This window comes from Rana temporaria, chromosome 4 (genome assembly GCF_905171775.1).
Source record: "Rana temporaria chromosome 4, aRanTem1.1, whole genome shotgun sequence".
Classification (NCBI taxonomy): Eukaryota; Metazoa; Chordata; class Amphibia; order Anura; family Ranidae; genus Rana; species Rana temporaria.
In genome coordinates, this window is record NC_053492.1 from 34,581,559 (window position 1) to 34,701,037 (window position 119,479).

Below are 119,479 nucleotides of genomic sequence, written 5' to 3' on the forward strand. Positions count from 1 at the left end.
GGAGATGTGAACCATCTCCATAGAGGGCAATGTTACATCATCCCTCTGGCGTGTCGGGGCGGCAGCGGGCGTCACACTACAGGCGACAAGACGCCTAGGTGTGAATGGACTCTAAAGGATGCAAGATCGTACGGATGGCACGCAATAAATTATATATCTAAATAAAATTATTTCAGTAACCACCAATATTTAAATTGGAAGGCATTTGGAAAAGAGAAAAGAAATTAGTTTGCTACTCCTTTCTATCAATCCCTCCACTGGCTTCCGCTCACCCAAGAAATTAAATTCAAAATACTAACGACTTGCAAAGCTATCCACAACTCGGCCCCCAGTTTCATCAGTAACCCAGGCTCAAAATGCCAACCAAATTGTTCTTTGTTCCTCCCAAGACCTCCTGCTCTTTAGTTCCCTTGTCACCTTCTCCCCTGCTCACCTCCATAACTTCTCCCGAGCCTCTCACATCCTATGGAACTCCCTACCCAAATCTATCTGACTATCTCCTGCTCTATTTGCTTTTAGACGATCCCTGAAAAACAATCTTTTAAGAGAAGCCTAATTTTCCCCTACCCAACAACTTTACTTTTATTTTCTCCATCACATCACCCCCCCCCACAGTTAACCCTTGTAGGTTGTAAGCTCTAAGGAGCAGGGCCCTCTGATCCCTCCTGTATTGAATTGTATTGTAACTGTACCGTCTGCCCCCCCCGTGTTGTAAGGAGCCGTACAAACTGTTGGCACTATATAAATTCTGTATCATAACATAAGAAGGTGATATAACCAAAAAGGACCAGCAGGGGGAACTAGAGTAAAGTCTAACTTCAAGACTCATCAGGAAGTTACAATATATCCAAGAATAAACATTGTTACAATAATCGCATCCTAAGCCAGGGGTGCCCAACCTTTTGAAGATCGAGTTCCACTTAAGCAACTCGGTAACCAGTCAGGGGCCACAATGAGCGTAGCGGGTGGATGACAGGTCACGGCTACTCTATAGGCCCTCTGATCCACCCAGATGAAAGGAGACAAACTCCCTTCTGTTTTTCGGAGTGGAGGTAGGTGGGCATAAACAGACATCTGTCGCTCTATAGAGGTGAATTAGGGGCCCCATTTGGTCGGGCTGATCATGTGAAAAGGGCCCAAGACTGCTTTCACACTGATTATCTGTGGTTTACCCACATTGCGGGTGCAGCGTAGTGCACCTGTGTCTATCCTGCGGGTTAGCTGAAATTTGCCATAGACTCCGCCTGTGTAAAAGCCAGTGCTGTAGAGGAAGCATTGGCTTATGGGGCTCTGCTCCACAGCCGCTTTCTTCCTCTACCACCAGATTCATTCACAACACCGATGCTGTGGTATGGTGGGTCAGCAACCTGCGATCTGGGCTTGCCAACCCACTATTCCAGAGCAGGAGGTCGCGGGCATCAGAGGGCTCCACGGGCCACATGTGGCACCCGGGCCACTGGTTGGCCACCCCTGTCCTAAGCTAAAGAAAAAATCTCTTGCGTCAAATAAACATATGCAATATTAATGGGCCTGTACACACGCTTTTATTAAAATACCTGAATGGATTATATTATGGTGTTGACCATAATACATTAAGACCGATCAGAAATCAAGTATTTAGGGTAAAAATCCAAATGGTCTCTTTTTCACATCAATCTTTTTTAAATGTTCTACAGGAGAAAAACTTTTATAGTATAGCTTCAGTAACCCATACCACCTATCCATCTGTGAACCCATTCTGTTTTTCCGCAAAATGCCTTGGCACCCTACCTTGTTATCCTGTCAGTTTCAGATTCAGTTAATTTATGGAAAGAGTCACTTTCAGGTATGTATTACCTCTCACAAAGATAACTGTTCCCCCCTTCATCTGCTTTTCTCTCTTCAGGTATCACCCAGTAGGGGGAGCAGCATAACAACTCCAGTCCATGTGGAGCCTGTGGTGGCCCAAGGATGACATTTTAATGATAAAAGGGGCAGATTTTGTGAAATGTTGTCACAGGTCAGAAATGTATTTAAATTGTTTCTTGCACATTCCTTTACTGTCACGCTTTATGCTGTAAAGGCTAGTAAAATAACACCGTGCCATCGGTGACTTCAGATGTCCCTACCTGCATGTTTTTCAAGGTCTTTGAGTCTCTGAGTCATCAGACAATAGGATGAATAAAGTCCAGGGAATGATCAACTGGAAAAAATGACAAAAACAACTCCCCGACTTCTAAAGATACCGACAGACCTTTGTGCATGCCGCCAATCCTGCAACAATTCATTGTTTAATTTAATAAATGTGTAGCCAGATAAGCTGGTGCACAATGGGAGGGGGGGCATTTATTATATAGCAATATATTCTGCCCTGTCAGCCAGGGGAAATATTTCTTTATTATGCTAATATAGTTTTTTAACCACTTAAGGACCGCCTAACGCCGATATACGTCGGCAGAATGGCACGGCTGGGCACAGGCACATTGCCCTTTAAGTGTCCTGCCGTGGGTCGCCGGCTCGCTCGCGACCCGGTTCGAAGCTCCGTGACCGCGCCCCTGGACCCCGCGGTGTCTTGCGATCAGGCCACAGGAGCTGAAGAACGGGGAGAGGTGAGAGTAAACACACCTTCCCCGTTCTTCTCTGTGGCAGTGTCACTGATCGTCTGTTCCCTGATATAGGGAATGACAATCAGTGATGTCATACCTACAGCCACGCCCACCTACTGTAAGAATCACTCCCTTGGGGTACACTTAACCCCTTAGCGCCCCCTAGTAGTTAACCCCTTCACTACCATTGTCATTTTCACAGTGATCAGTGCATTTTTATAGCACTTTTCGCTGTGAAAATGACTGGTCCCAAAAATATGTCAAAAGTGTCTGATGTGTCCGCCATAATGTCGCAGTCACGAAAAAAATCAACGATCGCCGCCATTACTAGTAAAAAAAAATATATATTAATAAAAATGCCATAAAAAACTATCCCCTATTTTGTAAACGCCAGAGCTTTTTTTCTCAGAAAATAGGTGCAGGAACTCAACCACAACCTGTTCAGATTTCACAAACAGTAGAAGGCTCTTAAAGGGGCATTAAATACCAGAATTGCATTACATACAGAGTGCAGAGTTCAGGGGGTTACAAAGCTGTCACTTGTAAACACAGAAACCAGACTTCTGTGTTTACAAGTGATTGTGGTGAACAGGCACCAAAGGTGGTGGAACTGAGTTCCCCCTGAAAAAAAAGCCCTGGTAAACGCTATAACTTTTGCGCAAACCAATCAATAAACGCTTATTGCAATTTTTTTTTTTTTTACCAAAAATATGTAGAAGAATACGTATCGGCCTAAACTGAGGAAAAAATATATCTTTTTTTATATATTTGAGGATATTTATTATAGCAAAAAGTAAAAAATATATATATTTTTTTTCAAAATTGTCGCTCTATTTTTGTTTATAGCGCAAAAAATAAAAACCGCAGAGGTGATCAAATACCACCAAAAGAAAGCTCTATGTGTGGGGAAAAAAGGACGCCAATTATGTTTGGGAGCCACGTTGCCAGACCGCGCAATTGTCAGTTAAAGCGACGCAGTGCCGAATCGCAAAAAGGGGCAAGGACCTTAACCAGCATAATTGCCCGGGTCTTAAACGGTTAACGTTAATACTTCCTGCCCTTCCTCCCAAAGCATTATTGCAGATTTTTTTTTCTTACCTTTCTATTTTTTTAACTTCTAAATTGTTCGCACCACTGCCATTCAGTCCTAGGCCAGAAGGACGTGTACCTCATCCTGCAGCCTCCTGGGATACCTACATCACCCATCATCTCCCAGGAGGCTGCAGGAAGAGGTACATTGGCTATACATTTATGAATGAAATTGATGAATTGTAGTATTTGCTACACATCTAAGGCCGCGTACACACGGTCGTTCCAAACCGATGAGAATGGACCGAAGTTCAGTTTCATTGGTCCAAACCGACCGTCTGTATAGCCCATCGGTCTGTTGTCCTTCGGTCCAAAATTTTAAAACATGCTTCAACCGATGGACCGCTGACCGATCTGTCCAAACCGATGGTTAGTACAGAAAAGCACCGGTTCAAAACCCGCGCATGCTCAAAATCAGGTCGACGCATGCTTGGAAGCATTGAACGTCGTTTTTTTCAGCACGTTGTGTGTTTTACGTCACCACGTTCTGACCCGATCGGTTTTTGGAATGATGGTGTGTACGCACATCAGACCGTCAGGCCACTTCAGCGGTGAACCGATGGAAACGGCCCGTTGGACCATTCTCATCGGTTTGGATCGAGCGTGTGTACGCGGCCTGAGTAAGAGCTGTCAGTACATTTAAAAGTCAGGGAATTGTTTGTAATTTTCTCCAGCTGATCACTTTCAGTTTGACGTCTGACAACAAACTGGAAGTGATGAGTCAGGCCTCGTACACACGACAGAGATTCTCGGCAGAATTCGCCGAGAAACTCGGTCAAAACCCGGATTCTGCCGAGAATCTCTGTCGTCTGTACAGTTTTGGCTCGATGGAGCCGCCGAGGAGCTCGACGAGAAAATAGAGAACATGTTCTCTATTTTCTCGTTGGCCGCGTTGTTCTATAGGAGAAGGCGGCCCGCCGAGCTCTTCGGCGGCTTCATCCCAAAACGAGACGAGGAACTCGACGTGCCAAGCACGTCGAGTTTCTCTGTCGTGTGTACGAGGCCTCAGTTGTGGGTGAGTTACAAGACACACACCACGGGTCTGCTGTGACCACAATATACCATCACTTCCTATTGGCAGTAGGATTTTATAAGCTTTATTTTCTTGCAACTATGTGAGTGCAATATTTGTAGATTTTATTTTATTCATTAACCACTTAAGGACCGGACCAATATGCTGCTAAATGACCCAAGGGGTTTTTACAATTCGGCACTGCGTCGCTTTAACAGACAATTGCGCGGTCGTGCGACGTGGCTCCCAAACAAAATTGGCGTCCTTTTTTCCCCACAAATAGAGCTTTCTTTTGGTGGTATTTGATCACCTCTGCAGTTTTTATTTTTTGCGCTATAAACAAAAATAGAGCGACAATTTTGAAAAAAATGCAATATTTTTTACTTTTTGCTATAATAAATATCCCCAAAAAACATATCTAAAATTATTTTTTTTCCTCAGTTTAGGCCGATACATATTTGTCTACCTATTTTTGGTAAAAATCGATTGGTTTGCGCAAAATTTATAGCGTTTACAAAATAGGGGATAGTTTTATTGCATTTTTATAATATTTTTTTTTTTTTTTACTACTAATGGCGGCGATCAGCGATTTTTTTTCGTGACTGCGACATTATGGCGGACAATTTTGACACATTTTTGGGACCATTGTCATTTTTACAGCAAAAAATGCATTTAAATTGCATTGTTTATTGTGAAAATGACAGTTGCCGTTTGGGAGTTAACCACAGGGGGCGCTGTAGGAGTTAGTTTTCACTTTGTGTGTGTTTACAACTTTAGGGGGGTGTGGCTGTAGGACTGACGTCATCGATCGAGTCTCCCTTATATAAGGGATCACTCGATCGATACGCCGCCACAGTGAAGCACGGGCAAGCCGTGTTTACATACGGCTCTCCCCGTTCTTCAGCTCCGGGGAGCGATCGCGACGGAGCGGCTATAAACGAATAGCCGCGCCGTCGTCCCGGATCGCTCCCCGAGGGAAACCGACCGCCGCAAGTACCAGGGGGGGTGTCCCAATCGGACCCCCGACCCACGTCTAGGCAGGCACGTACAGGTACGTTGATGTGCCTGTCCGTGCCATTCTGCCGACGTAAATGTACATGCGGCGGTCAGGAAGTGGTTAAACTGCTTTAAAATGATATCACACTATTGGAGCACTGGGGTTGTATGGGTTCGTTTTTTTTTTTTTTTAAATAACAAACATGTTATACTTACCTCCACTGTGCAGTTTGTTTTGAACAGAGTGGCCCCGATCCTCATCTTCTGGGGTCCCTCTGCGGCTGTCTCGGCTCCTTCCCGCAATAGCTACCCCCCCCCCCCCTCTGGGAAGCTCTATCCCGAGGGGGTTCGCTTGCAGGCGCGCTCCCTGTCATACGCGCCGCGTCCATAGACACCGTGTATGATTCAGTCCCGCCTCCCCGGTGGCCGCACCATCGGATATGATTGACAGCAGCGCGAGCCAATGGCTGCGCTGCTATCAATCTATCCATTAAACAGCCAGACTCCGTGGAGAAGAGGATGTCGGGGGACGTGCACAGCAGGTGAAGGGGCTCAGATAAGTAAGCTGGGGGGCTGTCATTGCCAGGTGTTTTTTCATAGGATGCATTAAGGGGGAAAAACACGAACCTTTACAACCCCTTTCATTTATTTTCATGTGGAGAGCAGTTGATACCCCATGCACGGTTGGATATCGCTTGGGTGTTTTAACCCTATGAGGGTAAATGTTTATGTGCCAAGCATGAGAGTGCAAGCAGGGGCGGACTGACAACTCATGGGGCCCCCGGGCAATAGAAGATTATGGGGCCCCTGGGCTTACAGATGGCCACCACGCCAGGAGGCAGTGCAGAGGCGGGGCAGCTAAAATCTCGGGATTTTCACATCAAAAGCATGTCGGTTTCGGACAGATCTAAAAAAAACATAGATTTTTACATACTGTCCCTGGTTTTACTGAGCCTGGCAACCCTGATGGGGCCCCCTAGTGGCATGGGGCCCTCGGGCAGTGCCCGACTGACTCAATGGTCAGTCCGCCCCTGAGTGCAAGGCATCTGCAGTCGGTGAGTGCGTTTCTTAAGGGGAGCGGAAGCACCTTTACATGTGGTGTGGTGGAAGATTTGGATCAACACAATCGGTATAGGAGTAGAGTATATATTTGAAGTCACAGAAAAACTAGAGAGTAAATACAGTGTTCACTTTCATTTATTTTAACCGGCTCACACAGATATACTGCGGCAGAATCTCTCTCCTGGGTGAAATCCTCTCCATTTACGGCTTTGCCAAGGAGAGCTGCGGGAGGCAGGCTTGCGCAATCGCGTGTAAACACACAAGAGAAGACAGAGCGTGTGTTTCTACAAAGTAGAAACCAGTATCTGTTTTCTCATTTAGCCCGTCCCCTTCCCTCCACAGTTAGAACACACAATAGAGAACACAGTTAGGCTGGGTTCACACTACTACACTACTTTCATCCTACTTTGCTCTGCTACATTGGTCCTACATTTATCCTACATTGGTCCTACATCCATCCTACTTTCATGAACAGGATACTACTTTGGTCCGACTTCAATGATATTCAATGGGCCTGAAGTAGGATCAATGTAGGACCAAAAGTAGTACAGGGAGCATTTTCAAAGTCGGACCGACTTGTGTAGGACGCTACAAGACGCTCTCATAGGGAAACATTGAACACAGAGCAAAGTAGGATGAAAGTAGTGTAGTAGTGTGAACCCAGCCTCAAGGAAGAAAGAGCTAAACTAGCAGTGAGACAAGTTAGATTAATTAATTAACCATAGTGAGACCACCTGTCCCCGCCCTATAAACTGCTCCCAAGAACACAGACACACGTATTTTTTTCTTTCTTCGTACCTGGAAGGAGATGAAGAAGACGTGAGGCAAGTGCTCACCCCCGGTGCTTCCGGGTTCTTGAGCTAAGGGGTGGCCGTATACCGGGTGCTATCTCCGGTCCCTCAGCCTGCACCCCGTCATCCTCTGGTTCGGCAGCAGTGGAAGTGTTCCCCGAGAGGCCGCCATACATTCCCCGTTCTAAGACGGCTACATGGATACCGGAGGTTTGTTTGCGCTCCACAGGTCGGAAACGTCGTAGTGGACCGCGCGCATTGATGATGCGCTTCCGGGAGTTCCGGAATTCGCGTCCAGAGACTGAAGGGACGGAAAAGTAAGCGCCAGTGGCGGCCCGGTTTTTTATATATTACATTATTCTGATGTTGGGCATGAATTTTCGTTTATTTTAAACAGCGGGTCTGAAGTCTGGGGGTTTCCCATAGCGTGGCCGCGTCACTTCCGGTCTGGGGTCCCACACTATTTCTGACCGGCGGGGTCTGCTATGGCTGCACTCAGCCTAGGCAGCAGATCCCTTGGCCGGTCAGAGGTAGGAGCGTTTTTTTGGGTTGCTCTTTTGCGGGTTTTTTTCTCTATGGCAGTTAAATTCTATAAAAGAGGGACTTTCTCTCTGTCTTGTTTTCCCAGATGGCGTCCTCTGGTAAAGCCAAGAGAAAGTCCAAACACACCTTCTGCAACAAATGTGAGCAGCCCATGCCGGAATCATATACAAGTGACACCTGTGTATCGTGTTTAAATCCATCTGACAATGCCAATTCGTTTCTATCATGGTTTAAAGGGGAAATGTCCAATACATTTAAAGAAATTAAAGACTCTCTGGTGCCCAAGAAGAGGAAGAGAAGTTCCAGGGGTATTTCCCCCACTGCAACTATCTCCTCCGGGGAATGTAGTGCTTCCTCTTCCGATCCGGAAATACTATTACCCAAGGACAAGGTTCCTAAGCTACTGTCGGCAGTGAAGGACACTATAGAGTCATCCAAAGATGTATCGGCTAGGCCGAAGAAAGATCAATTATATTACTTTCCTCAAGTCCCAGATATGAGATTTCCGTTTCACCCCATTCTTACTGATTGGTTCAAAAAGGACTGGCCCAACCCTGACAGGAAAACCGATGCGGGAGCCCGCTTTAAAACTTCTTATAGGTTGGATTCTAAGATTTCATCCGAGTGGGAAAATCCACCCAAGCTGGATCTGGCGGCTGCCCGGATGGTTAAAAAGTCGCTGTTTCCCTCTGACGAATCCTCCAAATTGTCCGACCCTTTAGAACGCAAGGCGGATAGCTTAGCTAAAAAAAGTTATCTAGCTGCAGCCTCCACCTCAAAAATTGCAGCTTCCTCAATCCCGGTAGCTAGAGCCCTAAGGGTCTGGCTGAGTCAATTATCTTTAGATATAGAAGAAGGGGTGTCTAGAGAATCTTTGCTAAAAGATGTTCACATGATGAAGTCTGCCGCCGAATTTTTATGTGACGCCCCGGTGGATGTTCTAAAGTTTTCATCCAGATCCCTCGCTTTATCCAATGCAACCAGAAGGGCGCTTTGGATAAAACAATGGACGGATGACTTATCATCAAAGTTCAGCTTTGTTAACATGCCTTTCCACCCTTCATCCATGTTTGGCCCTCATTTGAAAGACATTCTCAAATCTTACAACGAGGAGAAGGACGCTTCTTTTCCCGTGGAGAGGAAGAGGCTTAATAAGCCGTTTTATGGAAGATCCAGATACTCCCCAAAGAAGAATTATTCTTTTCGGGGCAGAAGACCCTTCTATAAGAAAAAGCAGGATTCAACGGCGGCCAAAAAGCAGCCCTTCAACAAGCCCAAAGAAGCCTGACGCCATCAACGCCTCTCCTCCTGTGGGAGGCAGGCTGAGGTTTTTTTCTCAGATCTGGCAAAAGACATCATCGGACTCCTGGGTGACGGACATCGTCTCCAGAGGGTACTCCCTAGAACTGAATTATTTTCCTCCACAGAGGTTCATGCTCAACAAGCCCTCCAACCCAGTAGTTCTAGAGTTAGTGGAGGATTTTATAAAAAAGCACGCTCTAGAAGAAGTTCCAGATCGAGAGAAATTCCAAGGTCTCTACTCCCCAATATTTCCAGTTCCCAAGGCCTCTGGAGGGTGGAGGCTAGTAATAGACCTCTCTTTCCTAAACCAGTTTTTTGTAAAGCGCAAGTTCAGAATGGAGTCAATTCGGTCTGCCATTGCGAACATAGAAGAGGGAGACTTCCTAGCGTCAGTCGACCTTCAGGACGCATACTTGCACATCCCTATCCTAAGATCACACAGGAAGTATCTACGGTTAGCTCTGCTCTGCAACCACCAGATTCTCCATTATCAGTTTACTTGCCTACCATTTGGCATCACCTCAGCACCTCGAGTCTTTACAAAAGTCGTGGTGGTCCTGACGGCAGCCCTTCGCCTACAAGGGATATGTGTAACACCCTATCTAGACGATTGGCTAGTCAGGGCTCCCTCAGAAATTGTGTTAAGGCATCATCTTCTCGAGACCCTTCAAATGCTGGGCTCTCACGGTTTCATTGTGAACGTAAAGAAGTCCTCTCTGATCCCTACTCCAATCATTTCCTACCTCGGGTTCACAATAGACACCCTTCAGATGAAGCTGTTCCTTTCTCGTCAGAGGGCTTCCAATATCCAACAGGCAGTGCAGGATCTCCTGCAATCCAATCACTGCTCAGTAAGGAAGGCAATGAAGGTTCTAGGTATGATGACTTCGTCCCTGGAGGCTGTTCCATGGGCCAAGGCCCACTTCAGGATGCTTCAGAACTGCATTCTGTCCCAATGGGGCAGGAGCCGAGACTCTTTGGACAGGACTATCAACATTTCTCCTGTAGTGAGGAAGGATCTCATTTGGTGGATACATCCTCAACGCTTCCGGGGGGGCAGATCCCTCAGGACTCCGATTCAGACAGTTCTCACCTCGGATGCTTCAGGCTCAGCCTGGGGTGCTCATGTAGGGGACCATTGGGTACAAGAGGCCTGGTCTCGGAGAGAGCTTCAGATGTCTTCGAACTTGAAAGAGCTTACTGCGATCAGGAAGGCACTCATTCATTTCAAGTCCGAAGTTCTCCACAAGTCAGTTCAAGTACAGTCAGACAACTTGGCGTCAGTCTTTTACCTGAACAAACAGGGAGGAACACGGAGCCCCTCCATGCAGAGGGAGTGTGCCCGCATCATGCTCTGGGCGGAGGAGAACCTGTTTTCCCTAACGGCCACTCACATCAGGGGTGTGGACAATGTGAGAGCGGATTGGCTCAGCAGAAACTCGATCTTGCCAAGGGAGTGGGAACTGAACCCTCAGGTTTTCAGGAAGATCACCTCCAAGTGGGGCTTGCCTGAAATGGATGCTATGGCGAACTCCCAGAACAAAAAGCTCCCTCAGTTCTGCTCCCTTTCCAGTATGGGGGACCCGCTAGCAGTAGATGCTCTCTCGATAAGCTGGAGGAAACTTTTTGTCTATATCTTTCCCCCGACTCCGCTGATCCCGAAGGTGCTGCAGAAAATTCGGGACGAGAAGGTGAGGGCAGTAGTAATCCTACCATTCTGGCCCAGGAGGGCATGGTTTCCGCTAGCCTTAAATATGGCAAGGAACCAGGTCTGGAAACTGCCCATCCAGAAGGACCTTCTTCTCCAATCGGGGATGCTACATCCGGGCCTCGAGAAACTCCAGCTTGCGGCATGGAATTTGAACTCAGATCCAAGGCCTGTCGCAGGAGGTTATAGCTACCCTCCTGGCTTCTAGGAAGCCTGCTACCTTGAAAGTCTACAGCAGAGTGTGGTCCCTCTACTCAGCCTGGTGCGCCAGGACTTCATCCTCCCCTGAGCAGGTAGCATCTCTCTTACAATTTTTACAAGAGGGCTTCCAAAAGGGCCTAAAGCCGAACACCCTAAGGGTCCAGCTGACTGCTATTAACTCCTGCCTGAATGGAATATTTTCAAAAACTCCTCTCGTCAGCAGGTTTTTCAAGGCAATTAATAAAATAAGACCAGCCTTCCATAATCCGTTGCCAGCTTGGAGCTTGCCCTTAGTACTAAAAAGGTTAACGTCACCTCCCTTCGAGCCTCTGGAGAGTTCGTCCTTAAGGTTCCTCACTTTCAAGTGCACCTTTCTGGTAGCAATTACGTCCGCCAGAAGAATAAGTGAACTTCAGGCCCTGTCGTCCAAGGAACCCTACCTCAGATTACTTTCGGACGCAGTAGTCCTAAGAACTATGCCGGGTTTCCTTCCCAAGGTTTCCACCTCCTCAAAGATCAATCAGGAAATTGTGTTGCCTGTGTTTAAAGATGGATCTGAAGATGACCTACACATTTTGGATGTAAAGAGAATCATCTCTGTTTACTTGCAGAGAACCTCGGAGTTCAGACAGTCTGAGGCCCTGTTTCTACAGTTCCAAGGGCCAAACAAGGGGAAAAAAGCAAGTAAATCTTCACTGGCGAGGTGGATAAGAGACACTATCAAGCACTGTTACCTTTTGGAAGGCAAAGATTCCCCTCTTCTCCTAAAAGCTCACTCTACAAGATCTACAGCTGCGTCCTGGGCCGAGAGGTATCATATTCCAATGGACCAGATCTGTAAGGCGGCGACGTGGGCTTCACCGAACACCTTCATAAAGCACTACAGAATAGATGTAGTATCGTCCGAGGGATCGGCCTTTGGCTCGAGAGTGCTTCAGGTGGCCTTAAACCATTGATCCCCCTCTTTTCTTTTTTGCACTGCTTTGCAAATCCCATTGTGTGCCGCCGTAGGACGACCAGGAATAGGAAAATTTGTTCTTACCTGAAATTTTCTTTTCCTGTAGTCCGTAGGCGGCACAGCTTTCCCTCCCATTAAAATTACTCTATTGCTGCATAAAATACGTGTGTCTGTGTTCTTGGGAGCAGTTTATAGGGCGGGGACAGGTGGTCTCACTATGGTTAATTAATTAATCTAACTTGTCTCACTGCTAGTTTAGCTCTTTCTTCCTTTAGGGGTTAGAAGAAAGCTTAACCCATTGTGTGCCGCCTACGGACTACAGGAAAAGAAAATTTCAGGTAAGAACAAATTTTCCAATTTACTGCTGCTGTAATCACAAGTCGGATGTCAAAAGTCGGATGGTTAGGACAAGGCTCCTACTTTGGTCCGACTTCAATGATATTCAATGGGTTGAAGTAGGATCAATGTAGGACCAAAGTAGTACAGGGAGCATTTTCAAAGTCGGACCGACTTGTGTAGGACCAGTTAAGACAGCTCTCATAGGGAAACATTGATTTTCACACATCATGCTACATGAGCTCCCAATGTAGGACCGTTGTCGGACAAGTGTGAACCCAGCCTTAACAGGTAGGAAGGCTGCCGCTCCAGGTGAGCACACTAGAACAATCAATGTCCACTCAGAAACCAATGGGTGCAGGCAATGCACGGGATATGCAAAAGAGGAAAGATATGGACAGCCTCACTCCAATTTCTTAAAAAGACGTGCCCTTTATTGGGTAAAGGAAAAATGCACTACAGGTATCAGCACACAGTGGGAAAAACAGCTGATGCGTTTCGCATTGGATATCAATGCTTAGTCATAGCTACAAATGAAAATAAAAAGTAACCAATATATACACACACACAATGGTTTATACTCAATTTGACCCACCCAGCATCTGATTGGCTCCGGCAAATTGCCGTTATGCAAAACACATGCGGGGGGGGGGGAGGATGAAGTGAAAAAGAATACACACACAACAACCTTGCATGTAAAATAACAAAAATATATATATATATATATATGCATTTTACAGGGCAACAATAAATGTTCCCAAAAGAATGACATTTTATGCATAAAAATAAAAATAAGTATAAAATGAAATGACAATAGAAACATAATATATACGTGTGGCCCAAGAAAAGGGAGTAATAAGTATACATGTGGGTTTGAAAGAAATATGTGAATAATAATGTGTCATGGTGAAAAGATATAAGTAAATATATATATGTGTGTGTGTGTATATATATGTGTGTGTATATATATATATATATATATATATATGTGTTATACAAAAAAGTGATAAGAAACTCGACATGTGTACCTCAATAATGTGAGATGCGCGAGAAGTGAAAAAACTCGTATGTTTAGCATAGGAAAGTAAATAAATAAAGTGTTTTATTATATTATGCTACATAAAACATGTGGATCCTTATCGTGGAGCATGTGATGTCATTTTGTCTTGAAGCAAGGACAAAATCGCGTGGGCAAAACAACAAGTCGCATTATACGTTATAATGTAGCAGAGTATAAGTGAATAAATGTAAAAAATGTGAAAATACATGTAAACGTATGTATAAAGTATAAAAATAACAAGTGGCTCATTATATAAATGCAAGATGATGGTGGTAATAATGTGTAATAAAGGAAAAAAGTAAAAGCCCAGGAGAGCTGCGGGAGGCAGGCTTGCGCAATCGCGTGTAAACACACAAGAGAAGACAGAGCGTGTGTTTCTACAAAGTAGAAACCAGTATCTGTTTTCTCATTTAGCCCGTCCCCTTTCCTCCACAGTTAGAACACACAATAGAGAACACAGTTAACCCCTTGATCGCCCCCTAGTGTTAACCCCTTCCCTGCCAGTGACATTTACATATTAAATAGTAATTTACATTTACATAGTAATCAGTGCATATTTATAGCAATGTCCGTTGCAATACCGCAAAAAATCGCAGATCACCGCTATTACTAGTAAAAAAAAAAAAAACACCATTTAAATGCCATAAATCTTTCCTATAGTTTGTAGACGGCGACGCTATAACTTTTGCGCAAACCAATCAATATACACTTATTGTTTTTTTTTTTTTACCAAAAATATGTAGAATACATATCGGCCTAAACTGAGGAAAACATTTTTTTTTTAATTGGGATATTTATTATACCAAAAATTAAGAGATATTGTGTTTTTTTCAAAATTGTTGCTCTTCTTTTGTTTATAGCGCAAACAAATTTAAACCGCAGAGGAGATCAAATACCACCAAAAGAAAGCTCTATTTGTTGGAAAAAAGGGACGTAAATTTTGCGCAATTGTCAGTTAAAGCGCTGCAGTGCCGTATCGTGAAAAATGGCTGGCCATTGAGCAGCCAAATCTTTCGGGGTTGATGTGGCGGCTTTAGGAAAATTTCTAATTTTTCCATTTGGCGCAGTGGTGGGGCATTCAAGTGTGCACGTGTTAAACTTGCAGACCATCAGTTGTGTATAAAACTAATACAGTATTTCATAACAAGAACATCATAAAAACAGCCAGACATGGTGGTGGTAGCATGATGGTCTGGGGCTACCTTGTAGCTTCAGGACCTGGACGACTTACCATAATTGATGGAACCATGAATTCTGTGCTCTACCAGAAAATCCTAAAGGAGAATCTCCGGCCATCAGTTTGTGACCTTAAGATCAAGTGCACTTGGGTTATACAGCAGGACAATGATCCGAAACACAACAGCAAGTCCACCTCCAAATGGTTCAAACAAAGCAAAATTTCGGGTTTGGAGTGGCCTAGTCAAAGCCTAGACTTAAATCCAATTGAGATGCTGTATCATGACCTTACACAGGCCGTTCATGCTGGAAAACCCTCCAATGTGGCTGAATTAAAGGGGTTGTAAAGACAAAATTATTTTCCTATTAAATTAAAGTCTGACAGTAGCTGATAAAGTAAAAAGTAATGTTTTGTATTATAACTAGTTTGATACCTGTTGAAATTGAGCCAAGTCTCCCCGCCGGGGAGATGCGTTTTCGTTTTCGACACAATTGACCGGCGGCGCTCGAATCAAGGAAGGTGGCGATAGCGCTGGTCACCAAGTGTTCCTCATTAGTATAGTGGAGAGTATCCCCGCCTGTCACGCGGGAGACCGTGGTTCGATTTCCCGACGGGGAGTTGCGTTTTCCTTTTCTACCCACGTACCGACTCATTTCACCCGCCGCGCTCAGCACAAGAAAGGCGAAGGAAGCGGCGGCGGCCCAGGCCGCCACGTGCTCCTCGTTAGTATAGTGGTGAGTATCCCCGCCTGTCACGCGGGAGGCCGGGGTTCAATTCCCCGACGGGGAGAAGCGCTCGTCTTTTCTACCCACGTTTCTACCCACGTACCGATGCACTTCACCGGCTACGCTCGACTCAAGTCCTCGATTCACCTCCGTCACTCCTGAATCGTTATTCTCACTGACTTCCTGGTTTAAGGTGCGCGTTCATTCTTGCTATGTCACGTGCCTAAAGGGAACTACAAATCCCATTAGGCTTAGCGGCGTCGCGCCTGCGTAGAGCCATTTTTTTTTATTAAAACGGCGGGCGAGAACGAGCAAAGTTCTCGAACAAACATAGCCACACTCTAGTATACACCCCTTCACGCCCCCCCAGCCTATACCCATTCATTCCTCCCCAGTGCCCACGTTTTTAAAGACCAGTTTCACTTTCAACAGAGCTATGGGGGCGGAGTGAAGGCGGGGTTGTAAACAGTTCTGGCAAAGAAAATGAATGCAAGGGAGGCAGAGCTACAGCGTCCTAGAGACGCCCACTTATGTCCTACCTCCGTGCCTGTGAGGGATAGAGAGCGTCTTCTGAAAGCAAGGGGGCGCTACATGTATTCTGAGTGAGCATGTGGAATCTGGGGCTCCCTCCAGAGAGAAGACGTTTAGTTTAGTCCTCTACCCAGCACAGGCTGCCATGTGGCCTCAGGTGGGTGACCTGAGGGCCTGAAAAGTGAATGCTGAAACCTAGGGTGCTACTGAGAGCTGACTGGGGGAGGATGTCCATGGATCCTGCCTGGTATCATGGAGGAAGTTGACCTGCATCCAGGGTACAGACCCCCTAAAGGGATCCTAGAGACTGGTGTTGCTGAATCCCCTTTGGGTGCTAAAAGTCTGCTGCTGGGTGTAAGCTATGGGGGACACTGGCTGGTGTCCAGAAGAGCAAGGTTCTCCTAATTCCTTCTAATAGCAAGAGACGTTGCTTCATTCTGTACAGTCTGCTACACAGTTCTTTTTAGAAAGCGGTCCACAATTGTGCATCGTTTAACCACCTCAATACCGGGCCTATTCTGGTACTCCTCTCCTACATGCAAAAATCATAATATTTTTGCTAGAAAATTACTCAGAATCCCCAAACACTATATATGTTTTTTTTTATCAGACACCCTAGGGAATAAAATGGCTTAGAATGGGGGTGAGAGCAGGTTTAAAGTGGTTGTAAAACTTACACACCACTTTCTACCACAGGTAAGCCTATAATAAGGCTTACCTGTAGGTAACGTGGATATCCCCTAAACCTGCACAGTTTAGGGATTATCCACTGTATCACCATGTGCCGACGTCATCGGCACATGTGCACTGAAGATACGTTCATGCCGTTTTTAGCTGATGTGCCGTGACGTCATTGCGGCTCCAGCCAATTACATCGCTGGAGCCCGCGAACCTGAAAGTAACATTCCGGAGACATGTCACCCGTCACAGCAGTGTATAGTGACTGCTACACCAGCTTCGATCTAAGGTAAGTATTTCCATTATGCCTTGGTCTTGCAGGTTTTTTTTTCTTTTCTGACGTTAAAGCATATCTTGTTTGTTTAATTTCAAATCCATTGTGGTGGTGTATAGACCAAAAAAGATTAGAATCGTGTCGATGTCCCAATATTTATGGACCTGACTGTATGTCTGTACTTACCTTTGCTGAGGGCACTCCAGTCTGGTCACATGATCTCCCTAGAGGCCATCTTCAGTGAGAGATCACCTACAACATCTATCCGGTTCTGTCACTTGTAGACTTGCTATGGGACATCCATTGTCAACTGTACCTCCTCTACATTGAATCTGGCACTGGAAGCCGATCATGTGACTGGACTGGAACACCCCTAAAAAAGATAAGTACAGACATCTTTCCCTTACAGGGTAGATAGTATAGGGGTTAGAATGGGGGTGGGTGTAGGTTTCAGTTTAGATAGTCTTTGACTGGTCTTCTACTTTAAGAGGAGGGATAAGGTTTGGGTTTGCTGCTACCATGGGTTCAAGATGAATCCTGCGGGTTTGACGTTTGTGGTGACGTATAGTGTGACTGTGATAGTGTGGTGGACAATCTGGTGCTAACTGACACTGGCTGTGAGGCCCACTAACTTCCACTGATGTTGCTGGTGACACTAATACAGTAATCAGATATAATACTGTACACTGTCACTGTACTGACACTGGCTGGCTTACTTACAGATTTGGCAGATTTTTTTCTCCCTGCTTTTCAGGGAGAAGAAACAGCCAGATTGCGGTCTGTGTACAGAGTCCTGTTTGTTTGTGGTTGGCCACAGCTGATCAGCTGGAATAGAGACAAAATTATTGTCTGTAACCTGCTAACTGACTTGTGCTGTAGTCAATCACAGCACAGATTGGCAGGCGGCATGAGAGTGCCCTAAACTAGGAAGCAGGCCGACAACATACATGTACTTGGCGCTGCCTGAACTCGCAGTAGATTTACCATATTTGGTCAAAGATGTCACTATTATCCCCACCCTTTCCCTTATTTAGCTGATGACAGCTGTCATTTGCATATGAGTACCGTTGAAACTGGTCATGTGCAGTGGGTGAGCCGGGTTTTCAATTTCAGTCGGCAGTTGGCGAACATCACGATTATTTTACAACAAGGGACTTTTTTGGTAAATTGGTGATTGGTGTCAAACATCTGGGTGTCTACTTCTAGGTGACACTTTTTTCTGTGACTATGAATAGGTGCTCATTCACATGGAAGGGGGTGGTAGCTGGAGGGACCCCCCTTCCACAGACCCCCACAATCACTGGGCCAGGGTTGTGGGAGAGCGGTCCTTATCCCCTTTAAATCTAACATCACAAATTCTCCTTTGGCTTCATAAGCAAACACAGAAACTCAATTTGAGCCTGTTTGTCATTCAATTTTATATTTGTGTATAAGCCTTTGCATCTCCATACCAATCAATCACTAGAGGAAAAGTCCAACCAAAGCTTTAATGAATCATATGGACCCGTTTTTAGCAGAGAGCGGGCTGAAGTCTGCTTTCTGCTGACCTCACCAATGTCAGTACAGGCACATTATCATCCCAATCACGGAGTCTGGATCTGTCAGGTGCCAGGACTGACACCCGTCTCATGCCTCTCAGCGAGCCGCTAAGAGCCTGAGACGCCCCTTCCGCAGCCCAGTGCTCCAGTGAGCAAGGAGCTCTGAAAACCGAGTGATCGGTGTTGTTTGATCGCTCGGTTCTCAGTGTAGAGGTGCCGGGGGCAGGTAAGTATAAGTACCTAGGTAAGTATGATTAGGAAAAAAAAAAGAATCTTTTACTTCTCTTTTGATACAATCAAAAAGGAGAAAATAGAAGAAGAGGGGAAAAAAAGGGAAAAAGAAAGAAGCAGAGAAAAAAATAAAAATAAAAACAAGGGCCCAGATTCAGTAAGAATTGCGCATAAATTACGGAGGCACAGGGCAACGATTTTGCCCTGCGCCCCCGCAAATTTGCGCCGCTGCCCTCGATTCACGGAGCAGTAGCTCCGTAAATTGCGAGGGCGCGCAAGCAAAATTGCCCGGCGTAACCGCGCGCAATTTAACCAGTTCCCGACCTCCTCATGTACATTTACGTCGGCAGAATGGCACGGACAGGCACGTCCACGTACCTGTACGTCCTCTGCTAGACGTGGGTGAGGGGTCCGATCGGGACCCCTCCGGTACATGCGGAGGTCGGGTCCGCTCGGGTAGCGATCTGGGACGACGGCGCGGCTATATGTTTTTAGCCGCTCCGTCGCGATCTCTCCCCGGAGCTGAAGAACTGGGAGAGCCGTGTGTAAACACGGCTTCCCCGTGCTTCACTGTGGCGGCGCATCGATCGAGTGATCCCTTTTATAGGGAAGACTCGATCGATGGTGTCAGTCCTACAGCCACACCCCCCTACACTAGTAAACACACACTAGGTGATCCCTAAATGTTACAGCGCCCCCTGTGTTTAACTCCCAAACTGCAACTGTCATTTTCACAATAAAGAATGCAATTTAAATGCATTTTTTGCTGTGAAAATGACAATGGTCCCAAAAATGTGTCAAAATTGTCCGAAGTGTCCGCCATAATGTCGCAGTCACGAAAAAAATCGCTGATTGCCGCCATTACTAGTAAAAAAAATAAAAATGCAAAAAAACTATCCCCTATTTTGTAAACGCTATAAATTTTGCGCAAACCAACCGATAAACGATTATTGCGATTTTTTTTACCAAAAATAGGTAGAATACGTATCGGCCTAAACTGAGGAAAAAAAAATTTTTATATATGTTTTTGGGGGATATGTATTACAGCAAAAAGTAAAAAATATTTTTTAAATTGTCGCTCTATTTTTGTTTATAGCGCAAAAAATAAAAACCGCAGAGGTGATCAAATACCACCAAAAGAAAGCTCTATTTGTGGGGAAAAAAGGACGCCAATTTTGTTTGGGAACGACATCGCACGACCGCGCAATTGTCTGTTAAAGCGACGCAGTCCCGAACTGTAAAAACCCCTTGGGTCTTTAGGCAGCATATTGGTCCGGGGCTTAAGTGGTTAAATGATCCCGCAGGGGGGCGGGAATCATTGTCATTCCAGTGCCATTCACGAATCACTTACGCAAACGACGTGAAATTCAAATTTCACGACACGGGAACGGCGGGTATACTTTAGCATTGGCTGCCCCTACTATTAGAAGGGGCAGCCTTACGCTAAAGACGCCGTACGGAAACTCCGTAACTTGCGTACGCAGGGCCCGCGCAACATTGTGAATCGGTGTTAGTATGCAATTTGCATACTATACACTGAGCACAATGGGAGCGCCCACTAGCGGTCATCGCAAGAATGCAGCCTAAAATCTGCGTGGCATAAGAGCCTTATGCCACGCAGATTTTAGGCTGCAGTCAGCGTTACGATGTTCCGGAATCAGGAGCATTCGTAACGCCGGCGCAAGCAAGCAATTGCGCTGCGTAACTATGGTTACGCAGGCGCAATTGCTCTCTGAATCCGGGCCAAGGTAACTTTTTTTATTCAACATTCACATTTACAAAGAAAGAAAATGCTACTTTCTGTTTGTGCGAAACATGGTAAGGAGCCAGAAGACTCCAGATCAGATCCCATTACAGACTGGAGGGGAAGCAAGCCTGCTGTGTCAATGAGCTGCTGTAACAGTCAATGAAATTCTTTATAGGCACCACACCTCTGAAAGGTCTCATTGACGGCAAAGCAGCTCGCTGACAGCTCAGCACTTGGAGCGCTTCCATGACAGCTGGTCATTGTTACTCACTCTTTGGACACAAGTTGCTCTGGCATTCCTCCAACACTAGAAACATCAAACAACCATTTTCTGCATAATAGGAGCACGGCAGACATTCCCCTCCCCACATTTAGAACAGCGTGTAGTTGGGTAATAGGGACATGTACGTAAAGCATATGTAAACAAAAAAGTAATAGTGCAGCTTACTACCACAGTGCTGTGAAAAAGTATTTGCCCCTTTTCTGATTTTATATATTTTTTGCATATTTATCACACTTAAATGAGTCAGATCATCAAATACATTTTTATACTACACAAAGATAACCCAAGTAAATACAAAATGCAGTTTTTAAGTGATTGTAAAGTCTATTTTTTTCTATAAAAATAACACGTTATGCTTGCCTTCTCTGTTGCAGTGGATTTGCACAGAGCAGCCCAGATCCTCCTCTTCTCAGGTCCCTCTTCTGTGATCCTGGCCCCTCTCTCCTGTTCAGTGCCCCCCAAAGCAAGCAGCTTTCTATGGGGGTACCCGAGCCGAGTCCCAGCTCTGTGTGTCCACTCATACACAGAGCCCCGCCCCAGCCTTGCCCCCTCTCTCCCCTGATTGGCTAGCCAACTTTGTTTGACAGCAACGGCAGCCAATGGCGCTGCTGCTGTTTGTTAGGCAATCAGGAGGGAGAATCTCGGATGGCTGAGACATTCATGGACATCGCTAGACAGAGAGGGAGCTCAGATTAGGGGGGTTGTGGAAATTTTATGAAGATGTATTTAATATGTATTGTCATAGTGTCTCCCAGTGTTATATGTCCGCCAGTGAAGGGCCCCTGTGCGATGCACAGAACAATCGTCTGGGGGGGGGGAGTTTCCTGAGTCCCAATACGGTAGAAGCTCTCGAGCTAACAGGTCCCGTAGGCTTAAGAAATGCTCAGGGCATGCCGCACCACTTGCGGGACTTCCCCAGCTAACTTGGGAGGTTGGAGCGCCGAGCACCAGCGTCGCTGACCCTATGCCTACTCTGCTGCCAGTGTTAAAGAGAGCTCCAGACGCCATCGTGCTAAAAGGCCGCGGAGACCCCCGTACTTTGCCTAAACTGTCCCGCCTGCCTGCAGCGCATCTTTATGAAAAAGGTGGCCATTGATTACTGGTGGGAATATCCCTATGTGCCTCCTGCCCTTCTGCCCGAACTTGAAATGATGAGAAAGGACTGGTACAGGAATGCAATCTGGGAGTATTTGAATGTACCAAAGGTTCACCATGATACAGAGTATGCATTCGTCTGTGTTGGTCAACGATTCAAAGATTGCTTGAGGGATTGGAGCCCTGGCCAGTACATCTACAACGATAGAGTGGTCCTCAAATGTCCCGGGAAAGTGGATCAAGTTTTCTCTGTTACCACGACAAATTACCGAGGGGACATTGTCATTTTGCCGGATCCACGGTTCTATAAGTAGTCCCCATGCCTGCGGTGTCACCTTTAATATTTGTTTTTAAGAAGTTACGGACAAGAACTGTTGCCCCTTTTCAGTTTTTGTTTTCATTGCACCGGATCCACACTTTATTGTTTGTGCAAAACTTCGGGGGGTTTGATAAGTTAGTAAGGATAGGATCTTGCCGGCTTCTTCACAGCACCTGGAGAAAGGAGAAAGGAGAAGATACCGTTTTTCATATCTCCATTTTCCTGCTAATTGTTCTGAGTGAACAGTGGACTGCCTTATTCTGGTAGTACCAGCGCACTGACCACTAGGGGCGGTGTTCCAGCGCAGAAGAACTCTTGTACATTGCCATGTTTTCTATGTATAATAGTTAATGTATGTCTGTACATATGTGTTGGTTTCTTCCAATTTTATTCTGCAAGTGGTTTGACCAGCTATCAACAACTGTCGGAGAATGGGGCAGTATAGATAGTCAGGATTGTGGAAATTTATATGCATCACTGTATATAAATGTTCATATAATAATGTTTTAATAAAAAAAAAAAATGTTTTGTATTTTTCTATTTCTTCTTTCTACTGTCCTTTTCTGTTGCTATGCAGATTCAGGTCGGGTATCCAGGATTGAATACCCTCTTTTGGGACACTGGGGACAGTGTCTATTCAGGTAGGGGGAGTGTGTAGCACCTGTGTACTATAAAGTACTGGTGCTATCTAAATTTATGTGTAGATCAGAGTGTAGTTAAACTCTGATCCTGATTGTTAGTGCAAATTGCGGTCTCTGTCTCAGCTTGGCTGTGCTGTGAGTCCATTCCGTACTGGGGTGTTCTTCCAGCCCCGGTGCTGAAGGTGGCAGCAGTGGAGTCAAGGTTTGGGTGCTCTTTGCCAGCAGCCAATCACAAGGGTTTGTCCTCGCTGTGCATGCTGGGGAGGGGTATTTATGGGGCAGACACCATTGGTTCTGGGTCTTCTTCGTCCAGTGTGGCACCCACCTTTAGGGTGGCCACATCACAGCGCCCCGGCGTTATGGCCTACCTTGCCGGGGCGTGCGTGCCACGCGGTGTTCCTGGTTCCGGGGCCATGTTGGCCCGGAGCATCTGAACCATGTCGGGGATCCAGCGAGTGACTGGGTTCCCACTTTTGAAGATCCCAAGCTGTACTGCTGTTCGGTGGGGTGTCAGTCTGAGGAGCGCCATTGAGAGGCTGGTGGTCCAAAAGGGCCTGGACAAACCACCAGGGATCGAGGTAGCCGGACACTGAGGGATTGATCACCTGTCAGTCAGTACCTGGGCGACAAGCTGAAGGAGATCCAGACGTAATTCAATTAAGGAGGCATATCTCCAAGAATTCAACCCAGAGGGGACCTGTGGCAGAGGTATCTTCTGAGGCTCATTGAGAGGGGTCTGTAGCAGAGACTTTCTCCCAAGTTCAAGTTCACCTAGGAGGGTCTGTGGCAGAGACTTATTTCTACAATTGTCCGAGTGATACTCCGGCTGCCAGATCAGTGAGAGAGGCCTGTCCGGGTACGCTAAACTCATTTTGGCCGGAGTGGTGCTAAGAAGTGTTATGTTTGGGAGCAGGACTGTTTTCTATCATTACGCCTGAATCTGCTATTCTCCTATCTTCCTTAGCTTTTCTTTCCTCACCACGAGTTTACTGTTTTTACCCGGCTGGGTAATAAAGAGCACAGCAAAGAGAACCTGTCTGGACATTCCTTTTACTTCTACTAGATGTACTACACATCAATTACCCCTAGGAATTTCGGAGGAGCCAAGAGGTAACACGCCACCTGTTATATCCTCTGTGTTGAGAGGGACACAAGACTCTGGGCTGGTACAATGGATGTTTATTCAGTACATGCTGTACCCTGGAACATGCATCTCAGGACATTACAGGTTATCTCTTTCTACATGTGCTCTCTCTAAGATGGCTACTATACCCCTTGACCCTTGTCATCACTGCTGGGTGGAGCCAGCCTTAAAGTGCCAGTACATGTGAAACCCTTCAGGTATAACACCTTCCATCCATCCCTAAAAAAAACAAAAACAAAAAAAAAAAAAAAAAACACAACAAAACAATAACAGGCACAAAACATTAACTGATAGCTGTCCAATAACAGTCCTCCAAACACAGGAGAATTATGGGACTTCAAGCTTCCAGGAACCGTTGCGGGGTTAATATGTCATCGGATCACTTCCGTCGGCCCCGTCGAAAGTCTCGTAACCGCTCTTGCAACTGAAACCGGTCAGGAGGGCGACAGTATCGTTGAGGCCGGGCATCCAGCGATTCGGGACCGGAGGATACTGGGCTGGCCGGAATGGGTACCGGCGGGGCCAAGAAGGGATCCCCCAGCTCAGAGGGTAAACAGACCTCCGGTCCAGAGCTGGAGGGCTCTGTTGGAGCTGAGTTCAAAAGTTCAGAGTCCCCACAATCATCAGTCTCTGTGCATCCTGATTCGCTGGGAGCAGATCCTTGAGACACTGGTGGTTCAGCTGGCATCAGGGATTCGGGCAGTTGAGAATGAGGACGCAGTTGGTCCGCATGACGTCTGCAAATGGAACCATCTTCCAGGCGGACCTTGTACATCTTGGGTCCCAAAGTCTCTGCAATGACAGCAGGAAGCCAACGGGTGTTGGAAGCCCCATAAGATCGGGCCCATACCTTTTGTTGGGCTGTGAATCGGGGGAGCTCATTGTGTTGGACCATCTTGTCTTGGGACTGTAGTACATGTTCCTGGACTGTTTGAGGGCGGAGCATATCCAAAACAGTCCATGGCTGCCGCCCCAGAAGGAGTTCTGCTGGAGTTTTCCCAGTGGTTGCATGTGGTGTGTTTCTGTAAGCAGAAAGGAAGGAGTCCAGCTGCTGGGGTGACAGGGACTGTTGTTTACTTGCAGCCACTGTAGCTTTGAAGTAGCGTTTAAAAGTCTGCACAAACCGCTCTGCTTGACCATTTGTAGCCGGGTGGTAAGGTGCGGTTAACTTGTGCTTGATGTTGTGGGCAGTCAGGAAATGCTGAAACTCCTGACTGGTGAATTGTGCACCGTTGTCTGTGACGATTTCTCTGGGGTATCCAAACGTAGCAGCGAGATGTAACAGTATGGAAACCGTTGCCTTAGTCGTTGGCTGAGTAACAGGAATGACCTCAGGCCACTTTGAATGGGCGTCCACTATGATCAAGAAGGTGTGTCCTCTGATCGGGCCTGCAAAGTCCAAGTGTAGGCGAAACCAAGGAACCGTGGGCCAAGTCCAGGGCTGGACGCACCCTCGAGGAGGGTCTCTTGCCGTTTGTGCACATCCAGCACAAGCATTCACATATGTTGTGATATCTGAGTCTAGGTTTGGCCACCACACATAGCCTCTGGCCTTTTGTTTCATACGTGTGCTCCCGGGATGACCAGTATGTAGCAAGTCCAGAATGTGTCTCCGGAGGGTCTGTGGAATGATCACTCGGTCTCCCCATAAAACACAGTTGCCAGCCACAGTTAATTCCATACGCCTACGGAAATAAGGTTCATACTCCTGTGTGACAGTTGCAGGCCAACCGGAACGTACCCAGGAGAGTATGGTTTTCAGAAAGGTATCCTTGGTTGTATGGGCTGCTATCTCCCCAGAAGACAAGAAGGACAGGCTGGTGTAACGACAACTCTTGACCGGTGGAGAAGAGTCCATGGACCTCCCTGTCAGTCGGGACATAGCGTCCGCATTAGCATTGGCATCATGACCACGATACTGAATTTTGTAGCTGTATGCCCCCAAGAATAGGGCATAGCGTTGGAGGCGGGCCGCAGTAGTCTGGGAGATGCCTTTGTCAGGGCTAAAGATCTGAAGGAGTGGTTTATGGTCCGTCAGTATGGTGAATTCCCTACCATACAGGTAAAGATGAAACTTCTTAATTGCCCATATCAGCGCAAGAGCCTCTTTGTCAATGTGTGAGTAATTGCTTTCTGCTTTTGTCAAAGACCTGGAGGCAAATGCCACTGGTTTTTCTGACCCATCTGGTAAGATGTGAGATAGTACCGCCCCCAGACCATAGGGTGAGGCATCACAAGCCAAGGTGAGAGGCTTCTGGAGGTCATAGTGCACGAGCATGCGTGACGCCAACAGCTTCCGCTTAGAAACTTCAAAAGCACGTTGGCATGCAGCCGACCAGTCCCATCTGGAGTGTTTCTCCAAAAGCTTGTTCAAATGAAACAAGGTGTGTGCCAGATCTGGTAGGAATTTGTGGTAATAGTTCAGCAAGCCAAGGTATGATCGCAGCTGCTGGACGTTGGTTGGGGCTGGAGCTTTGACTAAAGCATCAACCTTGGCTTCCGTGGTGTGTATACCTTCTGCATCCACAAGGTGGCCACAAAACTCCAATTTAGGCACCATGAATTGGCATTTTGCTAAGTTCACTTTCAGACCCTGTTCTTGGAGTCTCGCCAACACAAGCTCCACATTCTGCTTGTGTTCCTGGTCGGTCCGACCTGTAATGAGCATGTCATCTAGCAGGCACTGAGTGAAAGGAATGTCCGCCAAAATCTCGTCCATTTTTCGTTGCCAAATGGCTGGGGCAGAGGCTACCCCAAACACCATCCGATTATATTGATACAGTCCCTTGTGGGTGTTGATGGTCAGAAACTTGCGGGAAGAAGGATGGACCTCAAACTGTAAATATGCTTGTTTGAGATCAAGCTTGGTGAACTTTTGACCTCCTGCAAGAGAGGCAAAAATGTCATCTACTCTGGGTAGGGGATACTGGTCTATTTCCAGTTGAGAGTTCAGTGCCATGCGGAAATCGCCACAAATGCGCAAGTCCCCATTCGATTTCTTTACCGGTACAACTGGTGATGCCCACTCACTGTGCTCTACCTTTGAGATGACACCTTGTTCCTCCAGCCGACTTAGTTCTGCTTCCACACCTGCTCGGAGTGCAAAAGGTACTGTCCAAGCTTTGAAGAACTTAGGCTGAGCGTTGGGTTTCAGCTTGAGTCTCACACAGTCATGCTTTATTTTTCCCAACTGGTCATCAAAAATCTTTGGGAACCGCTGCTTCAGGGACACCACCCATCCCTCATTATCTCCTAATGGAATGGTAACGGTGTTACAGGGACTTATGGCGATGTCTGGCATACCAAAGTGAGCAATCCAGTCTCTCCCGAATAGAGGGGGTCCCCCATTTTCTAGGATATATAATGGCAGTCTCTTTGTCTGACCCTTGTACAATACTTTTACTTTTGCGTAACCCAGTGGGTGGAGTATCTGCTTTGAGTATGTCTGCAGTTTGATTGATGTTGGGCGGACAGTTTTTCGGGTCTGAAGTTGTCTCCATTGTTTCTGGGTGATAACTGAAACTGCTGCTCCTGTGTCTACATCCATCCTGAGTTTCTTTCCCTCAATGGTTACATCTACAGTCATTGCGGAGGGTGCTGAATGCATATGATGTATGTCTAACCTGTGGAGCACTTGCTCATCCTCCGACTCAGATGATGATGTATATCTTCCCACCATATATGTCTTAGTCTTGGGGTTCAGAGGTTGTTTATCTCGCACCTTCTTGCTACGGCAAACTCGTTTCAGATGGCCGGTCCTACCGCAATTATGACAGGTCTGATCCTTAAACCGGCAGACTTTGTAATCATGGTCTGTATTCCCACAATGGTAGCAAGCTGACTCCCGGCTTGGTGGGGGTCTGTATTTCCAGTTTGCAGCAGTTGGTTTGACTGCTGTTCTGAAAACTTCCTGCTTCACCTCTTCCCTTCTGCTCTGGGGGTTCAATTCCTCTGTATCTTTCACAGCCATTTCCATCACTGAAGCTATCTCAATTGCCTTTGTAAGAGTAAGGTCTTTCTCTGTTAACAGTCTCTTTTGTGTTGACTCACAATTCAGTCCCATGACAAACTTATCTCTCAGTGCAGTAGGTAGGTAGTCCCCAAAAGAACAGGTCGAGGCTAGTCTGCGAAGGGCGAGCACATAAACTTTAATCTGTTCACCTGTCTGTTGCTGCCTCTGATAGAAGCGAAATCTTTCTGCAATCTCTAATGGTTATGGCTGGAAGTGATCCTCTAGCAGTGTCAGCAGCTCTGCCAATGTCTTAGCTGCTGGTTTTACAGGGGAAAGCAAATCTCTAAGAGTGTCATATGTCTTGGCCTCAACCACTGTCAGGAACACTGCTACTTGCCTGTTGTCTGGGATGTCATTTGCACTGAAATACTGTTCCAGCCTCTCAACCCAGGAACTCCAGGATGTCTGTTCTCCAAACTCACTTAATGTCCCGATTAATGACATTTTTCTGCTGGGATCTGTGATTGCTTTTATCCAGGTGACAATCCACAATGTCTTTGTCTCTCTCTCAGACTGATAGACACTTTATAAATCCCATCCTCGTCGCCACTGTTATATCCTCTGTGTTGAGAGGGACACAAGACTCTGGGCTGGTACAATGGATGTTTATTCAGTACATGCTGTACCCTGGAACATGCATCTCAGGACATTACAGGTTATCTCTTTCTACATGTGCTCTCTCTAAGATGGCTACTATACCCCTTGACCCTTGTCATCACTGCTGGGTGGAGCCAGCCTTAAAGTGCCAGTACATGTGAAACCCTTCAGGTATAACACCACCCAAAAATCCAGCAGCTCCTCCGGGGGTAGTGCTATACAAGTGACCAGGCTATAGATCTCCATAATGCTAGTCCACTCCCAGAGACCAACGGAGATGAACAACTGGGGAGGGAGTCAGAACACTGACCCCCTCGCTACCGCTAAACCTGTCATCTAACCAGGTACCACGCCAACGGTTGCTGTTTCTCCTTGTGATTACTCATGACCACTACCTCCTTCTTCTTGTCTTGTTGAATGACCCTCCAAATGTAGTGATGGTACACATACCCATTTTGTGGTTGTAGGCCCAAGTTCTTTAGTAATAAGCCAAGTCCTCACTTGCACCCCTTGAATAACTTCAGACCAGGGTCTAAGCAGTTAATCAACTTTTACTGTAAACTTGCCACATGCAATAACACCGCCCGCCGCAGGAATATGTCGCTAATTTGAAAAGGAATACCGTAGTTATGGTAGCAGCTAGCTACTATAACCCCTGTATCCTCTTCAAGAGCGGGAGGTCCGCTTTCAGATAAAAGTGGTCTCTGTGGCGTATTCGCCGCAAGATCACTTATCGGAGGCGATCAGGTCCTGTCCCTGGGCTGACATGGAGTTGAGTGAGGGGAAGATGGCCCCCACCCGTCTCCATATCATTGCAGGGTGGAAGCGACGTCAAAACGCCACTTCCGCCCAATGCTCTTAAGGCGCCCAAAAGCTGCTCCAAAGATGCTGCTTGCAGGACTTCTCAACGCCCCGTCAGTGCAACGCCTCAATGTGAAAGGGTAAGGCGTTTTTACAGCGCTTTCAATAAATTTCAATGGAGAGGGACGTTTTTGGAGCGTTTTTTTTTCAGCGCCCAAAAGCTGCTCCAAAGATGCTGCTTGCAGGACTCAGTGTGAAAGGGTCCATTGAGATGCATGAAGAGCATTTTATGAGCGTTTTAATAGCAATATTTTAACGCTAAAACGCTGTAAAAACGCTTCAGTGTGAAAGGGGTCTAAAGGGCCATTTTTTTTTACAACAGTGTCAAAATAAAAAAAATTAAAGTAAAATAAAAAAAGGAAAAAAAAGTTTTTTTAAAGCACCCTGTCCAGACGAGCTTGTGCGTAGAAGCGAACGCATATGTAAGCAGCGCCCGCATATGAAAACGGTGTTCAAACCACACATGTGAGATATCAACGCTATTGTTATAGAGAGAGCAAAAAATTCTAGTCCTAGACCTCCTCTGTAACTCAAAACAAGCTGTAGAATATTTTTAAACGTTGCCTATGGAGATTTTTAAGGGTAAAAGTTTGTCGCCATTCCACGAGCGGGCGCAATTTTGAAGCGTGACATGTTGGGTATCAATTTACTCAGCGTAACATTATCTTTCACAATATAAACAAAATTGGGCTAACTTTACTGTTGTCTTATTTTTTCATAAAAAAAAAGTGCGCTTGTAAGACCGCTGCACAAATACGGTGTGACAAAAAGTATTGCAACGACCGCCATTTTATTCTCTAGGGTGTAAGGAAAAAATATATATAATGTTTGGGGGTTCTAAGTAATTTTCTAGTAAAAAAAAATAATTTTTAACTTGTAAACACCAAATCTCAGAAAGAAGCTCAGTCCTTAATGATTAAACCAAAAATTTGTGTTACTTTAACCACTTAAGGACCGCCTCCTGCCCATATACGTCGGCAGAATGGCACGGCTGGGCACAAGCACGTACAGGTACGTCCTCTTTAATTGCCCAGCCGCAGGTCGCGGGCACACGCCCGCGACCCGGTCCGAAGCTCCGCGGCCGTGGGACCCGCGGACCCGATCGCCGCTGGAGTCCCGCGATCGGTCCCCGGAGCAGAAGAACGGGGAGAGCTGTGAGTAAACACAGCTTCCCCGTTCTTCACTGTGGCGCCGTCATCGATCGTGTGTTCCCTGATATAGGGAACCACAATCAATGACGTCACACCTACAGCCACACCCCCCTACAGTTAGAAACACAGATGAGGTCACACTTAACCCCTACAGCGCCTCCTTGTGGTTAACTCCCAAACTGCAATTGTCATTTTCACAGTAAACAATGATTTTTTAATGCATTTTTTGCTGTGAAAATTACAATGGTCCCAAAAATGTGTCAAAATTGTCCGAAGTTTCCGCCATAATGTCGCAGTCACGAAAAAAATCGCTGATTGCTGGCATTAGTTGTAAAAAAAATATTAATAAAAATGCAATTAAACTATCCCCTATTTTGTAACCGCTATAAATTTTGCGCAAACCAACCGATAAACGCTTATTGCGATTTTTTTTACCAAAAATAAGTAGAAGAATACGTATCGGCCTAAACAGAGGAAAACTTTTTTTTTATATGTTTTTGGGGGATATTTATTATAGCAAAAAGTTAATAATATTGAATTTTTTTCAAAAGTGTCGCTCTATTTTTGTTTATAGCGCTAAAAATAAAAACGCAGAGGTGATCAAATACCACCAAAAGAAAGCTCTATTTGTGGGAAAAAAAGGACGCCAATTTTGTTTGGGAGCCACGTCGCACGACCGCAAAATTGTCAGTTAAAGCGACGCAGTGCCGAATCGCAAAAACTGGCCAGGTCCTTTACCTGCCTAAAGGTCCGGGTCTTAAGTGGTTAACTACCAAATTACTCTTTTCAATTTTCCGTTGAATTAAACACAAAGGTAAAGGTCCGGGTCTTAAGTGGTTAACTACCAAATTACTCTTTTCAATTTTCCGTAACCCTTAGTATTGTTCTGTGAAAAATATTATTTCTGCAGCTGTACTACTGTAAAAGAAAAACAATACAAAATAAAGCCAGTCTCTCTTCTTATCAGAAAATAAACTAAATTACCACATGGAAGTTGTAAAACCAGATCCTTTAACAGGCTGGATGACAGACAAAGATGAGTAAGAGAAAAAAAATCTGCAAATTTCTTTGAAAGATTGCTAATTTGCTGCCAAAGGCTCATTGATAGCTCAGCAGTTAGAAAACTTTTGTGTAAACAGCCCAGTTTGTAACTCTCTAGACATGACTCATGTTAGGGACTCGTTAATGACGGGAATAGTACCACTGGATTGGCGCAGGGCCAATGTGGTTCCCATATTTAAAAAAGGGAACTAAGGGCCATATTCTTAGATATCTCCGGCGGCGTAACGTATGTCCTTTACGTTACTCCGCCGCAAGTTTAACTGGCAAGTGCCTGATTCCCAAACCACTTACCTGTAAACTTGCGGCGGCGTAGCGTAAAGTCCACCCGTGCAAGCACTCCTAATTCAAATGATCCTGGTAGGGGGCGTGGATCATTTAAATTAGGCGCGCTCCCGCGCCGATCGTAATGCGCATGCTCCGTCGGGTAAATTACCCGACGTGCATTGCGCTAAATGACGTCTCACGGACGTCATTTGTTTTGACGGTAACGTAAATGGCGTCCATCGCCATTCACGGACGACTTACGCAAACGACGTTAAATTTTCAAATTTCGACGCGGGAACGACGGCCATACTTAACATTGAGTACGCCACCTAGGGGGCATCTTTATCTTTACGCCGCGTATCGCTTACGGAAACAACGTAAAATCACTACGACGGGCAAGCGTACGTTAGAGAATCGGCGTGACTAGTCATTTGCACATTCTACGCTGACCGCAAGGAAACGCCCCCTAGCGGTCAGCGTAGATATTGCAGCCTAAGATACAACGGCGCAGGCCGTCGTATTTTAGGCATGTTTAAGTGTATCTCAGTTTGAGAATACACTTAAACATAGGACGGCCTTAGAATCGGACTTACGTCGGCGTATCTCTGATACACCGGCGTAAATTCGTTGAGAATATGGCCCTCAGTCTTTACCAAGTTACTATAGACCTGTTAGTTTAATTTCTAGAGCTGGGAAGATACTGGAGAGATTAATAAAAGACCACATAGATGAGTTCTTGCTGGAAAAAAACGATTTAACCACTTGCTTACTGGGCACATATACCCCCCTCCTGCCCAGGTGAAATTTCAGCTTCCGGCACTGCGTCGCTTTAACTGACAATTGCGCGGTCGTGCGACGTGGCTCCCAAACAAAATTGACATCCTTTTTTCCCCACAAGTAGAGCTTTCTTTTGGTGTTATTTGATCGCCTGTGCGGTTTTTATTTTTTGCGCTATAAACAAAAAAGCGCGACAATTTTGAAAAAAAATACAATATTTTTTACTTGTTGCTATAATAAATATGCAAATTTAAAAAAAAAAAACACTTTTTTTCTCAGTTTAGGCCGATACGTATACTTCTACATATTTTTGGTAAAAAAAAAAAAAATCGCAATAAGCGCAAAAGTTATAGCGCCTAGAAAATAGGGGACAGAATTATTATTTTTTAGTATTTTTTTTTTTTACTAGAAATGGCGGCGATCTGCGATTTTTATTGGGACTGCGACGTTATGGAGGACACATCAGACACTTTTGACACATTTTTGGCGCCATTCATATTTATACTGCGATCAGTGCTATAAATATGCACTAATTACTGTATAAATGTGACTGGCATTGAAGGGTAACCCCTTCAATGCCAGTCACATTTATACAGTAATTAGTGTTAACACACTAGGGGGTGAGGAAGGGGTTAAATGTATTCCCTACATAGTGTTCTAACTGTAGGTGAAGGGGGGTGACTGGGGGGGGGGGGTGACCGATCTATGTACAAGGGACACAGATCGGTCTCCTCTCCAGAGACAGGACGCTGTCTCTGTGTGAGCCGGCAATGAGAGATGATCTCATATGTTTACATATGAGATCATCTCTCATTGGCCGCACAGATCGCATCGCAAACGGCCACTCTGATTGGCCGTTCGCGGCGATCTGTAATTGGCTGTGTCCAAGGGACACGGCCAACACAGAGTTTCCCCGCTGCGCGCTCTGTAGCGCACGCGGGGAACGCCCAAAGGGGCGGACGTCAATTGTCCAGTTGGATATTCAGGTCATTCGGCTATAGCGCGGGCCTCAAGAAGTTAAGCAACAGACAGCATGGATTCATGAAAGACAGAAGTTGTCAGGCAAACCTGATTTCCTTTTATGAAGAGGTAAGTAAAACCCTGGACAGAGGCGTGGCTGTGGACGTGGTATACTTGGATTTTGCAAAAGCGTTCAATACAGTTCCCCACACACGGCTCATGTGTAAGGTAAAGTCTACAGGCTTGGAAATATCAGTTTGTAAACGAATAGAAAACTGGCTAAAAGACAGAATTCAGAGAGTAGAGTGGCCCGGAGTAACGCCGCATTCGTCAACATAGGGCTTGCATGACAGCGGTTAACGGGGCGAAGCATAGGGAACACGATAGGCAGCCTGAGCTGGCAGGTCCGGGGGTGGATCAGAGAGGTCAGGAGAAAGAGGAAAAGGAGGGGCCAGTCACCACGAGGAGCTGGGGGGTTAGGAGTTTCCCATCCATCCTAAGATTGGGGGAGCTTTGTGTACTGGTTTGGGGGGTTGATGACCACGGGTTGGCGGACATTTTGGTGTGGTGCAAGGTCCTTGTTAGGTCATATGGGCACCTAAAAGGCATGGTTTAGGGACCCGTCTGAGATACGGCTCCCAGTTGGTATATGGGTACCTGCTAGTTGTCTCTGAATCTGAGGTTTTAGCGACTGGAGGCCTGGAAGTGACTAGCAGGTACAGTTATGGGTTATGCCTATTGGATCTTGTGCCCCATTGTGGTGAAAAATACTGGATGTATATATTAAAAGGTTATTATGTTATAATTATGTAGCGCCCCCTTACTTTCAGTATGGGCACTACGCTAAAGTTAGTGGGGAATGGGAGAATAATTTTTCTGCCATTTGCAATTTGTTAAATTTGGGCTGCTGTCATTCCTGAACTGTCCTGTAGGTCAGTCTGCGCTCCAGGGGTGTCGTTTCCACCCCTGGGCGACAGGTGGCGCTAGAGGGGTTCTGGCAGAGCCACTTTTCCCCAGCAGCCAATTGGAGGAGTTTTCCCTCGCGGAGCATGCTGGGGAGGAGTATATCTGTGGCAGACGTCATTTTTCTTAGTCCTTCGCGGGTTCCAGGTTCCAGGTGCGGCACCCACCTTCAGGGTGTGCGCATCCAACGGACCCCAGTGATGGCCTACCAGGCCGGGGTCACACGCTACGCGGAGCGCCACGTTCCTGATAGGGACCCCAGTGACTGGCAGGATGCCGTTCGATGGGGGGTCGGCTTGAGGAGAACCCGGAGGCAGGTTGTCCAATAGGGCTTGAACGAACCATCGGGGATCTGGTGACCGGAATGCTGACAGGTACACTTTGCTGTCATCCGGTGACCTATGCTTAAATCTACTGGGAGGATTCGCTCAATTCGTCCATTTAGCTCATTTAAAGTAATTGGCCTGTGGCAGAGGCCCTAGAGCCAGGTCTGTGGCATAGGCCTGTTCCTCCCAGCAATCTAAAGTGACAATTCTGCTGCCAGGCTCGTGACAGGAGTCTGTCCGGGGGCACTTCACCCACTCTGGCTAGAGTGGCGACAAACTGCAATTGATTCTACTGAGAGCAGGATTGCTCGGTTCATATCCAGGCCTGATACTGCAAAGTTCTCTCTTGCTTCATCAACCTTTTCTCCTCATTTGATGTTGATGTTGGCCATGTTGGGCCTGGAAATAAAGCATTTGAAAACTCTTTATTCATTGACTGGAAATTCTCTCACTACTCTACTCATCAAATACACCCCTAGACAACTCTGAGGTAACTTAATATGCCGATCCCACCAACAACCAGTTGCTCCTGAGGGGGTAGCGCTACAACTATGTTAATTATTGAGAGTTGTATATTTGGTTAATAAAATGGCTGCTATGGCCAATTCACTCCATCTAAGTGTTGTGTGGTTATTAGAGGGAGGGATGGGGTTATTGGTTAGTAGTTAATACCATAGTCATGGTTAATGATTCTTACTCTGAATGGTCCAAGGTTATCAGTGGAGTACCCCAAGGTTCAGTGCTGGGACCCTTACTTTTAATATATTTATAAATGATATTGGGTCTGAGATCAAAAGTAACATTTCTGTCTTTGCAGATGACACCAAGCTATGCAGTGGAATAACGTCCTTGCAGGATGTCGCCAATTTACAAGCCGACCTCAATGCTCTGTCTAATTGGGCGACTAAGTGGCAGATGAGGTTTAATGTTGATAAATGTAAAGTTATGCACTTGGGGGCTAAGAATATGCATGCATCATACATACTAGGGGGGAGTACAACTGGGGGGATCCGTAGTGGAGAAGGATCTGGGGGGTTTTGGTAGATCATAAGCTCAATAATGGCATGCAATGCCAAGCTGCGGTTTCCAAAGCGAGCAAAGTCCTTTGACACAGCCACCCCCCAAGCCAAACTAATGCCCCCAAAAAAGGCCACATCACCGCTTTACTCACTGACAGTACTTGTCCTGGCCGGGAATGCCTGGAGGAGCACAGTCCCCGCCCCCTGCTTGTGATTGAAGAAATCATAAATCCTGCCTCTCGTGTCCAATCACTGTGCTGTGATTCGTTACAGCACAAGCTGTTTTTTGGGAAGGGGGGTGTCCCTGAATGGTAGTTTGGAAATGTGGTCACCCTAAGCCCACGATGTCGTCCCGCCGAGGCCGATCCCTAGCTGCCATTTGAAGGGAAACAGGCAGTGGAGCCTTGCGGCTTTTCCTACTGCGATTAACGGCACAGGCTAGGGACGAAACGGCACTTAGTCTTGTTTCTTCCCTGCGCATGTGCACGTTTAGGAGATATTTCCACTACTTATAGGTAAGCCTTATTCTAGGCTTACCTATAGGTAGAAGTCTAAAAAGTGGGTTTACAACCACTTTAATGTTAATTTTTTTTTTAGGGTGGATCTCCGCTTTAAAATTGCTAGCGTTTTAAAACCTTGAACATATGGAACATTTTTATGATAAATCCATTTTGCAAAAGTTAAAAAAGTAACATATGTAAAAACGCAATCTCTGTCAGTCTGTCATTCATTGGTTCCTTTTGTAACACGAGACTTGTGTGAGATCTTGGGAAAACTTGATCACTCAAATTATATTATATTATAATAATAGAGACCGTTCCATTCCAACTTTGATGCTTATAAATAAAGTTTGTTCATAGTTTAGAGATTGGAGAAATACCTAATCAAGTCTGGAAATCTGAAAGAGAAACTGTTAAATGAAAAGCGAGGAAGCAAGTGAAAGTACAAAGAAGATTCCAATTGCTTCAATCTTACTTGGATATAAAAAGAAGTGGGGGAAGGGGTACCAAACTGGTAACCTAAGGTCGGACTTTAACCACTTAAGACCCGGACCAATATGCAGGTTAAGGACCTGGCCCCTTTTTGCAATTCGGCACTGCGTCGCTTTAACTGACAATTGCGCGGTTGTGCGACGTGGCTCCTAAACAAAGTTGGCGTCCTTTTTTTCCCCACAAATAGAGCTTTATTTTGGTGGTATTTTATCACCTCTGCGGTTTTTATTTTTTGCGCTATAAACAAAAATAGAAAATTCAATATTTTTTTCTTTTTGCTATAATAAATATCCCCAAAATAGATCTTAAAAAAAATAAATTGTCAGTTTATGCCGATACATATATACGCAATAAGCGTTTATCGATTGGTTTGTGCAAAATGTATAGCGTTTACAAAATAGGGAATAGTTTTATGGCATTTTTATTATTATATTTTTTTTTTTACTACTAATGGCGGCGATCAGCGATTTTTTTCATGACTGCGACATTATAGCGGATACATCGGACACTTTTGACACATTTTTGGGACCATTGTCATTTTCACAGCGAAAAGTGCTATAAAATGCACTGATTAGTATGAAAATGACAACGGCAGTGAAGGGGTTAACCACTAGGGGGCGCTAAGGGGTTAAGTGTGCCCTAAGGTAGTGATTCTTACTTTATGGGGGCGTGGCTGGACCTGTGACGTCACCGATCGTCGTTCCCTATAACAGGGAATAGACGATCAGTGACACTGCCACAGAGAAGAACGGGGAAGGTGTGTTTACACTCTCCCTGTTCTTCAGCTCCTGTGACCGATCGCGGGACACCAGCGGCGATCGGGCCCCGCGGGAGCGGTCACGGAGCTTCGGACCGGGCCACGAGCGTGCTGCCGGCGGGGCTCTTAAAGGTGACCTACCTGTATGTGCCTATGCCCAGCCATGCCATTCTGCCGACGTATATCGGCGTTAGGCGGTCCTTACTCCTCACAGGACCCCGTCACCGACGCCTGCATTGACCACTTGGAAGGATTAGGTCTGCAGCAACTAGTATGTGGGCCCACACATGCTTCAGGTCACATGTTCGATCTCATTTTTAGACAAGATTTGGAAATCAACATTCTGGAAAATGAGCTGCAACCATGGACTGATCACCACGCAATTAAATTCATAATTACTAAAAATGCCCCCTCAAAAAAAACGTTAAAACCGGTGACAACACACTGGACTAGATCTCAGAAGAAGCTCCACTCTGAACTCTTCAAAACTACATTAGGGAACAAAATAAAAACAATCCAACAACATCAAACAGCCACAGAAACACTTTACGCCATCAACAAGGCTCTACTATAGTCAGCCGACTTAGTAGCGCCAAAACGCAAAACGTGCATCCGGAAAAACAACTCCAGCTGGTTTAACGACCAGCTGTCGTTGTTGAAGCAAGAGCGCAGAAGAGCAGAAGCAGATTGGAAAATAAGCTCTTCAGAGGAAAACCACACTATTTATAAGGTAATTACTAAGAAATACCATAAAGAAATCTTTAAAGCCAAAAAATAATAATTTTTCCAATATCATCGCAAATGCCCTAAACCGCCCCCCGCGAACTCTAAAACCAATTCTAAAAAAAAACACCCTTGACCCCAAAGACCCAAACCACCGTCGACCCATAACAGGCCTAAATGTCTTCTCCAAGGTAATGGAGAAAGAAGTTGTACAACAGCTACAACATCATTTAGACACCCATAAATTACTCGATCCATTTCAATCGGGTTTCCGTCCTGGTCACGGGACAGAAACAGCACTTCTCAAAATATGGGATGACGCCCTCGAGGCCGCAGACGAAGGAGAATCTTGTCTTCTGGTACTGTTGGCCCTAAGCGCAGCTTTTGAGACTGTAGACCACAAATTATTACTGACTCGGCTAGCTGAAGTAGCCAGAGTCGCGCAATGTGATTTATCTTGGTTCTCCTCCTTCCTGGAAAACCGATCACAAATAGGGAAACTTGGTCCTTTCACTTCTGAAAAACGCACAGTGTCATGCGGAGTCCCTCAGGGATCCCCTTTGTCACCTGTTCTGTTCAATATCTATCTCCGCCCTCTTTTTGAAATCATCAATTACCATTTTTATGCAGATGACACACAACTGTATTTTCGCATCTGCAACAAAAAGGATCATTATCTCGGACTAGAGAAATGCCTTACTTTAATAGAAAATTGGATGACAAAGGGTTATCTTAAACTCAACGGTTCAAAAAAAGAACTTCTCCTGTTTCACGCCAATCTAAAGAATCACCCCACAACAACATGGACACCCCCGCCCATTCTGGGAAAAATCATCACCCCTAAAAGTCTAGGAGTCATTCTCGCCACCTACATGACAAAGGATGCACAAATAAGGTCAGTAGTCAGCGGATCGCACCATCTGCTGCGCCTCCTACGTAGACTCACTCTCTTTATCCCAAAAGAAGACATAGCAGTCGTGGTGGGAACAATTATCAACTCCAGACTTGACTATGCAAATGCCCTCTATCTCGGACTCCCTAAATACCAAATCAATCGTCTACAAGTCGTTCAAAATACGGCGGCTCGACTTGTGACTGGGAAAAAAACATGGGAATCAATCTCACCTTCACTGAGATCCCTTCATTGGTTGCCAGTAAAAGACAGAATCACTTTTAAGGCACTCTGTCTAACGCATAAGTGTGTTCAAGGAAATGCCCCCCAATATCTATGCGAAAAACTAAAAGCTCACAACCCCAATCGCGTTCTGCGATCCACCAACCAAAATCTACTCCAGATACCCAAAACCAGATACAAGTCCAAAGGAGAACGAAGATTTGCAGTCCAAGGACTTAGACTTTGGAACGCTCTACCAACCAGCATCCGATTAGAGGTGAACTACTTGGCCTTCAGAAGAAAGTTCAAAACCCATCTTTTCTGAGGGAAAAAAAGTTTACTCAGGGAATGGATACTAAGCGCCCAGAGGCGATTCAGTTTGCATGTGTTGCGCTATACAAGTTTCTCACTCACTCACTTAAAGGGGTTGTAAAGGAAATGTTTTTTTCCCTAAATAGCTTCCTGTACCTTAGTGCAGTCCTCCTTCACCTACCTCATCCTTCCATTTTGCTTTTAAATGTCCTTATTTCTTCTGAGAAATCCTCACTTCCTGTTCTTCTGTCTGTAACTCAACACAGTAATGCAAGGCTTTCTTCCCCTCCTCTTGAGGGGGGAGGGGGCAAACAGGAGTATCAGGACGCCCACTAACACACAGCTCCTTTCTCTATCTGCAAAGTAGAGAGTGTCCTGACTTGCCTGCTCACCCCTTCCCCCCTCAAGAGGCTTTTTTTCACACCAGGGAGAAAGCCTCCCATTACTGTGTGTAGTTACAGACAGAAGAACAGGAAGTGAGGATTTCTCAGAAGAAATAAGGACATTTAAAAGCAAAATTGAAGGATGAGGTAAGTGAGTGAGGACTGCACTAAGGTAAAGGAAGCTATTTAGGGGAAAAAATAAATCCTTTACAACCCCTTTAAGTGGTTAAAGGCACAATGAATAATGAAAGGTGTACAAAAATATTACAATATTTATTGAAAAAAGTACATGGTACATAAAAACATTTGAAAGAATTAAAAAAGCATATATATAAAATACATGATAGAAAATGAGCCCCTGTGCGTCAACATGTTTCACTGTTTTCACATGTTTCGTCAGGACACATTCAGGGATCGTTGGAAAAGGAAAAAACGGGTCTCACTATTCTAGAATAAAACATATACGTTATAATTTTGCAACATAATAACATATATCTTGAAAAATCAAACATCCTGTCAAAAATGATAAGTATGGCCCAAAAGACAAAAATAAAAAAAACCAAAAAATAAAATAAAAATAAAAAAAATACCTTATGAGAAGATAATAGTCTTATCCATATAGTTTTCGAGTGCTTTTTCATTCATTTTCAATCCTATTTGCTCTCGAAAGCAGGCACATCCTACACATTAAATTTAAAATTAAATATATATGTAAAAATAAATAAGCTCCTTCTTGTGAAAAAAATAAAATAAAAAAGCTTTTGCGTCTCAAGACGTATAGAATCACGTGTTGGGCTTGCCTGGAATCCAGACATATTAGTCACTGAAATACGATCTTGTTACTGTAACTGTACAGCTTGGATACCATGCCTCTTCCCTTCCCACTGTTTTCAGTAGATGATACCCCAAGTCTTTATAATATTTGATGTTGCAATGACAGTCCTATCAGATTTCTGTGTGAAGAGCTGTGGGCTGGGCATGTGCCAGGAAAACTTGCCATAATATGAAATTATACACATCATACCGCATGTTATTGCAAACTTAACTTTAAGTTTCCATGTTTCATCACTCTCACTTCTCCTTTCTGAGGCAGACAGGATTCATTCAAAAAACATTTACCGTATATACTCGAGTATAAGCCGACCCGAATATAAACAGAGGCACCTAATTTTACCACAAAAAAATGGGAAAACGTATTAACTCGAGTATAAGCCTAGGGTGAGAATGCAGCAGCTACTGTAAGGGGAAAAGAGGGTCAACAATGCCCATTTGCACGCCTCACTGTGCCCATTGCAACCTCACTGTGCCCAACCTCACTGTGCCCATCCTCACTGTGCCCATCCTCACTGTGCCAATTGTCACTGTGCCCATGCTCACTGTGCCTGTTGTCAGTGTAGGGCTGCACGATTCTGGGAAAAATGAGAATCGCGATTCTGTATCGCCTGTAGCGCTACCCCCGCAGGAGCCGCTGGTTTGTTTTTGGGATCGGCATATTGAGTTACCTTGATATGGCCCAGGGGTGCAATTGTAGAAACAAACAGTGAGCGAAGGTCCAGACAGTGAATAAAGTTTTTTTTCCATAAAATGAAGATCACGATTCTCTCACGATTCTCAATTTTTTTTTATTTAATGTGGTAGTAAGCCCCGTTCTTGTTTTTTTTTTTTTTAAACCTACCTGAAAGCCATAATGAGCTATGCACCGCATACTAGCTCATTATGAAATACTTACCTTGGAACGAGTCGTAGGGAACTTACCTGGTCCACGCCGAGGGAGATGTCATCTTCCGGGTATCGCCGCTCCCGCGCTGTGAGTGGCTTGAGTGTCGATGTTGTCACGCACGGGAGACTTCTTGCCGGCAAGGTCCGGTGGCTGCCGGGCCTTTAGCCAAGGATCCCCGCTGCGCATGCGCCGATGCAGTCAGCAGCGCATTGCGAGGGGTTTAGGTTTAGGAGATATTTTTTATACCTACAGGTTAGCCTTATTATAGGCTTACCTGTAGGTAAAAGTGGTAGTACAGAGTATACTACCACTTTAAAGTTATTTTCAACACAAAACGGAGCTTATGTGCTTAAATAAAGTATATGTAAATCTGACAGGCTGTTTCCATGTTACATTTTAAAAGCTGCAGCAAACCTGCTGACCTCACGCTTGCTAATGTGAAAGAACAACTCTGATTTTCACATTTAACTAAATGTGAAAATCAGAGGTATTCTGTCCCATTAGCAAGAATGTGAGGTTTGCTGCTGCTTTTAAAATTTAACATGGAAACAGCCTGTCAGATTTTCATATACTTTATTTAAGCATATAAGCATATAAGCTCTGTTTTGTGTTGAAAAATAACTGTGAAAGTTATTACTGTTGGGTGTAACAAGATGTCCGCTTGCCCCCCTTCTAACTAACATTACTGTACAGGAGTGTGGGGTGGAGCAAGATGGCGGAGACGAAACGTCACTTCCTGACGAGACAGCCGCCGCCGGGTGTACCAAGATGGCCGCGCTCCGGAGCTAGGCCGAAGCCAGGGACTTTCCTATGGCCGCACCCGAAAATCGCGGGTCATCTGGCCTGGAGATCGTCGGGGGGGGGGGGGGGGGGTGAATCGAGATTGCGATTAATTTACGATTAATCGTGCAGCTCTATGTCAGTGTACCTGAAATTGACAGGCTGCGGGTGTCCATTCATTGTTTAAAACTCGCGGTCTCCTCCTGGTCCCTTCCGTGATAGGCGTTTCTCAGCAGACACAGTTCCGCCTGTAGCGCTACCCCCGCAGGAGCCGCTGGTTTGTTTTTGGGATTGGCATGTTGAGTTACTGTCAGGGAAGGTTCCCCCTGCTGGTGTTACTGCTATGTTATCCTTGGGCTGCAGTACTGGCGTCCACCAGCGGGGCGTTCTTAGCAGTGTGGAGCACACAGCCCTTCCTGCGTTCAGGTGTGACCTGAATGCAATCAGCACGCCTCTATAAATACCCGGCGTGTGTAATCACTCCTCGCCCTGGTATCGTCATACCTCCTGGACCTGAGCTTGTATTTGACCCTGATTTCTGGACCTGATCCTGATCCTTGATCCCTGCCTGGACTTGTCCTCCCTGTGTCCTGATTCCTGTCCCCATCCTTACCCATCTACTGACCTCCCATGTGTATGACCTTGGCTTGGCTCGTTTATGAATACGGTATTCCCCTTTATTTGTACATACTGTTTGTCGTTTTATTGTGCACTGGTGGTTCACACATTTGTAAATAAACACCTTTTATTTCACTACTCACCTTGTTTGGTTCCTCTGTGCGGTCACACAGTCTGATCTACCAGCATTCCTGACAGTATACCAGGGCCATCCCTTGATCAGACGTGATTGCTTTGAGGAACCATACTGGTGTAGTGTGTGGCTCTAAACATGGATTTCAATGAAATCATTTACTATTCTCTGCTGGCAGAGGAGGATGAGGAATATTGTCGCCAGGTTTTTGAGGGATGGACAAGTGACCAGCTGATGGAAGCCATCCGATCAGCCCATTCCATGGTGGATCAGGGTTATATGTCTTATGATGATGTTCAGGCATTAATTCGGTTGTGTGTAAAGCCAGCTCTGTCATTTATCCCAGATGGTAGTGATGATTTCTCTCCCCCCTTCAGTCATGACCAAGTTGAATCCTTGATATGGTTATTAGAGGATGATCCAGTTTCTTTTGATGAACATTATTCCTCTTGTTCCCAGCAGAAGTTGTCTGAGTGCATTAGTTCAGTGCAGTCTCTGATTAGGCAAGGTGTGTGTGAATCTGCTTTTGTTCAGCCTGTGCTGCAGGCATGGTCAGATCTCCTGATTTCTGCCAAACCACCTGTTTCCAGCCCTGCCATTAACCACTCACCTCCCCAAATATCCATCTGTCCATCACCAATGGCAACCCCAGTCAAAGCTCAGTATACACTGCTTCCCACCAGATACCAATATCCAGTCTCTGCTCCCTGTACCTATCCTGCATACAACCCAACCTGTCTCCACACCAACCAACCTGCTCCAGTCTGCTTGCATGCCAGCTGAACCTGATTCTGCCAAACCTCTACCTGCTATGCGGCCAGTTTGCCAGCCTGATCCTGTATGCCAGCCTGAAGTTCCTGTGCCAGTTTGCCAACCTGAAGTTCCTGTGCCAGTTTGCCAGCCTGAAGTTGCTGTGCCAGTTTGCCAGCCTAAAGTTGCTGTGCCAGTTTGCCAGCCTAAAGTTGCTGTGCCAGTTTGCCAGCCTGAAGTTGCTGTGCCAGTTTGCCAGCCTGAAGTTGCTGTGCCAGTTTGCCAGCCTGAAGTTGCTGTGCCAGTTTGCCAGCCTGAAGTTGCTGTGCCAGTTTGCCAGCCTGAAGTTGCTGTTTCAGTGCCATCTGCCCTGCCTGTTTCAGTGCCATCTGCCCTGCCTGTTTCAGTGCCATCCGCTGCCCAGTCTGAGGTGTCCCTGCCCGCTGCCCAGCTCGACGACCCAGATTTTGCTGTCCAGATCGACGTCCCGGAGCCTGCTGCCCAGCTCGACGACCCGGAGCCTGCTGCCCAGCTCGACGTCCCGGAGCCTGCTGCCCAGCTCGACGTCCCGGAGCCTGCTGCCCAGCTCGACGTCCCGGAGCCTGCTGCCCAGCTCGACGACCCGGAGCCTGCTGCCCAGCTCGACGACCCGGAGCCTGCTGCCCAGCTCGACGTCCCGGAGCCTGCTGCCCAGCTCGACGTCCCGGAGCCTGCTGCCCAGCTCGACGACCCGGAGCCTGCTGCCCAGCTCGACGACCCGGAGCCTGCTGCCCAGCTCGACGACCCGGAGTCTGCTGCCCAGCTTGATTTGCCCCTATCTGCATCCCAGCTTGATGTACTTTTTGCCCAACTTAAGATTTCTGTACCCGCTGCCCAGCTTGAGCTGCACTTTGCCCTGTTAAAAGTCATGGACTTTCATCCGGCCCAACCTGATGTGACTTTATCTGCTGCCCAGCTTGACACCACGGACTTTCCCCAGCAACATCTAATTGGAGCGTCCGGAGGCCGCTCCTTTGGGGGGGGGTACTGTCAGGGAAGGTTCCCCCTGCTGGTGTTACTGCTATGTTATCCTTGGGCTGCAGTACTGGCGTCCACCAGCGGGGCGTTCTTAGCAGTGTGGAGCACACAGCCCTTCCTGCGTTCAGGTGTGACCTGAATGCAATCAGCACGCCTCTATAAATACCCGGCGTGTGTAATCACTCCTCGCCCTGGTATCGTCATACCTCCTGGACCTGAGCTTGTATTTGACCCTGATTTCTGGACCTGATCCTGATCCTTGATCCCTGCCTGGACTTGTCCTCCCTGTGTCCTGATTCCTGTCCCCATCCTTACCCATCTACTGACCTCCCATGTGTATGACCTTGGCTTGGCTCGTTTATGAATACGGTATTCCCCTTTATTTGTACATACTGTTTGTCGTTTTATTGTGCACTGGTGGTTCACACATTTGTAAATAAACACCTTTTATTTCACTACTCACCTTGTTTGGTTCCTCTGTGCGGTCACACAGTCTGATCTACCAGCATTCCTGACAGTTACCTTGATATGGCCCAGGGGTGCAGTTGTAGAAACAAACAGTGAGCGAAGGTCCAGACAGTGAATAAAGGTTTTTTCCAATGCTTTATTTTCCAGGCCAACACGGCCAACATCAACATAAATTGGGAAGGACAAAGTTGATGAAGAAAGAGAGAGCGAACCTTGCAGTATCAGGCCTGGATATTAAATGGAGCAGTCAGTACTGCTCTGTATAGTACCAATTTGTAACTCGTCGCCACTCCAACTGAGTGGGTAAAGTGCCCCCCGGATAGACCCGTTTTTTTAAGCCCGGCAGCCGAGATGTCACTTAGGATTTCTGGGAGGAACAGGCCTCTCTCACAGACCCGGCTCTAGGGCCTCCGCCACAGGCCAATTACAATGACTGAGCTAGGTAGATAAATGGAGCGAATCCTCCCAGTAGATTTCTGCATTGGTCACCAGATGACAGCAAACATACCTGTCAGTACTCTGGTCACCAGATCCCCAATTGGTTCGTTCAGACTCTGTTGGACAACCTGCCTCCGGGTCCTCCTCAAACCGACTCCCCAATCGAACGCCACCCAGCCTGGGATCCTTTCAATAGAACCGGGAACCCAGCAAGTCACTGGGGTCCCCTTGGACCTCCGGATGAGGTTCCAAGTAGTCTGCAATTATGGCCAGGTGGGCCACGCCGGCGGGGTCCATGGATGCACGCACCCTGAAGGTGGATGCTGCACCTGGAACGGGGACCCTGCAAAGAAGATTTTAGAACACATGACACCTGTCACAGATATACTCCCCTCCAGTACGCCTCGCGAGGGAAAAAGCTTCTCTGATTGGCTTACTCTGCCAACACCCCTCTGGGCCAACTGCTGGCCAGGGATGGCATTGCATCCCTGGACCACAGACACAACACAAACAAGTTGGATGATTTTCCATTCAAATCTGTTTTTTGACACTGCGTAAGAAAGGGGTGCACCGGTCCTGGAGGTACTGCAATACCAGGTCGATGCGTGGAGTGGACAGAGCAAGCTCCCTGTTCTAAAAATCCATTTAATATATGGTCCCCAGATAGGGGAAGTTTCAGATATTAAACTGATAAGAACAGATTTTTTTAAATTCTTTTATTTAAAATTTCAACAGATACAAACATAGTATAAAAGCATTTTCTCAAAAGAATATTTACAACATAATATTTTCCAAAATAAACATTTTCCCAAAAATATCAAAAACATGAATATTTATAACAAAAGAACAAAAAATCCCAACAAAATTCCCACAACCACCCTTATTTACATATGCAAAAAACAAAAATGCATTCTTCCCTCAACCCTATCCCTACAAAAACATAGCTCAATCCTTTCCTATCCCTTCATGCTTGGCCTTCTCCGAACCCTGAAAGACAAAATGGCATATATTAGAAAAAACAATATAACAAGGCAACTAAACTTAAATAAAAACAAAATATATCCCTTAGCTCTTCCCCAAATCATCCACCTCCCCTCCCCCACTCCCACCAGCACCACACCCATCCCCCTCCCTCATAATATAATTCATCCCCCAACACCAAAATAGGCTCCCTTCCACCCAAAAAACAATTCCAACTTGGCAAACAAAATACAGCCGGCCCCCCAAAATATCAAAACATGAACAGTTTCCAAAAAATATCAAAAACATGAATATTGATAACAACAAAGAAACAAAAAATCCCAACAAATTTTCCACAACCACCCTTATTTACATATGCAAAAAACAAAAAAAGTATTCTTTCCCTCAACCCTATCCCTACAAAAACATAGCTCAATCCTTTACTATCCCTTCTTGCTTGCCCTTCTCCGAACCCTGAAAGACAAAAAGGCATATATTAGAAAAAAAAAAACATAGCAAGGCAACTAAACTTAAATGAAACAAAAATATATCCCTTAAACCTTCACCATATTTTTCATCCACCTCCCCTCCCCCACTCCCACCAGCACCCCACGCCCATCCCCCTCCCTCAAAATACAATTCAGATTTTATGCTGCGCACACTGAGCGAGAAAGCCTAAAACTAAAAGGAAAAAAAGGCAGGGTCAAAGCAAACCAAAAATGATCAAAATTACTGTCACTCTTAACCTTCCACGTCCCCTTTTTCTTATTTTTTAGGACACCCACCATCTTGGCCTCCAACTCCTTCATCCTAGAGCTCCTACGGTACCCCATGACGGCCTGAAGGTTCTCCTGGTAAAGGACTCCTCTGAACCACCTGCCTCAGTGTCCGGCCCAGTCGGTGAAGGCTCCGCATCACTTGAGAATTCCCCAATAGCCTGTGAGGAGGACAATGACTCGGAGCCCGCTACTTTTTGCTCCCCAGAGTCCTGGTCCAAATCCTCCTCCACACCTTCAACGGGACCTCACTCACCATCTCCATCCGCCTGCTGCTCTCCCTCAGCCGCAAGGTTATCAGGCACACCTCCATTTGAGGAGACCCTACCCGCCCCGGCCTCATCAGGGAGCAATCCAGGCTCCGGACTAGGGTTGCCACCTCATCCCTTTAAACCCGAACACATATGAATTACACAGGTTCTGAGGCTAATTTAATGCAGGAAAGGCAACAAGTGAGTTTAATTACCACCTTAATCAGCCACAGAACCTGTGTAATTAATATGTGTTCGGGTTTAAAGGGATGAGGTGGCAACCCTACTCTGGACCTTGTGACCCATACCCGGCAAGGTCAGCAATAGCCTGACCCAAGGCCTCCAGGGGATCATTGGACCGCTTACTCCCTTTCATGGCATCCGCATAGGAGATCACAGGCGCAGCACCTCCCTCCTTTGCCGGATTACTTGGTCCCGGCATTTCTTTCGCCCTGTTGGTGCGAGACATCTGGGGGCATGCCCTTGTCAGGTGGTCCTCACCCCCACATAGGTGACATTTTTTCCCTTCAGGACACTCGGCTGTTTTATGGGTGGTTCTGAAACAATTGCGACAGACCTGTCCTGCTTGGCAGTCCTCCTTGGTATGGCCGAAGGAGAAACAGAACCTACAGAAAACAGGCTGCCCGGGATACCATAGGTAGCCCCTATTTGGCCCTATGGAAAAAGCCTGTGGTGGGTGTCTAACCCCGCCAATTCCTGCCAAATCCCTCTTAAACTGGACCCAAAATTTCATATGTCCTTTGAAAGTACCAAAAATATTGGTTTGCTTTGACCCTGCCGACACAAACTCAAAATAACGCAAAAGAAAAACTCTAATTTCCTCGTCCTTCACAAAAGGATTATACATGTGCACCGTCAGGGGCACACGTGTCTTGATCTCGCTGCACAAAAAGGTCATACCCTCCAGGATCGGATCTCCAGCCTTCTCCGTTTGTCTCAGCCAACATGTCTGCATATCTGCTTTCGTCCAAAAGGTTACATCATAAAAACCACTGGATGGAAAACATTGCACGCAAAGGATACTCTCCCGTGCAATCCCAAAAAGTTCCTCAAACACGGTCTTCTGTACAAAATGCAGACCAACATCCGCCCTTTTCTGCTCGGTTACCACCAGCCTAATTGTGTTGGGGGCATCAGGAGCTCCCACCACCATCCTGGTACCATAATACCACACACAGACCACAAAGGAAAGGTGGGTCAGCCTCTCGTTGTCTGGGGACTAAGCCTCGGGCCAATAGCAGCAAGGGGGGGCCCTCCGAAAAGGGATGCTCCCCCCAAGGCCGACCTCCGGGTACCCCAGACACCTCTTGACCAAGAATCAGGCAGTCGAGACTACACTTGATCTTAGCCAAAAGGCCGAGAAGCGATAACCCAATTATTCTCTGTTCCGAGCGAGCGGCTTTCCGGCCCCACCGGAGGGCTCGCTGAGAGTTGCCCGTTTGCCTGTACCCAGCACTCACTCTTCCCCCCAGTCTGGGCTTTCCGGAGGTTTGAATACGCAGCCAGACGGGCGTCGCTGGCTTACAGGCCCAATCCCCTGTCTACTGGCCAATCCACACTTTTTTGACACCTGCCCAACACTGCTGGAGCTCAGTCATGACCTTCAGTCATCCCAAACCAAGAATTGCACAGATTCAGGTGCTCTTCGTGCACGTTTAACGAGGGAAATGATTTGCATGGGCCCGCCTCCTAGTTAACATAACGTGGACAAAAAACGAGGGCCACTAGAGGGAGTCAAAGACTAAGGGATCCTCCAGATAAAAAGTAAAAAACCTTGCCTCAGCAGAATTTTCAAGCTAGCTGCTGCAGCAAGGCACACAGCAATGGAGCAAATTCAGCCCACTTGTTTGACAGACAGGGTGGTTGGTCACTGCTATTGAAGGCTTCCTGTTGGGCCTTAGGAGAGCGAGGGAGTAGAACACTAGCTGTCTTGTCGAAATTGGTGCACTGACTAAATCTAGGTGTTCCTGAATAGGTAACTTGATAGAGTGTCATTTGGCGAGCAGCAAAAAAAACTTCTTCCTTCCTTCCCCCCAAGAAAGTGACAAGAAGCAATGAAGACAAAGACACAAGGGTTAAATGCCAGTTTATTGCAAGGAGCCGAGGTTAAGCAAGAAACATTGAGAGCAAAAAGACACAACTTTACAAACAAGCAAGACAAGTTGGATGATTTTCCATTCAAATCTGTTTTTTGACACTGCGTAAGAAAGGGGTGCACCGGTCCTGGAGGTACTGCAATACCAGGTCGATGCGTGGAGTGGACAGAGCAAGCTCTTCTTCCATCTCCCTGTTCTAAAAAGAGTAAAAGGGTTAAAGGGGTGGATACGTCGTCAGAGATGGGAAGGGCTTACTTGCTCTGAAGAATTCCATTGACTGCAGACTCTTCATTCAGTGCTCAGTACTTCAGGAGAGAACAGCTCAGGCTCATCGACTCTACAAATGAACTGCTCTGAAATGTCCGCAACGCAAGAGGAATCAACAAATCAGAACCGATCCTCTGCACCAAGGGACCAGAAGCTGGAAAATGGGGGCACCCAGCCCCCCACACCTAGAGAACTGGATGGGGAACAGGGAGCCGTGGATAGTAGCAAGACATGGGTAAGTAAACTTGGCTTCTCATTAAAAGGCTGATTATCTGTTCTCTCATAGCTCATACTGTATATGGCCGGGGGGGGAGGGGGGTAAAATATAAGTGGTTAATCTGTGGTTTTACCTCCCACCATTCCCCCCCCTTAACCTAATACAGCAGTCACCTGAGGGGGTTGTACACACACTGTGGGTGATATGCTTCGCAGCCGCAACAGGACCCCTGTGTCATGTAAATGAGACCATGCAACCACAGTGCTGTTCTTATTCTGTATGTTTGGACTCTTCACAGTACTACTTCTCTTGTCCCGTATGTGAGGTGTAATTCTCAGTATCTGTTCTTATTATGTATGTATGGACTCTGCACAGTAATACTTCTCTTGTCCTGTATGCTGGGTGTAATTCTCAGTATCTGTTCCTATTCTGTATGTATGGACTCTGCACAGTAATACTTCTCTTGTCCTGTATCCTGCGTGTAATGCCGCGTACACACCATCACTTTATGTGATGTAAAAAAACGACATTTTCTGTGAAGTAAAAAATGACGTTTTTGAAACTTCAATTTTCAAAGACGAAGTTGCCTACACACCATCGTTTTTCTCACAATGTTCTAGCAAAGTGAGGTTACGTTCCACCACTTTTTTCCATTGAAGCTCGCTTCATAAGTAGCTTCTGGGCATGCGCGGGTGAAAAAACGTCGTTTTAAACGACGTTTTTGCTACACACGGTCAATTTCTGTGAAGTAAAAGTTGACGTTTTGAAAAACGACACATAAAATTGAAGCATGCTTATTTTTTTTGGTCGTTTTTTAGAAGACATAAAACGACGTTTTCCCCCACACACGGTCAATTAAAGTGACGTTTTTAAAAACGTCATTTTTTTTCATCACATAAAGTGATGGTGTGTACGCGGCATAATTCTCAGTATCTGTTCCTATTCTGTATGTATGAACTCTGCACAGTACTACTTCTCTTGTCCTGTATGCTGGGTGTAATTCTCAGTATCTGTTCCTATTCTGTATGTATGGACTCTGCACAGTACTACTTCTCTTGTCCTGTGTGCTGGGTGTAATTCTCAGTATCTGTTCCTATTCTGTATGTATGGACTCTGCACAGTAATACTTCTCTTGTCCTGTATGCTGGGTGTAATTCTCAGTATCTGTTCCTATTCTGTATGTATGGACTCTGCACAGTAATACTTCTCTTGTCCTGTATGTTGGGTGTAATTCTCAGTATCTGTTCCTATTCTGTATGTATGGACTCTGCACAGTAATACTTCTCTTGTCCTGTATGTTGGGTGTAATTCTCAGTATCTGTTCCTATTCTGTATGTATGGACTCTGCACAGTAATACTTCTCTTGTCCTGTATGCTGGGTGTAATTCTCAGTATCTGTTCCTATTCTGTATGTATGGACTCTGCACAGTAATACTTCTCTTGTCCTGTATGCTGGGTGTAATTCTCAGTATCTGTTCCTATTCTGTATGTATGGACTCTGCACAGTAATACTTCTCTTGTCCTGTATGTTGGGTGTAATTCTCAGTATCTGTTCCTATTCTGTATGTATGGACTCTGCACAGTACTACTTCTCTGTCCTGTATGCTGGGTGTAATTCTCAGTATATGTTCCTATTCTGTATGTATGGACTCTGCACAGTACTACTTCTCTGTCCTGTATGTTGTGTGTAACTCTCAGTATATGTTCCTATTCTGTATGTATGGACTCTGCACAGTACTACTTCTCTTGTGCTCTGTGTTGAGAAAACAGAAAAAAAAACAAGGGATAGTGCGGGCAGGAAGCCAAAATTGGATACCGTGAAAGAGTACAAAAAGTATGTAAAAGTATAAATTTTATTTGATTATAAAACAGATAAATATTTAAAAGCAATTGTGGAACAGCATAATTCAAAATATAGATACAGCTAGGGCCAGATTCACAGAAGAGATACGCCAGAGCATCTACAAATTTGCCGCGTCGTATCTTAATTTGTGATTCACAAACAAGATACGACGGCTTTTGGCTAAGATCTGACAGGCTTACGGCTTCGTACGCCTTCGGATCTTAGGCTGCAATACTTCGGCCGCCGCTGGGTGGAGTTTGCGTCGTTTTCCAGCGTCGGGTATGCAAATGAGCTTTTACGGCGATCCAAGAAGGTTTTCGCGTTCAGTACATCGCCGCTAGTCATTTTTTCCCGTCGCAAAGTTATGCCTGTTTTTACATTGCTTAACTTTAGACGAGCCATGTTAAAGTATGGCCGTCGTTCCCGCGTCGAATTTCAAAATTTTTTTTTTTGCGTAAGACGTCCGGGAATACGAAAGTACCTTACGCACGTCGCCGTTCAAAAAAATTACGTCACTTCGCGCAAAGCACAGCGAGAATTTCAAAACGGAGCATGCACAGTACGTCCGGCACGGGAGCGCGCCTAATTTAAATGGTACACGCCCCATTTGAATTAGGCGGGCTTGCGCCGGACGCGTTTACGTTACACCGCCGTAAGTTTACAGGCAAGTGCTTTGTGAATCAAGCACTTACGCTGAAAACTTGCGGCAGTGTAACGTAAACGGGATACGTTACGCCGCGGCGCAGGTACCTGAATCTGGCCCCTAGTACCTATATTTTGAATTATGCTGTTCCACAATTGCTTTTAAATATTTATCTGTTTTATAATCAAATTAAATTTATACTTTTACATACTTTTTGTACTCTTTCACGGTATCCTGTTTTGGCTTCCTGCCCGCACTATCCCTTGGGGTTCTTTCTGTTTTCTCAAATTAGTTTGGGATGTGGCAGCAAGTCTCAGGATTAACCGAAGCTCAATTTAGTTTCTCTTTTATAATTTGTCCTCCTGTGTTGGGTAAAATTCTCAGTATCTGTTCCTATTCTGTATGTATGGACTCTGCACAGTAATACTTCTCTTGTCCTGTATGCTGGGTGTAATTCTCAGTATCTGTTCTTATTCTGTATGTATGGACTCTGCACAGTAATACTTCTCTTGTCCTGTATGCTGGGTGTAATTCTCAGTATCTGTTATTATTCTGTATGTATGGACTCTGCACAGTAATACTTCTCTTGTCCTGTATGCTGGGTGTAATTCTCAGTATCTGTTATTATTCTGTATGTATGGACTCTGCACAGTAATACTTCTCTTGTCATGTATGTTGTGTGTAAGGCCCCATACACACGATAGAATCCATCCGCAGATAAATCCCAGCAAATGGGTTTCTGCGGATAGATTCTATGGTGTGTACACGCCAGCGGATCTGTTTCCGCGGAGAAATCTCCTCTGGGATGGATTCCAGCAGATCGGATATTTGCTGAGATGCACAACAAATCCATCTGCTGGAATCCATTCCAACGGATGGATCCGCTCGTCTGTACAGACTTACCGGATCCATCCGTCCAAAGGGATTCCCCGCACGCGTCGTAATGATTTGACGCATGCGTGGAATTCCTCATATGACAGCGTCGCGCCGTCGCCGCGTCATAATCGCGGCGACGGCGCGACACGTCATCGCCAGAGGATTTCCGCGCGGATTTCAATGCGATGGTGTGTACACTCCATCGCATCGAAATCTGCGGAAATCTTTGAGAGGATTTATCCGTGGAAACGGTCCGCTGGACCGTATCCGCGGATAAATTCTCTCGTGTGTATGGGGCCTAACTCAGTATCTGTTCCTATTCTGTATGTATGGACTCTGCACAGTAATACTTCTCTTGTCCTGTATGTTGGGTGTAATTCTCAGTATCTGTTCTTATTCTGTATGTATGGACTCTGCACAGTACCACTTCTCTTGTCCTGTATGCTGGGTGTAACTCTCAGTATCTGTTCTTATTATGTATGTATGGACTCTGCACAGTAATACTTCTCTTGTCATGTATGTTGGGTGTAATTCTCAGTATCTGTTCTTATTCTGTATGTATGGACTCTGCACAGTAATACTTCTCTTGTCATGTATGTTGGGTGTAATTCTCAGTATCTGTTCTTATTCTGTATGTATGGACTCTGCACAGTGAGGCCCCATACACACGAGAGGATTTATCCGCAGATACGGTCCAGCGGACCGTATCCGCGGATAAATCCTCTCGAGGATTTCAGAGGATTTCTATGCGATGGCGTGTACACACCATCGCATTGAAATCCGCGCTGAAATCCTCTGCCGATGACGTGTCGCGCCGTCGCCGCTATTATGACGCGGCGACGGGCGCGACGCTGTCATATAAGGAATTCCACGCATGCGTCAAATCATTACGACGCGTGCGGGGAATCCCTTTAGACGGATGGATCCGGTAAGTCTGTACAGACGAGCGGATCCATCCGTTGGAATGGATTCCAGCAGATGGATTTGTTGTGCATGTCAGCAAATATCCATCTGCTGGAATCCATCCCAGGGGAGATTTATCTGCGGATAAATATCCGTTGGCGTGTACACACCATAGGATCTATCCGCAGAAACCCATTTGATGGGATTTATCTGCGGATAGATTCTATGGTGTGTATGGGGCCTCATACTTCTCTTGTCATGTATGTTGGGTGTAATTCTCAGTATCTGTTCTTATTCTGTATGTATGGACTCTGCACAGTAATACTTCTCTTGTCATGTATGTTGGGTGTGATTCTCAGTATCTGTTCTTATTCTGTATGTATGGACTCTGCACAGTAATACTTCTCTTGTCCTGTATGCTGGGTGTAATTCTCAGTATCTGTTCCTATTCTGTATGTATGGACTCTGCACAGCAACACCTCTCTTGTCCTGTATGCTGGGTGTAATTCTCAGTATCTGTTCTTATTTTGTATGTATGGACTCTGCACAATTCCACTTCTCTTGTCCTGTATTTTGGGGGTAATTCTCAGTATCTGTTCATTAGAAACATAAACATAAAAAATATATTTTCCTCTTAATATTACGAGGCGCACCAGTATTGTCATTAACATATTGAACATTTGAAAAAATATTTGTATTGAACTCAAATGTGTCTTTCATCCTGGTTGGTACAGATCGATGATCCGCAGACGAGCGCGGTGCGTACATCCGCAAACATGTACCATAGTGGCGAACAGGAGAATTATGTCGATGACACTCGGGTACAAGTAAGTGTACAGGAAATATAATATGAACGAACAAGCAGGGGTGATATATGCCCTCTTTATTTCAAGGATGGATGCCAAAATCTCAAGGGAACAACAGGCACAGGCTCTCCCAAAATGGCGCCTGTAGTCCATAGCAGAAGACACACTGGTGCCATGACTGACTTCCCATTAAAAGAGAGAACAAAAAGAAAATTACTTCTCTTGAGCAGGACTCCAGTGGGAGAAAGTAAAAACTACAACAAAATCTCACTATAAGGAAACAATGTGAGACTTAGGCCGCGTACACGCGATCATTTTTCGGGTTGTAAAAAACGATGTTTTTCAGGCTGTAGAAAAAACAAAGTTTTTTTCATCCCGATCATTAAAACGGCGTTGCCTACACACGATCGTGAGAAAAAAAAATGCTCTAGCACAGCGCGGTGACGTACAACACATACGACGGCACTATAAAGGGGAAGTTCCATTCGGATGACGCCACCCTTTGAGCTGCATTAGCTGATTTTGTGTTAGTAAAAGACAATTTGCGCTTTTATGTCTGTTACAGCGTGATGAATGTGCTTACTCCATTGCGAACGGTAGTTTTACCAGAACGAGCGATCCCGTCTCATAACTTGCTTCTGAGCATGCGCAGATTTTTCACGTCATTAAAGCCCACACACGACCATTTTTTACGTCGTGAAAAAATAGAGCATGTTCGTATTTTTTTTTGCCCGTTTTTCAGAACCCAAAAAATGCTCTGAAGCCCACACACAATCGTTTTTGATGACATTAAAAAAAAAGTAATTTTTTACAACCCGAAAAATGATCGTGTGTATGCGGCATAACACCTCATTACACCTGCACTTGCAATAAGTCTGAAATCATCTCCTAAAAAAAACATTTTTTTTTAAATAATTTTTGAATGAACTAAATAAATCACAAGACAGCAAATCAAACTTTGTTTTCCATTTTTTTGTCCTTCTTCAATACTTTTTTATTAATGTAAAAATAAGTTCACTAGAAAATAACAGGTCAAGTCCAAGTGTGCAAAATGCAGGTTTTAAAGTGGACCGAGCATCAGATAATTTAAAAAGTCCACTATAAATCCTGACAATGCTTGAAATGTGCGCGAGAAATTTCTGTCAGTTTTTTGTAGCTTGTATTCGGCTTTGCTGTATATATATATATATATATATATATATATTTTTTGTTTCCAGATGAATACGTTGTTGAATGGAAATTCTGGGCAAATTCAAGAAGGGGGACATCCACAGGGGACATCTTCAGGATATAAGGTGAGGAGGAACCTTGTTAGGCAGACTGTGAGGGGTTGCTGTGTTGTGAATACCTCCCAAATTTTTAACTTCAGAATGAGGGACACTGGAGGAGTAAAAAGACATGCGGCGCGTAACGTCACAGTAAATTGTGTGCGTGGTCAAGCGTCTAGCAGTGGGAGGGGCTTAAGCGATGTGGTTAAACAAAACCCATGCTTCCTTGTTACCTATAAAATATGCTTTGATTGCTTTGTCTGAGCCTAACTCAAAGAACTTCATTAAAATAGTCAGAGACTGCATAGCAGAGGTATAGACATAATACAGAAGATAGAAGAAAGAAAGTCACCGCTCCAGGTGGGTCTACTATACGGTCACACACTAATACAGGATTCCAAGGGTGCTGGCAGTGCACTAGGCAAGGATAAAAGATAGATGAAGGATGGATGGCCGCACTCCAAAAACCGTACAGGTTGTCTTTTATTAAATGAACAGCAGATACATCACCAGATCACAACAACAGGAACAGGGGAACAGCCGACGTTTCGCACAAAATCAGTGCTTATTCATGGCCAACATGCAATAAAACTGTTTGATATATATAGAGATCAAAGGGGGACATGTGACCTCTATTGGTAATTGGCTAGGAGGGGCCTATGGTAACAGGACACACCTAAGGCCAATATAGAGTCACAGCCCACCTGTGCATACCAAAAAATATATGTGGAGAAAATTCCAAAAAGTCCAAAATACAACAATAATCAACATAAATATATATACGTAAACTCAATGTGCATGAGTGAGTAAGTGAAAGTGTAAAGAAACATAATACAATGAAATGCTATCAAATGATTATACAAAGCAATGGATGTGAAAATGAAAATAAAAATCGTGAAGATCGATAGGAAGTTATATATACACATAGGATATATAATAAAAGTAAAAATAGAATAATATGTGTCAGTGAAAATGAAAGTAGAATTCATTATGAATATAAAAATAAGTGTAAAAAAAAGGCTCCGTCTCTGGAACTGCTTGGTTAATGACAAATGCCAGGGAGTGTGTATTAAAAATACATCTACATGTATACATGGACATGAGTGTTAGTGTCTAAGGTGATAAACGTGTGCAGAAAAACCCCATCCCGGTCATAAATCATGATCGGGGGAGGTGTATTGTAGATCAATAATGTGTTGGCAATTATTTATCCAGAAACAAAGAGGGGGAGCGAATATGTTGATATATGTGAATACATAGTGGCCTAATAAACATAGACACACATTGCAAAGAATGGTGAAGATGAGATAGATATTTCTTATATATGCTAATGACGAAAATCAAATAGTGAATGAAAGACGTAAAAGCGGTGAAATACCGCAATATAGAGTTGTAGAAGGACAGATGGAAAACATATGAATAAAAATCAGTATAAAATATACAGAAGTATGAATACCAGAGAAATAGGTTATTCTCTTTTGTATAGTGAACTGTAGATGTCTCATGATGCAAACCCGATAAATTCCATATAAAGAGTAAAGTTCATAAAACATGAAAATGTTAATGAAATATATATGAATGGATAAATGTACGAATAAAAATATATATGTATATGTATATATAGATATATATATATATATATATATATATATATATATATATATATATATATATCTATCATACAGGTAAAAATTGATTACTAACTCAAACAGGTAGTTTAAGTAAAAGAAAGGGGGGAAAAAAGACATTTAACACCAAAGGTGTCTGTATCAGGATATAGATCATTTACACAGATACTGTCATATGTAATTTTAAGGAAAAAAAGAAGAAGGTGAATATCAACGGAAAACGAGGCACGGGCCAGATGTTTACAGAGCCATAACATGCCGCCATAAAGGCGGTGATACATAACAATAAGGCATTGCACATTGTGACGGTATGCGAGGTGCGATACATGATCATAGGTACATTTCACCTCGCATACGTTCTATTATGAGAGACTGAACCAGAATCCGGCCCGGGTTTTACAGCCTCTGGGCCTGGCTAGGGTTCCGGTCCGGATGTTTGGGTCCACTGGAGTCCACAATCAGCTGGACTTTAAAAGACCAGGAAGAGAGCACAACAGGTCTCTGGCTTTGAGACTCAGGAAGGGACCTGAGTGAAGGGAGCGCTGAGTGTTGGACTAAAGAAAGGTTTGCTTTACTGCATGTTTTGTGGGTGACGGGGACCAGCCCTGCACTGTATAGAGAGGAGACTATTTGTTTAGTTAGCGCCGGATGGCAAGGATTTAATTTATTGTTTTCTTTATTTTTTAACCTGCAAACCTTTTAAATAAAACCTGGCATCCGCCAGACTTAAAAAGAAAGTGCCTGCTTGCGGACTATGATTCAGAAAAGGTGATCCCCACAAGCTAATCTCCCACACTTAGTGGATTCAGCGGGCACTTTTCTGAAAATGGAAGAAATGTTAAAGGCCCTGCTACAGGCCAATGCAGCCCAGCAGGAAACCAACCGCCAAGTCACAGAGGCCGCTGCAGCACAAAAGGCTGCCCAGCAGGAGATAAACCGCCAAGTCGCAGAGGCCGCTGCAGCACAACACCGCCAAGTCGCAGAGGCCGCTGCAGCACAACACCGCCAAGTCGCAGAGGCCGCTGCAGCACAATACGCTGCCCAGCAGGAGATGAACCGACAGTTCACCGAAGCTCTGGTGGAACTGAAAAAGGGGTCCGCACCTCCTGTGTCAGCAGAACCAAAAATACTACGGGCCTCCTACCACCTGCAAAAGATGACACCAGCGGATGATGTTGAGGCGTACATGACGACGTTCGAGAGAGTCGCTGTCCGCGAAGGATGGCCAAAAGAGCAGTGGGCGGGACTATTGGCCCCATTCCTAACAGGAGAACCCCAAAAGGCCTATTTTGACTTGGAACCAGATAAGGCCCAGGACTATGAGACTCTAAAGACCGAGATACTTGCACGCTTGGGTGTCACCATGGCAGTCCGGGCCCAGCGCGTGCATCGGTGGTCCTACTCCAGCGGCAGGCCACCCCGGTCACAAATGTTTGACCTTATCCACCTCACCAGGAAGTGGTTACAGCCAGAGACCCTGACCAGCCCTCAGATTGTGGAGCGTGTGGTAATGGACCGGTACCTGCAGGCGCTCCCCGCTGCCCTGAGGAAGTGGGTCGGACAGGGGGACCCCAACACTGCAGCCCAAATGGTGGACCTAGCGGAGAGGTACAGTGCTACCGAGGACTTGATAAACCCACCTATGCCCCACTTCGGTGTGTCTAAGGGTGCAAGATCTCCCAGCGGTTCGGGTAAGACTGTTCCAGGGTTCAAGAGTTTGGGGAGAGTGGATAAGACTGTTACAGCAGATGAGACTGTAGGTCCTAGACCTGGAGACTGGCCAAAGAAGCCAGGAAGGTCTTTGGGACCGTTAAAAGGACTGGGGGTAGGGCAAATACAGTGTTTTCGTTGCCATGCATTAGACCATATTGCTGCAGACTGCCCTCTAAATGATGAACCTATGCAATGTGATTATGTTGATAGGGTAAGACGCATTTCTCTGTTTGCACAGGTCGCATGTGTTGCGGCAGGTCAGTCACCTTGAAAAACAGATGTGCGTTATTTCAGTAGATGGCAAGCCTCTTACAGCCCTGCTAGACTCTGGTAGTGTGGTGACCTTAGTCAGGAGTGCGTGTGTAGACCCCGCAAAACTACACCCCAGTAGTATTGGGGTAATATGCATCCATGGGGACACTCGGGACTACCAGACAGCGGTGGTTGAGGTTGATACCCCCTGGGGCAGTGTAACACATTCAGTGGGGGTGGTACCCTCACTGCTCCATGAAGCTTTAGTGGGGAGAGACTTTCCTCATTTTTGGAAGTTATGGGAGAGCGAAGGGAGGCTCGTAGATAGCGCTCCCCCTACTGGGGAAACACGGGAACTCTCACCAGACCCATTTTGCCACCCATTTGGTGGGATCGAGGAGGCCGGAGATCCTCTTCCATTCCCTGCCATGGCTGGGGAACCGGAGGACTTAAAAGCTAGCACCCAGCCTGAGGGTAACGAACAGGAAACCTTGCCTGACCCTGACATGGAGAGTAGCCAAAATGTGGTACCCGACTTGGAGGTCAGGAGGGAGGATTTCTGTACCGAGCAGCTCCGAGAGCCCACCCTCATGAATGCCAGGGAAAATGTTAAGATGTTGGATGGGGAACCGGTGGATCTTAATTGGGTGGTGTCCTTTCCCTACATGGCAATTAAAAACAATTTGTTATATCGAGTGATAAAACATGAAGAGGAAGAGGTAGAACAGCTACTGGTTCCCAAACCCTTTCGCAGGGTGGTGCTAGACCTGGCTCATGGTCATGTAATGGGGGGACATCTCGGGGTCGAAAAAACCCGGGAGAGAATCACCCAAAGATTCTTCTGGCCCGGTTTGCATGCAGAGGTCAAGGAGTACTGCGAATTGTGCCCCGAGTGCCAAATGTCAGCACCATCGCCCCATTTTCGCAGCCCCCTTGTCCCTCTACCAATAATTTAGGTCCCCTTAGAGAGGATTGGCATGAACCTGGTGGGGCCGGTGGTGAAATCTGCCCGAGGTCACCAGCATATTCTGGTGATCCTGGACTATGCGACTCACTATCCTGAGGCCATACCCTTGCGTAACACCTCCGCTAAGGTTATTGCCAAGGAATTAGTCCAGGTGTTTAGTCGAGTGGGGATCCCAAAAGAGATCTTGACCGATCAAGGCACCCCTTTTTTGTCCAGGGTTACCAAGGAATTGTGTAGATTGTACAAAATCTCCCATCTCCGTACTTCTGTCTACCACCCCCAGACAGATGGTCTGGTTGAAAGGTTTAATAAAACATTGAAGAGTTTGTTGAAAAAGGTGGTCGACAAGGATGGGAGAAACTGGGATTTTTTGCTACCATATCTCATGTTTGCCATACGAGAGGTTCAACAGGCCTCCACAGGCTATTCCCCCTTTGAGCTCTTGTATGGTAGGCATCCCAGGGGCCTGCTAGATATTGCTAAAGAAACGTGGGAAGTAGAGGTCAGCCCATATAGGAGCGTCATAGAGCATGTCTCCTTGATGCAGGACTGAATCACAGCCGTCCTGCCCCTATTACGGGAACATATGGAGCGAGCCCAGGAGGCCCAAAAGAGGGTCTATAACCGGGGTGCCAAGGTCCGTACTTTCAGCCCGGGTGACAGAGTGTTGGTACTGGTTCCCACGGTAGAAAGTACGTTTTTAGCCAAGTGGCAGGGTCCCTTCGAGGTTGTCGAAAGGTTGGGGGAGGTAAACTACAAAGTCTACCAGCCAGGCAAAAGGAAACCACACCAAATTTACCATGTAAATCTCTTAAAGCCCTGGAAGGACCAAGAGACTTTACTGGCCACGTCCCCACCTCCAACAGATCGGATACCCGTGATACCTGACGTTCCTATCACGGATTCCCTGTCCGTAGCACAACAAAAGTGACGTTAGGGCATTCGTGCAGAAAAATAGAGACTTTTTCTCCCCCTTACCCGGACTGACCAACACGATCCAACATGACATAGTGACGGAACCAGGGGTTCGGGTAAATGTAAAACCGTATAGAATTCCAGAGGCCATGCGAGAGGCAGTTGCGGAGGAAATAAAAAATATGTTAGAGTTGGATGTGATCGAAGAGCCCCACAGTGAGTGGTCAAGTCCCATAGTGCTGGTCCCAAAACCTGATGGCAGTATCGGGTTTTGTAATGACTTTAGAAAACGTAACAGTGTGTCCAAATTTGACGCCTACCCGATGCCCCGGGTCGACGAACTTGTGGACAGGTTGGGACAGGCTCGCTACATAACGATCCTAGACCGAACGAAAGGTTATTGGCAGATACCGCTTACTGAATCGGCCAAGGAGAAGACTGCCTTTTCCACTCCTGAGGGCTCGTTTCAGTATAAGCGGATGCCGTTTGGTCTGCACGGAGCCCCTGCATCATTCCAGCGAATGATGGACAAAATTTTGAGACCACATCGCTCGTATGCAGCGGCGTACTTGGACGATGTGGTCATCCACAGCCCAGATTGGGAATCGCACCTGCTCCGTGTACAAGCGGTGGTAGATTCCCTTAGGGAAGCACATCTCACGGCCAATCCAAATAAATGTGCCATAGGCCTGGAGGAGGCAAAATACCTTGGGTACATTATTGGCCGGGGAGTGGTCAAGCCGCAGACCAATAAGATTGAGGCAATTCAAAAATGGCCCCAACCGGTCAATAAAAAAACAAGTGAGGGCCTTCCTGGGCATTACGGGGTATTACAGGCGTTTCATACACAATTTTGCCACCGTTGCCGCCCCCTTGACCGATCTGATGAAGGGTAGGGGGTCGATCATGGTCAAGTGGAACCCCGAAGCCGAGGAGGCATTTCAGAAGTTAAAACAGGCTCTTTGTATGTTACTCGTACTAGTAACCCCCGGATTTTAGCCAGAAGTTTGTTGTACAGACGGACGCCTCTGAGGTGGGCCTAGGGGCCGTACTGTCACAGAACAGGGATGGTGAGGAGCACCCAGTGGTATACCTGAGCAGGAAGCTGAACAAGCATGAGAAAAATTATGCCATAGTAGAAAAGGAGTGTCTCGCCATTAAGTGGGCCTTAGACTCCCTGAGGTATTACCTACTGGGGAGGTCATTTAAGCTGGTCAGACCATGCTCCCCTGAAGTGGATGTGTGATAACAGGGAGAAAAATGCTTGTGTGACAAGGTGGTTCCTGGCTTTACAGCCTTTTAAATTTACGTTGGAGCACAGGCCAGGAAAGCTCCAAAATAATGCAGATGCCCTCTCCCGTGTGCACTGTATGGTTGGGTCAAGTGCTCAGCCGCAGGGGCTTGAGCAGAGGGGGAGGATATGTGACGGTATGCGAGGTGCGATACATGATCATAGGTACATTTCACCTCGCATACGTTCTATTATGAGAGACTGAACCAGAATCCGGCCCGGGTTTTACAGCCTCTGGGCCTGGCTAGGGTTCCGGTCCGGATGTTTGGGTCCACTGGAGTCCACAATCAGCTGGACTTTAAAATACCAGGAAGAGAGCCTAACAGGGCTCTGACTTTGAGACTCAGGAAGGGACCTGAGTGAAGGAAGCGCTGAATGTTGGACTAAAGAAAGGTTTGCTTTACTGCATGTTTTGTGGGTGGCGGGGACCAGCCATGCACTGTATAGAGAGGAGACTATTTGTTCAGTTAGCACCGGACGGCAAGGATTTAATTTATTGTTTTCTTTATTTTTTAACCTGCAAACCTTTTAAATAAAACCTGGCATCCGCCAGACTTAAAAAGAAAGTGCCTGCTTGCGGACTATCATTCAGAAAAGGTGATCCCCACGAGCTAATCTCCCACAACATATAGATGTACATAGGTAAAATGAGCTTGTGATCAGAACCGTTATTGAAAAATACATTGCGATTCTTACCACATCTCAACGCGTGTTGGCTTTCATATCGAAAGGGAGGAAATGGGAATGGGAGGAAAGTATGTGTTAATACTGAAGGAAACTTTGCAAACTGATGGAACACATCGGATGCAAGGTTACAGTAAAGTAGGTCTGGGGGCAATGTCCAATGGGGTTGATACGAGTTTAGAGTAAAAAAAGGAAAAAATTACATATAAGCATAAGTACTCTCACTATAATGCAGGAAACGGATGGGGATGCATGGGTGACACCCAATGCAACTCGCCGACCTGAAAATGCGTGAAAAACTATGTGGAGGGGCATTGTGGACAAAACATGTGTGCCTATATAATGTAAGGTGTAACAAGGCACTTAAGCCCACGTGATCCGTGACATTACTTCTAACAAGGTATGTCTTAAATAAAAATTATTGTGTATATGTGTGTGCAGGCATATAAATATGTAAAAGAATAAAGTTTCACTGCACACACGCAAGAAATCAATATAAAAACAGAAAAATGCAAGACAGAGTCCACGGTACGCGCATAGTCATGTTGGACTGTGATTATAACTCATAATTAATATATTTAATTGAGAAAGTTTGGAAAAAATGAGACATGCGTCTCTAATATTTCCAATACATTAATTACTTATCTTCTTGTCATTAGTTAACCACTTGCTTACTGGGCACATAAATCCCCTTCGTGCCCAGGCGAAATTTCAGCTTCCGGCACTGCGTCGCTTTAACTGACATTTGCGCGGTCGTGCGACGTGGCTCCCAAACAAAATTAACGTCTTTTTTTTCCCCACAAATAGAGCTTTATTTTGGTGGTATTTGATCACCTCTGCGGTTTTTATTTTTTGCGCTATAAACAAAAAAAGCGACAATTTAAAAATATATATATATATATATATATATATATATATATATATATATATATATATATATATATATATATATATATATATATATTTTTTTTTTTTTACTTGTTGCTATAATAAATATCCCAATTTTTTTTTTTTTTAATATTTTTTTTCTCAGTTAAGGCCGAAAAAAAAAAACCGCAATAAGCGACTGGTTTGCGCAAAAGTTATAGCGCCTACAAAATGGGGGATAGATTTATGATTTTTTTTTTTTTTACTTGTAATGGCGGCGATTTGCGACAGGACGTCCAGGGACGTCCACCCGGCACTTGAGAGCCGCGCTGTGGACGTATTTCGACCATAGCGCGGATCTCAAGTGGTTAATTAATGTTATCATTTCTTGTGCTGCAAGTATGTGCACAAATTAGAACATGATAATAACCAACTGGACATAAATAATGTGGGCGCGTGGTACGTGGACACTGTGAAGCAGGGCCTATTGAATGGTAATGTATAAAAATGGCCAATTATGTATTTACATATGGCAAGTATAAACCATGTCAAGGGCAATGTGAAAACAATAATGATAAACGCAGAGAAAAGATTATTATCAAAATGTAAACAGAAAATATTGGGAATTCTGAATGACACATGACTTTGAAACATTGTAAAAATTTCATGCATGTTGTGTCAAATGAAAACTTCAAGATGGCTGGAACAAGGGTTAGTGAAAGCTCTGAATGAGAGCTATAGAGGAAGGTTTCCTGACACATATAACCGATGTATTTGTAATATAAAGTATAGTGGATGTGATGCACTAATCATAGTAATAGGAAACATCCCATTGAAAGTTTAACCCCTCAGGCATCCTAGTGCCTAAAAGAAAAATCCAAAATACTTCTCATCTACAAAGCAATCGAAATTTGTCACCCCCTCTCACTGGACGGGTGATTTTCTCCATGCCTTGTATATGCAGACTAGAAGTATCTTTGTGGTGGACTGAGTTCCAGTGTCTCGCTACATTTGTGTTGTGATCTTGATTAATGTCATAAAGATGGTCTCTGAGTCTGTCTTTCAACCTCCTGATCGTGCGACCCACATATTGAACATGACATAGATCGCAGCTAATGACATAAACTACATATGCAGTATTACAGTTGATAAATTGCTTGATGTCATGATTTTTGTTCATTGAGTTAGAGTGTACAGATGGCCCAGTTGTGATATATTTACAGTACCTACAACCCCCAATACCACATCTGAAAGTGCCTTTGAATGTTAGCCAATTGTCACGGCTTGGTTTACTTTGGAACAGACTCGGAGATAAAATGCCTCCTATAGAGGGGGCTCTCCTGCTGACTGTTTTGACACCTTGTGTCAAGATGGATTGATAAGTAATGTCATTAAATAGGACCGGAAGATATTTGTTGATAATATGTCTAATACTATTGAATTCCCGACTGTAGGGGGTGGAAAAAATAGGGATGGCATTATTAAAGGATGATACTTTATTAGAACGTTTGTTATCAAGCAAAGAGGATCTGGGGATGGAATATAATCTAAGAAGTGCCCTGTTGATAATCTTGGCGGGATAACCCCTGTCTTTAAATCTGGACGCCATGTCAGAGGATTCCCGAGTAAAGTCATCCGCATTGCTGCACAGACGTTTGAGCCTAAGGAATTGCCCAAAGGGAATTCCTTTGATGGTGTGCTGGGGGTGTGAGGAATCTGCACGTAAAAGGGTATTACCCGCCGTGTCTTTTCTAAATAAGCTGGTAGTAATAGAGCCATCAGTGCCGGTGAGTCTGACGTCCAGAAAATCAATTGTGATTGGTTGCAAATTACCGGTAAAACGTAGGTTAAGACTATTACATTAAGATATAGCAACCAAGTATCAAGGCTGGCAGACTCATCGGAACTGATAAACAGCAGGTCGTCAATATAGCGACAAAAAAAATACAGTATCCAGGCGATGGGGGCTATCACATCCAAAGATGCGGGACCTCTCCCACCATCCCATGTAGAGATTGGCTAGGGAGGGGGAGAACTTGGCTCCCATAGAGGCCCCGCATCTTTGGAGGTAATAGTCCCCATCGAACATGAAAAAATTATGAGTAAGTAAATATTCTAATGATAGAATAATGAATTCTTGTAGTGCTAGCGAAAACCTGCCCGACTCCTTCAAAAAGTGACCAACAGCCCGGAGGCCTAAATGGTGTGGAATACAAGAGTACAGGCTCACTACATCGCAACAATGGCAGTAACTGAACCTTATAGGAAGTTACATGACATCAAAACCCCGGCATTTACAGAAGCTTTTTATTCATGTGTAAATATCGATCCCGAGGATGTAGATCTGGGCTCCTTTGAAATGAGTCTTTCTGCCCTCGAAGCCAAATTAGACGTGTGGGAACTTAAATTAAATACAATTTTGGACATTGTTGCACCTTTAACAATGTCTAAAAATCGCCACAGGGCTGGCAAAAACCAACCCTGGTACAGCCACTACTTGTCTATTATTAAAAGGAAATGTCGGGCACTAGAACGCCATTGGTATAAGACCAAAAACTCGACTGACAAGAGGCAGTATAGAATTCAATGCCGAGCTTATACACAGGCCTTAAAACGGCAAAAAAGGTCCCATTATGGTAATCTTATCGATAACGCCGATAACAGTGCTTCGGCACTTTTTAAAATAGTTAAAACCTTATTCTCGCCTACGCAGAGCCAGGTGAATATACCCCATTCGCAGGCTCTGTGCGACAATCTACTTAATACTTTTGTTACTAAAGTAGCCGACATACGCTTAGGCATAGGACAACTAACTCCCTTGGAATATCCCAAATCCTCATCCGACCCCCTGTCACTCTTAGGGACTGACTCACAGAAACCAATCACTTGCCCCCCCAAACCAAATTCCTCAGTGCCTAATTCCCTGTCGTCCTTTAGTAAGGTCAGCCGGGAACATCTTCTAAAATCTATGGCAAAAATTAAGGCCTCCTACTTCTATGGTGACATTTGTCCAGCCTGGCTCTTGAAGAAGAATGCAGAGCTGGTTGTGAACGACCTCCTGATACTTGTCAATCTTTCTCTAACCCATGGCGTGTTTCCGGCTCGCTGGAAACATGCCATTATCACACCAATTTTAAAAAAAACCAACTTGGACCCTGGCTGTCTTTCTAATTACAGACCCATTTCTGCTATAGGTTTCCTGGCTAAACTGGTGGAATACGAAATTTTTCTCCAACTTCAATCGTACTCGGAGACAACAGGTCTGTTCCACGACTCGCAGTGCGGTTTCCGCCCGGGCCGTGGGATTGAGCTCACGATTCTTTCCACCAGAGAGAAGCTGCTCGGAGTCAGGGATGCGGGGGGAGCGGCTGCCTTGGTGCTCCTTGACCTCTCCGCAGCCTTTGACACCGTGGACCACGCTATGTTGATTGCCAGGCTTCGGGACGAGTTTCACATTACCGGCTCCGCTTCACATTGGCTTTCAGACTTTCTCACCCACAGGACCTTTCAGGTTAAAACCGGTCCTTTCCTATCTGCCATCAGCACCCTGAGTTGTGGGGTGCCTCAGGGCTCTGCCCTGTCACCATGGCTGTTTAATGTGTATCTTCGGCCACTTGCGAGTCTGCTGGAAACCCATGCAGTGTTTAATCGGTTGTACGCAGACGATGTCCAGTTGGTCGTTGACAGCCTATCCGACCCTGCTCCTGGCCTGCAGCTTGCTTCCTGTCTATTAGACATCAAACAATGGATGGATCGCAACTCCCTTAGTCTAAATGCTAAAAAGACAGAAATTCTCATCTCTGGACGTATTGATCCAGCTGTCTTTTTGGGAAACTGGCCTACGAGCCTTGGGCCGTGTCCGGTTCCAGTGAATCAAGTCCGCGTCCTGGGGACAATTTTTGACTGTAATCTGAATTGGATACCCCAAGTCAATCAATGTATCCACAATGCACTGTATTACATCAGGTGTTTGAGAAAGGTCAAAAATTTGTTTTCTCAGTACCACCGGAAAGTCTTGGTTCAATCTCTCGTCAACTCCCGGATTGACTTCAACAATATTGTGTATTTGGGTATGCCTCTAAAGTGGCTGAGGAAAATCCAGCTCGTCCAGAACCAGGCCGCTAGACTAATCTCCGGCTTAAATAGGCGGGAGCATATTACCCCTACCCTGCGATCACTGCACTGGCTCACTGTGGTAGATCGCATTGAGTTTAAGGCTCTCTGTCTCGCCTATCGCGCTTATCATGGGACGGGCCCACAATACCTGAATTCCTTGATAACGCGATACACCCCTGCACGAGGACTTAGATCACTTACAGCTGGTCTCATCACTTGTCCATCTGCTCGCCTGCTTACCTTCGGGGGTAGACGCTTTTCTGTGAGAGCAACGGCCCTATGGAATAGTCTCCCTGTTTCTATCCGGTCTCTCCCCTCCATTATGGCCTTTCGTAAAAGGATAAAAACTTGGTTTTTTGAGGGAAAAGCAGGCTGAGTCACGTTAGTTTTCCCTGTTGCTCCTTGGTAGTTTGCTTTTTTGTGCTCTCCTTTTTTCTTTTCCTTCTATTTTCTTTCCCTGACTTGATTTATCTATTTACAGGTATGTCTTCTGCGCTTAGACGCTTCCCTGACGGGTCAGTATTTGGCGCATTACAAATACAATAAATCAATCAATCAATCAATCAACTGATCCACCTATATTTTTCATCCCATGGAAAGTTGTTGGGTATCCCGTAGAAAACCGGGGAGCCTGGCTACTAAGGGTTGTAACTGTCCATCAACCCATTCCCCCAGTCTTTCATTTAATGACCCGATACCTGCCACTATAGGTCTCCCTGTTAAAGGATTTAAACCTTTGTGTACTTTTGGTAAGTGATGGAAGACTGGGGTAACGGGATGACTAGGAATTAAAAGGTTTTTGTCAGAATCCTTAATAATACCAGCCTGTACACCTCTATCTAGAATGGTGATTAGTGCTTTGGTGAAAGGCACAGTGGGATTCGTTTTAAGAAGCTGGTAGGTGTTGGCATCTGACAATTGACGAACAGCTTCCTCTCTATACATAGATGAATCTAGGACAACTACAGAGCCTCCTTTGTCGGCATTGCGAATAGTAATGTTGACATCTGTTTTTAGAGAGTTCAAAGCTTGTGTCTCCTCCAAAGACAAATTATTAGAAAACTGGTTTCTGCGACAGGTGCGGGCCAGGCGTGTAAGATCCCTCTCTACTAGTGATTGGAAAGAGTCGAGATCCTTGCCCCTAGATCCCAGTGGATAGAAATTAGATCTCATGTTAAAGGAAATGGTGTTGTGACCATCCACTGGGTCAACGGGACAGGGGTGCGACTCGGTAAACAAATCTGTGAGGTCATTTAAAGCACAGGCCTCTTTAAAGAGAAGAGGAGACGAGACCAACTCACCTGACCCCTGACTGTCAGCAAAGACATGTTCTGAACCAGAAAATGAAGAAAAAAAGTGTTTTTTAAAAGTAAGTCCACGTGAAAACTTGTTGACGTCCAAGATGGTCTGAAAAGGGTCGAAATGTCTGGGGCAGAAGTTCAATCCTTTGGATACAAGTTCAGTTTCAGCAGTATTTAAAGTTCTTTGTGAGATGTTGATGACATTAGATGTCATTTCTGAGTGGCTCCCCGTAAAGCATATGGGGTGTTTTTCTTTCTCGCTTCTTTGTTGGAAACACGAGGGTGTCCCCCCGGCCGTGTCCCCTCACTGTTGGAAGATCTTGTTTGTGCGGCACCCCGATCAGGTAAAGACTCAGCCTGATGTCGCCTGAGTGTCATAGGCAACCTCACTATCGAAGTCCGAAAAGCTGACTTTTTTTACTCTGTTCTTGCGGCCACGCTTATGCTGATACTGTAGTTGCTTCCAAACATAGACATTATTACTCTCGTAATCAATACGGTCTCATGTTTGCTTGCCTTTCTTTGTGTCAATCACATGCTGTTCAAGCTTGTCTAATTTTTTGTTTAGTTTGCCATCCAAACTGCCAAATTCAGGATGTGTTTGTAGAGGGATGAGTTCTTTTTGAATGGAGTTGATCTCCGTCTGTAGTTTCTCCGTCTGTTCTAAATTGGATCTGATCAGTATGTCCATCAGACCGAGTGAACAGGTGCTGAGAGTATCAGTCCATTCCTTTTTTAACTCATTGTTGCACAACTCTGAGGTGGGAAATTTTTTAATGCGTAATCTGCGTGGAATTTGTGCCATCTTGACATAGTCTGATAAATGATAAGTGTCCTAATATAATCTGATTTCTTTAGCCATGAGATGTTCAAGTTGTCTAAACATAGTAAGTAATGACACATCATTGCCGGTGTTGAGAGGCAGAGTAACTTAAACTCTCGCTCTGAATGGGTTCTCTGCTGATGTTTTCAAAGTCCTGCTAAAACCCTGTTCTGATGTGGTCGGTGTGGGTATGCTGTTATCCATGGAAGACTGGTAATCCTGAAAAGAACTGTAGTCAAGAGAAGACTGACAATGAGTTGACCAAATCTGTAGATAAGACCCCCGAGCTGGTGGCAAGGAGTGCAAAATCCAAAGCGAATAGAAGAAAGAAAGTCACCGCTCCAGGTGGGTCTACTATACGGTCACACACTAATACAGGATTCCAAGGGTGCTGGCGGTGCACTAGGCAAGGATAAAAGATAGATGAAGGATGGATGGCCGCACTCCAAAAACCGTACGGGTTGTCTTTTATTAAATGGAACAGCAGATACATCACCAGATCACAACAACAGGAACAGGGGAACAGCCGACGTTTCGCACAAAATCGGTGCTTATTCATGGCTAACATGCAATAAAACTGTTTGATATATATAGAGATCAAAGGGGGACATGTGACCTCTATTGGTAATTGGCTAGGAGGGGCCTATGGTAACAGGACACACCTAAGGCCAATATAGAGTCACAGCCCACCTGTGCATACCAAAAAATATATGTGGAGAAAATTCCAAAAAGTCCAAAATACAACAATAATCAACATAAATATATATACGTGAACTCAATGTGCATAAGTGAGTAAGTGAAAGTGTAAAGAAACATAATACAATGAAATCCTATCAAATGATTATACAAAGCAATGGATGTGAAAATAAAAATTGTGAAGATCGATAGGAAGTTATATATATACACATAGGATATATAATAAAAGTAAAAATAGAATAATATGTGTCAGTGAAAATGAAAGTAGAATTCATTATGAATATAAAAATAAGTGTAAAAATAACCCCTCAGGCACTAAGATGCTTGAGGGGTTAAACTTTCAATGGGATGTTTCCTATTACTATGATTAGTGCATCACATCCACTATACTTTATATTACAAATACATCGGTTATATGTGTCAGGAAACCTTCCTCTATAGCTCTCATTCAGAGCTTTCACTAACCCTTGTTCCAGCCATCTTGAAGTTTTCATTTGACACAACATGCATGAAATTTTTACAATGTTTCAAAGTCATGTGTCATTCAGAATTCCCAATATTTTCTGTTTACGTTTTGATAATAATCTTTTCTCTGCGTTTATCATTATTGTTTTCACATTGCCCTTGACATGGTTTATACTTGCCATATGTAAATACATAATTGGCCATTTTTATACATTACCATTCAATAGGCCCTGCTTCAGTGTCCACGTACCACGCGCCCACATATTTATGTCCAGTTGGTTATTATCATGTTCTAATTTGTGCACATACTTGCAGCACAAGAAATGATAACATTAACTAACTAATGACAAGAAGATAAGTAATTAATGTATTGGAAATAATATTAGAGACGCATGTCTCATTTTTTCCAAACTTTCTCAATTAAATATATTAATTATGAGTTATAATCACAGTCCAACATGACTATGCGCGTACCGTGGATTCTGTCTTGCATTTTTCTGTTTTTATATTGATTTCTTGCGTGTGCGTGTGTGCAGTGAAACTTTATTCTTTTACATATTTATATGCCTGCACACACATATACACAACTATTTTTATTTAAGACATACCTTGTTAGAAGTAATGTCACAGATCTTAGGTGCCTTGTTACACCTTAGGCCTCGTACAGACGACTGAACATGTCTGCTGAAACTGGTCCGCGGACCAGTTTCAGCAGACATGTTCGATCGTCTGTACAGCCGAGCGGACAGGTTTCCAGCGGACATTTGTCCAGCCGACCGTTTTGCGGCGGACAAATGTTTCTTAGCATGCTAAGAAACATGTCCGCTGGAATCCTGTCTGTCAGACATGTTCGGTCGTCTGTACAGACTCACCGTACATGTCCGAGCGGCCGCCATCCCTCGCATGCGTCGAATCACCTTGACGCATGCGTGGAAGCATTGAACTTCCAGGGCCGCGCACGTCGCCGCATCATCGTCGCGGCGACGGCGTGGCCACGTTGCGACACGTCACCGCGATTGTTTTCCACGGGGATTTTGGTCTGATGGTGTGTACAGCCATCAGACCAAAATCCGGCAGCGGACATGTCCGATGAAAACGGTCCGCGGACCGTTTTCATCGGACAGATCCGCTGGTGTGTACGGGGCCTTACATTATATAGGCACACATGTTTTGTCGACAATGCCCCTCCACATAGTTTTTCACGCATTTTCAGGTCGGCGAGTTGCATTGGGTGTTACCCATGCATCCACATCCGTTTCCTGCATTATAGTGAGAGTACTTAGGCTTATATGTAATTTTTTCCTTTTTTTACTCTAAACTCGTATCAACCCCATTGGACATTGCCCCCAGACCTACTTTACTGTAACCTTGCATCCGATGTGTTCCATCGGTTTGCAAAGTTTCTTTCAGTATTAACACATACTTTCCTCCCATTTAATCTCACAGTGATTATGGCTTCATTCAGCTTTCAATATGAAAGCCAACACGCGTTGAGATGTGGTAAGAATCGCAATGTATTTTTCAATAACGGTTTTGATCACAAGCTCATTTTACCTATGTACATCTATATGTGCAATGCCTTATTGTTAAGTATCAGCGCCTTTATGGCGGCATGTTATGGCTCTGTAAACATCTGGCCCATGCCTCGTTTTCCGTTGATATTCACCTTCTTTTTTTTCTTAAAATTACATATGACAGTATCTGTGTAAATGATCTATATCCTGATACAGACACCTTTGGTGTTAAATGTCTTTCCCCCGCCCCCCCTTTCTTTTACTTAAACTACCTTTTTGAGTTGGTTACCAATTTTTACCTGTATGCTCTATATATATACACATATATATTTTTATTCGTACATTTATCCATTCATATATATTTCATTAACATTTTCATGTTTTATGAACTTTACTCTTTATATGGAATTTATCGGGCTTGCATCATGAGACATCTACAGTTCACTATACAAAAGAGAATAACCTATTTCTCTGGTATTCATACTTCTGTATATTTTATACTGATTTTTATTCATATGTTTTCCATCTGTCCTTCTACAACTCTATATCGCGGTATTTCACCGCTTTTACGTCTTTCATTCACTATTTGATTTTCGTCATTAGCATATATAAGAAATATCTATCTCATCTTCACCATTCTTTGCAATGTGTGTCTATGTTTATTAGGCCACTATGTATTCACATATATCAACATATTCGCTCCCCCTCTTTGTTTCTGGATAAATAATTGCCAACACATTATTGATCTACAATACACCTCCCCCGATCATGATTTATGACCGGGACGGGGTTTTTCTGCACACGTTTATCACCTTAGACACTAAGGCCCCGTACACACGGGAGGATTTATCCGCGGATACGGTTCAGCGGACCGTTTCCACGGATAAATCCTCTCGAGGATTTGCGCGGATTTTGATGCGATGGAGTGTACTCACCATCGAATCGAAATCCGCGCCGAAATCCTCTGGCGATGACGTGTCGCGCCTTCGCCGCGATGATGACGCGGCGACGTGCGCGACGCAGTCATATAAGGAATTCCACGCATGCGTCGAATCATTACGACGCATGCGGGGGATCCCTTTGGACGGATTGATCCGGTGAGTCTGTACAGACCAGCGGATCAATCCGTTGGGATGGATTCCAGCGGATAGATTTGAAGACATGTCTTCAAATATTTATCTGCTGGAAATCCATCGCATGGGAGAAAAATCCGCGGAAACAGATCCGCTGGAGTGTACACACCATAGGATCTATCCGCTGAAACCCATTCGCTGGGATTTTTCAGCGGATGGATTCTATCGTGTGTACGGGGCCTAACACTCATGTCCATGTATACATGTAGATGTATTTTTAATACACACTCCCTGGCATTTGTCATTAACCAAGCAGTTCCAGAGACGGAGCCTTTTTTTTACACTTATTTTTATATTCATAATGAATTCTACTTTCATTTTCACATCCATTGCTTTGTATAATCATTTGATAGCATTTCATTGTATTATGTTTCTTTACACTTTCACTTACTCACTTATGCACATTGAGTTCACGTATATATATTTATGTTGATTATTGTTGTATTTTGGACTTTTTGGAATTTTCTCTACATATATTTTTTGGTATGCACAGGTGGGCTGTGACTCTATATTGGCCTTAGGTGTGTCCTGTTACCATAGGCCCCTCCTAGCCAATTACCAATAGAGGTCACATGTTCCCCTTTGATCTCTCTCATATATATATATATATATCAAACAGTTTTATTGCATGTTAGCCATGAATAAGCACTGATTTTGTGCGAAACGTCGGCTGTTCCCCTGTTCCTGTTGTTGTGATCTGGTGATGTATCTGCTGTTCATTTAATAAAAGACAGCCTGTACGGTTTTTGGAGTGCGGCCATCCATCCTTCATCTATCTTTTATAATACAGAAGATGGTCAGAGACTGCAGACATGATACAAGAGATGGTCAGTAACTGCAAATATCATACAAGAGATGATCAGAGACTGCAGACATGATACAAGAGATGGTCAGAGACTGCAGACATGATACAAGAGATGGTCAGAGACTGCAGACATGATACAAGAGATGGTCAGAGACTGCAGACATGATACAAGAGATGGTCAGAGACTGCAGACATGATACAAGAGATGATGTTACGTACCTGGTTTCCAGAGTCTGATGCAGGGTAGCCTCTCTTACGACTCTGGTTCGCGAGCCACTGGATATGGGACAGCGGGCTCGGAGCACAGAGGGGTAGGAGTGCCGGGTGGTGATGTGTAGAAGCAGGTGGACGAATACCTCTGGCAAGTAGATGCTGAACGTACAGCGGAGGATGGGTCAGCGACCCGCACAGAAGCTGCGACTACAGCGGCACAAGTTAGTAATAGTTCAGGTATCCCGGGAAAGCAGGGTCAAACAAGCCGGGTCATAACAGGTGATCGTGCAGAAAGATGACTGAAGAATGGTCGGTAAACAAGCAGGTGGATCTGGCAGCAGTGAAGTCAAGCAGGCGGATGGTCAAACGGAGCCGGGTCAGGATAGGAGAGATGAGAGGAGTCAGACAAGCCGGGTTCGGTGTTCAAATCAGGTTTCAGGTAGAGTAGTCAAAACAAGCCAAGTTCAGTGTTCAAATCAGGTTTCAGATAGCAAACAGGTCTCAGATAGAATCCACGTCAGAACTGCAGATCAGGCAGCAAAGACACTGTGCTGCTGAGGTGTTTAAATAGGCCAGCCTGCTGTTAATCACTGAAATCAGTCTGCACCATTAACCCTTAAGTGGCAGATCCATGACAGATGATCAGAGACTGCAGACATGATACAAGAGATGGTCAGAGACTGCAGACATGATACAAGAGATGGTCAGAGACTGCAGACATGATACAACAGATGGTCAGTAACTGCAGATATCATACAAGAGGTGGTCAGACACTGGACATGATACAAGAGACATAATACAGGAGATGGTCAGAGACTGCAGACATGCTCCAAGAGACTGCAGACATGCTTCAAGAGACTGTTAGGGACTACAGACATGATACAAGAGATGATACAGGAGACAGTCAGAGACTGCAGACATGATACAAGAGGTAGTCAGAGACTGCAGACATGATATAGGAAATGGTCAGATACTGCAGACATGATACAGGAAATGCTCAGAGACGGCAGACATGATATAAGAGATGATCAGAGACTGCAGACATGATATAGGAGATGGCCAGAGACTGCAGACATAGTACAGGAGATGGCCAGAGACTGCAGACATAGTACAAGAGATGGCCAGAGACTGCAGACATAGTACAAGAGATGGCCAGAGACTGCAGACATAGTACAGGAGATGGCCAGAGACTGCAGACATAGTACAAGAGATGGCCAGAGACTGCAGACATAGTACAGGAGATGGCCAGAGACTGCAGACATAGTACAGGAGATGGCCAGAGACTGCAGACATAGTACAGGAGATGGCCAGAGACTGCAGACATAGCACAGGAGATGGCCAGAGACTGCAGACATAGTACAGGAGATGGCCAGAGACTGCAGACATAGTACAGGAGATGGCCAGAGACTGCAGACATAGTACAGGAGATGGCCAGAGACTGCAGACATAGTACAGGAGATGGCCAGAGACTGCAGACATAGTACAGGAGATGGCCAGAGATTGCAGACATAGTACAAGAGATGGCCAGAGACTGCAGACATAGTACAGGAGATGGCCAGAGACTGCAGACATAGTACAGGAGATGGCCAGAGTCTGCAGACATAGTACAAGAGATGGCCAGAGACTGCAGACATAGTACAGGAGATGGCCAGAGACTGCAGATATAGTACAGGAGATGGTCAGAGACTGCAGACATAGTACAGGAGATGGCCAGAGATTGCAGACATAGTACAAGAGATGGCCAGAGACTGCAGACATAGTACAGGAGATGGCCAGAGACTGCAGACATAGTACAGGAGATGGCCAGAGACTGCAGACATAGTACAAGAGATGGCCAGAGACTGCAGACATAGTACAGGAGATGGCCAGAGACTGCAGACATAGTACAGGAGATGGCCAGAGACTGCAGACATAGTACAGGAGATGGCCAGAGACTGCAGACATAGCACAGGAGATGGCCAGAGACTGCAGACATAGTACAGGAGATGGCCAGAGACTGCAGACATAGTACAGGAGATGGCCAGAGACTGCAGACATAGTACAGGAGATGGCCAGAGACTGCAGACATAGTACAGGAGATGGCCAGAGACTGCAGACATAGTACAGGAGATGGCCAGAGATTGCAGACATAGTACAAGAGATGGCCAGAGACTGCAGACATAGTACAGGAGATGGCCAGAGACTGCAGACATAGTACAGGAGATGGCCAGAGTCTGCAGACATAGTACAAGAGATGGCCAGAGACTGCAGACATAGTACAGGAGATGGCCAGAGACTGCAGATATAGTACAGGAGATGGTCAGAGACTGCAGACATAGTACAGGAGATGGCCAGAGATTGCAGACATAGTACAAGAGATGGCCAGAGACTGCAGACATAGTACAGGAGATGGCCAGAGACTGCAGACATAGTACAGGAGATGGCCAGAGACTGCAGACATAGTACAAGAGATGGCCAGAGACTGCAGACATAGTACAGGAGATGGCCAGAGACTGCAGATATAGTACAGGAGATGGTCAGAGACTGCAGGCATAAAAAGGGTCTCACCAGCCAGGGGTCCGCCACAGGCTGTCAGTGAGTGACAGCAGCGATATGAGGGATATTTTTGGGGGCATCAGATTAGTCTAGGGCCAGAGGGCAATTCCGGGACACTGTATTGTCTTGGGTGCCAAATATGGCACGGGGGGGGGGGGCAGACACAAGTGGAGCTTCCCCTTTTGGGTGGAGCTCTGCTTTAAGTGGTGATCTCTGGGTATAGCTATATATAGTTGGTCTCTTTGAAGATTTGTAAAATAACCTGTTGCAAAAATCTTCCTGATTTTAAACTTCACCAGACAACGTAATGTATGCGTGTGTTTTTATATGTTTACCGAAGTCCTTAAATGTTATACTAATGTCAGTTATTTTATGGTTTCAGGCACTGCAATGGTTAACGCATAAGGTGCCGATCTACTGGATTCTAATCTCAAGTGTTTTTTTTGCACTTATCGCTGTCAATGTTGGGACTGCAATATATTTTCAGAGCACGAGTAAATCAGGTAAGAAATGTAATTACATATTAATTTCAGGCAGTCAGCTTGTCTTATTGTCAAAGCATTCATAAGGGCTCATGTTGGTGGGCGTTCTTGTTATATGCAGTATGTGCTCAAAGGGAAAACAGACTTTAGCAATAAAAGGCAGGCCAGTAGGTCCTTCTTAATCAGAAGAAACATTACACAGAGCAAAGCAGGTCAAACAGCCTCCAAATTCAATGGGAATTTTCTAACTTGTGTCTGAACGTGCGTCAAACGTGGGAAACCCACACCTGTTTGTGTGAGCCCTAATTCTGTCCAGCAACTTTTGTGATTCAAACACCTCTGCCAGACAGCTGTGCCGTGAGGGTGACACCACTTTCACTGTTGGCATTAAGAAAAACAGAGGTGTCCCCCAGGGCTGCTGATAGGCCAGTACAACTGGCCCTGTTGTACCGTGCCCAGCCAGCAGGGGGGGGGGGGGGCAATCTGAACAGAGAACAAATGAATGCAGAATGGGGGGGGTGGTGGTGATTCAAGATCTACTACAGTAAAACCTTGGACCATAGTTAGTTCCGGAAGCATGCTTGTAATTAGTGTTGAGCAGAATATGCCATATTCGATTTCGCGATATATCTCGAATATATATTCGAATATTCGAGATATATTCGCTAAATTCGAATATTCGTGATATTTTATCAAAATTAAATGATTGCGATTTTTCGCTATTGCGAATGCGAAAATAATTGCGATTTTTTTGATAACTGCGGTAGGAGCACTCTGATTGGCTCAGAATATTCGTGATATTTTATCGAAATATCGCAACATGCGAATGCGATATTTATTGCGCAATTTCGAGAAATGCTGGAGGAGCGCTCTGATTGGCTCAGAATATTCGTGATATTTTATCGAAATAACGCAACATGCGAATGCGATATTTATTGCGCAATTTCGAGAAATGCTGGAGGAGCGCTCTGATTGGCTCAGAATATTCGTGATATTTTATCGAAATATCGCAACATGCGAATGCGATATTTATTGCGCAATTTCGACAAATGCTGTAGGAGCACTCTGATTGGCTCAGAATATTCGTGATATTTTACAATACAAAATAATTGCGAATATTCGGCAAATGCGGAAGGAGCACTCTGATTGGCTCAGAATATTCTTGATATTTTACAATACAAAATAATTGCGAATATTCGGCAAATGCAGAAGGAGCACTCTGATTGGCTCAGAATATTCTTGATATTTTACAATACAAAATAATTGCGAATATTCGGCAAATGCAGAAGGAGCACTCTGATTGGCTCAGAATATTCTTGATATCTTACAATACAAAATAATTGCGAATATTCGGCAAATGCGGAAGGAGCACTCTGATTGGCTCAGAATATTCGTGATATTTTACAATACAAAATAAAAAGTGTTTTGCATTGGTGGTGATTCTTTACTCTATCCATCTGTCACAGCCGTTTGTCAATCAAACACCTTGAAGATTGAACACGTTCATGCTGCATGCTTTGGACTTTTTTTCACTTCACATATCAAAGACATTTTTATGAAAGATTATTTTTCTATTATTGGGACTATATTTCTTTATATATTTGTTTCACTGTGTATTTCACAAGTTATTTGCGCTTGCTTATTTTATAATTTGCCCACATGTCTTGTCACTAGACATATTTTTTATTCTTGTAGAGCGACTCCATTTTCTGTCTTGTATTAATTTATGTTGTATAACATTTTTGAGTTGCTGCTGTATTCTCCCCTTTTTTAAGGTATGCGCAATTTTTTCCTTCTTACAAAAAATAATAATATCAAACATACAAATATTCATAACATACACATACACAAAGCCCCCCCCTTTTGCATCAGAGACAATCAGAGTTCTCCTACCACAGTTATCGAAAATTCGCAATCATTTTCGCATTCGCAATAGCGAAAAATCGCAATTTTTTTTTTTCAATTTGGCAACATAAAAGGATCGCCTCAGCTTAGCTACTCGGCCCAGGGTCTCTAATCATACCAGCAATGCTTTTAGACGTCGATAGGATGTGATCTGTTTTAAAAATCAAATTGAAAAAATGCGAATATTCGGAATTGCGAATATTCACCGCGAAATTCGAAATATAGCGCGATTTCTCGAATATGCTATATTCGAGTCGAATATTCGCAATGCGAATATTCGTGAGCAACACTACTTGTAATCCAAAGCACTTGTATATCACAGCAAATTTACCCATAAGAAATAATGGAAACTCCAAATGATTCGTTCCACAACCATTTATTCATAAGTCCATCAGTTTATAGTCCATATAAAAAGATTATAGCAATGTGATAGGTTGTGTAACCGTTAAATGTTACTTAGCGCATGTTAATTATGTTTCTGGTTACAGCTTGTATTGTTGGGGTAATATGATTAGAAGGGGATTGTACTCCTGTGGGCAGAGCTGTCTTAATATCAGGGGTGTAGAGGGGTCAGAGTGCTGGAGCATATCAGGGGTGTAGAGGGGTCAGAGTGCTGGAGCATATCAGGGGTGTAGAGGGGTCAGAGTCCTGTGGGGATATCTGGGGTGTAGAGGGGTCAGAGTCCTGTGGGGATATCTGGGGTGTAGAGGGGTTTACCTGCACTGTCTCCATTGTAGGGGCCCAAGAGCATTACTTTGCCCAGGGGCCCATGATGCTATTAAGACGGCCCTGCCTGTGGGGTATATATTCTGTGTAAGTTTGTCAAATAAACGTTCCAGTTTTGCAGCCAAACGAGTCCTTTTTAGTTCTTGGTTGCAATAGGCTTCTATAATATCTGACATGTATGTTCAGACTGGAGGAAGCAGTATACTGATGGAAGCACTCAAGCAGAGTGTGGGATAGTTCTGTCACAGTTGTCACCGAGGCTGGACTTGTGCTCTTCAACTCCATTACATGGAGGGATTGATGTAATTAGCAGTTTTTTCGTGCTTTATTTAGGCTCGCAGTAAGTGCCAAGGGCACAGTATTTCTGGCAGGATCGACCGATTTATTCTGTACTTGCCAAAAATGTGCTTATCCCAAAAAAAGAACACTAATACAGCCACCATAGGCATATCTAATGACTGGTAAGCTGCAATAAAATTACACTATATTGCCAAAAGTATTGGGACACCTGCCTTTACACGTACATGAACTTTTTTTTTTTTTTTAAATCAAAACCTTTTATTATCCAATTGCTCAAATGGTACATATAATCAATGCTTTTCATCATACAAAACAATACAAGTGAAAAACATAACAGGAGATGATTCCATATAATAAGAGCAGTAACAATAAATAATGCCTACCAGCGCACATAAGACCCTTTATATCCAAACAACATAAATAATTTCTTCAACCCCCAGACTCTCCTGGGTCTGGTGCGTGACCATTAACGCATTCAAACTGTAGTTTCCCGCTCCTCTCCCCCTCCTCCACTCCCCCCCCCCCCAGCCACCCCAAAAGGTCTCTACATAAAAAGTCTATCCATAACCAATTCTTGTTAGCGCAAGGCTAGGATCCCCCAACCAAGGTTGCCATATAAGATCAAATTTACCTGCTGCCTTCCTACGGCTAGGCCAACCGTTCTCTACGAAGTAGGGGGTTAACCACTTCAGCCCCGAACCATTTTGCTGGTCAATGACCGGGCCACTTTTTGCGATTTGGCACTGCCTCAATTTAACTGACAATTGCGCGTTAGGGCGACGTGGCTCCCAAACAAAATTGGCGTCCTTCTTTTCCCACAAATAGAGCTTTCTTTTGGTGGTATTTGATCACCTCTGCGGTTTTTCGTTTTTGCGCTATAAACAAAAATAGAGTGACAATTTTGAAAAAAAATATATATTTTTTACTTTTTGCTGTAATAAATATCCCCAAAAATATATAAAAAAATAAAAAAAAATCTTCAGTTTAGGTTGATACATATTCTTCTACATATTTTTAGTAAAAAAAATCGCAATAAGCGTTTATTGATTTTTTTTTTGCGCAAAAGTTATAGCGTCTATAAAATAGAGCATAGTTTTATGGCATTTTTATTAATATTTTATTTTTACTAGTAATGGCGGCGATCAACGATTTTTATCGGTACTGCGACCTTATGGCGGACACTTTTGACACATTTTTGGGACCATTGGCATTTTTATAGCGATCAGTGCTATACAAATGCATTGATTACTGTAAAAATGTCACTGGCAGGGAAGGGGTTAACACTAGGGGGCGAGGAAGGGGTTAATTATGTTCCCTGGGCGTGTTCTAACTGAAGGGGAATGGGACTGACTAGGGGAAATGACAGATCGCTGTTCATACATTGTATGAACAGACGATCAGGCATTTCTCCCCCTGACAGGACCGGGAGCTGTGTGTTTACACACACACAGCTCCCGGTTCTCGCTCTGTAACGAGCGATCGCGGGTGCCCGGTGGTGATCACACCCGACAACTGTTCATATGTTCACACCTCCCCCTCATACAACTGCGGGAAAAAACAGATCTCCCTCTCTTTCCAGGGGCTAAAACCCTGTAAATCCTGTAGCTCTGAATATCTAGGATTATGCCATACTGGGGTAAACGGCAGAGGCCTCGTACATGAACTTTATAGGCATCCCAGTCTTAGTCCGTAGGGTTCAATATTGAGTTGACTCACTCTTTGCAGCTATAACAGCTTTGACTCTTCTGGGAATGCTGTCCACAAGGTTTAGGAGTGTCTATGGGAATGTTTGACCATTCTTCCAGAAGTGCATTTGTGAGGTCAGGCACTGATGTGGACGAGAAGGCCCAGGTCACAGTCCCCTCTCTAATTCATCCCAAAGGTGTTCCATGGGGTTGAGGTCAGGACTCTGCAGGTCAGTCAAGTTCCTCTACCTCAAACTCGCTCATCCATGTCTTAATGGACCTTGCTTTGTGCACTGGTGGGCAGTCATATTGGAACAGGAAGGTGCCATCTCCAAACTGTTCCTACAAAGTGGGGAGCATAAAGTGGTCCAAAATGTCTTGGTATGCTGGCTCCTTAAGACTTTCCTTCACTGGAATTAAGGGGCCAAGCCCAACCCTGAAAAAACAACCCCACACCCTAATCTCCTCCACCAAACTTTACACTTGGCACAATGCAGTAAGGCAAGTACCATCCTCCTGGCAACCACCAAACCCAGACACCTCCATTGGTTTACCAGACAGAGAAGAGTGATTTGTCACTCCAGAAAACATGGTGGTGTAAGGCTTGGATGCAGCTGCTCAGCCATGGAAACCCATTTCAATAATCTCTCTACACACTGTTGTTGTGCTAATCTGAAGGCCACACAAAGTTTGGAAGTCTGTAGCCAATGACTAAGCAGATAGTTGGTGAATTCTGTGCATTGTGAGATTCAGCATACGCTGACCCCTGTCATTTTTCGTGGCTGAAGCCCTGTACACACGGCCGGGAATCTCGACACGAAAAAAACATCGGTTTTCCTGATGAGATTCCTTGCAAGCTTTCCTGCTCGCGGAGTGTACACACGGGCTATTAAAAAGAACTGCCGTTCTTTTGAATAGCAAGAACGCTGTGACGTCATTGACTATGACGAGCATGCGCTAGTCACATTCGTTGCCGTCGCCGCCATCTTGCTACACTGCCCTTGTAAGCTACCGCGCATACGTCAAAGTCTCATCGAGCATGCGCAGGCTTACCCGGGACAGGTATCATATACAGACACTCGGTTTTCTCAGCAGGAAAACACTGCTGAGAATCACGACGAAAAAATAGAGAGCAGGTTCTTTTTTTTGTTTTTCTCATCGAGATTCCAGGCAGTTTTCCCTACGAGAAACCATACACACGAAAAGCTCTCCCAGCAGCTTTCTTGCCGAGAAAACCATGCGTGTGTACGAGGCCTGAGTTGCTGTTTCCAGTTGCTTCCACTTTGTTATAACACCACTAACAGTTGACTGTGGAATATTTAGTAGCAAGGAAATTTCACGGATGGACTTATTACACAGGTGGCAACCTATCACGGTACAACGCTTAAATTCACTGAGCTCTTGAGAGCGACCCATTCTTTCAAAAATGTTTGTAGAAGCAGTCTGCATGCCTAGGTACTTAATTTTATACACCTGTGGCCATGGAGGTGATTGGAACATCTGAATCCAATGATTTGAAGGGGTGTCCCAATACTTTTGGTAATATAGTGTATGTTTGCTCATAGATATCCTTTAATAGTAAGATTTCCTCTAGGAAAAGCTGACAATAACTGTTATTACAGTGACCGATAAATTATTTCAATACCAATTTGATAGCCCAGAGCAGCCACTGACACCCCATTATCTGTAATCTTCCCTCTAGAGCCATTGTGTCCTGCAGACTGGATCCTGGTGAACAGAAGCTGCTACTACTTATCAGACAGCAAGAAGAACTTTACAGACAGTCAAATGTTATGCAATAATTATGGCGGCTCCCTGGTGATGATAAGAAACAACACGAAGGTGTGTAAATAGTATTCACCATCCATTCCTCCTGATAATGAGTGTGGTCCTACTCTAATCTCTGGGAGTACCAACGTTAATGTGCATACCTAGAAACTTTTGAAAATCTGAATCATTCTGAGAATGAGGGATGGAGAGGGAGTAGGATGGTGGGCAGGGCTTGTCAAAAAGCGTGTGTTTTTTTAACCGTTTACTTTTTTTGTGAATTAGTAGGAGTGCTTATTTATGAAAGGGGTTGGTATCTGGGGACCCCCTATTTTTAAAGGGGGGTTCCAGGTTCCAATAAGTCATACTTCATATTCCCATCGCACACTTTCCTGGATCCGCTCTTGGGTTTGGGTGCTTGTAGCAACAACCAGCTGGATACTGGTACACGTTACAGTAGGAATATTTGCCAGCGCACCATGGAGCGACATAAATAGCGTCCAAACAGATGTTTTATTGCATGATCACAACACAAAGAGAGTGCAACGTTTCGGAGCCGCGCAGTGCCCCTTCGTCAGGCAGGTTCCAATAAGCCCCCACTCACAGACCCCCACAACCACTAGGCCAGGGTTGTAGGGAAGAAGCCCTTCATCATAAGGATATGTTGCTTTGCCAGGGGATTCCCCTGTCAAGGTACCCCCCCACGAGGCCTGGTATGGTTCAGGGAGGGGGAGTGACACTCATTCCTCCTTTCTTGGCCATCCAGACCCAGTTAAGTCTGGTATGGATTTTGGGGACCTCATTTTTCTTTATTGTTTTTTGTCTGATGTCCCCCCTTAACCCCCCCCTTCCCGCGCAAAGGTTCTGCTGTGGGTTTTTTGGGGGGGCACAATCCCCCCCCCATGAGTTTGATTTTAAATGACTTTAGTCCCAGACTAAGTTTAGCAGCACTAGTAGTTATCAGTTATCTTGACATTAAGAACTAGGGGCCAGATTCACAGAAGAGATGCGACGGCGTTTCTCTTAAACGCCGTCGTATCTCAGAGTATCTATGCGACTGATTCATAGAATCAGTTACGCATAGATAGCTCTTAGACCTGACAGGTGTAATTGTCTTACACCATCGGATCTTAGGATGCAGTACCTCGGCCGCCGCTGGGTGGAGTTTGCGTCGTATTCCAGCGTCGGATATGCAAATGAGGTTTTACGGCGATCCACAGCGGTTTTTCGCGTTCGTTACGTCATTGCTAGTATAGTTTCCCGTCGCAAAGTTAGTCGTCGTTTTACCTGCCCTAACTTTACACAGTCCATGTTAAAGTATGGCCGTCGTTCCCGCGTCGAATTAAAAAAAAAAAATTCTTGCGTAAGACGTCCGGGAATACGAAAGTACGCTACGCACTTCGCCGTTCGAAAAAATGACGTCACTTCGCGCAAAGCACGGCGGGAATTTCAAAACGGAGCATGCGCAGCAGGTCCGGCGCGGGTGCGCGCCTAATTTAAATGGCCAACGCATCTTTGAATTTCGCGGGCTTACGCCGGAGGCCGCCGGCGTACGTTTTCACGCAAGTGCTTGGTGAATCAGGCACTTGCGATGAAAGCTTGCGGCGGTGTAACGTATATACGATACGTTACGCCGCCGCGATTCTACGTGAATCTGGCCCTAGGAAACTGTCCATTCCTAGTTCTCCACTGCAATTTTTGTCAGCACTCTCACAGCAAGTGTATTTTTCATGTGGACTTGGGGCAGGGTATTGTGGTCACAAATGGGCTAAAATGGAGCTCTAGGCAAATAAACGAATAACCGACTGAAATATAGTTAAGGCCTATACACACAATACGAAAATCGGATTGTCGGAAATTCAGACAAAAGCTGGATGTGCAGACTATAAAATTTTTGTCAGATGTGAACTCAACATCTGATTTTTGTTTCATTAGTACAGTTTTCATCGAAAAAATTAAAATCATAAAAGCAAGACTACGCATGCTCAGAAATGAAAGAATACATACAAAACTATTCAACACATTACGTCACTTCTGATGTTGTATTCTGTCCTACAAAAATGTTTGTATTGTGAGTAACCACTTCACTTTTCACATGAGACTAGGATGCCACAAAACACGGACGCTCAGTCGTCCGAAAATTTGATAGTGTGTTTGAGGCTTTAGAAATGACGATTTCTATGATGTCTTTATTCACAGGAAGACTTGAACAAGCTAAATACACATGATGATTTTTGGATCGGGCTCAGGAGGGATGAAAACGAATGGAAATGGGTCGATGGCACAGATTATACTGAGGAGTAAGTATTGTGTGTATACAGGGGTCAAGTCCTGGGGAAAAAAGTGTGGGAACTCCCACCCAAGACCCCCTCCCCCACCAAAAAAATTAACAATTATGGGGGTGGGTGGTATGTAGATGAGAGGGGTGCGGAGTGTATGGGGTGGGTAGTATCAAATGCACCACTGGCCACTGATGCATTGGTGACCAGTGGCAGGTAATTAACCCTTTTGTGCTGCATTAGTGACACCAGCGTCAGTGTTTATGAACCCTTTCATGCTGCACCAAATAGGGGTAATAAACACTGACGCTGGTGTCACTAATGCAGCACAAAGGGGTTAATTACCTGCCACTGGTCACCAATGCATCAGTGGAAGTACATTAACCCCCTCATTGCTGAATACCATTGTAAATTACCCCCCCCAAGAAGCAAAAACGTCAGACAGTTAACATAGCTAAGCCACTGTGATACAAAACTGTCTTAGGTAGGTTAGGTCTCCACAACTGCACCTCTGGACCCCTTTACATTACACAGCACCCTGCACCTCTGGGCCCCTTTACATTACACAGCACCCTGCACCTCTGGACCCCTTTACATTACACAGCACCCTGCACCTCTGGGCCCCTTTACATTACACAGCACCCTGCATCACTGGCCCCCTTTACATTACACAGCACCCTGCACCTCTGGACCCCTTTACATTACACAGCACCCTGCACCTCTAGGCCCCTTTACATTACACAGCACCCTGCACCTCTGGACCCCTTTACATTACACAGCACCCTGCACCTCTGGGCCCCTTTACATTACACAGCACCCTGCACCTCTGGACCCCTTTACATTACACAGCACCCTGCACCTCTGGGCCCCTTTACATTACACAGCACCCTGCACCTCTGGACCCCTTTACATTACACAGCACCCTGCACCTCTGGGCCCCTTTACATTACACAGCACCCTGCACCTTTGGACCCCTTTACATTACACAGCACCCTGCACCTCTGGGCCCCTTTACATTACACAGCACCCTGCATCACTGGCCCCCTTTACATTACACAGCACCCTGCACCTCTGGACCCCTTTACATTACACAGCACCCTGCACCTCTGGGCCCCTTTACATTACACAGCACCCTGCACCTCTGGACCCCTTTTACATTACACAGCACCCTGCACCTTTGGACCCCTTTACATTACACAGCACCCTGCACCTCTGGGCCCCTTTACATTACACAGCACCCTGCACCTCTGGACCCCTTTACATTACACAGCACCCTGCACCTCTGGGCCCCTTTACATTATACATCATCCTGCACCTCTGGACCCCTTTACATTACACAGCACCTTGCACCTCTGGACCCTTTTACATTACACAGCACCCTGCACCTCTGGGCCCCTTTACATTACACAGCACCTTGCACCTCTGGACCCTTTTACATTACACAGCACCCTGCACCTCTGGGCCCCTTTACATTACACAGCACCTTGCACCTCTGGACCCTTTTACATTACACAGCACCCTGCACCTCTGGGCCCCTTTACATTACACAGCACCCTGCACCTCTGGACCCCTTTACATTACCCTGCACCTCTGGGCCCCTTTACATTACACAGCACCTTGCACCTCTGGACCCCTTTTACATTACCCTGCACCTCTGGGCCCCTTTACATTACACAGCACCCTGCACCTCAGGGCCCCTTTACATTACACAGCACCCTGCACCTCTGGGCCCTTTTACATTACACAGCACCCTGCACCTCTGCACCCCTTTACATTACACAGCACCCTGCACCCCTTTACATTACACAGCACCCTGCACCTCTGCACCCTTTTACATTACACAGCACCCTGCACCTCTGGGCCCCTTTACATTACATAGCACCCTGCACCCCTGGACCCTTTTACATTACACAGCACCCTGCACCTCTGGACCCCTTTACATTACACAGCACCCTACACCTCTGGGCCCTTTTACATTACACAGCACCTTGCACCTCTGGGCCCCTTTTACATTACACAGCACCCTGCACCCCTTTACATACATTACACAGCACCTTGCACCTCTGGACCCCTTTACATTACATAGCACCACACCTCTGGGCCCTTTTACATTACACAGCACCCTGCACCTCTGGGCCTCTTTACATACATTACACAGCACCCTGCACCTCTGGACCCCTTTACATTACACAGCACCACACCTCTGGACCCCTTTACATTACACAGCAACACACCTCTGGACCCCTTTACATTACACAGCACCACACCTCTGGACCCCTTTACATTACACAGCACCCTGCACATCTGGACTCCTTTACATTACACAGCACCCTGCACCTCTGGACTCCTTTACATTACACAGCACTCTGGACCCCATTACATTACACAGCCCTGGACGCCTGTATGCTACACAGACACCCCCCCCTAACAGTTATGGACCCCCTGCATGTTACACAGACCCCCTACAGTGAAGACACTCCCCATTCAGTACAGACCCACCCCTGTATAGTAGAATCCCCCCCATTCAGTACACATTCCCCCCCATTCAGTACACATTCCCCCCCCATTCAGTACACATTCCCCCCCCATTCAGTACACATTCCCCCCCCCATTCAGTACACATTCCCCCCCATTCAGTACACATTCCCCCCCCCATTCAGTACACATTCCCCCCCCCATTCAGTACACACCCCCCCCCATTCAGTACACATCCCCCCCCCCCATTCAGTACACATTCCCCCCCCCCATTCAGTACACATTCCCCCCCCCCATTCAGTACACATTCCCCCCCCCCATTCAGTACAGATTCCCCCCCTCCCCTTCAGTACAGATTCCCCCCCATTCAGTACACATTCCCCCCCCATTCAGTACAGATTCCACCCCCCCCCCCCTTCAGTACAGATTCCCCCCCATTCAGTACACATTCCCCCCCCCCCCCCATTCAGTACACATTCCCCCCCCCCCCCATTCAGTACAGATTCCCCCCCATTCAGTACACATTCCCCCCCCATTCAGTACAGATTCCCCCCCCCTTCAGTACAGATTCCCCCCCCCCCTTCAGTACAGATTCCCCCCCCATTCAGTACAGATCCCCCCCCCCATTTAGTACAGATTCTCCCCCCCCCCATTCAGAACAGATTCCCCCCCCCCCCCTTCCGTACAGATTCCCCCCCCCCCATTCAGTACATACCCCCCCCCCCCCATTAAGTACAGATTCCCCCCATTCAGTAACCCTTATGTACCTCAGATGATCGGGACATGCCAGACACCACTCATGGACTTGTCGGATCCCCTCCCCCTGTGTAAACATACAGGAGGAGGGGGAGGCGGGCCGCTTCACTCGGCTGTGCCGAGACTGATCAGAGCACGGAGAGCAGGGAGGGATCTGACGGCCGGGTGTCACTACAGTGCGGTTCGCACCCCCGCAAAGCCACACTACCTCAGGCTCCTCTCTCCGCGTACTTTCTAAAAAATGCGCGCCGCTGCCTAATCCCGCCCGCTCAGCCTTGCTGTCTCTTCAGTCGCGCGGGGGGTGGGCGCCTGCCGCTCCGCTGCTTAACCTGCCTGCAGTCTCCGCTTCAGTCGGAGGGGGGGCACCGGCCTGACACCCCCCAGTGGGTGCCCCCCCCGCCCCTCACTTAGTAAACGCTGCATTCCCGACTATTCTCTGCTCGAGTCCTGCAGGGGGAACGTGCGTTCCTGCTGTGAAAAAAGTGCAGGGACGCCGTTCCCACGCGTTCCCGCAGGACTCGAGCCCTGGTATATTAGGAAACAACTTGTCTTCTCTTGTCCTGTATGTTGGGTGTAATTCTCAGTATCTGTTCTTATTCTGGATGTATGGACTCTGCACAGTACCACTTCTTCTTTCTATTTAGCTATATAGAGTATGGAGATGTGTGTGTGTGTGTGTGTGTGTGCAAGATCGGGATGACAGGATGGAGGTGTGTTACTCCTTATCCTGTAGTCTGTGTGTGTTACTTACTCCTGACCTCTGCAGTCTGTGTGTTACATACTCCAGACCTCTGCAGTCTGTGTGTTACATACTCCTGACCCCTGCATTCTGTGGCCCAGATTCAAGAAGCACTTGCGCCCGCGCAACCATAGGTTGCGCGGCGCAAGGGCTTACTTGCTCCGGTGTAACGAGTGCTCCTGATTCAGGAACCTCGTTACACCGACTGCAGCCTAGGATGTGACAGACATAAGCCTCCTTATGCCTTCACATCCCAGGCTGCATTCTTGCGTTGGCCGCTAGGGGGCGCGGCCATTGTGATCGGCGTATAGTATGCAAATTGCATACTACCACCGATTCACAAAAGTTGCGCGGGCCCTGCGCACGCAAGGTACGGAGTTTCCGTACGGCGACTTTAGCATAAGGCTGCTCCTGCTAATAGCAGGCGCAACCAATGCTAAAGTATAGCTGCGCTTCCCGCTCGCGACGTTCAAATTTTACGTCGTTTACGTAAGTGAACCGTGAATGGCGCTGGACGCCATTCACGTTCACTTAGAAGCAAATGACGTCCTTGCGACGTCATTTGCCGCAATGCACGTCGGGAAAGTTTCCCGACGGAGCATGCGCTGTTCGCTCGGCGCGGGAGCGCGCCTAATTTAAATGATTCCCGCCCCCGGCGGGATCATTTACATTAGACGCCCTTACGCAGGGCAAATTAGCATATCGCCCGCACAATTTACGGAGCAATTGCTCCGTGAATCGCGGGCAAAGCGCAATATTTGCGTGGGCGCAGAGAAAAATATTTGCTCTTTGCCCACGCAAATATTGCGCGAATCTACCTGAATCTGGGCCAGTGTGTGTTACATACTCCTGACCCCTGTAATCTGGGTGTTACATACTCCTGACCCCTGTAGTCTGTGTGTTACATACTCCTGACCCCTGTAGTCTGTGTGTTACATACTCCTGACCCCTGTAGTCTGTGTGTTACATACTCCTGACCCCTGTAGTCTGGGTGTTGCATACTCCTGACCCCTGTAGTCTGGGTGTTGCATACTCCTGACCCCTGTAGTCTGGGTGTTGCATACTCCTGACCCCTGTAGTCTGGGTGTTGCATACTCCTGACCCCTGTAGTCTGGGTGTTGCATACTCCTGACTTCTGTAGTCTGTGTTACTTACTCCTGACCCCTGCAGTCTGTGTATTTTACACACTCCTAACCCCTACACTATGTGTGTTATATTTTCCTGACCCCTGCATTCTGTGTGTGTTACATACTCCTGACTCCTGTAGTCTGGGTGTTACATACTCTGCAGGTGTTACATACTCCTAACCCCTGTAGTCTGGGTGTTGGATACTCTTGACCCCTGTAGTCTGGGTGTTGGATACTCTTGACCCCTGTAGTCTGGGTGTTGGATACTCCTAACCCCTGTAGTCTGGGTGTTGGATACTCTTGACCCCTGTAGTCTGGGTGTTGGATACTCTTGACCCCTGTAGTCTGGGTGTTGGATACTCTTGACCCCTGTAGTCTGGGTGTTGGATACTCTTGACCCCTGTAGTCTGGGTGTTGGATACTCTTGACCCCTGTAGTCTGGGTGTTACATACTCTTGACCCCTGTAGTCTGGGTGTTACATACTCTTGACCCCTGTAGTCTGGGTGTTACATACTCCTGACCCCTGCAGTCTGTACAACACACTCCCGACCCTTATGCTTTATGACTTACACTCTCCTGATCACTGCACAAACATAGGTCCACTTACTAATATACTGGCAGGTGACCTGCGGCCTGCTAAGCACACTTCACCATGTCTCTAGTCGTAGTACTTAGGACATTTTGTGTTTTATACCTGCAGTGTCTGCCTCATGGTCCAAAAGTCTGTCACCAATTATTTCAGGGTGTTTTTAAAAAAAAAAAAGCATGGCATGGTTTTGTGAGTGTGGCTACAAATGAGGGTGTTGTTTTGGGTGTGGCTAAAAATGGGCGTGGCCAGTAGGCTGTCCCCAAATTGCATTTTCAAAATCTGGTATCCTTGGTATAGCAATTCCCCAGGTAGACAATGAGCATAAATGTTGAAGCTTTATAATCAGCTGTGTAATCCTAATCCCTGCAGTGTCTATGTTTGTTGATGATAATATATCTACAGGGTGGAAGAGTACCGCAATGACACCAGGCTGGACTGTGCCTTTCTGAATAGAAAAAGAATGGCCTTGGACTGCGCCACGTCTCGACGCTTTATATGCAGCAAGACAGCTAGCGGAGTTAACACCTGACCTTCCTGTCTTTTCTGGACCTTCCCTAATATAAGACTTGTCAATATACATTGAACTCCACTCCACCCAGGAACACCATCCCTCCATCCGTCTTCCATAAAACTTCCTGTCATTTATATTATATTTTAATGCTAACTTTTTTTACTAGTTTTTAATAGAATAGAGAATGATGAAACCCTCCATCAGGTGTTGTCTGTGTCCCTTTTGGGGAGATTTGGCTTAATTTCCTGTACCAAAGACCTCTCAGAGGAGGAGGAGGATTACTGGATGCAGTAAAGGCCACATAATATATAATTTTGTTTTTTATAATAAATTATTTTTTTATATTCCTGTGATCTGTTGTATATGTTCACTGAATAATGTCTTGAATGAAAAAACAAACAAATCTACAGTAATTGTTGTATGATATACATTGCTATAGCAAACTAAAGGCCATCTAGTTAGGGTTTAGTACTACTTTAACCACTTGCCGCCCGCCCTATAACAAAATGACGGCGGCAAAGTGGTTTCAATACCCTGACTGGACATCCTATGACATCCTCAGGATATTGAGCCGCTGTGCGCCCCCGGGGGCGCGCATCATGGCGATCGTTGTTGCAGGGTGTCAGTCTGACACCCCGCAACACCGATCTAGGTAAAGAGTCTCTGACGGAGACTCTTTACCACGTGATCAGCCATGTCCAATCACGGCTGATCACGATGTAAACAGGAAAAGCCGGTAATCGGCTTTTCCTCACTCGCGTCTGTTAGACGAGAGTAGAGGAGAGCCGATTGGCTGCTCCTCTGACAGGGGGGGTTTGTGCTAAAAGATTATCAGCGCAGCCCCCCGAGGATGCCCACACTGGACCACTAGACCACCAGGGATGCCCACCACAGGTATGCCACCCTAGACCACCAGGGATGACAATCACAAATAATGAATGCCAATCGGTGCCCACAATGGTTGCCAATCAGTGCCCACAATGGGCATCACTGATTGGCAGGCATTATTGTTTGGCACTGATTGGCATCCATTAGTACAACACACTACAGTACATTAGTGCCACCTATCAGTGCCCATCTATGCCCATTCGTGCCACCTATCAGTGCCCATCCGTGCCACCTATTAGTGCCCATCCATGCCGCCTATCAGTGCCCATCCATGCCTCCTATCCGTGCCCATCCGTGTTGCCTATCCGTGCCACCTATCAGTGCTCATCCGTGTCGCCTATCAGTGCCGCATATTAGTGCCCATCATCAGTGCCCCATCAATGCCACCTCATCAGTTCCACCTCATCGGTGCCCATCAGTGCCGCCTTATCAGTGCAGTACCATCAGTGCCCATCAGTGAAGGAGAAAACGTACTTATTTACAATGTTTTGTAACTGAAACAAAAAAAAAACTTTTTGTTTTTCTAAATTTTCGGAATTTTTTTTATTTTTTTGCAGGAAATAAAAATCCCAGAGGTGATCAAATACCACCAAAAGAAAGCTCTAATTGTGGGAACAAAATTATAAAAATTTAGTTTGGGTACAGTGTAGCACGACCGCGCAATTGTCATTCAAAGTGCAACAGCGCTGAAAGCTGAAAATTGGTCTGGGCGGGAAGGTGTATAAGAAGTGCCCTGTATGGAAGTGGTTAAAGCAGGGTTCCGGGCATAAAATTATTATTATTTTTTTTCCCCAATCTCAATAACATTATTATGAATATTCATTAAAACATATTAATAAAGCACGATCGGTACATAAACAGTTGCAAAAACTTACCTGATATCATCTCAGGGATCTTGTGGCCATTTCCATCATAGCTGTGGGCATTATGAAGCCCAGTTCATGTTTCTTCCGGGATTTTCCAAGAGAGGTGCATGCTGGGATTTTTAGGCACAGTAATGCCCAGAGACTCCTGGGAAATGAGTGTCATAATTTCCCAGGAGGCAATAGGGTCTTAGGACAGGAAGTTTTTTCCCACGCGGACTAGGAACTAGGCAGATTCTGAAATCTGCCTAGTAACAGCCATATAGAAGTAAGTAAATAAAAAATTAAGGGGGCGAGGAGTGCTTAAAGGGTGACTTTAAAAAACAATTGCATACTTGTTCATCCGTCAAAAAAGCATGTAAATTAGTTTGGTGTGAATGGGTCCAAATCAAAAGTTTTCAGGCTATATTTCAGGCCAGAGGCACCCTGCTCTTTTGCCAGCACTTCTGCTGGGGACTACACATCATCCCCTCTGGCTAATTGTTGGGGAAGAAGGCTGGATTCCTCCACACCCAAACTGTGTAGCTGCCATTGGGGAGGTGAGCTGGCTGCTTCCTTTTCCGTTCCCTCATCTGGCTGCTGGGACAACATGTCTGTGGTACTTTCTCCCAGATGCACAGATCTTTGCTGGGGAGGAAAGACCACGTTCTCCACCCTGGTCAACTGTTGGGGAGGGACGATGAACACCTTCTCTCCCTTCTCCACCTGTATCGGCTGCTGGGAAGTGATCACCACAGGGGTGGGGCAGAGGTGGGGCAGAGGTCTTGAACCCTCTGACCAGTGACCAGCACTTTAGCTGGGGAAGTTCCTCGAACTCCACAGATACTGCTGTTGGTGATGGGCAGAGCATAGTGAAATGTGGCCCTGATACCAGCTCTTCTGCTGGAGGCTCATCATGTTGAGCCTCCAGCTAACTCAGCAGAAAAGTCGATCAAATCCCCTGTCTCTGCAACTGGTGTCTGGGGATAGAGGTTCACCATCTCCTGTCCGTGGAACCCAGAAGATGATATCGGTGCTGGGCAGAGGTTAGCAGTACTCTGCCCTGCTGTCAGCACTTCATCTTTGGGGATGGCAATATCCAGATTTTCCACTGCCGATTCTCTGGCATACTGCTGGACAGGCACATTCCTCCATCCAAGATCATCCCATGCAGAAACAGGATCATCAAGGTCAGTCAGCACTTGCTGCATCTGCCATAAGACCTCTGCGTCCATAGCTGCGGGGGCAGGTTGGCAAAGCACACTGTTACTCTGCCACATTGCCAATTCTTCATCCAGGATTTCAGCGTTGTCCACTGGTATTTCCTGATAGTCCCAGGCAAAGGGAGCCCAGCCCTGGCACTGAGCAGAGTCTAGCAGCCGTCTGTAGGCGATCTCCAGCTCCCATTCCTGAACGGCCAGAAACTCCAAATCTTCCAGTGCCCAGTGCACTTCCGAGATGTTCAGTAGCCCTTCTCTGAAATCCATGATTTCGTCCAACCGCCACTCCAAATCACTCCCAAAGTTAGAGTCCCCTGTCAGCTTCACATACAACAGTCCCAGGCCGCCGTAGCTTAAGCCTTCCGTTGGGCTGTCATCCGCTATCCAGGGACATGCTTGGGATACATACCACCGAAGGGCTCTGTAGTTCTCATCCAGCCGCATCTCTGCCCAGACCAGCCTGCTTAATTCAGCTGTCTGTAGCTTGTGCGTTTTTTCTCCCAACAACAGCACCCGCAATCCATAATGCGACCAGTACCTTTCCTGCTTTCCCAGTTGGAGGTGAGAACTTTTCCATGGTTTCGCTGCTTACGGGCTAGCGCTTCCTTCCAGAGTTCGCAGCGTACAGAATCCGACCATCCCAGCAGGACCTGCTCTGATACTGGTCCTCTATGCTGTATCTGCTTCTCTCAGAACCTCCTTCCGAATTCCTCTTCCATGGCGGCTGGTATCTGTACCTCTCCTTTCCTCTCCTGCTATCCGAACCTTGGATCCAGGTGGAGGTTGGATGTCCCCGACTGCAGGAAGCGTCCCGCTGCTAGCCACCAATGTAACAGAACGTCCCACACTCCGCTTGAGTGCTTCCATCATATACCGCTTTCTATCAGTCTGGATATAGATATTGGATATTCCAGCTGCCCTCAACAAATGAGACGAGACTTGTTTGTATGCTAAACATGGAGGGGTAGATCCACGTACAATGGCGCATTATTGCGCCGGGCGTAGCGTATCAAAGATACACTACGCCGCTGTAACTTACTTTTTTTTTGTTTGAATCCTCAACGAATTTGCACCGTAAGTTACGGCGGCGTAGTGTATCTTTTGCGGCGTAAGGGCGCGGAATTCAAATGGAAGTGATGGGGGCGTGTTTTATGTAAATACGTCATGACCCGACGTAAACGACTTTTTTTTAAACTGCGCATGCGCCGTCCGTGGGGGTATCCCAGTGCGCATGCTTGAAATTTCCCCGGAACAAGCCAATGCTTCCGACGGTGACGTCATTCTACGCAAATCCCAATTCGCGAAAGACTTACGCAAACGACGTACAAATTTCAAATTTCTAGGCGGGAAGGACGGCCATACTTAACATTGAGTACGCCTCAGAACAGCAGCTTTAACTATACGCCGGAAAAAGCCGAATGCAAACGAAGTAAAAAAATGCGCCGGGCCGACGTACGTTCGTGGATCGCCGTAACTAGCTAATTTGCATACTCAACGCGGATTTTGACGGGAACGCCACCTAGCGGCCGCTGAAAAATTGCAGCTTAGATCCGACGGCGTACTAAGACGTACGCCTGTCGGATCGATCCCAGATGCCGTCGTATTTTGTTTTGTGGATACAAAACAAAGATACGACGCTGGAAATTTAAAATGACGCCAGCATATCAGTAGATACGCCGGCGTAATCCTTTTGTGGATCTGCCCCAGAGTGTTTAATAGAACCAAGAATGCAACCTTATATACAGTTTAAAGAGAAGGTAACCAGAACATAAATTAACATGTGCTAATTAACTAATCATTTACCCAGACTAGGCGACTCAGATATGACATTTCAGAGTAGGTGTCCCATCTCCACTCACCAGCTATACAATACACATTATCATAAGTGTAAACACAGGACATCTTCACACAATAGCAAGATCAATTAGCATCTAACAGTATGTGTCCCAACATGATGAATGAGTCACTCTTACAATTAACCTGTTGAGTTCAGAATCAACAAACAGTAAATAGTTCTTTACAGATATCCTGGAATATATTGTGGATAATAATCACATAATCCCATCTCAGGTAGTCCAAGATATCATTTCTCAGTCATCCTATGCCCCTAGTGGACATAGGATAATTTTAGACATAAGATGGTTCGGGAATGTCCCGGGTGAGTCTGTCACAGCCATTAAAGTTCATGTGTGTGTAAAGGGAGGCGTGTGGCAGGCGCAACACTATAAAGTGCCTCATGCGCTGTGGCATTAGAACAGGTGTCTCAAAGTACCGGCCCGCAGGCCATTTGCGGCCCGCGGACCGGTTTTAAATAGCCCGCAGGCAGGGCGGGTGCCGCGGAAGTGTAGATCGAGGTGCATGAAGAGTAGCACAGGAAGCGTCTGTCATAAGTTCACTTGTCTCTCATGTCACACTGCTACTCCCCGGCGGGCCCTCCTCTCTTCTTGTCCATCCCCATTTGCTTGTGCCATCATCTGAGATGGACGGGAAGAGAGGGGGGGGCTGCCGGGGGGGTAGCAGTGTGACATGAGAGACAAGTGAATTTATGACAGACGCTTCCTGCGCTACTCTGCCTTTGAAGAAAACAACAAGTAAATGCTGACCTGTGCCCTGGTGTGCTCTCATGTGCCCTGATTGCGCTCTCATGTGCCCTGATGTGCTTTGATGTGCCCTGATTGTGCCCTGATGTGCTCTCATGTGCCCTCATGTGCCCTGATGTGCTCTCATGTGCCCTGATGAGGTCTCATGTGTCCTGATGTGCCCTCATATGCTCTCATGTGCCCTGATGTGCTCTCATGTGCCCTGATGTGCTCTCATGTGCCCTGATGTGCTCCCATGTGCCCTGATGTGCTCTCATGTGCCCTGATTGTGCCCTCATGTGACCTGGTGTGCCCTGATTTTGCCCTGATGTGCTCTCATGTGCCATGATGTGCTCTCATGTGCCCTGATTGTGCCCCATGTGCCCTCATGTACCCTCATGTGCCTCATGTACCCTGATGTGCTGGGCTCTGTACATCAGGGTACCCTGTGCCCTGTCCTGATGTGCTGTGCCCCATGTGCCCTGATGTGCTCTTATGTGCCCCATGTTCCCTGATTGTGCCCTGGTATGCTCGTATGTGCCCCATGTGCCCTGATATGCCCCATGTGCTCTGATGTGGCCCATGTACCCTGATGTGCCATGGGGCACATGAGAGCACATCAGGGCACAATCAGGGAACATGGGGCACACCAGGGAACATGGGGCACATCAGGGCACATGGGGCACAGCACATCAGGACAGGGCACATGGCACATCAGGGTACAGGACATGGCACACCAGGGCACAGCACATCAGGACAGAGCACATGGCACATCAGGGTACAGGGCACATGAAACAGCACATCAGGGTACAAAGCCCAGCACATCAGGGCACATGGCACATCAGGGTACAGGGCACATGAAACAGCACATCAGGATACAAAGCCCAGCACATCAGGGTACATGGGGTACCCTGATGTGCCATGTGCCCTGTCCTGATGTGCTGTCCCTGATGTGCCATGTCCTGCACCCTGATGTGCCATGTGCCCTGTCCTGATGTGCTGTGCCCTGATGTGCTCTCATGTGCCCCATGTTCCCTGGTGTGCCCCATGTTCCCTGATTGTGCCCTGATATGCTCTCATGTGCCCTGGTGTGCCCCATGTGCCCTGATATGCCCCATGTGCCCTGATGTGCTCTGATTGTGCCCCATGTACCCTGATGTGGCCCATGTACCCTGATGTGCCATGTGCCCCATGTACCCTGATGTGCCCCATGTACCCTGATGTGCTGGGCTTTGTACCCTGATGTGCTGTTTCATGTGCCCTGTACCCTGATGTGCCATGTGCCCTGTCCTGATGTGCTGTGCCCTGATGTGCCATGTCCTGCACTGTGCCATGTGCCCTGTCCTGATATGCCCTGCCCTGATGTGCCGTGCACCCTGATGTGGCCTGTTGTGCTGTACCCCTATGTGCTGTGCTCTGATGTGCCCTGTACCCTGATGTGCTGGGCTTTGTACCCTGATGTGCTGGGCTTTGTACTCTGATGTGCTGGGCTTTGTACCCTGATGTGCGCTGTGAACTCATGTGTGCTGTGCCCTGTGCCCTGATGTGCTGTACCCTGATGGTGAGTGGTCAGTGTGTAGTGTAGTGGTCAGTGTGCAGTGTAGTGGTCAGGGTTAATAATGCGTTCGCTGACACCAGTACTGTTTTTGAAGTTTGAAAGTTTGCATGCGGCCCCCCATGGGATATGGAAACTTATATTGTGGCCCTCAGGTGATTTGAGTTTGAGACCCCTGCATTAGAAGAATGGTGATATCTCTGACTTTTCAGTCCAACAAGACTGTCTATTACTCTGAAAATTCCTCTATTGCCGTTCTATGGAAGCAGTAAGGTTTAAAGAGCACACCAAATGCTTAAATAACTTCTTTATTAACTTCACTTTTCTTCATAGATAACACTGCTGCTTTGCAGCAGACAGTCCATGTACAAACACGTGTTGAATAAGTATCACAAAATGGTGGTTCAAATATTCAATCTTGTCATTCAACATAAAATGGTGGATATATTTCTTTCTTCAGTATTTATACTCTCTCTCTCTCTTTCTCTCTCTGTAAGTTATCAAAGCATTCTCGGATTTCTCTGAAAGGTATGACTGTGGTTTGCAACTTGGTTTGCAGTGTTGCTTTAGTTCGGTAATGAGTTTGGTGCAGTTAGCTTGTTAGAGTGGATGGATGGATGTGACTTAGTTCGGATAACTGAATGTGGCTTAGTTTGGTGGAACTACAGTTAGGGCGGTTAGATGACTTTGTTTGTGAACACACAACCAGATCAGCGCACAGCTCCGATCACACCACTTACAATAAGAACAATATATGCAACTTGCGTAACGTACCCACCTAGGCCCTTGCCTCCATAAAACTGAACCCTGTATGTCTGCCCTGCTCTCCTTCTCCATGTGGAATGAATGCAGCACATGTACAGTATTAGGAACCTCCCAGACAGAATGGATGCAAAGGTGTCTGCCATAGGCCAAGACTCCGCCCAATGTGATATTAGCTGTGACCGGCCAAGGCTACTGATGAGTCACAAAAGCTTAACTCCACGCCTTCTGGTATGAATTCCATTGTGTAATTTGAGCCTACCTTCACTGTCATATAAATAAATGATTCTTAAAGGCATATTTTTTCTTTTGCTTCTGTGAACACAACATACAACTGTTATATGACATTCAAGCATAAAATCACAGTGGATAACTTTGCTTTTGTCTCTCACATATAAACATGTGCACTGCATTTAGGTTCTTAGCAGGTTTAGCTGTATATACATGTAGGTTATATTAGCTACCTAGGACAGGTTCTAGCTGGCCAGCTACACTCCCACCAAAATTACTTATAATTCTTGTTCTCTATAGTAGGATGTGAACATGAATTTGGGGAATTTTCCATCAGGTTCCCAACTTCCAAGTGTCTTTTATTACTCTCAAGTAGAACAACTAACTTCTGTATAAGACGTTCCAACCTGAGTAGAGTAGTGAGACGTTTTCCCTTTTTGTCAAGTTTTGAGTCTCCTATTTGTAACAACGCTCTTCTTACTAGTTTGTCTTCATCCTTTTGGACTTCTAGAACTTTGGTCAATTTCCATTGACTTCTAGGTAAATCTTCTTCTTTCACTAATACTATGTCACCAACTTGGACATTTCTCCTGGGTGTTTGCCATTTACTTCTCACCGTAAGATTGGCTAAGTACTCTTTCCTCCATCTATTCCAAAACTGTTCTGATAGATATTGAACTCTTCGCCATCTCTTTTTGGCATATAAATCCTCTTTGGTGAATTTGCCAGGCGGTATGTGTGTGCAATCAGACTTGAGGTGAAGTAGATGGTTAGGAGTTAAAGGTTCCAAACTTGTTGGATCATTGATTTTGTCAACTGTAAGTGGACGACTGTTAACAATAGACATTACTTCATAGAATAGGGTCCTAAGTGAAGCATCATCCATTCTTCCGGAGTTCTTTTTCAACATTGAACTTAACACATTTCTTACAGTTCTGATTTGTATTTTCCCAAACACCTCCTGTGTGGCTTGCATGTGGAGCATTCATATGAAAGTCACATTGATTCTGTGACAAGTACTCTGTTACTTTTTCTTTATCGATCTCTTTTAGAGCTTTCTTCAATTCATTTTTTTGCTCCGACAAGATTAGATCCCTGGTCAGATCTAAGCTCTCTAACAGTACCTCTAATGGCTATGAAACATCTCAAGGTGTTGATGAATGCGTCAGTTGACATATCGTCTAACATTTCCAGGTGAATTGCTCTGGAGCTTAGACATGTGAATATTAGTCCATATCTCTTGTAATCCTTGCGGTTTTGCTTGGTGATGAATGGGCCGAAGCAATCCATTCCACTATAAAGAAATGGTGCTGATGGGTTCACACGATATACTGGTAAATCTGCCATTCTTTGTTCTTCGGTAGGTCTACGTGCCTTTCTACAGGTTACGCATTTATTTATATACTTTGCTATAACCTTGCTTCCTTTCACTATCCAGTAACCACCTTCTCTCAAACAGTTCTGGGTAAAGCTTCTTCCTTGATGCAAGGATTTGTTGTGGTAGTGATCAATAATCAATCTTGAGAAAGTGGAATTTTTGGGTAGAATTGCTGGATGCTTCACTCTGCTGGGTAACAATGCATTTTCCAGTCTCCCTCCCACCTTCAGTATACCATCCTGTAGAACAAGATTGAGCTTGTACAGTGGGTGGTTGTTGGGAATCCTTTTAGGCCCCATACTCACGAGCAAACATGTCTGCTGAAACTGGCCCGCAGGCCAGTTTCAGCAGACATGTTTGGTCGTGTGTGGGCGCGAGCGGGCCGAATTCCAGCAAACATTTGCCCGCCGGGCCTTTTCCCAGCAGACAAATATTCCTGGACTTGTTTTAAAACAGTCCGCTGGAATTCTGCCCGCTCGGACATGTACGGTCGTCAGTACAGACCTACCGTACATGTCCAGGCGCCCGCCGTCCCTCGCATGCGTCGAATGACTTCGACGCATGCGTGGAAGCATTTTAAAGGCGGGCCGCCCACGTCGCCGCGTCATTGTCGCGGCGACACCGCGTCATCGACGCGGCGACACCGCGGACACGCCCCGCGTATTGTTTACGCGCGGACTTCTGTACGATGGTGTGTACAACCATCGTACAGAAGCCCTCTGGCAGACATGTATGGTGAAAACGGTCCGACGGACCGCTTTCACCATACATGTTTGGTCGTGAGTACCCGGCCTCAGGTTCTTGACTGAGTCTCTATAGAATCTCTGCTGAATGAGTCTTATGACTGTTTCTTCAGCTTTCATTCTTTCCTCTACGATCAATGATTCCTTCTTTTTGATTCCCCTTGCCAAATGTTGAATTCGAGCTACTACGTTTATGACTGTATTCCACTTTGAATTTCTGGCTAGTCTTTCAAGTATGTCATCTTGACACTTGGCAGCAGTGCTCAATGTTTGTACAACCTTTATCTCTGGATCACCCATAGACAATTCTGGACCGGTGAACCAATTTGAATTTTTAAATTCTGTTACATTCAGACCTCTTGAAGCATGATCTGCCGGGTTATGCTTTGTATCAACGTGATGCCAATGTTCCAAATTTGTAATTTCCCGAATTTTCTGAACTCTGTTGGCGACAAAGATATGGAATCTTCGAGCTTCGTTGTTTATGTATCCTAGGACAACTTGTGAGTCCGTCCAGAAATATTCTTCATCTATTTTTAACTCTAATTCTTCTCTTAGAAACTTGCTTACTGATGCTGAAACAACAGCTGCTGTCAGTTCAAGTCTTGGTATTGTCTGAATACTGGTAGGTGCAACTCTGGTTTTTCCCATAACCAGGGCACAATGTATTTTTCTTTCTCCTATCACTCTGATGTAGGAGCACTGACCATAGCTATAACTACTGGCATCTTGTACTCTCCGAAGTCATGAGGTACAAAACATCTGGGTATCCGAACTTCTTTCAAATTTTGCAAGTCTCTTATCCAAGTCTCCCACCTTGGCCTCAAATCTTCAGGTATGGGTTCATCCCATCCCAACTGCCATCTGCATAATTCTTGCAGTAATTCTTTTACTTTGACGATTACTGGGGCTAAGAATCCCAGTGGATCATATATAGAAGCCACTGCGGAAAGAATGGTACGTCTGGTTTCCACTTTCTCTTCAAAGGATATCTCAAAGAAGAACTCGTCGTTCTCTACATTCCATCCCAAGCCAAGTACATTCTGAACTGGAAGATGATCATAATTGAGATCTACATTCTTCATTGTTGATGCACGTTCAGAGTCACTGATGGATTCCAGTACTTCTCTGTTGTTTGAGATGAATTTGTGAAGGCGCAGGTTTACTCTTGCGCATAATTCTTGGCTTTCCTTTACTAATTTGATTGCAGATTCTGTGGACTCTAGACTTATAAGACCATCATCTACATAGAAGTTTTTCTTAAAGCCGATGTGCCAGTAAAAAAAAATATTAAAAGCCAGCAGCTACAAATACTGCAGCTGCTGACTTTTAATATTAGGACACTTTCCTGTCCTGGAGTCCAGCGCCGTCCGCAGCAGAGGATGAGCGATCGCTCGTCTCTCTGCTGCTCCCCCTGCCATCCTCAGTGAGGGAACCAGGAAGTGAAGCGCTCCGGCTTCACTACCCGGTTCCCTACGGCGCATGCGCGAGTCGCGCTGCGCCCGCTGATTGGCTCACACGCTGTGTGCTGGGAGCCGAGTGTTCCCAGCACACAACGGGGGACAGACGGGAAGTCTGGAAAAACCCGTCTTTTGCCCGAGACGTGTGGCCGGAAGTGGGTGCAAATACCTGTCTTTAGACAAATGTGACACCGGAGGGGGGGGCGGGTTCCGATCAGCGTGAGTTCCACTTTAGGGTGCAGCTCTGCTTTGAGAAACTTTGCTGCTGATGGACAATCCTTTTCATTTTTGTCAGCCAAGTACTTCATACCATAATTGGCGCAACCTGGAGACGATGCTGCTCCAAATAAATGTACTTTCATTCTGTATTCTGCTGGCTCTGTATCTGTATCTCCGTCCTCCCACCATAGGAACCTCAGGAAGTCTATATCTTCATCCTTCACATGGAACTGGTGGAACATTTTTTCAACGTCACACATGACCGCTATGGGATACTTTCTGAATCTACAGAGTACTCCAGGCAGAGTGTTTGTAAGATCTGGTCCTTTTAGTAGATGATCGTTCAATGCAACACCATCATACTTTGCTGAGCAATCAAATACTACTCTAATTTTATCTAGTTTCTTTGGGTGGTAAACACCTTGACGTGGGATGTACCACACTTCTTCTTTAGGTTGGTTATTCACCTTCTCTGCATGTCCTTCTTCAAGGATGCCTTCCATGAATTTCAAATAATCCTGCTTGAATTTGAGATCTCTTCCCATCTTTTTCTTCAAGCATTTCAATCTTGCTAGGGCAAGATTTTTGTCATTTGGCAGATGAGGTCGTTCTCTGGTGAAAAACTCATAAAACCAGCTGTGTCGAAGATGGTGAATATCATGCTGGGAAAAGCGGCTGAAGTTAAGTTATCCCAAATTCCTCATTCAAATGACACCATCAGCGACAGAATAGAGGACATGAGCAAAGACATCTTGGCTCAAGTAGTTGCAGATCTGATTTCAAGCCCGGCAAAATTCAGCCTTCAACTCGACGAGACCACAGACGTTTCCAATCTAAGCCAGCTTGCAGTATTCGTGCGCTATGTGAAAGACGACGTTATAAAGGAAGATTTTTTATTTTGTAAGCCTCTTACAACAACTAAGGCAGCCGATGAGAAGAAACTTGTGGATGACTTCTTCAAAGACAACAATCTTTCGTGGGATATGGTTTCTACAGTTTGTTCGGATGGAGCTCCAGCCATGCTGGGAAGAAAATCTGGTTTTGGTGCGCTAGTGAAAGCCGATGCACCACACATCATTGTTACGCATTGTATTCTGCACAGGCATGCGTTGGCAACAAAAACCTTGCCTCCAAAACTGGCAGAAGTATTACAAATTGTAGCGGAATGCGTGAACTATGTGAGAAATAGTGCTCTGAGGCACCGCATCTTCAGGGAGCTGTGTAAAGAAATGGGATCTGAATTCGAGGTACTTCTGTACCATTCTAACGTTCGGTGGTTATCCCGGTGCTGAATCGTGTTTTTTGCCGTGCGTGTGGAATTAGCCCTGTTTTTGCAAGAGCACCAACATTGTCATGCAGATTGCTTCAAAAATTCTGAGTTCATTCTCATTTTAGCGTACATGACTGATATCTTCGCAGCTCTCAATCAACAGATGCAGGGCAGTGGAGACAACATCATCGAAGCGGAAGAAAACCTAAAGGCTTTTCAAAAAAAGCTACCGTTATGGAAATGACGAATAGAGAACGATAACTTCGCAAACTTTCCCCTGCTAGACAACTGTGTAAGTAAGATCGAAGATGTATCTGGAATCTGAGACATTTCTGTACCCGCGGAACTGAAGCAAGCAATTGCCACGCACTTAGATGAGCTTGCAAAGTCTCTCGACGGATACTTCCCTACAAGAGAGTCATATCCAGCATGGGTGAGACAGCCGTTCACGTTTAGTGTTGAGACAACAGATGTCAATGATGAATACCTTGATGAAATCATTGAACTTCAGCAGAGCCAGGTTCAACAGCAACTCTTCAGAACAACAATGCTCTCAACGTTTTGGTGTCAACAAATGGTAACGTAGCTTGTTATTGCTAAGAAAGCTCTGGAGATTTTCATACTGTTTGTTACAACATATCTTTGCGAGCAATCCTTTTCGAGGATACTGGACATAAAAACAAAGAAAAGGAACAGACTTTGTTGCGAAAATGACATGAGAGTGGCACTTGCCAAGGTAAAGCCGCGCATTTCTGAACTGGTCTCAGCAGAAGTCACACTGATTTGCAGTAAATATTCATTATTATGTTTTTGTTTTTGTGTGAAAATCATGTTTTAATGATTTTGTTTTTTGTTCTTAATGGTTTTGTTCTTTAATGGTTTTGTTCATTTTGTGCACCTATGTATAAATATATACCTATATATTCACCTATGTTTTGAATTTGAAAAAATCATATTTTATTTTTCCAATTAAGAAGGGTTCGGTGAATGCGCATATGAAACTCAGTACCTCCAACAAGGTTAAGAACCACTGCTCTAGAAAGAAGAGGGAGGTTATAGTGATGCTTCCTGTGAGTCACCAGCTGGTATCCTGAGCCACTCCCAGCCCAGAACAAAACAAACAGGCCTGGCTGCCAGCCAGGCCTGCCTAAATTTGCCTTCCCTAAGACAAGAGAAATCTTACTCTAGCACCCACCTACCTAGAGGGTGCTGCAAGTCTAAAATGCCATAACATCCTTTTCCTAAGTAAACCTAACTGTTGCTGCCCCAGGTTATGTGCACAGGTGAAGTCTCTTGGAGAAAAGTCCATGCTTGGCAAATCTAGAATAGAGAAGTCCATCTTCTGGCAAATCTGCGTTCTAGAGCAGACCACAGGTCCCAGCAAGTCTCTAGTTGTGTATGTTCCCCATGTGTTTCTTCAAGTGTTCCCCGCAGCCCCCTTTAGGATCTGCACCGCTTTCCATTTTATAGAGCATGGGATGGAGGCAGCATAAGCCTGCAAACACACCAGGGAAAGGCATCAAAACATTGACCCCCCCTCCCTTGACCTGGACAGCTGGGTGCTAACTAAATACACAATAGGCCACCTGCCTAAAACCCTCTAACAGGAAGTACAATGTTTTGGTGTTTAAGCCAAAATTGTGTGTCACTTAAAGGGGTTGCAAAGGTACAATTTATTTTCCTAAATAGCTTCCTTTACCTTAGTGCAGTCCTCGTTCACTTACCTCATCCTTAGATTTTGCTTTTAAATGTCCTTATTTCTTCTGAGAAATCCTCACTTCCTGTTCTTCTGTCTGTAACTCCACACAGTAATGCTTTCTCCCTGGTGTGGAGTATCGTGCTCGCCCCCTCCCTTGGACTACTGGAGAGTCAGGACACTCTCTACGTTGCAGATAAAGAAAAGAAGCTGTGTGTTAGTGGGCGTCCTGACTCTCCTGTAGTCCAAGGGAGAGGCGAGCATGACACTCCACACCAGGGAGAAAGCCTTGCATTACTGTGTGGAGTTACAGACAGAAGAACAGGAAGTGAGGATTTCTCAGAAGAAATAAGGACATTTAAAAGCAAAATCGAAGGATGAGGTAAGTGAAGGAGGACTGCACTAAGGTAAAGGAAGCTATTTAGGGAAAAAAAATTGTACCTTTAAAAACCCTTTAACTACCAGATTATTCTTTACATGTTTCTGTCGAACAGAAAGTTTTAACCCTCAGCATTGTTCTGTCAAAAATATAATTTCTGCATCTGTACTTGTAAAAGAAAACGACAATACAAAATTAAGCTAGTCTCCTTTCTTTTAAAATCAGAAAGGAAACTAAATTATTACTGTTACAAATCATTAGAAAGAGCCATGGTGTTGAATTCACATGGAAGTTGCAAAACCGGATCCTATCGAAGACTGGAAGACAGACAAACATGAGTCAGAGAAGAAGATATGAACATTTATTTGAAGGATATAAAAGCCTGGAGCAAAATAAAGGAAGTGCATGGGCGGAGGGCTGGCGAGGGGGAAACAGGGGCTGGATGTTAGGAAATTTGCAATAGGTGGGGTAGTGTGTGGGAGGAGGGATGGAGGTTATAAAGAGAAGACTCCTCCTTCCCGGGTAACACAACCCCTTAGGAAAATTATCATGGCAGGTGTGGATCACCTTTTGGCACAGCTGCAGGCCGAAGCGGCAGCACGGGGCCCGGATTGGCTTCAGGAGACCCTGGGGCCGATGCTGGTGCGACCAACCATCGCTCCGCAGGCCAGGGGGAGGGAGTCAGCGCGAGCTAGGCAGTCCCGGTCGCCTAAACGCGTCTCCTCTGACCTCTCCCCCAGAGCCCCTTCGCGTCCCCCCCCCGCAAAGCGTGTCTCTGCTGGTGCTGGGGTGGACACCGGGAGGAATCCCCTTCTTAGACGCGGCTCTGAGGGCGGCTGGTCCAGGCCACTAGGCCCAAAAGGCATGTGGAGTCTGAGGCAGCGGGCCCCACCCCCGGTGTTGCGTCATCAGGGACAGCGCCTCGACGGGGGAGATCGATGGCGGTGGTGTCTGGGCCTGCATCCTCCGCGGCCGGAGGCCTCAGCCGGAGGGATGAAGGATGTGGGACGGAGGCGGCAGATGAGCAGAGTGGCAGCAGGGCAGGACTCGGTCCCCCCGGTCCGGGGAAAGCGATGCAGAAATCCGCGAGCGGGTCTGGTGCAAGGAGGCGGAGCCAAGTGGCAGGACCCTCAGCATCCAGGGATCTTTCCCCTGGAGGGCTTTCTTCTGGCAAAGAGGAACAGGTGGAGCCACGATCGGAGGGAGAAATCTCAGGATCGGAGGATGAGCGGGTGCTTCCCAGAAGGTCGGCAGCGTGGGAGACGGGACGATCGGCTGGTGGGTCGCTTCCTGGGCAGCCTGGTGAGTCAGCTTTTACTTTTTCCTCTTTTGACCAGTCGGGGGTGGTTGGTGCTGGGGCTGCAGGGGGTAGCCAGGATGGGGGTGGTGTGGTTTTTATGCAGGGGTCACCGGCTGGGAAATGTACTTCTGGGCTCAGGTCGTGGGGCAGGGGGGGTCAGGAGGCCGAGTTTCGGGGTTTCCTGGCAGGCATTAAGGATTTGGTTAGCCGTTTTGAGGGGGGTAGTCCGGCGGCGGCGTGGGTCCCCCTGACTGGGGGGGGCGGGCAGAGTGGTGTAGCGGTGGCTGGACTAGCGAGTGGGGTGGCGGTTCCCCTGCCAGTAGTGGCGGATTTCACGCCTCCGGCAGGGGGGGAGGTTGCTAAGGCTGCAGTGGTAGCTGGCAGGCAGGATGTGGTTAGGCTGGCGGACGCAGGTAGATGCGAGGTATATATCTGCTTTGAGGGTCCGTTAGGGGCGCACTTGGAGGAGGAAGTCCGGGAGAAAATCTGGAAAGGTGAGTACGTGGAGATTTTCTCGCTGCTGCCTCTAGAAAAATTCAACTTGGACAGGGTGAAACCGGAACATTACAAGAAGAAGGATGAGGAGAAACGTAGGTATCGGCTGATCCCACGGACATTTACAAATTGGATGCAAGCGTTTTCCATTTTGGCGAGCGTGGTTGGGAGGAAGAAGCCGGAGTATTGTGTGGCCCTGTTTTGTTATCAGGATGCGATAGGGGAGGCATATAGGCTTTATGGGGGTACTGCTTGGCTGCGATATGACGAGCAGTTCAGGCAGAGGATGGAGGTTCGTCCAGATTTGCGATGGGATCACAAGGACATGGCTTTGTGCATTTGATTGACGACTTCAGCGAGGGGACCGAACCAGTTTTTTCAGGAAGGGGGGGGACGGTGGATCACCGTCCCCTGGACAACCGGTCATTAAGACAAAAGGGGTTTGTTGGCAATACAATGCAGGAAGCTGCAGGTTCGGAGCCACGTGCCGGTTCAAGCATGAGTGTTCAGGATGCGGAGGTTCCCACACCTTGTCCAGATTCTTTAAACAAGGAAGGGGTTGTTCAGGTGAGTCTGCGAACAAGAGGGAGGACGCCGGTGATGGTGGCAAGGATGCGGCCGTTTCTCGGTAGGTATCCGGACAGGAAGGCGGCGCGATTATTGAAGGACGGTTTTGCGGAAGGGTTTAGAATTCCTTGCTCGTTGCAGGTAGCCCCCCCATTCCGCGCAATTTTCGATCGGCCTTGCTACATCCTGAGGTGGTTTCAGAGAAGCTGCGGAAGGAGGTTGCGAAGAAGGTTGCGTTGGGTAGTCCATTTGCATCTGCGCCGTTGCCCGGTTTGGTGGTGTCCCCGTTGGGGGTGGTCCCCAAAAAGGAGCCGAACAAGTTTCCGCTTATTCACCACCTTTCTTTTCCGAAAGGGGGTCGGTGAATGATGCCATCGACCCGGACACATGCACGGTGAGTTATACGTCCTTTGATGCGGCGGTATTTTGGGTTCGCTATTATGGACAGGGGGCGCTGATGGCGAAAGCTGACGTGGAGGTAGCTTTTCGTCTGCTGCCGGTCCATCATGATAGCTTCAGACTATTGGGATGTCACTGGAACGGAGAGTTTTATGTGGACCAATGTTTGCCTATGGGCTGTTCCGTGTCGTGTGCATTGTTTGAGCAGTTAGCTCCTTTCTGGAATGGGTGGTTAGGGATGTGGCGGGAGTGAACTTAGTCATACATTACTTGGATGACTTCCTCTGTGTGGGCCTGGCTGGGTCTAGGAGCGGCGCGATTTTGCTGTCTACTCTGGAGCCCATGGCGGATCGTTTTGGTGTCCCGTTGGCACCGGAAAAGACGAAGGGGCCTAGGACAGTGATTACATTCTTGGGGATCACGTTGGACTCAGACGCCATGGAATGCCGGTTGCCTGAGGACAAATTGGGGGCCTTGAAGGAGGAGATTAGAGGTATGTTGGGTTTGCGCAAAGTGAAGTTACGGGCGTTGCAGTCCCTGTTGGGGAAGCTCAATTTTGCCTGTCGCATTTTGCCAATGGGGAGAGTATTTTGCCGACAGCTGTCGGCAAGTACGGCGGGGGTGCAGTCTCCGCATCATTTTGTTCTCCTGGTGGAGGCACACAGGTCGGACCTGCTGGTCTGGCGTACATTTTTGGAGTCGTTCAACGGTAGAGCGCTGTGGATGGCTGGGCCCGCCAGTAATTTTGATATGGAGCTATTCACAGACGCAGCGGCCTCGACTGGTTTTGGAGCCTTTTTCCAGGGCAAGTGGAGCGCGGGGCCCTGGCCACAGAGTTGGGTGGAGGCAGGATTCACAAAAAACTTGGTACTGCTGGAACTGTTTCCGGTGGTGTTAGCAGTGGAATTGTGGGGCAAGGACTTTCGGGATCGAAAGGTTCGCTTCCACTGAGATAATATGGGGGTGGTGCAGGTGATCAACAGGGCATCTGCCTCTTCCCCACCGGTGGTTCGACTGCTGCAGTTGGTGTTGAGATGCCTACAGTTGAATGTTTTTATCTATGCAGTGCATCTTCCTGGGGTAGACAACGTCATAGCTGACGCTTTATCTCGCTTCTAGTGGGACAGGTTCCAAGAGTTGGCGCTGGAGGCGGAGCAACAAGGGGTACCGTGTCCCGACTGGCTGTGGAGGATTGCGTTGGAATAGCGGCTGGCTGGATCAGGAGGTTGGTGAGTGAGACGACGTGGGCCGCATACAACAGAGTTTGGCAGGAATGGGTGGATTTGGGTCGCATGATGGGTGTGGATACTGCCGGGCCAGAGGTGAGGTTGCTGGTTTTATACTTTGTTTCCAGGAGCATGGAGGAGGGGGTGTCGATTTCGGCCCTAGGGAAGAAGATAGCGGGGTTGGCCTTTCTTTTTAAATTGCAGGGCCTACCGGACTTTACGAAAGATTTTTGGGTAAGGCAGGCGCTCAAAGGTTATAGGCGGTCAAGACCGGGTAGGGACACTAGAAGACCAGTGTCGTTTGAGGTTCTTCAAGGTATTTTGGCTCGGTTACCGGAGATTTGCACCTCGGTGTATGAAGTTGCGTTGTTTCGCGTGGTGTTTGCTTTGGCTTTTTTTGGGGCATTTAGGATCGGCAAGCTGGTTAGCCCTTCTTGGGTTGAGCGAGGTGCGTTGCTAGGAGAATAGGGTGTCCTTGTGGTTGCGAAGATCCAAGACGGATCAGAGGGGGAAGGGCAGGAATGTGCAGGTTTTCTCTTTGCCAGAATCGTCGATGTGTCCAGTGGCGGCGGTTCGAGGATTTTTGGACGTGCGTCCGGTGGTGGAGGGGTCCTTCCTTATGCATGCGGATGGGCTTCCGTTATCTAAATTTCAATTTATTTCGGTTTTTCGCAAGTGCTTGCGGGCGTTGGCTTTGGCGGACAAGGATTTTTCGTTGCATTCTTTTTGGATAGGGGCGGCTACGGAGGCGGCTCGGTGCGGGTTGGATGCGGAAGCAGTTAAGCGTATTGGTAGATGGGAGTCGAGCAGGTTTCGTATTTACATTCGCCCCCACCTGGTGGTTGGTTTTTAAAGGGGGGGGGATGTGGGATGACTGGCTGTTTGTGAATACAGTGTTATGAGTAGTTGTAGAGGCTGTTGGGTTAAGGTGGTGTCGCTTGTCTTTTTCTTTCAGGTGCGGCGCTGGCTCTGGTCTGCATACTGGGGCATTCTTACATGTTCTGGGGGGGTAAGAGGGCTGAGGCCAGGCCGGAAGGTTGGCAATTGGGTTTCCCGAGGGAGGAAGCCTGTGTTCGCTGGCTGGGAGTGCCGGGAATGCTGTGGAGTAGGATGGTTCCAGAGGTGCATTGTTTTGCGCGTCTGGACCGCCCGCCTGACGTTTTGGTTCTGCACGTAGGCGGTAACAATTTGGGTGTCAGATCTATGCTGGATGTGACGAAAGATATCAAGTTTGATATACTTCGTCTTCGCATGGCATTCCCGGACATGGTGATAGTGTGGTCTGACATGATGGCTCGGACATCATGGCGGATGGCCAGGTCATTGGAGGGCATCAACAAGGCGAGGAGAAAGGTGAACAGGGATGTGGCTAGGTTTATGGTAAGGAATGGGGGGTTGGTGATACATCATTTGGAGTTGGAGGTGGACACATGGCGGTACCTTCGTGGAGATGGGGTGCATCTTAATGACGTGGGAATAGATATGTGGGCTCTGGGTATTCAGGATGGCATCCAGAGGGCTCTCAGGGTGTGGAGGGGCACCCAACTGTAAAGGTTTTTGCAGTGGGGTGCTGTGGCGGGTGTCTGGTCTTTGCAGGGGAAGGAAGATACCTCGGAAAGAAGTGTTCAGGACCTGTCGTTGGTGTGGGTCCTGATGGTGGGCTTACAGTTAACAGAGGCTTAGCTGGAAGCATTGGGAACAGGTGCACTGCGGTCATGGTTGTCTCTGAGCCAGCATGTCGGCTTGAGGCCTGTTAGCAGATTTGAGAGGTACCGCAGTGCAATAATAGACACGGAAGTTTAAGCGAGGTTTGCCTGCAGAGAGTGACAATAGGCTTTATATATCTGAGTTTTGATTTTCAATGTTAATTTAAATAGATTTTAATAAAGGAGGCTGCTACGGCCTATGTTTTCTCCAACCCCCCTGGTGTGGTCTCGTTATTTAGATAAGTTAGAAGAGGATAGAAGGGTTAAGGGAAAGAAGTACATCTGTTATACAGTAGTCATGCTGCCAAAAGCTCATTGATAACTTCAGTGTAAACAGTTTAACAGGTCTCTGTAAGGCGTGCCGCCGTATTCTGGATGACTTGTAGACGAGCAACCTGGTATTTTGGGAGACCAAGGTAAAGGGCGTTTGCATAGTCGAGTCTGGAGTTGATTATTGTTCCCACCACTACTGCTACATCTTCTTTTGGGATGAAGGGAGTGAGTCTACGTAGCAGGCGCAGCAGATGGTGGGATCCGCTGACTACTGAACCTATTTGTGCATCCATTGTCATGTCGGAGTCAAAGGTGACTCCGAGGCTTTTGACTTTGGTGCTAGGGGTGTCGTAGCTAGTCTCTTTTGGTTTGTGTGGAGCAGAAGAAGTTCTGTTTTTGATCCATTAAGTTTAAGGTAACTCTCCCTCATCCAGTTCTCTATCAAAGTAAGGCATTTTTCTAGCCCGAGAGAATGATCCTTTTTGCTGCTGATACAAAAATTAAGTTGGGTGTCGTCGGTGTATGAATGGTAGAGTAACTCTTGTTTACTGATAATTTTAAGGAGAGGGTGGAGATAAATATTGAATAGAACGGGAGACAAGAGTGACCCTTGGGGGACACGGTACGTTTTTCTGAAGTGAAAGGACCTAGTTTCTCTGTCTGGGATCGATTTTCCAGGAAGGAGGAGAACCAAGGAAGATCCGCGACTCTAGCTACTTCTGCTAGGCGCGTCAGCAACATTTTGTGATCTACTGTATCAAAGGCCGCACTCAGATCCAGCAGTATCAGAAGACATGATTCTCCTTCGTCTGCTGCTTCGAGAGCATCATCCCATATTTTGTGAAGTGATGTTTGGGTCTTTGGGGTCGAGGTTGTTTTTTTTTAGAATGGGTTTAATTATGCCTTGTTTTAGGGAGGTCGGTACCGTGCCTTCCTTAAATGATAAATTTATAAGGTGCGTGATCGCCGGTGCCAAAATATCGGCACATTCTTTCAGCAGTTTTGTGGGAATGATGTCATTAGGCAAAGTACTGTCTCGCAGGGTTCTGATAATAATTTTTGTGGTGTCGATGAAAATATACTTTAGTGTAAATTTATGTTGATAGAGGCGTACTTGTATTGATATTAACTTTTTGATATAAAGGGGTTGGGTCTGTAGTTTTTTTTTGCTGAATTGTTTCACAGATTTTTTTCAATCTTGTTAATGAAGTAATCCGATAATTCATTGCAAATCTTGTGTTTCATAATTCGGAGACTCTAGGCAGGCTGGATTCATGGTCGGAGTGACTAAGTTAAAGAGCTTGCGGGGACGGTTACGGGCTTTTGCGAGGATATTTGAAAAATGATCTTTTTTTGCTTTAAAGATTTCTTTGTGAAATTTCTGGATGGCAAACAGGGACCTGTAGCTTGTAGCAAGAAATGGGTAAGTAAATTTGGCTGCCTCCACCTGCCCATAAAAGGCTATTTATTTATAAATTTTGTGTACATACATACTAAGCAAGGTGTACCTAATAAAGTGGCCGGTGAGTGTAAATCACTGTAATGTCCAGGGGTGGACTGACAACTCATGGGGCCCCCGAGCAATAGAAGATTATGGGGCCCCCGGGCTTACAGATGGCCACCACGCAGTGCATAGGCAGGGCAGCGAAAATCTCAGGATTTTCACATCAAAAGCATGTCTGTTTTGGACATATCAGGGACAGGTGTAAAAAAAACACAGATTTTTACATACTGTCCCTGTTTTATTGAGTCTGGCAACCCTGATGGGGCCCCCTAGTGGCATGGGGCCCTTGGACAGTGCCCGAGAGTCCCAATGGTCAGTCCGCCCCTGGTAATGTCCATTAGTGGCACATGGGTTGTTCAGTGCTCTTTGTAGCTATGGGGAACCTTTTTATGTAAATGTACTATAGTAATAAACAATTATGTGGTGCTGTTCTACGAGGATCTTGGTGCTGTTCTGTAAGGAGACACCGGGGGTGCTACAAGACAGACAGACAGACAGATTTCCCTTTAGCACTGTAACTGCCTACTTGCACATATTTGAATGGAATGAGGAAGAGGACACACCTTAAAGGACAAACTACCAGGACGACACTGACCCCAGCCTGGGAACCCCAGCGACTCCAGGACTATGAATACCACCATAATAGGACTATGGAATGTATTTGTATTAGCTGCCCTCTTCCTAAAGGATGGCTGTATAGCCTAGTAGACATCTAGCCAAGACAACGATCGAGGAAATGCCTATCCACAAGTCGACAACTGACGCCTCCCTTCACTAGCTGCAACAATGTTTCTATAGAAGATTTTTTGTTTTTGCACCTTGAATTTTACAGCCTGCTGGAGGATCTCTGTGACAGATACTACAAATCGGAGGACGTCACTTTTTCTCAAAATTGTTGAGAGAGCAATTCCAACTTCGACCCCTGATCAAGAACCACACAGGACACAGATGTGGCGATTTTTTATTAAACTGCGGCGTAAAATCAGCCATTGGACCTTTTCGAGACAGACGTGTGGACATTGCCTGAAATAAGAAAATGGTTAATAAGCTCCTGACGACATCTGCAGATCTGGAATATTTTCATTGTCTTGTTTATACAAGGAGGGATCACCCCCAGGAACACAGGTGGGTACCGGTGACGTATTATGTGATACATAGGGGTGGATTTACTAAAACTGGAGCATGCTAAATTAGTAGCGTATCAGCTCCTGACTTCAGCTTGTTCATATACATAATAAAACCTGGAAGCTGATTGGTTTCTATGCAGAGCTGCACCAGACCTTGCCCTCTCCAGTTTTAGTAAATCAACCCCCATTGTATCTGTCAGAATGCCCCCTCCTATGTATAGTTATTAGTAAATAGAGTGAGGGAGGGCTGGCAGCTAAACAGGCAGAACAGCGCCACCTGAGGCCTCGTACGTAAACTTGCTGGTATTTTTTTTTTTTTTGCCGAGGAAACCGGTCGTGTGTACACTTTTCGACGAGGAAACTGTTGAGGATCCCGTCGAGCCAAAAAGAGAGCATGTCTTCTTTTTCCTCGACGGGAATGGGGAAATTTGGCTCGCCGAGATCCTCGACCGCCTAACAAGGAACTCGACTAGCAAAACGATGTGTTTCGCCCGTCAAGTTTCTCGGTCGTGTGTACGAGGCTTAAGATGTTGATGTGAACAGAGTTCAAGGGACAAAACCAGCTATTGCCATCTCATACATGAGACTGTTATAACACAATAGAATGGAACCTCGGATTGCGAGTAACGCAGTTAATGAGTGTTTCGCGATACGAGCACTGTGTTTTAAAAAATGGTGACTCGGTTTGCGAGTGTTGTCTTGCAACACGAGCAATTCAGGCCAAATTGGTGCAAATTCAGGCCAAAGCGGTGTGCAGTACTGCTTTTGGCAGGGGAGGTGGGGGGGGGGGGCACCGGAACTGAGCAGAGCCGAACGTCGCCGATCACAGCAATCGGCCCTGTTTGGAAATGCACGGAAAGGCCCGAGGACAGCACAGCTGACCTCGGCAAATCTCGGGTAGTCTTTCCGAGGTCAGCCGAAGTGTCCTCTGGCCTTTCCGTCTGTTTCCGAGGCTCTGTGCCCCCCACCTCTGGCTGCATGCGGTATTGCATCCCATTGAAGTCAATGCGGAACAAATTATTTTTGTTTCCATTGACTTCAATGGGGAAACTCGCTTTGATATGCGAGTACTTTGGATTACGAGCATACTCCTGGAACAGATTATGCTTGTAATCTGAGGTTCCACTGTATGCTGAAATTAAAGTGTTACTAAACCCACAACAGTAAAATCAGTCAGTACATGCAGTAATATGCAGTAAAGCATGCTTGTTTTACTCACTGTGGGACCTAAGGAGTTAATCCTGTATAAA

The 119,479-nt window shown here is 46.0% G+C and overlaps 1 protein-coding gene, 2 non-coding genes and 1 pseudogene across 3 annotated transcripts; 2 read left to right on the top strand and 2 right to left on the bottom strand.

Annotated features, from left to right (window-relative positions):
- The first annotated feature begins 15,537 nt into the window (after positions 1-15,537).
- TRNAD-GUC lies at positions 15,538-15,609 on the top strand. Its single transcript has one exon. It is a non-coding gene; the product is annotated as a tRNA-Asp (tRNA).
- A 31,174-nt stretch (positions 15,610-46,783) lies between these two features.
- LOC120938658 lies at positions 46,784-46,982 on the bottom strand. The gene has a single exon (XR_005749197.1). It is a non-coding gene; the product is annotated as a U2 spliceosomal RNA (small nuclear RNA).
- A 3,073-nt stretch (positions 46,983-50,055) lies between these two features.
- LOC120936106 (C-type lectin domain family 2 member D-like) lies at positions 50,056-94,754 on the top strand. The gene is made up of 7 exons (XM_040348223.1): positions 50,056-50,829; positions 55,811-55,903; positions 57,100-57,177; positions 79,451-79,571; positions 85,869-86,008; positions 88,133-88,233; positions 94,302-94,754. The coding sequence occupies exons 1-7, from the start codon at positions 50,671-50,673 to the stop codon at positions 94,426-94,428; spliced, it is 819 nt and encodes a 272-aa protein (XP_040204157.1). The 5' UTR covers positions 50,056-50,670; the 3' UTR covers positions 94,429-94,754.
- Positions 50,439-50,569, bottom strand: LOC120938697 (annotated as a pseudogene).
- Positions 94,755-119,479: the final 24,725 nt, after the last annotated feature.

Coding starts and splice junctions, on each gene's coding strand:
- LOC120936106 (XM_040348223.1), top strand. CDS start 50,671: ATGAACTGCTCTGAAATGTCCGCAACGCAAGAGGAATCAACAAATCAG. Junction 55,904..57,099: donor TCGATGACACTCGGGTACAA/GTAAGTGTACAG, acceptor TTTTGTTTCCAG/ATGAATACGTTGTTGAATGG. Junction 57,178..79,450: donor GGACATCTTCAGGATATAAG/GTGAGGAGGAAC, acceptor TTATGGTTTCAG/GCACTGCAATGGTTAACGCA.